Below are 121,896 nucleotides of genomic sequence, written 5' to 3' on the forward strand. Positions count from 1 at the left end.
TGGCTGGGGTAGGTCCAGGATGACCTGGGCTCAGGGGAAGTGGGTTGAATGATGCTGAGGACATCTAGAGGCAGAAAAAAAGTACTGTGTAAGAAATCTCTGGATTGAAGCTGAATATTACAGTCACAGGCTGAGGCAGGTGCAGGATAGCTTGGGCTCAGAGGAAGTAACGTTAATGATGCTGGCATTCAGACTGAGGACATCTATTGGTATAAAAAAGCACTGCAAGGGACATCTCTGGATTGGGGGTAACTATTTCATTAAAAGCTGGTTCTTTTATCTTTTTGGGCAATTTATTTTTAGCTTGTTATTTTTGGTAGATGTTCTGCTAAACACCTACGATTTGTTCCTAAATGTAGGTTAAAAACAGAGGTTTGTGTTTCGTACATTTGAAAACACAATTAAAAAACACAGTCCTAATCATAGCCTGCTCTCAAGGAATACATTGCTTTACACTGATCAGCCATCACTTTATGACTACCCACCTGGATTGGACTCGTTTTTCCGGCACATCCCACAGATGCCCAATTGGACTGAAACCTAGAGAATTAGGAAGCCAAGTCAACACCTCAACCCACTGTTGTGTTCCTCCAACTATTCTTGAAACATTTTGCAGTGTGGCAGGGCGCATTATCCTGCCGAAAGTGGCCACTGCCATTAGGGAATACTGTTTCCATTACGGGGCGTACTTGGTCAGCAACAATGTTTAGGTAGGTGGTACAGGTCAAATAACATTCACATGAATAGCAGGATCCAAGGTTTCCCAGCAGAACATTGCCCAAAAGCATCACACTGCCTCGGCCGGCTTGCCTTCTTCTAATACTGCATCCTAGAGCTGCACGATTAATCGTATGAAAATCGCGATCTCGATTCACCCCCCCTGACGATCTAAACCTGACATATGCTCGATTCTTTGCATAGCTGAGGAAGCAGAGAGAACAGCTGTGGAAAAAAAAAAAAAAAGCCTCCCGGCAAACGCCTATCAGCATTAAGGCCCCTTTCACACAGGCGGACAGTTCAGATCCGCCTGTCCATTTTTTTGGCGGATCTGAACGGTCCCCCCATGCATTCCTATGGGGCATCTGATGTCAGCGGAGACATGTCCGCTGACATCCGACCCGATCCGATCCGTCAAATCTGGACGGATGGAAACCCTATTTTCCGTCCGTCCAGCGGATCGGATGGGATCGGGGGAGAACGGACTGACGGTCCGTTGACATCCGATTTCCCCCATAGAGATGCATGGGGAACTGTCAGCTGTGTTTCTGCACACAGCGCGGAGACACAGCTGTCCTCCTGCTGCTCAGTGGGGGATCAGCGGCTCGATCCCCCGCTGAGAAAAACGGACTCCGTCCGACGGACGGAGTGTGTGAAAGAGCCCTAAGGCCCCGTTCACATAGGGGCGACGCTACTTCGCACCGCGACCTCCGATGTCGCGGTGCGAGCAGCGCGCCGCGACCTCGGAGCGGCCGCCACGGACTTCATAATATTGAAGTCTATGGCGGTCGCCTCCTGGTCGCCCCAAAGAAGCTCCGGACCCTTTTTCTAAGTCGGAGCGACTTGTGTCGCTCCTATTAGAACGGGTCCGCAGCTTCCCTATGGGAGGCGACCTACGGAGACCTGTGAGGCGACCAGGTCGCCTTAGTGTGAACCGGGACTGAGTCTCCCAGTAACTATAAACAAAATGATTACATTGTATCTTTTCCTTCCCTCTGCCAGGGAGAAAGGAAGTTTAACCTCTTAAAGAATAGACGTTTTTCTGACACTTGTTGCTTGCAAGTTAAAATCATTGTTTTTGCTAGAAAAGTACTTAGAACCCCCAAACATTTTATATATTTTTTTAGCAGAGACCCTACAGAATAAAATGGCGATTGTTGTAATATTTTATGTCACACTGTATTTGCGCAGCAGTCTTTCAAACGCAATTAATAGACTTTAATGAATAAAAAAAAAAAAAAACTAACAGTAAAGTTATCCTAATTTTTTTTGTTACACAGAGAATCGTGAGAGAATCGTGATCTTTATTCCAAGCTAAAAAATCGTGATTCTCATTTTGGCCAGAATCGTGCAGCTCTACTGCATCCTAGTGCCATCTCTTCCCCAGGTAAGTGACACACACACCAGACCATCCACTTGATATAAAAGAAGCTGGATTCCTCAGACCAGGCCACCTTCTGCCATTGCTCTGTGGTCCAGTTCTGATGCCCATGTGCCCATTGTAGGCACTTTTGGCTGTAGACACCGATCAGCATAGACACCCTGACTGGTCTGTGTTTATGCAGCCCAATACACAAACAGATGTCCATTTATTCCGCTTTCAACACATCAACCTCAGGGACAACATGCCCAATATTTCCAACCCAATTTCAGATGGCATTGTAATGAGACAATCAAGGTTATTCAACCTGTCAGCAGTCAAAGTTATGGCTGATCGGTGTATACTGTATATGCCCCAAGTTGGGAGCTCAGATTGTTTAGAGTTAAAGGTCGAGACCACACCTTGCAGAAGTGCCTTGACACTGTCAGGGTGAGTAAATCACAAGACTGACTGAACAGGATTACAATTCCTTTGGCAGCGTAGTACATTTCGCTGCCCGAAGTTCATCTTAAAATTACTTTGAACAGGCATACCTTAAAGTAAGTGAAGTAATTGAAGTTGAGTACCAAAACATCAATGTGACTTTCAGTAATGGCAGAAGCCAATGTACTGTATAAATAAGATGTTAGGATAGAGAAGTAAACAATTTACAAAGAAAAAATGCTGACGCAAATGCTATAAAATGTCACATAAACTGGAAAAGCATTTGAACCTTCTGCGTATACACGAACAAGGCCAAGTTTTAAGATAATAAATTTGGTTAGGTTGTCTCCTCAACATTCACCTTGATTAAAATGCAAATGAAGGAAAAATAGAATAATACAAAAAAAGCAAATAAAAGAAAAATGGAATACAAAAAGGCAGTTACATGAAGTAGGAAATAGATCGTTTAATGCCACAGATTTAAACATTTGCTCATCCACTCCTTCACTTGTCTAGGTAGTCATCTTGCTAGTTATTTTTACGGCATGGCAGATAAAAATTGAACTTTTTGCCAATGATATTAATAGGAAAAAGATTGTATTTTATCCAGGAAAATGAAAAGGAGTTGTAAAAGGCAGAATGGTTTTTTTTTTATGTTAATACATTCTATGCATTAGGATAAAAAACCTGTGTACAGCAGCCCCCCCCCCCCCCGCCACCCCCTAATACTAACCTGAAGTCCCTCTCTGTCCACAAGTGTCTCCGCTGTCCGGGATTCTCCCTCCTGATTGTCTGAGACCATTGGCTGCCGCTGCTGTCAATCAAAATCAGCTAGCCGATCAGGAGAGAGAGGGGGTGGAACCGAGGCCGGGTTCGGTGTCTGAATGGACACAGGGAGCTGTGACTCGGCTCGGGTGCCCCCATAGTAAGCTGCTTGCTGTGGGGGCACTCAACAGGTGGGAGGAGCCAGGATCACATAAGAGGGACCAGAGAAGAGGAGGATCGGGGCTGCTCTGTGCAAATCCACTGCAACAGAGCAAGTATAACATGTTTGTTTTTTTTAATAGGAAAAAAAATGTGGCTACAATCACTTTAACATGTTAGTTTTTGAGCACTAAAAAAAAAAAAAAAGCTAAAAATTTGCTGAAGTCCCATATCAGCAGAATAAATACACAATGTTTCAGGGGCGGGGCAGCCCTCTCTTATCAAGCTGAATGAGGGCTGCTGTGCCCCTGAAATGTCAGTGCAAGTGCAGTTTGTTTTGCTGATATGGGACTTGCGTACATTTTACCATTTAGATCTGTCATTGGCATGCTTGTTGTTTTCTCTTAATAACATGAAAGCAGACCTAAAGTAAAATAACAGACTCCATCCCTTTTACAGCCCACTGCCCTAAAGAATGCCTTGCAGTTTACCTTATATATCATCTCATCCATACCAGCAAAGCAGCTTTAGAGCTTTTACATGGGCAGATTCCGCCAGCGGATACGCCTGCCCAGCGGGGGGATCTGTCCTCTGATGCCTGCTGAGCAGGAGGATGACAGGTCCGTGTCAAATCCGCAGAGTGGATATAGACAACGCCCGCTTTCCTTTATAGCCACTCAGATGATACAGACCACCTATCTGTTTACATCCGATCCAATCCGCCAGACGGATGGGGAACAGATCCAGTCTGCTGATATGCACTGGTAGGTGGCACTGGTGGGCACCACTTTGCAGCAGTGGGTCTGGAGTGTGCAGGACATTGGCTGACAGCTGATCACGTGGTAAGGGGTCAGGCTCAGACTCATGGACTCGCTGATCACAGAGCGAGCCTTGCGCACCCCTCAGGGGGCGCGCAGGCATCACATGCATCTGAGGACGCACATGGATGCCCTCCTGCCAGGGCCTGCGCTGTAGCCATCTTTGGCTACAGCAAGGCAAGAGGTTAAAAGATGCTGGGGCACAGGGCAGGATCGCTAGATTTGGGATACTTAGCATTCCCCAAGATATCAGAAGGTGAATCCAATTACCCTTGCCTAGGAGTCCCAGATAGAAGCCAGGGGAAAGGCAAGTATATTTAATAATCTAACTATTTATTTATTTTTTTTACTGTAAATCTGCCTATTGTAACTGGGAGGGGGCCCTAATGTATTAAGCAGACCTTGCCTTCACACTTTAGGCTGCACTTTAAACTCAGAGATACCAATTTTAAATGCCTACCTATCTTTGATAAAATGCTGACCTGGGAGCCTAAAACGGCTGGTCATATGACTTATGGGGAGATCAACTAAAACTGTGCATAGTGACCAATCTTTTGCCCCGGTTCACACTTATGCGATGCGGGAAGGCTGCGAATTCGCAGCCTGTTCCCGCATCGCAAACGCACCCCGGCAGTTCACACTGCCATATGCGATACGCTGGGGGTATCAATGTAATCTTAACCACACCCCCAGTTTGATCGCATATCGCAGTGCGATCTTGCAGTTCGCACAGGATCGGATCGCACAAGTGTGAACCGCTGTGCGATCCGATCCTGATGCGGCTGCAAAAAAGGGTCCTGTGCGTCTTTGCTGCGGGTGCGGTGCGAATTTAGCCATACAAAGTGTATGGCTGAACTCGCACCGCACAGCCGATCGCATGTAATGAAGGAGCAGTGCGCTCCGACATTACATGCGATCGCCGCAGCCGCATCAGTGTGAACCGGCACTTTATTGCCAAAGCTTAATTGAACAACCTGAGGTTAGGAGCCGATTGGTTACTATGCACAGCTGTTTGTAAAGTTTATTTTTTTTTTTTTTTAAAAAACAAAACATGTTATACCTTCCTCTGTGCAGTTGGTTTTGAACAGAGCAGCCCGGATCCTACTCTTCTCTGATCTCTCTTCTGTGCTCCTGGCCTCTCCTTCCTGTTGAGTGCCCCCACAGCAAGCAGCTTACTATGGGGGTACCTGAGCCAAGTCACAGCTCTCAGTGTCCATTCAGACACAAAGCCGTGACCCAGCCCCACCACTCGCTCTCCTGATTGGCTGACTGACTTTGATTGACCGCAGCGGGAGCCCATCGCACCTCGCTGCTGTCTCAGCCAATGAGGGAGGAAGGAGGGGGGGGGGGGGGGGGGAGTTCCAGGTAGCTTGCAACATCGCTGGATTAGGAGGGATAAGGGGACTGCTGCACACAATAGTTTTTTTTTTTTATCCTAATGCATAGCAAAAAAACTTCTGCCTTTACAATCTCTTTAAGGTGTAGTTTACACAACTGCGATGTGATTTTTACACAAGACTTGCAGTGCAATTAAGTAATGCATTTTAGATGTGGTTTGCATATTCTATGAGGCCAAATCGCACCAAAGTAGCACAGCACCCTTTTCCAAAATCGCATTGCAACTGTGCTGAATTAAAGCGGAGTTCCGGCCTCAAATACCTTTTTTAACTAAAATACCCCTGTAATACTAATCAATCGCCCTTTAAGAACCGCTATTCTCATACTTACAAGGTGTACTGTATTGGATTTATGTCAAAATCGTACTTTTAAAAATGCTCTCTGGGCGCGGCCATCTTGGATGTGGGCATCTGAAGTCGCAGTGTAATCTGCTGTGTCCTTCTTCCTGATTCCAGGGAGTGTTCTGGGAGTTCTTCCTGATTCCAGCCTCCTGGGAGTGATGACAAACAGCTCCCAGGATGCAATGCAAAGGCGGAAGTGATGTCGGTGGCCGCGGCCACAGAGGGGGGAGAAGGAGGAAGTACAATCAAAAATGCCCTGAAAATAAGGTAAGGGACCCCAGGAAAAAAGGGAAAAATGCCCAATTGTTGATCAACATAGCGAGCACTCCAGGAATCACTAAAGTTGCAAAATAGCCCGGAACTCTGCTTTAATGTGAACAGGCACCATTAGAAGCAATATTATTATTTCCATTGTCAAACTATTCAGGTTGCATCTGAAATCGCATCAGAGTGAAGCAGGCCTAAGGGAGGAAAAGGTTATTTATAAAATATGAAGAAATATAAAGAAAGTGTTAGTCTTGTATCAGGCAACCAGATCAGGGTGCAGGTATAAAATGAAAGCCGAGATCTGGCTCCTAAAAGCCACAACATCTATTTCATTCTTCTAGAACTGACCTGTACTAATTACTTTATAAACCCCTGGTATTTCATTTTTTTTAACCGAATTAATGATCTTGTGAATACCGTTGTCATAGTAACGCAAACTTGTTTATTCCAATTGGCTTAAAGTGTAAATTATCACAGGACTAGACTTTTGGCAGAGAGTGTTGAATATATTCCTTCTGCCAGCTAAGCGATAATTCCCCAACGGATGGTGTTACTCTCACCGCTAACATCATCCCTCACAAGTCAAGCTTATCGAATGATCAACGTTTTATCTATTGCTGGAAATACAAATGTCAGAAATTAAATTTACGTAAACTACACAAGGTTGTGTGTGGTGCTTAAACTAATGGGGCACTTGGCATTCATAATATATTAATAATGCTGTCTCACAACCAATGCTGTAGGTAATTAGAACTTGTACAATGTTGGGATTATTAGACAAAATGTCACGGCAGACATTAAACATGCATTTTGTGTGTGTAGACGACTCCCGTACATCTCTATAGCCCAGAGCATCACAGCAGAGGCACCCAGCTACACGTCCGGTTCCAATACTAAGGGGTACAATGGAGACAGAGGCAGCGGGAAATAGGTCTGTGATGAATCTGGGAAAATTCATAGGAAAAAAAAAAACCCCTATAAGGACCCTTTCACACTTGTGCGACTTGTCATGCAACTTGGGACTGCAAAGTCACATGACAAGTCGTACACCATGATTTCCATTGAGTACCATTCATATCTGTGCAACTTCAAGTTGCAATGACTTCAAGGTAATCCCTGCACTACTCTGGTCCCACTTTGATGCGTTTTGAGGTCTCTAGACCTTAAGATTACACAGGCATAGCTTCAAGTCCAGTCAAAATCAAGCGACTTTTAGGTGTGAAAGGGGCATTAAGGGGGGACAAAATCCACCACATGAGATGGTAAATTGGGAAAGCTTTCTGAAGCAGCTCTAAATGTATGAATGCACAGAAAGAGGGAAAATCCAAACTACTAAAAGGAATTGAACAGAGGTGCCTATGAGTACTACTCAAATCAAAATAAGGCTAAGAAAATACTGAAAGCTCACCTCCTGGAATGACCGGGATTACACAATATGTGCTCAATAGAAAACAAACACTTGTATCAAGATGATACTCCATGCCCAGAAGCTGTTTAGCAAGGTATGACGGCGCCTGCACCAGAACCGACGTCGGGGCCGGTGCATTGATTCCTGGGAGCAATGACGTTCAGCTCCCAGGAATCATTGTAAGCCAGGAAGTGAGGAATCGCCGTGGCCGCCGAGGGGAGGAAGAGGAAGTAAGGTAAGTATATTTTCTTCTAAACCAGGTAAGTAAAAAAAAAAAAAATTGCGATTATCCATTTGTTTTTCAGGTGACCCCGGGCATGAAGTTGGAGGTAAGTTTAATTTTAGGGTGGAACTCCGCTTTAAGTTTGTGAGGGGGGGGGAAATCAAGATCACGATTTTTTAACGATGAGTCGTGTGGCTCTACTGCATGTATGTTGTGCACTAATTGCCGAGGAGTTCAACGCCAAACAATACTATAAGGTGAGCCTTTGTGTTTTGTCTCACCTATGGAAGTAGACATTCTTAAACTGGCCAAGGACAGAGCAATTTACTTTTCTGCAACCACATTGTGTTCCCCCAGCAGGGGGGGGGGGGGGGGGGGGCGACGAGCCATCTGTGCCAGGAGAACACACAGGGATTGATAGCTAGAGATGGGCTCAGGCGTCTTCGGCATCCTAATCCCAACCCACCTGCCCACTCCCGCCAAGAAGCCGACACTGCACAGCTGCCCAGAGAGGGAAAGGTCTCACTGCCTGTGATTAGCGGTGTGCAGTGTTGGCTTCCTGGTTGGAACAGGCAGGTGGGTTTGGACTAGGATCCCGAATGAGCCCATTTCTAGTGCTAGCATCTATAACAGCCACTGGCAATAATCACATGTAAAAACTGACAGGCTGGTTGTACCCAAGTTCATCAATGGAACAACTCGGGTACATTCAGCCTGCCCATACATGGTTCAAATCTCAGCCAGTCCTTGCTGAACTGGACAAGATTCAAACCATCCATGGCTGGCTTTAGAGAAGATCTTTCCATCCTCTCTCCCAGCAATAAAAACCCTGTCCTGATGCAAGCACATTTGTCATAGTACATATATATTCCAAAAAAGTTGGGACAGGGCCATGTTATGTCATAGCAACCCCTTTTTTTTTTTTTTTATCCTGGGCGCTGCAGGAGGCTTACTGATACTATTCGAGGCACCTCTGTCCATTTTTTTTTAGACAACCTTAATTCCAAAAAAGTTGGGACCTTCTGGCTCGCAATTCCGTTCAAAAGCTTGCATCTCTGATGGTATCGGGGGTACATTAGTGTGTATGGAGAGGGGCATCTTGCACATCGGGAAAGGCACCATCAATGCTAAAAAACTTTTAGATCTTTTTAGAATGGCATTTGCTCAGGCAAGAATGGGAAAACCATCCTCTTCCAAAACTCCAGCAACTGGTCTCCTCAGTTTCCAGAAGTTGCTGTTAACCTCTTTGTGCCAACACCTCCCGGCCATTTAAGAGGTTTATGACGACAGGAGGCGGGGTGGGGCTTAAGATCACATGACCGATCCAAAAGCTTTCGGTTAGGATCCAGTAACTGTCTGGAACTAGCAGCGCGTGTGTTCTCAGAACAGCTCTAGTGACAGCAATTCACACAAATATGCAGCATCAGAGCGCCGCCAAGGACCAGGCACCAAGAGGTCACATATTTATGTGCGGCCAGCGCCAAGGGGTTAAAGTGGTAGTAAAGTATTTTTTTGGACTACTTGTAGGTACATTGAATATCTCCTAAACTTGCGGTATTTAGGAGATATTCCCAATGCATACAGCTGATGATGTCAATGTCACCGGCGCATTGCACTCTGAAGGTCCGGCATACCAGACCCCCAGAGCTCTGTACCGCAGTCGATGGCTCAGCAGTACAATGGTTAACTGCTTGTTTTGTCTAGGGGAACAAAGAAGCACTTTTACTTACCTGATCCTCAGCTCCCCTGCACACTGGCAATGGACTATCTCTTGGCATCATCCCATCCAATGCAGGGCTATGGAGCCTGCATTACTCTTGATGATGTCAGGACCTTAAACCAGTGGAGCAGAAGGAAGAAGATGCAGCAGGGACTGGTCTAGCAGCATGGAGGAGTAGAGGATCAGGTAAGTAAATCTATTCTATGCCCCTAGACTTAAATTAGCTCTTGCAGTGAAGGCTAAGGGTGGGTTTTAATACAAGTTCATTCTAACACACTACATAGTCAGTAGTATAGTGCCTGTGATGTGTTCTTTTTCCGATTCGGACATCCCAAATCACATTAAAAGTTCCAGGCATTTTAAGTCCGATTAGTGCCTATGAGAAACATCTTAGTTGCTTCGGACATCTTTACAGGAGACATTCTGTAAATGAGACAGCAATCAATCTGTATTATGAACAGCTCTCCTACATCACCAGCAGGGGTTCTTAGATCACTGGTTTACCAATAAAAGGGACTGAGAAAGACTGGTGCACGAATGCAAAGCCTGTGCGAAAACCTAACTACTAAGTAGGTAGGCTGTTCCCGTTTTGTGCTTTTCATGGTCAAGTCTTGACTGGACTATACTTTAAAGGACAGCTTCCACTTGTCAAAGTTTCTCTCTTCCCCCTCAATGTAATCCCTATAGTACAATACTTACCTTTAGCCCACCCTTTGGAGGAGATTTTTACTGTCCAGCCCTGCATAGCCCTATCCTAGCTACATTGTTTATGTTCCTCTTGGGTAATTCATTCCTATGGCTTAGTTTGTACTCCTCTTAATGGCTGGGGCCGCCAAGAGTACAGGGCAGCCATAGTGATAAATGCAGTAAGCAGTGTGCATGCAAGGTAGATGCAGGGTTGAGCTGGGACGTTTATTGAGCAAAGGTTGTATGGAGCTATGCAGGACTGGAGTGTAAATTTGTAGAGCTGGGCTTTTTATTGCAATGCGGTTAACCATGAGCAGTGAACTTTGACTGAAAGTGAAGCTGCCTTTTAAAGAATGCAGAATGTAATAAAATCCATAGCTTTGAAAAAAAATAGATCATATAGTAGCTCAAAATAGCAAGAACAAGTCAAATCAAGAGCATTCATCCTTGTACCCAACTAAGCATTTTCCTCCATACTGCAATGGCTAGGACTTTGATATGGAAGATTCTATTTAGGAACATAAGCCATCTGCCATCTGCACAGATTTTAATGCCATTGCCAATTAGCAGCAGATGAGCAAAAGTAGACCATTTGGCCAAGATAAACCCTAAGAGACACCAGGGTTAAGTCTATTGATTTGGGAGATGAAGAGGGCCAAAGCAAAGCTTTTCTCTTTTTGTATTGAGCCAAACAGGAATTTAAAGTGGACCTCCAGGAAAACCGCTTTTACATTGTTCAAATGCAAATAGGTTTACAATTTTACCTGCCCGAGCATTTGTTATGGCACTTTTCCACTGCAAGTACCGGCTAGTACCGGCTCGGCTCTACTCGGCCCTGCTTGGCCCGGTTTGCTTTTCCACTGCTGGTACCGCATGGTATAGTGTCGGAACGGTTCGGTACGGTACGGTATAGGTTTGCTTTTCCACTAAAGTAGTACTAAAGTTAAGTGGGTGGGATAACAACGGGGTGGGTGTGATTCTCTGACCAATCAGTGGCTAGTAGTGACTGCATGCAAAGGATTGTGGGATATGGTACCAGTTTGGTACCTGTTGGAACCACAATCGAGTAGGTACTGTTTTTTCAGAGCCGTACCGTACCGTTCGGTTCCATGCAGTGGAAATGCAAACCTATACCGTACCGTACCGAACCGTTCCGACCCTATACCATGCAGTACCGCAGTGGAAAAGCACAAAAGCGTGCCGAGCCGGTACGGTTCTATGCAGTGGAAAAGCGCCATTAATGTGACCAGCCATTCTAAAGGATGCACATATCTGCTAGCCAGGATGATGCTAAATCGTGGTTTATACCATTACACTTTCTCACGTCAGATTTACTGCTTCTTGGGTCAGCTCCTGACTCTCTAGACCAGCCTGTATCAAATTTGAGTTCCTACAAAAAGGTTACTAGGAGTTCCTTAGTCCTTGAGCAGTCTGATCTCTCACCTGCACTTTTAGGAACAGAATTTCAGCATACATCCAATATAACTTCTACACTTTTCCACCGAGTAGCAATATGAGAGAGCACTACAATGACTACCAATGCGTGGGTGAACTTTGCCACCGATTCCCCAATTTGAGGAGGCATTTCTCCACTATGCACTAATGAAAGAATTTATTTTCTGGCCACCAATGTAGGAGAGCATTTCTCCACTGACCACCTCTCTAACAAGGTATTTCTCCACCGACAAATGTAAAATGGCAATTCTCCACTGAGGCCATTTCTCCACTGACCACCAATACAAGAGGACATTTCTCCACTGGCCACCAATACAAGAGGGCATTTCTCCACTGGCCACCAATACAAGAGGACATTTCTCCACTGGCCACCAATACAAGAGGACATTTCTCCACTGGCCACAATACAAGGAGGACATTTCTCCACTGGCCACCAATACAAGAGGGCATTTCTCCACTGACCACCAATACAAGAGGACATTTCTCCACTGGCCACCAATACAAGGAGGACATTTCTCCACTGGCCACCAATACAAGAGGGCATTTCTCCACTGGCCACCAATACAAGAGGGCATTTCTCCACTGACCACCAATACAAGAGGACATTTCTCCGCTGACCACCAATACAAGAGGACATTTCTCCACTGACCACCAATACAAGAGGACATTTCTCCACTGACCACCAATACAAGAGGGCATTTCTCCACTGACCACCAATACAAGAGGACATTTCTCCACTGACCACCAATACAAGAGGACATTTCTCCACTGACCACCAATACAAGAGGACATTTCTCCACTGACCACCAATACAAGAGGGCATTTCTCCACTGACCACCAATACAAGAGGACATTTCTCCACTGACCACCAATACAAGCAGACATTTTGCTACTGGTCACCAATGCAGGAACATTCAACAATTTTCACTGTCTGGGTTTACTTTCTTTCCATTATTACTAGTCATTTAATTTTTGATTATTGCTGAAAATATTTTTTGTGTACAGTAGGAGGGGTGTTAAAAAGGAGTCAAATACTCCTTTCGTTAATGTCTACTTTAAAAAAACTTTCTGCAATTTAATGATCACATGAACATAACCTTAGCTTCAGATAGAATTTTTAGCAGGGGTTTCCTGAGATTTAAAAAAAAGTATTTCAAGGGTTCCTCCAGAGTAGAAGGATTGAGAAAGACAGCTATGGTACAATCTTAAGACATATGTACAAAACCTTAGTGATATCAGTCACTGTAGCCAGGCTTTGAAAAGAAAGCTGGAGTGGGCGGTGTACAGATACAGCCAAGACATGTAGTATTAAAGTGGAACTCCATCTGTTCATTTAAGCCACTGCAGCTCGTGTCGATCCATGGAGCAGGGGGAGGTAGTCCTTGCTTCTGGACTGAGCAGTGCTTACGTAATGACGCACACTATATTACCAAAAGTATTGGGGCACCTGCCTTTACAGGCACATGAACTTATACGGCATCCCAGTCTTAGTCCATAGGGTTTAATATGGAGTTGGCCCACCCTTTGCAGCTATAACAGCTTCAACTCGTCTGGGAAGGCTGTCCACATGGTTTAGGAGTGTGTCTATGGGAATGTTTGACTATTCTTCCAGAAACGCAATTGTGAGGTCAGCCACTGATGTGGACGAGAAGGCCTGGCTCATAGTCTGTGCTCTAATTAATTCCAAAGATGTTCTATCGGTTGAGGTTAGGACTCTGTGCAGGCCAGTCAGATTTCTCCACCCCAAACTCGCTCATTCATGGACCTTGTTTGTGCACTGGTGCGCAGTCATGTTGGAACAGGAAGGGGCCATCCCCAAAAATGTCCTGGTATGCCGACGCCTTAACAGTTCCTTTCACTGGAACTATGGGGCCAAGCCCAACCCCTGAAAAAGAACCCCACACCATGGTCTGGAGGAGCTTGACTGGCCTGCAGAGTCCTGATCTCAACCCCAATGGAAAACCTTTGGGATGAATTAGAGTTGAGACTGCGAGCCAGGCCTTCTTGTCCAATATCAGTGCCTGACATCACAAATGCGCTTCTCGAAGACCGCTCAAACACTCCCATAGACACTCCTAAACCTTGTGGGCAGCCTTCCCAGACGAGTTGAAACTGTTATAGCTGCAAAGAGTGGGACAACTCAATATTGAACCCTACAGACAAGGCTTTTGTCTTAGTATGTAGAACACAATACTTTTGGTAATATAGTGTATGTGCATTTCAGTCCAGGAGTACAGAAAGTGCAGCCTGCATGATGACGCAGCCAATGAGTCAATGACAGGCTGGGCTTTCAAGAAATGGCCAGAATGGAGCTGACTGTGGTTCTGCCTAAAGAGTACCAGCAGCATTGGACTGAGGAGAAAGGTGGGGACAGAGCTGGAGTATGGAGAGTGTAAGTACAGCCATGGGCAAAAGTTTAACGAATGACACAAATAATAATTTTCACAAAGACTCCCGCATCAGTTTTTATTATGGCAATTTGCATATATTCCATAATGTTATAAAGAGTGATCAGATGAATTGCAATTAATTGCAAAGTCCCTCTTTGGCATGAAAATGAACTTAATCCCATAAAAAAACAACAACATTGCCACTGCATTTGTGAAGAAGGCTTCGGCGCGCCCCAGAAAGTCCAGCAAGCGCCGGGACTGTTTCCTACAGTTGATTCAGCTGTGGGATTGGGGCACCACCAGTGCAGAACTTGCTCAGGAATGGCAGCAGGCCGGTGTGGGTGCATCTGCACGCACAGTGAGAAGACTTTTGAAGGATGGTGTCAAGAAGGGCAGCAAATAAGCCATTTCTCTCCAGGAAAAACATCAGGGACAGACTGAAATTGTGCAAAAGGTACAGGGTTTGGACTGCTAAGGACTGGGGTAAAGTCATTTTCTCTGATGAATGCCCTTTCCAATTTCTTGGGGCATTAGGGAAAAATCTTGTCTGGAGAAGAAAAGGTGAGCGCTACCATCAGTCCTGTGTCATGCCAACAGTAAAGCATCCTGGGACCATTCATGGGTGGGGTTGCTTCTCAGCCAAGGGAGTGGGCTCACTCACAATTTTCACTCACTCACAAAGAACACATCCATGAGCAAAGAATGGTACGAAAACATCCTCTTTGACCAACTTCTCCCAACCATCAAAGAACAGTTTGGTGGCAAACAATGCATTTTCCAGCACGATGGAGCACCTAGCCATAAGGCAGAAGTGATAACCAAGTGGGGCTTTGGGAACAAAACATCAACATTTTAGGTCCATGGCCGGGAAACTCCCCAGACCTTAATCCCATTATAATCTTTTAGTCAATCTTTAGGAGGCGGGTGGATAAAAAACCCCACAAATTCTGACAAACTCCAAGCATTGATTATGCAAGAATGGGCTGCCATCAGTCAGGATGTGGCCCAGAAGTTGACTGACATCATGCCAGGGCGAATTACAGAGGTCTTGAAAAAGAAGGGTCGCTGCTGCAAATATTCATTCTTTGCATAAAAGTAATGCAATGGTCGATAAAAGCCTTTGACACTTATGAAATGCTTGTAATTATACTTCAGTATACCATAGTAACATCTGACACAAAGATCTAAAAACACTGAATCAGCAGACTTTGTGAAAATTAATAATTTGTGTCATTCTCAAAACTTCTGTCCACGGCTGTAGAACTTTTTTTAATAGAAAAGGATGGGTTGGACAAATATTGGAGTTCCACTTTAAACTTCTAAAAACTAGATGAGAAGCTCCAGAAAATCATTAGGAATCACAACATCAAAGTTCAGTCTCCCAACACAGAAGATTATGATGGAAATGAAAACCAGTTATAACATAACAGGAAATATTACAAGTGAGAACTATATTGATTCCGGCCTTCTGCCTGGGCCTGGGAAAAAATAAAAAAAAAATAAAAAAAGAGGATGCCACGTACTGTAACAAATGGGGGAGTTTACAAAGGAAGTGAAAGGATTCTCCATTGTGGCCACAGGAATCTGAATATACAGCATGCACAACACAAACATTTGGTTCCTCTTAACAATAACACATCTGAATTTCATGTGGACGGTTTCTGAGTAGGGAGAAGGGTCTTATGCAAGCATTTCTTTGCGCAATTAAATTCTTTGATTATTTACATAAGAGCAATACGCTTTTTCATCATTTGTGCAAAATCAGTGTTACTAAATAATACAGTATCTCACAAAAGTGAGTACACCCCTCACATTTTTGTAAATATTTTATTATACTTTTTCATGTGACAACACTGAAGAAATGACACTTTGCTACAATGTAGTGAGTGTACAGCTTGTATAACAGTGTAAATTTGCTGTCCCCTCAAAACAACATACACAGCCATTAACCACTTAAGCCCCGGAGGATTTGGCTGCTAAAAGACCAGGGGGTTTTTTGCGATTTTTTTTACTGCGTGACTTTAACGGACAATTGCGCGGTCGTGCGATGCTGTACCTAAACGAATTTAACGTCCTTTTTTTTCCCACAAACAGAGCTTTCTTTTGGTGGCATTTGATCACCTGTGCGATTTTTTGATCATACGCTATAAACAAAAAAAAGAGCGTAAATTTTGCAAAAATAACAATATTTTTCACATTTTTTTTATATGAAATTCCCCCAAAAAAAAAAAAATGTAAAAATCAAAATTTTTTAACATTTTCGGCCAATTTGTTTTATGCTACATATGTTTGGTAAAAAAAAAAAAAAAAAAAAAAAAAATCGCAAAAAGCGTATTTTGATTGGTTTGCGCAAAAGTTATCGCGTTTACTAACAAAGGGAAAGATTTCTGTCATTTTTGGTGTTCTGTCATTTTTGGTGTTTTTTTTTTTTAACGCGTAATGGCGTCGATCTGCGATTTTTTTTCGGTACTGCGACATTGCGGCGGACAGATCGGACCCTTGACTGACATTTTTGACACTTTTGGGGTTACCAGTGACATTACTGCAGTAATCAGTGCTATATATATGCACCGTTACTGCAAAAATGACACTGGCAGGGAAGGGGTTAACTGTATTGGAGAGGGAGGGGTTAAGTGTGTCCTAGGGGCATGTTTCTAACTGTAAAGGGACATGGCTATTGGTGTAAAAACAAAGATCAACGGTCCTACATAGTAGAACCGTCTGATCTTCATTTTTACACCAGGGAGAATGACGGGCGGCTTGTTTACATAAGTTTTGACAGGTACCCGCTCCCACTTCATCTCGGAGCGTCGCGGCGCCCTGAGCGGAAGTTCTCCTCTCCCCCTCCCTCCCTGCAATCTTCTGGGACATGTCAGAGGTCCCAGAAGATTTCCGGCCAATGAAGACGCGCAACGCAACTCGCGCATGCGTAGTGTGTACCCGGCTGTAAAGCCGCAAGCTGTCACAGCCGGGTGCCCACACCAGTGATGCCGGCGCCGCCGAGACCAGAGGGAGAGGATTGAGGCTTCAGGCAGCCGCTTCGCTGGACCATGGGACAGGTGAGTGTGTGTTTATTAAAAGTCAGCAGCTACACTTTTTGTAGCTGCTGACTTTTAATAAACACAGAAAAGGCTTGAACTCCGCTTTAAGGTCTAATTCGCTGGCAACAAAAGTGAGTACACCCCTAAGTGAAAATGTCCATATTGGGCCTAAAGTGTCAATATTTTGTGATGCCACCATTATTTTCCAGCACTGACTTAACCCTCTTGGGCATGGAGTTCACCAGAGCTTCACAGGTTGCCACTGGAGTCCTCTTCCATTCCTCCATGATGACATCACAGAGCTGGTGGATGTTAGAGACCTTGCGCTCCTCCACCTTCTGTTTGAGGATGCCCCACAGATGCTCAATAAGGTTTAGGTCTGGAGACATGCTTGGCCAGTCCATCACCTTTACCCTCAGCTTCTTTAGCAAGGCAGTGGTCGTCTTGGAGGTGTATTTGGGAATACTGCCCTGCAGCCCAGTCTCTGAAGGGAGGGGATAATGCTCTGCTTCAGTATGTCACAGTACATGTTGTCATTCATGGTTCCCTCAATTAACTGTAGCTCCCCAGTGCCGGTAGCACTCATGCAGCCCCAGGCCATGACACTCCCACCACCATGCTTGACTGTAGGCAAGACACACTTGTCTTTGTACTCCTCACCACGCTTGACACCATCTAAACCAAATAGGTTTATCTTGGTATCATCAGACCACAGGACATGGTTCCAGTAATCCATGTCCTTAGTCTGCTGGTCTTCAGCAAACTGTTTGTGGGTTTTGTATCATCTTTAGAAGAGGCTTCATTCTGGGAAGACAGCCATGCAAACAAATTCGGTGCGGCGTATGGTTTGAGCACTGACAGGCTGACCCCCCCCCCCAACCCTTCAACCTCTGCAGCAATGCTGGCAGCACTCATACCTCATATGTCTATTTCCCAAAGACAACCTCTGGATATGACGCGGAGCACGTGCACTCAACTTCTTTGGTCGACCATGGCGAGGCCTGTTCTGAGTGGAACCTGTCCTGTTAAACTGCTATATGGTCTTGGCCACTGTGCTGCAGCTCAGTTTCAAGGTCTTTTGAAAATCTAGGACATCTTTATGTAGAGCAATAATCCTTTTATTTAAGATCCTCAGAGAGTTCTTTGCCATGAGGTGCCATGTTGAACTTACAGTCACTAGCATGAGAGCGATAGCACCGAATTTAACACACCTGCTCCCCATTGACACCTTGTAACACTAACGAGTCACATGACACTGGGGAGTAAAAATGTCTAATTGGGCCCAAATCGGACATTTTCACTTAGGGGTGTACTCACTTTTTTTGCCATTGGTTTAGACATTAATGGCTGTGTGTTGATTTATTTTGAGGGGACAGAAAATTTACACTGTTCTACAAGCTGTACTCGCACTACTTTACATTGTAGCAAAGTGTAATTTCTTCAAAGTCGTCAAATGAAAAGATAATAAAAAATTTACAAAAATGTGAGGGGTGTACTCACTTTTGAGAGATACTGTATACATACGGTGAGAACAGCACGCAGGAAGCCGATACGAGTTGTGTGCTATTTAAAGCTACAAATTTTTCGATAATACAATTAACTTTTGACCATAGCGTTAGTATCATCTCTTATGGAAAAATCATTAGTCAACTGATGTGATTAAAACCAAACATGAATTATTGACTCAGAAATAATGGCTTTAAAGTTCTTTTAAAAAAATAAATAAAAAAACAAGAAGAAATCTCTACCGAGACACAAAGGGCAATAAAAGCATTTTTTTTAAATCATGTCCTCAATTGAAAGATTAAGGCTTCATTCACATGGCCGATTAGGGTCATACACCGCCAATAATCAGCGTATTTTGGGGCAGGGATCAAAGGTTTTTGTGATCAGCCACAGATCAATGACAGACTGACAAGTGTTGCGACTGTCCGCATATTGGGTGGTTACATGTGGTTATGGACAGATGAACAGCCCTGAATGCAGACAGCTTGCAACCCGGGCTGCCCGTCTCTAACCTCATTTAATCACTCGATGTGCGGGTACATGCAAACAGAGGCAACGCTGGTCAGCCTGTCTTTGATTTGTAGAGGCCTCCTGGCCGCGGCTGATCTAAAATAACCACGTTACCCGCCACAGAAATACTCTGATTATTGCAGTGTACGGCCCTAACCGGCTAGGTCAATGAGGCCTAAGATTTATTTCCTAGTCAGGTGATACCCTAGGTGTTTTTGATGTGTAACTACATCAATAAGATAGAAAGTGAGGGTAAGGCCCCATTTACACGACAAGTCGCACCCCATGTTTCCCAATGAGTCCTGTTAATATCTGAGCGACCTAAAGTCGCGGTGACTTTAAAGTAGTTCCATCACTACTTTGGTTTGACCTTCATATGACTTAAGAGCCAGAGACTTCAATGTATACCCTCAAAAGTCACATGAAAGTCATACCTGCATGATATACAAGCGACTTGTGTGCTTCTTTGTAGAGCAAAAGCAATCACATTGGTCAAACGCAGAGATGCAACAAACTCATCCAAAGTCGCATCAAGTAAACCTGTAAAGTCGCAATGGAGATCGCACGATTTTTAAGTTGCACAAGTGTGAATGTACTCTAAATGTTCCCAAGAGGTACACAACAATAAAAACCCTAACTGAGGTTTTAACTTTTCCCCTCGCTATTCAAAAAAAAAAAAAAAACGTTTAGCTGGGGGTCAACTTTAATTTACAAGATCTATTTTTTTTTTTTTGGTGGATACATGGCTGTTCTTTTAATATTTGATATTATGTGGGGATGTTTAGGCATAGTATGGGAACAGGTTAAAAAAAAAAAAAAAAAAGTATACACAGTCAAAAGACTTATGTTTTTTTTTTAGTTCTGTTGTTTTGCTGACTGTGTACCATTAGGCTGCATTCACATGTCAGCGTTTGGATCGCGGGCAGAACCGCCGCGGTTCCGCCCGCGATCCGGAGATTATTGCAAATCGCGGGACGCCTAGCGTTGCCCGTTGATTTGCAATAGCCCCCCAAACGCCGAGCGATGTTGCCGCGATTTCCGCCTGCCGAATCGCGGCAACATCGCGCAAACAAAATCGCGGGGCGCAATACGCTCCAAAGAAGTACAGGAGCTTCTTTGGAGTGTATTGCATCCCGCGATTTTGTTTGCGCGATGTTGCCGCGATTCGGCAGGTGGAAATCGCGGCAAAATCGCTCGGCGTTTGGGGGGCTATTGCAAATCAACGGGCAACGCTAGGCGTCCCGCGATTTGCAATAACTCTCTGGATCGCGGACGGAACCGCGGCGGTTCTGCCCGCGATCCAAACGCTGACATGTGAAAGGAGCCTTAGGGAGATTTTTTCTTTACTTCCTGTCCCATAGATGCAACAAGACATTCAGGAACTCTTCAAAACTTCAATCTTAGACAGTTGTCACTGGAACAGGTGTCTTCATTGGAAGAATACCCTTCACCTCTTGTTCTGGGGACATTTGGAAAACTTTGGCTTTTCCTTCACCTTCTAGGTAACAATGACCACCAGGACAAAGTGGGATAAATCTGCACAAAATGAGACACAGAGAGCACAAATATTTTTCCCAAAAGCTAAAAAATGATTTGGGTTGTGTAGTTCCGCAACAGCTAGAGGGTCGTAGTTTGAAGATCCCAGATCTAAACCATTCCATTCTAGCTCTGGCTGTATGTTTAGGGAACTCCGCCACAGTCTCAAGTCTTTTGCAGACTCTAACAGCTTTTCTTCTAAGATTTCCCTGTATTTGGCTCCATCCATCTTCCCATCAACTCTAGCCAGCTTCCCTGTCCCTGCTGAAAAAAAGCATCCTCACAACATGATGCTGACTTCACCATGCTTCACAGTGGGGATGGTGATGTGCAGGGTTAGTTTTCCACCACACATAGCATTTTTCTTTTAGGCAAAAAAAAGTTCAATTTTGTTCTCATCTGACCAAAGCACCTTCTTCCACGTTTGATGTATGCCCCACATGGCTTCTTGCAAACCGGACTTCTTAGGGCTTTACTTTAACAATGGCTTTCTTCTTGCCACTCTTCCATGAGCCAGATGTGTGGAGTGCACAACTAATAGTTGTCCTGTGGACAGATTCTCCCACCTGAGCTGTGGATCTCTGCAGCTCCTCCAGAGTTACCATGGGCCTCTTGGCTGCTTCTCTGATTAATGCTCTCCTTGCCTGGCCTGTCAGTTTAGGTGGACGGCCATGTCTTGGTAGTTCTGCCATACTCCTATTTTCTGATGATGGACTGAACAGTGCTCCGTGAGATGTTCAAAGCTTAGGACTTTTTCTTTACATTTTATTAAGCGTATTAAGCGGAAGATAAACAGAATGGCTGTAATGAAACATTTAGCTGGTAGGCTGTGTCCCCTGAGCAATTTTGAAGGAACCTGTCAGGATAGATATATGGAGCTGCCATTGTTCACACATTCTTTTAAAGGTGTGCTTCAGGACCATCAGCTTAGCAACACCTCTCTTGCAACACAAACACATGCATCATAGCTGTTCTAAGTCGCTAAGTAGCTGCTACAAAGGACAAGGGTGACAGTCCTGTATAAAAGACCTTTAAGACAAGCCTTCAACAGAGGATCCCACAGATCTATCCTGATTTCTGTTGTCTGAAATGTTACTATATACAAATATTTTTAACTCCAAAGCTTATTTAAAGTTCCTCCTTATAATCTGACATTATATTTTACATTCATAAAGCTTAGCTATGCCTAGGCACAAGGAAGGGGATCAATATTGCTCACCGTGTGGTGCTGCTGTTACAAACAATAATTCCCATAATGCAATGAGAACTGTAGTTCTCAATGGGTGGGATTGTGGGTGACTATGAGAAGGTGCACTTAGATTAGGCCTGAGTGGTCATTTCCATTGCCGGTCAATCACTTCCTGGTCATTAGACTGGCTTCTGTCGAACGATTCTGCTGGAAAGTATTTGATCAGCGCATGCTGCCAATGGCTGCAGTGCTGATCTGTATATTCCGACCAGGGGAGCAGGGAGTCCCTGATGTCAGAATACGAGATTCCTGCATCCACATTGTTGTATTGATTTTTTTTTTCATACTTCTATTATATACCCAGCTTTGCTGCCCGTGTGGATGGGCGCTGACAGACCAGAAGTCACATGGCCTCTCATTCAAAGTACAACAGCAAATCTAAAAAGATGTAAAATCAACATAAAAACGAAAGCAATGTTTTGCATATTTCATAAACCCAAATTCTATTTACAATAGAAAATATATCAATGTTTAAACTGAGAAAATGTACAATTTTGAGGGAAAAAAAAAAAATTAAATAATTTTAAAATTGATAGCAGCAACACAAAAAAAAAAAAAAACAGGACAGGGCAACAAAAAGCTGGCAATGGTATACCAACAAGGAAGGAACATTTTACAACTAATTAGGTAAAATGGCAACAGGTCAGTAACACAATTGGGTATAAAAAGAGCATCTTAGAGAGTCAGAGTGTCTCAGAAGTAAAAGTGGGCAGAGGTTCACCAATCTATGAAAAGCGGTGTCTAAAACCTATTGAACAATTTCAGAATAACGTTCCTCAATGTAAACTTTCAAAGACTTTAAATGTACTAAGTATAAGGTAATGGTGGGCAGGACAGAGCAGGAATCCCAAGGTCTGTAAACCAAATGATGAAGCAGGCAGGTTGGACCTGGAGCACAAGATTCTTGGGTCATTCCACTACAGTAAAATGAACAAAGGGATGTTACAAGAACAGTGGAACCCCCAGGGTCTTACTAAATGGAAACTACGGAAACCGAGGCCATCTTCTGACTGATTCCAGAGGGGATTTCTTAGTGAGGGGGAACTCCTGTATTGAAGAACATGGAGAAACTGCTGAAAGGTAAGAAATGTCCTTTGGAAAAATGCCAAAATATTTTGGCTAGGAGTTCAGCTTTAAGGACTCCTTTACACAAGATCCGACTTGTCAGGCGACTCTTGTCAGCCTGACAAGTCGCGGTCCGTCACGCTCCCATTGTGTAGTACAGGAGCCGTTCTAATAGGAGCGACACAAGTCGCGCCGACTTGGAAAAAGGGTCCTGTACTACTTCGGGGCGACCTGGAGGGACTTGCATAGACATTCATTTTATGAAGTCCGTGCAAGTCGCGCCGAAGTCGCGCTGCAGGCGACTTCACAGGTCGCCCCCTAAGTCGGAATGATCTAGTGTGAACCGGTACTTATGGTGTATCGCTCTTCAGGAATGTTTTGACATTAGCTCAGGTATACAGGCAGGAGAGTGTGCTTCGCTCAGCAAAACTCTCCTTCCCTCCTGAAGATTCCTAGGATGTAAAACCTCATTTTCCTACGCCTGGAAACCAGGAAGCAACTGAAGAAATAGAAACTTTTTTTCTATTTTTTTACAAGTAAATACGATATATTTTCCTATTTATTTACTAATGCTAGCAGCAGAAACATTACAAATAATCAATGTTGATTGAGAGTGAAATTCCACTTTAAAACCCTCAGAACATTATAGGTTTCTGAAGGCAGAGGCCCTGTAGAATAAAAAGATAGTGGTTTCAACTGTTTAATAAAATAAATAATGTGGGGGAAAAAAAAATTTAATAATCTGAACTTTAGTGCAAACACACAATATAACATCCATTATATATATATATATATATATATATATATATATATATATATATATATATATATATATATATATATATATATATATATATATATGAATATATATATATATATAAAAAAAAGATTAGGTTGTGTTGAGAGAAAAAGATACCAAACATGTCAAGTCTTAATGAGGTTGTAAACCTCAGGAAAAAAAAAAAACACCTGAAAGACAATAGCATAATGAGCTAGTATGTATGGCATACTAGCTCATTATTAAATACTTACCTTAGAATGAAGCCCCCGCAGTGCCGCCTGCTCACCAGTAACATGGCCGACATATTAATCCATCTTACTTCCGGGTTCGCGTCATCTGGACATTCGAATGGCCAGAGCCGTGATGACGCACTCCCGCGCATGCGCACGGGAGCTGCCATTCATGTGCATGCATCGATGACGTCATCGGCTGCATGTAATGTAATGTCTCCTAAACGGTGCAAGTTGAGGAGATATTTACAGTACCTATAGGTAAGCCTTATCATAGGCTTACCTAAAAAGGTACAAACACTACCTGGGGGTTTACAACCACTTTAAAATTGCATGCACCCGTGATATCGCAAGGGAAAAAAAAACTATGGTACAGCACATCAGTTTAGAGTTATCTATGAGCTCCGATGCTAGAATTATTGCTCTCACTCTGACATTTGTGGTGACTCCTCACAAGTGGGGTGCGTTCGTGGTTTACATACACATGAGCATGTTTGCATTTGCAGGTGTACGCAGGGGTTACGGCTACATATTAAAAACATTTTTTTTAAATAATTAAATTTTTTTATTTATATAACTTTCTTGCCATCACATGAGGCTTACAAATCCCCCTGTTATAGCATGGAGCAGATGACAGGTACTCTATATGAAGACATCGGGGGCCTAATAGACCCAAATGTCCCCCCCTGCCCTCCAAAGCATGTAACCGGACAGAGATCTGCTCAGTTGTATGCTTCTCTGGCTGTAAATGATTGTTACTTCTGCTTTCACCCTGGGCAGAGGAGATCGATGAACAGATGTTCTTCAATCTCCTCCTGCCCACCACTTTGAAGCCCTCTGATGTGGTCCTAGGCTCCCAGTAAGAGTTGGAGAAGCCTGGGAACCTCACGGGGGGGGGGGGGGGGGGGATTGCGCTACCCGCACCGTGAACGTGATTGGGGGGTATACAGCCACTGGATCACTTTACAGCTGGAAGCCAACTGAGCGAAAACTAGCAAATGGTAATGCCGGCTATCACAGGCATCAGCTTGTGCTTAACCCTTCACTCGTTTACCCGAACATCTAGATCCAAAAAATAAAAAACAAAAACAAAATAAATTGCATAATTTTCTGTTTCTTCAGACCTAAACGTGACGGATCAGAAGGGAAAAGGTCAATGGGTCACGTCTGTTTACAGCCACCGGCCCAAAGGTCTAAGATGGGTCCAGTAGGCTCTGTACTTTTCCTCCATCGCAAGATAAAGCAGCAGTACTTTAATGGTTGACCTTTAACCAGTATACAGATCTGGAGTTTATCTTCACTCTGACTTCCGGGTCTACATTCCTCATCTAGAGCTCTGAGCTCAGAGTCAACTGGCATTTCTAGGGCAGCAATGGCACCCCCCCCCACCCCCCCATTTCTGTCTGTACATCTTCACACCACAGAGCAGAGTTCTAAAAAGCAGAACACTTGTATAGGTAATAGATGACAGCACCCCACATTACCATTCCTGTACAGATGACAGCACCCCATATTACCATTCCTGTACAGATGACAGCACTCCACATTACCATTCCTGTACAGATGACAGCACTCCACATTACCATTCCTGTACAGATGACAGCACCCCACATTACCATTCCTGTACAGATGACAGCACCCCACATTACCATTCCTGTACAGATGACAGCACTCCACATTACCATTCCTGTACAGATGACAGCACTCCACATTACCATTCCTGTACAGATGACAGCACTCCACATCACCATTCCTGTACAGATGACAGCACCCCACATTACCATTCCTGTACAGATGACAGCACCCCACATTACCATTCCTGTACAGATGACAGCACCCCACATTACCATTCCTGTACAGATGACAGCACTCCACATCACCATTCCTGTACAGATGACAGCCCCCATATTACCATTCCTGTACAGAGGACAGCACCCCATATTACCATTCCTGTACAGATGACAGCACCCCATATTACCATTCCTGTACAGATGACAGCACCCCATATTACCATTCCTGTACAGATGACAGCACTCCACATTACCATTCCTGTACAGATGACAGCACTCCACATTACCATTCCTGTACAGATGACAGCACTCCATATTACCATTCCTGTACAGATGACAGCACCCCATATTACCATTCCTGTACAGATGACAGCACCCCATATTACCATTCCTGTACAGATGACAGCACCCCATATTACCATTCCTGTACAGATGACAGCACTCCATATGACAGCACCCAGACGAGCCCCCTGTGCACACACTGAGTATGACTCTCTCACTAGCACTGTAGAGAACTTCCATGCTGCCCTTCCCCTGATCACATATAAAATGTGTATCGCACATGATGCTGGGAGTTGTAGTCCCGGGGGAGGCACTGACCTGTATATGACGTCAGTATCTCTGTGATGGGCTCCGTAGTCCCGATGATCGCAGTCACAACACAGGTCCTGGCGGCAGCCACAGATCAGCTGCTGCTATAGGGAAGTGAAGGGCGGAGCCACTGTCGTATATTGACATCCAGCAGCCAATCTTTCCGCACCACGCCCAGATTGGGCGCAGCTGCCAATCAGAGAGTAGCTTTTCTTTTCCGCTGCGTGTCTAATTGCACATCGGTTTTCTCATTGATAGCACACATAGGCGACCAGTAGAGGGCGCTGTAAAGCGGCTCTTTCAGCTGTGAAGACACTTTGATTACAGTGGGAGTGTCCTGGTTGTGGTGACCCATAGGATAGAATAGATGGAATATAAAGAGTATACAGATATAATCCATTGCATAAATATCAATGCAGGACTACTGGAAACGGCTGCATGTTGTGGAAAAAAACTAGTTTAAATGCTAATATAAAAATAAATAAATTAGAAAAAGAAATGTATGTTTTAATTGAAATGACTTTTATTATCAGATTTCTACCTGGGATCTTACCCTGGTAGTCATCTGAGAAGCAGAGAGAGGCAACAATAATAATGATGGCCTGCACTCACATATACTGATGTGGAAAAGAGGAGGAGCTCATCAGAGATCTGCTGTCCAATCAGAGGCTGGGGACTGGAAGGTGACCCTGATGTGTAGAATAAATGCAGCCAGGCTCCCACAGTGGCTATTTATCAAATCTCATACATGTTTGAACAGCAATGAAAGCCCAACTCTAGGAAACTTAAAAATTCTATCTTGTAGTTGGGCTGCACCTGCACTGCGAGGGTTCCCTGTTCATTTGGGTCTAAGAGGGCATGAAAAAATGATTTACATTCCCTATGGGACAGCAAACAGGATCGCTCTCACCCTAATAACTTAAAGAAATAAGCTAATAAAATAAATAGACACCACACACTATCAGTTTGTTTGGATAAAATATTAGGCCGCGGCTGTTTATTATTTGTATTAAATAACAACCAATAATTTATTTTAAAAACAACCATAAGATGTAATAACACTGAAAACAACCCGATCACCACGATCCAGGTTGTAAAGTAAATAAATACACTGAAATGTATCCAACACTTAAAACACATGAACGTCCCCCCTCGCATAAAACAAAGGTGACCCACAAATAATAAACGTTGGCCGCGACAGCCAAGGGAGGGGGGGAGGGGAAACGAGATACGGCTTCTTCTTTTCTTCTGAGGTGGTCTGACAAACCTGTGGAGGGAAGCCCCTTAAATAGCCCTACCTGGGGACCGGAATTAACTGGCTGGCAGCTTTTGGGCAGCAATTTTGAGCGGGAAGCGGGGTATAGGCTCAAATCTCCCCAGATACAGGGGGGATTTGAGCGGGAAGAGGGAAAGGATAAACCAATCCCCCCAGAGTACCTGAAAATGAGCGGGAAAAGACACATACCAGCTGATGCAGGGGTCAAAAGTTCATTGACGGATGCCACAGGGACCCTAAACTGCTCTAATATTCCTTTACCTATCAAAAGTTTGTCCTGCCCTGTCGCTCTCCCATGAGGAAAATTGGGGGCATAAATTATGCCCCTTTTTCTTTCATCCTCCAATCTACTAGACTCGTGGGCTCCAAAATGCGGCCGGGGGCCAGATGCTTTGCTTGCTTTTATCTGGCCTTTTTATTTACTAAAACCAACAATTGGGATATAATTCCCCCCACACTGACCCCAATCAATGGGTATAATGCATCCAGTGATACAACAGAGCACAGTTCCTCCCAATGGGACCAACAATAGGGTACAGTTCCTCCCAATGACACCAACAATTGGGCCCAATGACACCAATGGTGGGTCACATTTCCTCCCAATGACACCAACAATTGGGCCCAATGACACCAATATTGGGTTACATTTCCTCCCAATGACACCAACAATTGGGCCCAATGACACCAATATTGGGTCACAATTCCTCCCAAAGACACCAAAGAGATAGCGGAATTCCTCCCAATAACACCAATGGTGGGTCACAATTCCTCCCAATGACACAAACGATGGGACACAATGCCTCCCAATGATGGGGCACAATGCCTCCCAATGATGGGGCATTGTTTTTTCCCACTGGCGTCAGGACCTTTTCTACTCCTACTGGCCTCAGCCCGGCCCACCTAAAGTCTGAAGGACAGTAAACTTGTCCCTTGTTTAGAAAGTTTGGAGACTCCTGTACTAGACGGATCCTCACAGTATATTCTCCCCCATGTTCCAGCGGTTTATGATCCTAACATCATTAAGACCAATATGCTGGGTCCATATTCTTGTATTGAACAGGAGGATGCCAAGGAGCAGTCCACCGCCAGAGCATGATGAGCGCTATCTGCCGGGTGAGTGGAGGATCAGATAAGTAAAAGTGCTCCAACTCTCTGCCAAACCTAAACCCTTTGCAGTGCAGGTACAGACTCATCACAAGGGAGTATTTTTTTCAGGATTTATTTTGGCAAGAAAAACTTTGCCTGTATTTTATCTGGGTATTGAGCTTCTTGCCTAGAATCCATCTTTGAAGGAGAAGTATGCCTAAGCACTTTTGGGCAAACCTCTCCCATGGAGAACCACACTCATCAGCCACTTGCTAGTACCAGGTTGGACCCCCTTTTGCCTTCATTCTTTGTGGCATAGATTCAACAAAGTGTTGGAAACATTCCTGAGAGATTTTGGTCCATACTGACATGATGGCATCACGCAGATGCTTCAGATTTGTTGGCTGCACATCCATGTTGCAAATCTTCCATTCCACCTTATCCCAAAGGTGCTCTATTGGATTGAGATCTGGTGACTGTGGACGCCATTGGAGTACAGTGACTTCATTGTCATGTTCAAGAAACCAGTGGTGAGATAATTTGAGCTTTGTGACATGGTGCATTATCCTGCTGGAAGGAGCCATCAGAAGATGGGTACACTGTAGTCATAAAGGGATGGATATGGTCAGCAACAATACTCAGGTAGGCTGTAGCATTCAGACTGGGTTCACACTGTGTGCGGAGCTCGCAGAGGGGGGTCTGGTGCATTCCTGTTCACCGCTTCAGGGCTAAATGCTGACCTGAAACAGCCCAGAAGACGCACAGGACCCTTCAGCAAACCGCTTTGCAGCAGTCCCATGGCTGTGTGAACCGGCTCTATTAAAAGCCGGTCACAGTCTCCTGACATGGGAATTGGATGAGGGAAAATTTGCATCCGATTCACTCAAGTGTGGACCCAGCCTTAAACAATGCTCAGTTGGTACTAAGGGGCCCAAATTGTGCCAAGAAAATATCCCCACACCATTACACCACCAGCCTGAACCATTGATAGAAGGAAGGATGGATTCATGTTTTCATTCTTTTTTGTTGTTTATGCCAAATTCTGACCCTACCATCTGCGCAGTCTCAGCTTAAACCGAGACTCATCAGACCAGGCAACATTTTTCCAATCTTCTATTATCCAATTTTGGCACCTGCTGTGGTCTTCTGCTACTGTAGCCCATCTGCTTCAAGGTTAGATGTGTTGTGAATTCAGAGATTTTATTCTGCATACCTTGGTTGTAACGAGTGGCTAGTTGAGTTACTGTTGCCTTTCTATTATTTAAAACCAGTCTGCCCATTCTCCTCTGACCTCTGACATCAACAAGACATTTTCCTTCACACAGCTGCTGGTCACTGGATATTTTCTCTGTAGCACTACTCCCTTGGGAGCTGCTAGTTACAGGTTCCCCTGGGTTACCCATAGCAACAACACAACAGTTTAGCATCTGTAAAGTGCTTGGCTCAGTCAAGAAACAGTCTAGGGGTTTTGTTTTTTTGTAGTTTTATTTGAGAACTTGGATAGGAGAAGGGATGAGTGGGATACTCCAACTTGAATGAACTATGCACAAATTGCTGGGACGTCTAGATATAGCTGAGTGCGGCAAGGCCACTGCTTCACCTTATCACTCACAGTGAAGAAGAATTTAATGGACTTGTATTGCTTTGTGAATCACTCTTCAGGGCCCAACTAGGCTCTCCCTTTATCCCTATTCTTCAGGGTTCTACACGGCACCCCCTTTACTGTAACTCTCTCTGTGTGAACTAGCTCCTTGATCCATTGACTTCATTGGAGTGGTCCCCCTTCCTGGGCCGACCCTTTGGCAAGTCCCTTAGTACTCACGTTTTTTCCCCAGAGACTCTGCCAGCAGCTCCACCGTTAGCTACACTAGATCCTCTGCAGCTCAGCTCCACACCTGGTTCACTAGACCGAATGCCTAAGACCACCTTCCTCACACACAGCAGCAGGAGAGATAGCCGTCTGCCTCCTCCTGGGACTCTGCTTCCTGCCAAAGACACCCTGTCACATGTCCCCCCAGCTTTTATGAGCAATTACAAGATGCATTGCATGAATGCCCTACCACTGGGACTCCCATAAAAGATAATGTGTCACTGGCTGGGTTTCCTCCACTGTCCAACAAGCTCCCTAATTGGATGCAGTGGGGATACTCCCTCAGACCCTGTGAATCACACCTGGAAATATGTAACAAGAAACCTAATAGATCGGGCTCCCCTGATAAGCAGAAGGAGCAATCAATGCTTTTACCTAGCACCGACCTACCTAGGAGGTGCTACATCTCTTTTGCAGACCATTTTCGGTAAACCCTAGAGATGGTTGTGCGTGAAAATCTCATTACATCAGCAGTCGTGGTTCAGCCATGTTTTCCACCCTTTACCTGCTCACACTTAAGCTGCAAAGGCACCTCAGTCAGAGGTATACAGATGTCGTGGCTGCAATGCTTTGCATTGTGGTGCGGCAAACATTATCTTCCCTGTAGAGTTTGGCAGACACTACCACACAATGAATTCAACTCATTCATTTGAATGCACATGGCTGCAGCACAGTGGTGTGGGTTTTTAGGGGGTAGAACAGGTGGTGACAAGACAACAGAACACTTCTTCACCACCTGTCAAACAACTCTAAAAAGCAATCCTCCATGGATTACTCTTCAGAGGGCAACACAAGTGTAAAAAGGAGCCCTGTTTACACTTGTGATTGCGGGGCAGTAGAAATGCAAGGTGGAGCCACATTTTTACCACCACACCACCATTCCCCTTCAGCTACAAAAGCAGCAGAAGAGGTTGTACACATGCCACAGCTGAAATGCTTTGCATCACAGCGTAGCAAAATTGTCTTTGCTGTTGGGTTCGGCAGGCAGTAATGCCTACCAAACATGGCGCATTCAATTGCATGGGGGGCTTCCTGCAACTGTGTGCAATGCACATAGTTGTGGGGTGCTGGTGTGGAGTTTAAGAGCTTTAAATAAGTGGTAAGGAGGCAATATAACACCTCCTCACTGTCTGTCAAATGCCCTATGAAGAGTGATGAGAATGTGGATTGCTCTTCAGAAGGCACGGCATGTGTAAATGAGTCCTAGACCTGTTCAGTCAATCTGGTATTTTCTGTCAATTCAGCAGAGGCCTGGGGACAGGAATGGGACTATTTAATATTTACTTCGGGGCACCAGAGAAATCTCATGGTCTGCAGCAATTACAAAAAAACTCTCCTAGGACCCATTTGTTACGCTGGGGGCCCGGGGGAAAGAATGGGACTATTTAATAATTTTCAGGCACAGGTGGAGTAATCCTTGTTGCTCGGTACACACCATAGGCAGGAAACTGAGAAAACGCCATATAGTGTAGTAATTATTTTAATGAGGAACAGTAGCAAGAGTATAACATCTAAAAACCAGACACTTCCAGACACATAAAAGCATAGAAAACTGACCCGCTAACACTTACTGTACATCAATCACTACCACTCGGTGCTCCGATGTGGCGGCGTGACGTCCCTACGCAAGCTCCACCAGACGTGTTTCGCATGATAGTGCGTCCTCAGGGGCCTATGGTGTATACCAAGCAACAAGCGCAGTACTCAGGGGCCCATGGTGTATACCAAGCAACAAGCGCAGTACTTAGGGGCCTATGGTGTATACCAAGCAACAAGCGCAGTACTCAGGGGCCTATGGTGTATACCAAGCAACAAGCACAGTACTCAGGGGCCCATGGTGTATACCAAGCAACAAGCGCAGTACTTAGGGGCCTATGGTGTATACCAAGCAACAAGCGCAGTACTCAGGGGCCTATGGTTTATACCAAGCAACAAGCGCAGTACTCAGGGGCCTTTGGTTTATACCAAGCAACAAGCGCAGTACTCAGGGGCCTATGGTGTATACCAAGCAACAAGCGCAGTACTCAGGGGCCTATGGTTTATACCAAGCAACAAGAGCAGTACTCAGGGACCTATGGTGTATACCAAGCAACAAGCGCAGTACTCAGGGGCCTATGGTTTATACCAAGCAACAAGCGCAGTACTCAGGGGCCTATGGTGTATACCAAGCAACAAGCGCAGTACTCAGGGGCCTATGGTTTATACCAAGCAACAAGCGTAGTACTCAGGGGCCTATGGTGTATACCAATCAATAAGCGCAGTACTCAGGGGCCTATGGTGTATACCAAGCAACAAGCGCAGTACTCAGGGGCCTATGGTGTATACCAAGCAACAAGCGCAGTACTCAGGGGCCTATGGTTTATACCAAGCAACAAGAGCAGTACTCAGGGACCTATGGTGTATACCAAGCAACAAGCGCAGTACTCAGGGGCCTATGGTTTATACCAAGCAACAAGCGCAGTACTCAGGGGCCTATGGTGTATACCAAGCAACAAGCTCAGTACTCAGGGGCCTATGGTTTATACCAAGCAACAAGCGTAGTACTCAGGGGCCTATGGTGTATACCAATCAATAAGCGCAGTACTCAGGGGCCTATGGTGTATACCAAGCAACAAGCGCAGTACTCAGGGGCCTATGGTGTATACCAAGCAACAAGCGCAGTACTCAGGGGCCTATGGTGTATACCAAGCAACAAGCGTAAGTACTGCCCCCTGGAAGATGTAGATAAGACATTGGAAATGTCCTCAGATTGATGCCTGCATTTACTACAACTATTTAATCTATTTTTGCTGCACATCGATTTGGCAGCAAACAGTGGTGAGCGTGCATTGCGTGCGGGTAGAGGCTGGTTTTTGGAGCACTTTATCGCACACAGTGGTACTCAATTCACATGGCTATTTTTTAAAGTTGAAATAATTTAGCAGTATTACACTATATGTTGTTTCCCTGCGTGCCAGCTCCTAAGAAAACGTTTGGATCATGTGACTGGTTTGAATCAGCAGTTATCTCCAGTGCTAATATCCTATATGTGTTTATGCTGCACATACGTGAGCAATTCAGCTACACTGGAACACAGAAGAGTTTATATTTAGACATTCCCTTTATGAACTTTTTTTGTATTGTTTATTCATTCATCGCATTTCGCTGGTCTCATGAGTTTGAAATCCAGTTGATGCATACACAATACGAACATTGTTTTGATTACTCATCTCACTGAACTTTATAATATAAATTATATTTTATTCACATAATTTATCACAGATATTTATAGTATTTAGAGCGCTGCAATTTATATAAATAATCCAAGATTGAGGGAAAGTATATTGTCTATATTTGTTAGCGGCTCTTTTAAGCGTTTAGCGTCAACTTTTTTTTTATTTTTGGAGTAATCCTTGTGCTGCGATTCCGACAAAGAAATTAAAAGTCCTAGCATCTTCTACTATATCTATCTGCCTGGGCAGGCCGGGACTTTAATGTAATTGCCAGCAACTTCAGCACAAGGATTACTGCGCCTGTACCCAAAAACCATCAAACAGATCCGGCAGATCAATCCTTGTGCTCCCTCCCACCAAATTACATTTCTCTGAGTCCCCTACACTAAAGTATACAAAGGGTCAGGAACACCCAGGTGACATCATTGGACAAAGATGGACATGCCATATTTGATTAACTACTTCATGTCCATGCTATAGCCAGACAGCTACAGCACAGGCTTACTTTGCCAGGAGGGCGTCCTACCCACACCCCTCCTGCGGCAAGCTCTGTGATCGCTGAATCCTTTGGATGTGGGGTAAAGGGCCAATTACAGTGGCCCTTTACCACTTGATCAGCTGTGTCCAATGACAGCTGATCATGTAAGTAAACACAAGCAAGCTATCAGCTTTTCTTTCCTCATGCTGACAGCATGAGGAGAGAAGAAGAGAGCTGATTACCGGCTTGTGTTAAAGGGACATCGGCACTGATTATCAGTGTCCTGATTATCAGTGCAGTGCCCACAGTGCCCACCAGTGCTGCCAATCAGTGCCCACCAGTACTGCCAATCAGTGCCTCATCAGTGTCACCTATCAGTGCTGCCTATCTGTGCCCATTACTGCCACTTACCAGTGCCTTTCAGTGCCACCCAGTGCTTTAAGTGGGCCAGTATGCACTGGTACTCAGTCCCGCCACTTCCAAATATGGCTCTTGAGCATAACGCCACCTCTCCGTGCGCCTTAGCGTACCAGTACGCTCATTTTGGACATCTGCGCCCTCAATTGCCCCCCCCCCCCAAGAATATTCCCCACTCCAGAGCCAGATTAGTCACCACCAGTGAGTCCCCCTGCTCCGGAGTCCCAGCCCAGGCCAGGGGGGGTGCTCTGTGGGGACCCTGATGTGGGGTGGGGGGGGTGACAAAATTTATAGGATATAATAGAGTACCGGCACCTCTTTTGGGCCACTTAAAGCACTGGTGTCACCTATAAGTGTGGCATATCAGTGCCACCTATTAGTGCCAATCAGTGCTGCCTTATCAGTGCCATCTATCAGTGCCCATCAGTGCAGCCTCATCAGTGCATATCAGTGAAGGAGAAAAATTACCTGTTTGCAAAACTTTATAACAAACTTAAATTGTTGGCCTTTTCGTTTGTTTAGCAAAAAATAAAAAAAACCCAGTGGTGATTAAATACCACCAAAAGAAAGTTCTATTTATGGGGAAAAAATTATAACAATGTCATATGGGTACAGTGTTGTATGATTGCGTCATTCAAACCGTGAGAGCGCCAAAAGCTGAAAATTGGCCTTAGTAGGAAGGGGGTAAAAGTGCCCAGTAGGCAAATGGCTAATGACGTCATTGATTAGCACACCTACTGCAATTTGGGCCCCTTAAATATGGGGCCATTCAGCTGCAGTGCATCCCTCCTGGCATTTTAGCGTGCCCTAGAGGGACAGGTGTGACATCTCGTACTGCTGCAGGCAGCCTGTCATAGTCTATCGTAGGTTGGGGCTGGACATATAGGGGCCCTGTCCATTCAGGGATGAAGGTCCAGAACATGGAAGACCAGCATACAACTTGGTACATGCTGGTGTTCCATATCAATTAACTAAACACACAGTCATTAAAATGGAATTTATAGGACAGAAACTAGTTTTGAATGGTGTTCTCCTTTAAACCTCACTGAACCCTGGGTCCCCCACATTGATGATCTTTGCTCTGGTATTAAAGTGGCCCTGAGCAGGGTTGCTGATAGAAATCACAGGGCCCAGTACAGGCTACCTGGCAGGGCCCCCCTCGTATATATATTAAAACAAAATTTTCACTAAAAATATACTAAAATCTTTCTTAGAGGACACAAAGATAATAATAAAGCTGTGTGAATTAGCCCCTTTTTTTAAATAGTTTTTTACATTTTTGAAAAAACAGTTTCTAATTTAAAAAAAAGTTTAAATGTTTTTAAATGATTTTATTTTACATTTATTTTTAATTATTTTTTTTGCAATTTGTTATTTTTTTATATTAGGACAGGGAAGCTAGCAGCTTCCGCGTGGGGCCCTGTGTCTGCGTCTCTTCCTGCAGCAGCTGAAAGCCGGTGGGAGAGAAGTCAGTTTTCAGCTGCTGCAGAGAGCCGCATAGGGCATTCTGTAATTGCCCCTCTCTTGGACTGCACCGATTCCCTCTACTGTTCGGGCCCCCCTGTGTGCCCGGGCCCCATACAGGAGGACTGGTGATTCCCCCCCCCCCAATCAGCGGCCCTGGCCCTGAGATACCAGCGGTGTCATCTACTGAATGATGAGGACCAAGGCTGACTAATACCTCACATGCCTTTGAGTGTATTGTTACATTATGTATTTACCCCGCTCCTGGCCAGGGAGAATTTTAGTGTGTAAGCAGCAATTCTGCAATTAAGATTTAAGCACTGAACTTTGCATTTTCTATTTTAAAGCCTGGCTCAGACTGTGATTCATAGTGCAGAAAGTTCATGGCCCCTGCTTTAGTATGCAAGCATGGTTTTATTATGTAAAACAGCTTCAACACGTTATTGTAATTTACTGGTCTGAATTTAAAGGAATTGCTTCCTTAGTGTATTTTATGCCTCTCCGTATGTTAATATTCATGCAGCCCCTACATCTCATTCCCCAGCTTTCAACATGTTCAAAGGAAGACAATATCAAAGGACCAGTGATCTCCAAAACTTCAGGCAAGCCATGATGGTACAATATATTATGTGATACTAACTCGGGGAAGTTGAAAGATTTTGTGGATAGCTCAGGATTGATTAAACCATTTGGGATAATGTGTCTACAACATCATTTATCTGAAAGGCACTTTTTTTTTTATAACTCTGAGATTCAGGATTATATCCAAAAAGTGACAGATCTATTTTATTAGAAGAAACAACAGTCTCAGATATTATCTGATGTTTTCTGAGGAAGGAAAATAAGTTTAGGCTACTATAATAAATGTTTTTTATTTTATTTTATTTTATATTATTTTATAAGAAATTCATATGATGTTACTAGGGTTTCATTTTTCTACAATGTTTAGAGCTGCCATTAGGACACACTAGCCTCAATCCTTTCTCAAATCAGGCTTTCCATGGTATTTCATCCTGAATGTATTACAAATCATTGTTCAAGCCCTGAAGAAGGGAGTCCCTTCTCCAGAAACGCAGTGGCTATAACTGATAATATTACCAAAAAAAAATATAAAAAAATATTTAATTAATTATCATATTCAGCACTTCTAACCACACACCCAGAAATCTGCCTACAATGCAATTACAAAATATAAATCGGATATTTTAAACGTGTGACTCATTTTGTGATATCTGCTCCCAGTCTTTAATTCCTGCTTTTTCGCTGTATCTTCTGTATAAAGAGGTTTCGGGATGCAGCCATATTAGGATAACTCCCTCTTTATATCTGTTACATGTTCCTATTCAGATAGCATAACTTTTAAAAAATATTTTAAAAAAGCTGCTTTTATTTGCTCTTTTTCTGAAAACTTCAATACTGAAAAATCTTATTTAGCTACCCTTTCTCTGTAATATTGAAGGGACTGGGGAGTTAATGTTTACCATGATTAAAGAGGTTGTAAACCTCCGTTTTTTTTTTTTAAAACGAACACCTGAAAGAAAAACACATAATGAGCTAGTATGCATCGCATACTAACTCATTATGAAATACTTACCTAAGAACTAAGCCCCCGCAGTGCCGACCGCTTACCTGTCCATGGGCGACATGTTCTGTCGCCCTTCTTCCGGGTTTGCGGCATCCGGCCATCTGATTGGCTGGAGCCGCGATGACATCACTCCCGCGCATGCGCGCCGGAGCCGACGGTAAGGGCATGGGGCTCTGAAGGAACGAGTGGCCGTTCCTTCAGAGCGCATGTGCCAGTGATGTCACTGGCTGCATGCAAAGTAAATATCTCCTAAACCGTACATGTTTAGGAGATATTTACAGTATCTATAGGTAAGCCTTAATATAGGCTTACCTATAGGTACAAGTTGTAGAGGAGGGTTTACTTCCTCTTTAAACTTGTCTTTACTGTGTTAGCAGATTCCATTATCAGTTGTAAACTAGATGTGAGCGCTGTCTGTCCTAATGCCTGGTACACATGACGAGATTATCGAAAAAATAATCGTCCGTTTTTTTTTCTTTTTGCATGCTAGTCTCATTTTGAAAATGAGTTTACTGAAGTTAGGAACATTCTTGTACGACAGAATAAAAATTAGGAAGTGATGTAATGTGTTGTAGTGTATTTGTATTGTATTTTTAAATGACAACTTTACTGATTAAATGAAAATCGTACGATCTGGTATCGTACGCAATTTCACATGAATAGTCGTGATCGACTCTCAAAAGCTGTGTACTAACTTCCAGATTATCGTACAATCGCTTTGAAAGTGGTATTTTTCGTGCAATTTTCTGATCGTGTGTACGGGTCATAACAGAGGATTAAATATCTAGAAGCTTAATTTCTTAATTGTTTGTTAACCACTTTCCGACCGCCCGCCGCAGATTTACTGTGGCAGGCTGGATCGGCTGCGCAAAAACGACGTAGCCCTACGTCGGTCGCACGTGGTGCTGGGGGGGCCCCCACTAGGCAGCGGAGATGGCGATTCATGGGGCCGGCGGCCGGGATTTCTGCCGGGCACCTGCGATCGCTCCCCGCTGAGAGGGAAGGAAGTGTTTACAACAGCTGACCCTTCTTCTCTCTGAAATGATCACAGAGCGTCTGTGATCCTTCTATATAGGATCACAGGTCTCTATGGTCATTTCACAAGACCCCCCCCCTCACAGTTAGGAAACACTCCCTTAGGCTCAAACTTAACCCTTTGATTATCCCTAGGTTAACCCCTTCCCTGCCAGTGTCATTATTACAGTAACAGTGCATATTTTTAGCACTTTACTGTACTAATGTCACTGGTCCCCCCAAAAGTGTCAAAAACGTCTGTTAGGGGTCCGATCTGTCCGCCGCAATGTCACAGTCACGCTAAAAAACGCTGATTGCCGCCATTGCTAGTAAAAAAAAAAAAATGACATAAATCTTTTCCCTAGTATGTAGACATGATTACTTTTGCGCAAAGCAATCGAAATACGCTTATTGTGATTTTTCTTATTTTTACCAAAAATATGTAGCAGAATACAAATTGGCCTAAAAAGGATGAAAAATTTAGATTTTTTTTTTTTTGGGAATGTTATATAGAGCAGAATGTGAAAAATATATTTTTTTTCCAGAATTGTTGCTCTTTTTTTGTTTATAGAGCAAAAAATAAAAATCACAGAGGTGATCAAATACCACCAAAAGAAAGCGCTATTTGTGGGAAAAAAAGGACATCAATTTTATTTCAGTACAGTGTCGCACGATAGCACAATTGTCAGTTAAAGTAACGCAGTGCCGAATTGCAAAAAATGGCCTGGTCATTAAGGGGGCAAATCCTTCCGGTCCAGAACTGGTTAATATGAGGAAACCTGGTGTGTCCCTTCTTATTAAGAGTAGCTTACAATCTGCCCAGAGGCTTGCTTCAAACGAATACCCGAAAGGTAGAATGATGATTTCCAGAAAGCACAACTATCTAATATATTGCTATGGACTGTTTTGATGGCAGTAGGGAATCTCAAGGAGATGTATTACCTTCAGGACTCCCTGGGGGTCATATATTAAAGCAGCTGTATAACATTCATAAATGTTAGCATTCATCAAGCCAAAAGTGACAGCTTAATTTTGCATGATCATGCAGCCAAAGTATGACTGTACACCGCTTTTCAAAAGTATGTACACAAGTAGATTCATTTTTATAACAGCTCGGGAACACCCAACCTCAGGGCCTCCGTCCGAATCTACACCCGGAACACCCCACCTCAGGGCCTCCGTCCGAATCTACACCCAGAACACCCCACCTCAGGGCCTCTGCCCGAATCTACACCCGGAACACCCCACCTCAGGGCCTCTGTCCAAATCTACACCCGGAACACCGACCTCAGGGCCTCCGCCCGAATCTACACCCAAAACACCCCACCTCAGGGCCTCCGCCCGAATCTACACCTGAAACACCCAACCTCAGGACCTCTGCCCGACACTATGCCCAGGAACACCCGACCTCAGGGCCTCTGCCGAATCTACACCCGGAACACCCCACCTCAGGGCCTCTGCCCGAATCTACACCCAAAACACCCCACCTCAGGGCCTCCGCCGAAATCTACACCCGGAACACCCAACCTCAGTGCCTCCGCCCGAATACTAAACCCGAAACACCCAACCTCAGGGCCTCCGCCCGACATTACGCCCGGAACACCCAACCTCAGGGCCTCCGCCCGAATCTACACCCGAAACACCCAACCTCAGGGCCTCCGCCCGACACTACACCCAGAACACCCGACCTCAGGGCCTCCGCCTGAATCTACACCCGAATCACCCAGCCTCAGGGCCTCTGCCCGACACCACGCCCGGAACACCCGACCTGCTGCTTTCATTGACCTTTGTAATGAGGGTATGTGCTAATTAGTAAGAGGCTGTTTGATGGGGTGTCGGTGGTGGTCTCCAAAGAACTAATAGAAAATTGTACCATTAGAAGACTGTTCTTATGCTCTCTCCTTGGATGTGGACACTTTCTTTTGAAACTGAATAGTGCTGCACTTACTTCCACTTTTTAAGATTTGCCTGGAGTTCCACTTGAACTTGCATCAGGTTTACTAGGTAGCAGTTCATTGAAACAGGTGGTCCTGACAATTTTGGGGTGCTGGATTTGTGAAAATGTTGGTTCTTGATATGCTTCACTGATGCTAAAATACATATGCGCACATATGAGCATAGCAAGGCTGTGCGCTCATAGGAACCTCCTGCTATGAGGACACTGAGCTGTATACATGTTGTTCTGGACTGTAATCACTGCCAAGCACATTGCAGGAATGGATCCATCAAAATGCTGGTCAGACTGTATTCAGTTCTACTTTCTTCGCTAGCAAACAGATAAGCCTGCTCATAATGTACGGTAAGCGTGACAATCTCAGCTGTCATTATGCATCTCAGAATGTTGCTGTGACTTGAAGCTCTTCCACAACTGAGGGCTCATTCACACTAACCGTTATAGGCCTTTATAGTGTATAAAAAGAAAAAAACTGCGTTTAACCACTTGCCTACAGTGCACTTTCGCCCCCTTCCTGCCCAGGCCAATTTTCAGCTTTCAGCGCTCTCACACTTTGAATGACAATTGCGCGGTCATGCTACACTGTACCCATGCGCCTGGTAACTCCTGTTCTCCTATTACAACACAAGGCACGAGTAAGGTTTTTATTTCCTTTTTTTTTGTTTTTAAATCAATTGAAATATCACAAATAAAATTTAATTCAGTTCCATTCACCACAGAGGAGCGAGATGCGCTGATATGAGATGAGTTGCAGTTCCGGAAAAAATGTAGCATGTGTATATTTTTTCTTTCAAATATTTTAATGAGTTTAAACAAATAATAGTACAATCTTCAAATGAATACAGTCTTATATTGTCAGATAACGTACAGTATTTTTAGTTAAAACGCCATAGTTGTAGGACAAGTGAAAAATCAATCTAATATAGCAATTGTGATATGTGAACCCCGTTAGGTATTTACAGGTGTGGTCTTCCTGAGACCCCAATGGGAGCACAAACTGTCTCCCGAGAAGCGAGGAGGACCCCTTATCCTAAGTTACTCATATAGTAAGTGGGGTTGTGGGTATCCGTGTGTGTATAGCAATAGTCTAAAGCAGGGATATGCAAACTGTGGCCCTCCAGATGTTGCAGAACTACAAGTCCCATGAGGCATAGCAAGACTCTGACTGCCACAAGTATGACACTCAGAGGCAGAAGCATGATGGGACTTGTAGTTTCACAACAGCTGGAGGGCCACAGTTTGAATATCCCTGGTCTAAAGTGTCTGTAGGTAACTATAACAATACAACTGAGCGTTATGAAAAAAGGGATAAACTGTGAGCCACCTGGCAAGAAACTTGAGTTGATTGGGTAGACGCGCCCTCTATAGCGTTTGTATTAGATCCTTAGCATCTCTGACCCTTCTATGAGAGTGGCTCAACTGCAACTTAGTGCTAACCAAAAGAGGAAAAGGAAGTGAAGAAAAAGAAAGATAAGAGGAAAAAGATAGCTTAGAAAGATTAGGGGATATAGAATAGGTCATAAGTGGGGAAAGATAAGGATGTGACCCGGCAGGTCCAAACACGTTTCGCCGCATGTGTGCATTTTTTACGAACTGTACGGTCATCCAACTCAGCTCAGCATTTATGCAAACAGTGAACATGGAAAACAAGTGTGCTGTGCCTGTGTTCATTCTTAAATCTGGTGGTTAAGCTAAGCATTTTTTTTCCATTTGCAGTGCATATTTTTCTGTGAGTTTTCATTTTGTTTCACGCATCCACCAAGATAAGTGAAAATTTACTTTAAAAAGTTTTCTCTGAAACCCAACTTAACTTTCAGGTTACATTAACTATAAAAAAATCAGGTGTTGAACTCCAGTGGGCACAAACGTTTTGATAGCAGAGTTGTAGGTCTGACTCAGCAGGGGGCATGTCAGACCTGTGCAGAGAGACCACTGCTTCCACACAGAGAGCAAGGGATCTTCTCTACAGCATGCTGGCATTGGATGGACGTATTTTACTCAGACTGCAGCTGTAACTGAAAAACTGTGAAACTTTGCACCTGGAATGTACTCAACCTATGTAAAATGAAAGTTAATTTGGGCTGTGATTGCCTCTTGTAGGATCCGCAGTTTGTTGGGGACATGTTATGAAATGCGCTCCAGCCCACTGCCACTCAATAGAAGAGAAATTGTCTTGAACCAGCAGTACCTGTGTTAGCTGAACAGCAGCAACATAAAAAAAAAATTCTGTAAAATTACTGTATGTCTCTGACACATTATTTCTAATGCTATTGAAATATATAATTAGACCACAGGCTGTTAACTGTCATGCTTTGGTAGGAACGTTAATTCTAATGTCTATGAAATGTATAGATCAGAGGCTGTTAGCTGTCATGGCTTTGGTACATAGCTTTCTAGTCCAAAACCAACATTCTGTAGTCACAGTACATAAGAGTCTCCAGCGTGTTGAAATTGGTACCTGCCAAAGTAATGATCTGTATCTCACGGCAATGTAAGCAGTATGCTTTTGAAGCATAGCAATTTTTAACAAGAGCAGTGTGTCATGAAGCAGACACTTGGGTACATCAAGCTGAAAATTATAGTATTTACAGACAAATAAGTGCTGTGCTCCTGTTGTTACAGAGTGGTTTATGTTGCGGTTTAAAATGAAATGCAACATAATAGCTATCTATGATATGCTACTAATTCTTCCACAATGGTTTGTGCACCCTTACATACTGACATACTAGCTTTGCTATAAGTTAAATGTTTATTTTATTACATAAGGCATATTCATTTAAAATAAAATACTTATCTATGACATCCTTGTGGTAAAGCTGAATTAAAGCATTTGTTACTCCAACACTTCATATGGTACCACACGCAGCATTCATAATCAAACAACCTCCAAACATGCACAATAAATAACACAACTTCTTATTGGCAAAACTTATGGCCGCGGCCTTTATTAATTGGTTTCAAAGTATACTTATTTAAACTTCAACTTCATATGAACAACGATACCACTTATAACTTTACTTTCCATACCATTTTCAACTCAGCTATTACAGCTCGAGTTGAATTACCACATTTCAATATTAAATAAACTGTCCCCCAACCAGACAGGGGTTGTGCCCTTTGCACAACACCTGTCTACCCCCACCCGCAGCCTTCTCAATGCATGTCTGAATATGTCTAACCCGATGTCAGATAAATGTACTCCATCACCTCTATATATCCCTACCACATTACCTTCCAATTCTAAATGCCGAAAGGAAAAGCCGAAACCCAAACTTAAGAATTTTTCCATAACTCTGTTAATTATTTTCCTGATTTTCTCATATGTCCGGAATGCGGCTGGACCTGCCCATCTCAACCTAGGTATGATTTCGGAGAAAACCACCACTGAGTTGGGATATATTGCCTTAATCGTCCTAAAATAATTTTTTAATTGAAACATCAGGTCTAAAGTTTTCCGCTTCCCTATGTCATTCCCACCGGCGTGTACAATAATTACATCCGGCTGGGGATGAATAGATGCCATAATACCCAACTCAGCTAGTAGATCTCCTAGAACCATACCCATCTTACCATGCCAGCACACTGTAAAAAGTTTATTATTCAAACCAAGGGTTTCTGTATAACTTCTGGCTTTAGCTCTTCTTTGCGCCCAAAATATATATGAATGGCCGATTATCCATATTATCAGATGGACACCTAAATGGGTTAGAAGACAGAATTAGGTCTCACATATATTTTAAATGAATCTGATTTTCATCTACCTATTTTACCATTGAGCCCTAATCTTGCCGCTTCGCTATCCTAAATGAGTGTGATGATATACCCACCTCCAATAGCCTATTATGTTTTAAAACTCTCTTCAGAACCGCCTGAAATTGAAAAATTGTCATGGGTAGCCCATTCTGGTGGATGAAAAGAAACATCCTCTGTGGCGGCCTGAGAGCCAGATATGAATTCAATAAATTTACTGGGCACACTAAATTATTGGAGCACGCAGATAGCATGATCCAAGAGCCTTTTCCCAATTGGTCTGTCTTTGACTAAGAAAATTTTTTACATTCTTTTTAGAGGCCCAGATATCCTCAAACATCAACCCCGTCTTGCTGTCTACTCTTTTTGGGGCCATTTCGGAGACTCTTAGGCTCGGTTCACACTTATGCGATGCGGGAAGGCTGCGAATTCGCAGCCTGTTCCCGCATCGCAAATGCACCCCCGGCAGTTCACACTGCCATATGCGATACGCTGAGGGTGTCAATGTAATCTTAACGACACCCCCAGTTTGAACGCATATCGCAGTGCGATCTTGCAGTTCGCACAGGATCGGATCGCACAAGTGTGAACCGCTGTGCGATCCGATCCTGATGCGGCTGCAAAAAAGGGTCCTGTGAGTCTTTGCTGCGGGTGCGGTGCGAATTTAGCCATACAAAGTGTATGGCTAAACTCGCACCGCACAGCCGATCGCATGTAATGAAGGAGCAGTGCGCTTCGACATTACATGCGATCGCCGCAGCCGCATCAGTGTGAACCGGCACTTAATGCAGCAAAAAAACAAACAGAAAATGCTGCTTTAAACAATAATGTTTTGTAAACAGAGTAACAAACATCTTTTAGGCTATTACATAGCTCTCCCAACATTCGCATAGTTATAGGACGTCTCTTATCCGGGGCGAAGTTAACCTTTTTATACCCTTTTAGCGCTTGCTTAATTGAGAAAAAAAACTTAACAAAGGTGGAAATGAGTGCAATTTCAAGAAAAAGGAAACCCCTGATAACACCTTATTAACGTGTGACCAGGAGTAACCCTTCTCCATTAGAGAGTTCAGGAATAGCAACCCTAGATTCTCCGAACACTCAAAAATACCAAGATTATGCACGTTCAAGAATGTCAACCATAACAACCATGCTGCCCTGTATCCTGACCATGTCGCCGGTGCCAACGATTTTATAATATTGTCTGCGATCATACTATTTCCCATAGTTGCAGGGGGCATGAAGATCCTCTCATGTCTGCTTCTGGAAACAACTGGAAAAAATGATCCATTTGAAATCTGGATAAAGAATCTGCTATCACATTACTCTTACCTTTTATGTATTCAGCTTTAATCCTCCTCCTCCTCGGTGAAAACCTAAGTGAATTTTTACCCCTTGTGAACCAGTTGGGAGAATTAACTTTTTTTTTTTTTTTTTTACAACTGAGGGATAAGAGGAAGGGTGTAAACTGATAGTGTTTCCTGTAGGGAGGAGACTTGCATTACAGGTGGTGCCATTCTGGAAGGTTCATAGAAACACTGTTACTTGGTAAGTCTAATGCCTCGTACACACGTGCAGATTGTCGGCCGAAAAGATTCGGCCGACGACCGATTTTCGGCTTGTTAGTATGATGCTTCCGACAGCGCACTTTCGGCCGAACAGAATCTGTCGTGCAAGCATTAAAATTTTTGTATGCCGACACCAGAACGGCCGATTGTTCGCCAGTCAGTACAGAATTCGGCCGACAGACAGCAGATTTGCAAGACTGGGCATGCTCAGAAAAGAAAAAAAGACAAGGAAAGTTAACCATCACATGACATCACTTCTGCAGTCGGCTGTTGTTGGCCGACAATATTCGTGTGCAGTCTTTTGCAGTTTTCAACAGACACGACAGACCTTGGACAAAAGACGGCCGACTGTTTGGCCGACAATCTGCACGTGTGTACGAGGCATAACTGTTGGTTTTCAAAAGGTTTCGTAGGCTTGGATGGATTCTTCTTCCACCATGGGATGACCTTCCAGTAGAGCTCACACTTTACTCAACATAGATTGGGCACTTGGAAGGGAGTGGCATGTTGGATAGAGATTTGTCATTTGAATCCTTTACTTCTCTTGTTCTAGAGCTGTTTTATAGGGTTGGCATTCACTAGCTATGGTACTGGGGGTCCATTCAGCTATTAACACTGGCGCTGGAATGTGGTTGTATTACTTCATTATGTCAGCTCTGTGTTTTTTCCTAGGATTTTAACCACATAACGACCGCCTGCCAATTTTACTGCGGCAGGCAGCCACTCCTGGGCAAAGCGACGTAGTACTACGTCGCTCGCTTAGGAGGCGAGCGTACGTGGCCGGCGGCATGCTCCCGCTCGTTCCCTGGGGAGCCAGCGCGTGTGACTGGCGGCTCCGAATGCCGCCGGCCACTCACGATTTCCCGCAGCAGAGGGAGAAAGACCAACAGCTGATGTAAACACAGCCGTCTGTCATTCTTACTGAAGTATTTACAGAGGCTATGTGATCCTGCTGTATAGGATCGCATGTCTCTGACTACTTCACAACCCACGCCCCCTGACAGATAGAATCCCAACCCTAGGGACACACTTAACCCCTTGATCACCAGTAATGTTAACCCCTTCACTGCCAGTGTCATTTTTACAATAACAGTGCATATTGTTAGCACTGATTACTGTAGTAATGTCACTGGTCCCCCCAAAAGTGTCAAAAATGTCAGTTAGGGGTCCGATCTGTCCCCCGCAATGTCGCAGTCCCGCAAAACAAATCGCAGATCGCCGCCATTACTAGTTAAAAAAAATAAATAAATAAAAATGACAAATCTTTCCGTAGTTCGTAAAACGCAATAACTTTTGCGCAAAGCAATCAAAATACGCTTATTGCGATTTTTTTTTTACTGAAAATATGTAACAGAAAACAAATTGGCCTAAGATGTTAAAAAATCTAGATTTTTACATTTTTATTTTGAGAATTTCATATAAAAAAAATTGAAAAATAGTGTTATTTTTTCAAAATTGTCGCTCTTTTTTTGTTTATAGCGCAAAAAATAAAAATCGCACAGGTGATCAAATACCACCAAAAGAAAGCTCTATTTGTGGGGGGGGGGGGGGGGGGGAGACGTCAATTTCGTTTGGGTACAGCATTGCAGGGCCGCAAAATTGTCAGTTAAAATCACACAGTGCCGAATCGCAAAATAGGGCCTGGTCATTAAGCAGCCAAATTCTCCGGGGCTAAAGTGGTTAATGGCATTTTTCACATGGGTATGTCCCCACTTTATTTATGTCTAATATAAACTCAATAAACATAAATTAAAAAAAACAAAAAAAAAACAAAAAAAACAAAAGCTCATCCCTATTCTCTTTAGACTAAGAAAACCATGACCTGAGGCTGCACCGTTCAAGGTACTTACAACAGAATTACGGAAAACAGAGATTGAATAGATACTGCAAATGAATACAAGCTTCACAGTAAAGGCATAAATGAGTGTTTAAGTGATATACTGTATAGTGTGCAAGGTGTACACCTTCAGACCAGATACATAGGAGTAGGTGGAAAAGGAAATTGTGGCAGCAAACACAAAAAACTGAATTTTTGTAAAATCTTACCTGTAAAATTCCTTTCTCTGAGTCCTCCGACAGTCGCCGCCTCTTCATATTCGTCACATATGGGGTATTAGACTTTGCTCCGAAGGAGTAGCTAGGCAACAGAATATGTTAACATTAAAGCTTTTAACAAATCCCTCAAGGGGTGGTCCCCTCAGTCAATACCCTCCTACTTCCTGCAACCATATCTCAGTTTTAGTGGAATAGCAGTAGAGTATACAACCAAACCCCAAAAGAGGGGCGGGGGCGGCGACTGTCGGAGGACTCAGAGAAAGGAATTTTACAGGTAAGATTTTACAAAAATTCAGTTTTCTCTTACGTCCTCCGACAGTCGCCGCCTCTTCATATTCGTCACATATGGGGACGTCCCAAAGCAGTGCAAACATGAGGGGTGGGAAACGCATCCGCGCCCAAAAGGCAACGCAGTCTCCGCATCAAAGAAAGGAACCTTACCAAAGGAAGGAAACCAGCTGGGCAACAGGAAAAAACAAGTGCTCAACAGGAGCAACAACCCAGGAAAAGACAAATAACCATGGGATAAAAAAACTTATCCCAACAGCCAGAGGTCCCCAACAAGGGACCCTAGGGAATTGCCGCACTAAGAACCTTGCGGCCAAAGTAAGCATCCGCCGATGCCTGAACATCTACTTTGTAGAATTTTGTGAAAGTGTGTACGGTCGACCAAGTCGCCGCCTTACACACCTGGGCTACAGAAGCCCCATGACGACAGGCCCAAGACGTACTCAGAGATCTAGTAGAGTGCGCCTTCACAGGCACAGGGGGAACCTTCCCCTGCAAGGCATAGGCCTGTTCAATGGTCTGCCTGATCCATTTGGCGATGGTAGAGGCCGACGCCGCCATGCCCTTCCGAGGACCCTCTGGAAGAACAAACAAGGAATCCGTCTTTCGAAAAGACTCAGTCGATTTAAGGTAAACCCTTATCGCCCGAACAACATCCAGAGAGTGTAATCTCACCTCCTTTGGATGTTTAGGCTTCGCGCACAGCGAAGGCAAGACAATATCCTCATTAAGATGGAAGTCCGAAACTCTTTTCGGAAGAAAAGAAGAAGGATTAGGTCGCAAGACCACCTTATCCAAATGAACAACCAGATACGGAGACTTGCACGACACTCTGCGAGCCGAAGTGATCGCCACCAAAAAGGCGACCTTTTTGGACAACATAGACAACGAGATCTCCCTGATCTGTTCAAAAGGAGCACGTTGCAACACAGACAGAACGAGATTCAAGTCCCAAGGGGGCAAAGGATCCCCCCTAGGAGGAATCAGATGCCGCACACCCTGAACAAAAGTGCCAACCAAGGAGTTGGAAGCCACGGGACGTTGAAACAGAACGGCCAGCGCAGACACCTGACCCTTAATCGTAGCCAGCGCCAAACGCTGATCGACACCCGTTTGAAGGAAGGACAGCACTCGGGAAACCGAGTACGTGCGGGGTGAAAACCCCCTGGACTCACACCAGGCAAAATAGGCCTTCCAAGTACGGTAATAAACCTTCCCCGAGGAAGACTTCCTCGCGTTGATCAAAGTATGAACGACCTCTGGGGGGAGACCCTTCTCCTTCAGGACCTCGGTCTCAACAGCCAGGCCGTCAAAGCCAGAGACTGTAAAGCAGGATGGTATATCGGTCCTTGAGACAGGAGATCGTCTCGAAGAGGCAGACGTCGACCGCCAGATTCACGAGGTCTGCGTACCAGGACCGGCGAGGCCAGTCCGGTGCCACAAGAATCACCGTGCTGCGTTCCGAGTGTAACCTGCGAAGGAACCTGGACAGCAACTGAATCGGTGGAAACGCGTACATCAGCCTGTACTGATGCCACGGGGCCACTAACGCGTCCGACGCGTCTGCCCGAGGGTCGCGCGTCCTTGCCACGAACCTTCTCACCTTGTAGTTGAGACGCGAACAGATCCACATCTGGAAGACCCCACTTCGCGCACAACATCTGGAAGACAGTCGGGTGGAGAGACCATTCCCCCTGATCCAGGGTCTGGCGACTCAGATAGTCCGCCTGCCAGTTCTCCACCCCCGGAATGTGAACCGCCGTTATCGCCGGGACATGAGTCTCGGCCCAAGACAGAATGCCGGCCACTTCTCGAGCCGCTCGGGCACTCCTGGTGCCCCCTTGGTGGTTGATGTAGGCCACCGCCGTGGCATTGTCCGTCTGCACCCGAACCGGGCAGCCCTGCAGCCGGTCCGTCCAGCGATGAAGACAGAGATTTATCGCACGCAATTCCAGAATGTTGATCGGAAGGGAAGACTCCCTCTCAGACCAAGTTCCCTGGGCGGACAGAACGCCCAGAACACCACCCCAGCCCGACAGGCTGGGCTAGATCCAGGGAGGAGCGGGACCCCGATAAGGAGGCCCCCGCCATAACAACCCCATCACCTTCACCCTCAGAATCAGAGGAAAGAGCAACTCTGGGTCTTTTAGTAGATTGAGCAGCCACCAGCATCTGCACCTGAGCAGCAAGGCCAGCCACAATAGTGGCTAAATCCCCCCCTGGGGGGGAAACAGCAGTCCCCTGGCTTTCCACCAAGGCGGTAGGAAATTTGCCCTCCTGAGAATCCATTGCCCCTACAACAAATGCCGGATAAGAAAGGGTTAACTGCCCCTTTAACACGCGCGGCGAGCGCAGCCCACCGCACCACAACACAAGCACAATGAGACCCCCACAGGGACAATAAAACTGACACAGGCAATGGATAGGAAGGATAAAACCTGAGGAGACCCTCGCCGCTGCTGCTGCCTCGATCGGTGTTCCTGGAGAAGAGGAAGTGATGCTGCCAGGGCGCTCCATGAAAGCCTATGGGAGGCTACAAGAAAATGGCCGCCATGCATGTAGAACATGCGGCCGGAGCGAATGTAGGCAAAATGGCGCTCTCCACAGTACAGTAATGCACACATGTCTCCATATAATAAAACATGTCAGATCGCCGCAGCGATCGCTGTATAATGCCCAAACATGCCACAAAACATGCCCCACAGCACACAGCTTCTCACACTGACAAGGCTGACACACACAGTGTCACACAGCTCCCCCCCCCCCCTTGCAGCCCACAGCATGCAGCCGAGAGATAGGGAGACAAACAGTGTGAATAGAGGCAGGTTACACAGTCCCAGACTGACACCCCCCCAGACAGACAGGTCCCCACATAAATACACTTACCTCACAGTGGCGTGGGGGACCCGCACAGGGGAACAAGCCGCTGCACATGAGGCAGGGAGAGTCGCATACAAGACGCACAGAATGGGGGTTAAGAAACCGCACAGCGTCCAGTGAGGTAGCCACCTCACCAATCATCCCTGCACCGAACAGGGATGGGTCGTTCACTGTGCCAGGAGCGTTACCTGGCTGAACGCTCGACGGCAGGCTGGGAAGCCACTGACCCACGACCTGCGACCAGGGGGATCAGCCCGAGACCCAGCCCGCATGATCCTCTTCATCCGAAGAACTAACTAATGCTGACAAAAAGAACAGCTAAGTAAAGGTAGAGAGAAAACGCAAACAAAAAATCAAAAAAGAAGAGTCTGGGGCACAAAGCCCCAGCACAGAGAGAGCCAGCCACTCCTGACAAGCTAGACATTAATACTGAGATATGGTTGCAGGAAGTAGGAGGGTATTGACTGAGGGGACCACCCCTTGAGGGTGGGATATGTTAAAAGCTTTAATGTTAACATATTCTGTTGCCTAGCTACTCCTTCGGAGCAAAGTCTAATACCCCATATGTGACGAATATGAAGAGGCGGCGACTGTCTGAGGACGTAAGAGAAAGAGAGTCTTTTCAGCTGTGCAAACTGCAGTGGATACTTGGTTACCAAAATGCCCCAGCCCAGCCACTGGCTACTGCAAGGGATAAAAACTCGGGAAGAGTTTAGCTCTTCACTCTGAAACTGAAAATGGTCAGTAGTTGAAACAAAGCTGAATTCACATGGTTGTGTACATTGCAGTACATGTGGCAATGTTTTCCTTTACTTTTCATAGTAAACTGCTGTGCACAGATGTGAACCAGCCACATAGGAAAGAATGACATTTCTACGCTCAATGCATTTTCAAGGCAATAAGCCCCTAATGAATTATTATTGCACTATGGTGTTTTGTATAACTGTTCTGTTTTCACAGTATCTGGAGTAATCCTGCTCTTACAGCAATAATCTGGCTAGAGCATCTACCCTTAGATAACTATTGACAATGTAAAGTGCGGTGCAGTAATGTGTGCATTGTCACAACATGCACTAAATGCATTAGTGCATTGTGATGCCATTCTTGCCAGTCTTGTGATGTAATGCTTTGCCAAAAGTCGGGCATGTCTATTTTTGGACATATTGATGTGTTGCCGTCCTTTCATTTGAATAGGCTGCTTTAGTGCAATGCATGCTAACACATGTGTGTTAATACAATACACAAGAATGCCAAGGCCTGACGGGTCTAATTATCAGTGTTTTCACTCAAGATTTAGACATTTTTCTAATTAAATCTTAAGTGAAAATTTGTGAATCTTGGGTGAAAAAATATTAGCAAACGGTTCCCAAAGGTCTTTGAGCACTTCTTCTACCCCAAGTGCCTATCAGTGTTGAATATATTTTATAGTCATTTTGTATTTTAGTTCCACTTCATATGATAGCCCATTCAGACTGGCGCGACACGACTTTGTCGGCGTGACTTGCACGGACTTCATATAATTGAAGTCAATGCAAGTCGCCTCCAGGTCGCCCCAAAGTAGTACAGGACCCTTTTTCTAAGTCGGAGCGACTTGTGTCGCTCCTATTAGAACGGGTCCTGTACTACTCAATGGCGAGCGACTGACCGCGACTTGTCAGGCGACCAAGTCGCCTGACAAGTCGCGCTAGTCTGAATAAACTATTACTGACACAATTAATGGTCTTTCCGCTCAACCAGATGAGACCAGCTACAAAGTCAAAAAAGGTGGAAAACTCATTCATACTTTCTATGTATAGATAACCCAATGTTTGGCAAAGTGTAGCATAGGCAACTAATGTAATGTGGATTGATAATAATTATATAACCAGTAACCAAAACCAATAAAAATTTATTGAAAGAAAAATATTATTGTGTGACTAGCAGACAGAGGGAGAAGTGGCTTATGCAGCGTGCACAGTTAAATTTTGGGGAGTTTTGGTGCCGTCACAACAGGGTTTGCTTCCTGCAGATGTCTTCTTCCTGCAGTCTTGTAATCATATGTACAGTTGTGAGTTTCTGCGTATCGATGAGTGGCACAAAAGTTATTTCCACATCTAAAAAATAAAAAAAAAGTATTTATTTATTGAGTAAAAATAGCTAATATTTTAAAGTGAAGCAACCATCATTTATTAAGAGAGGATAACAAAGCAGTCATTTTGCCCAGGATTGTGCACATTTAGAGAAACTCTCTCCCCCCCCCCCCCCAAAATAAATAAATAAATGCAGGCAATGTTACACCACAAAGCAGGCAGATGCTTATGTCTTGTACAGGTTTTAGCCAAATCGCTGTTTTTGATTGGCTGGGGCTTCTATTTTATGTCTAAAGGGAGACCCATATTTCCAGCTGCTTTCCAGCTAGAAAGAACTATCCATTGCACAGGTAAAAAAAGAAATCTTTGTCACTTTGGTTCCCCTTCAAAAATGCAGTACCATGTATGGAGTCCCACTACTTTGTTTACTTGCAAGGCAAAAGGGAATAACGGACAAGGCAAAATGCACAAACTACTAGTCAGGAGATCTCACTCCAGAGTCCCATAAAGGTATATATGGTCAGCACAAAACACCAACATACCAGTCTCAGTAAAAACTGAATTCAAATATTGAGCTGTATGCCACCAAAAATGTCAGCAAGAGATGAAAACTGTGTGTGTGTACTGTATCTCACGAAAGTGAGTACACCCCTCATATTTTTGTAAATATTTTATTATATCTTTTCATGTGACAACACTGAAGAAATGACACTTTGCTACAATGTAAAGTAGTGAGTGTACAGCTTATATACCAGTGTACATTTGCTGTCCCCTCAAAATAACTCAACACACAGCCATTAATGTCTACACCGCTGGCAACAAAAGTGAGTACACCCCTAAGTGAAAATTGGGCACAAAGTGTCACTATTTTGTGTGGACACTATTATTTTCCAGCACTGCCTTAGCCCTCTTGGGCATGGAGTTCACCAGAGCTTCACAGGTTGCCACTGGAGTCCTCTTCCAATCCTCCATGAAGACATCACAGAGCTGGAGGATGTGCGAGACCTTGCGCTCCCCCACCTTCCGTTTGAGGATGCCCCACAGATGCTCAATAGGGTTTAGGTCTGTAGACATGCTTGGCCAGTCCATCACATTTACCCATAGCTTCTTTGGCAAGGCAGTGGTCATCTTGGAGGTGTGTTTGGGGTCGTTATGTTATAATACTGCCATGTGGCCCAGTCTCTGAAGGGAGGGGATCATGCTCTGCTTCAGTATGTCACAGTACATGTTGGCATTCATGGTTCTCTCAATAAACTGTAGCTCCCCAGTGCCGGCAGCAACTCATGCAGCCCCCAGACCATGACACTCCCACCACCATGCTTGACTGTAGGCAAGACACACTTGTCTTTGTACTCCTCACCTGGCTGCCGCCACACACGCTGGACACCATCTGAACCAAATAAGTTTATCTTGGTCTCATCAGGCCACAGGAAATGGTTCCAGTAATCCATGTCCTTAAGTCTGCTTGTCTTCAGCAAACTGTTTGCGGGCTTTCTTGTACATCATCTTTAGAAGAGGCTTCCTTCTGGAATGACAGCCATGTAGACCAATTTGGTGCAGTGTGCGGCGTATGGTCTGAGCACTGACAGGCTGACCCCCACCCCTTCAACCTCTGCAGCAATGCTGGCACCACTCATACATCTATTTCCCAAAGACAACCTCTTGATAGGACGCTGAGCACATGCACTCAACTTCTTTGGTCGACCATGGGGAGGCCTGTACTGAGTGGAACCTGTCCTGTTAAACCGCTGTATGAACTTGGCCGCCATAATACAGCAGCTCAATTTCAGGGCAATCTTCTTATAGCCTAGGCCATCTTCATGCAGAGCAACAATTCTTTTTTTCAGATCCTCAGAGAGTTCTTTGCCATGAGGTGCCATGTTGAACTTCCAGTGACCAGTATGAAAGCGCGTGAGCGATAAAACCAAATTTAACACACCTGCTCCCCATTCACACCTGAGACCTTGTAACACTAACGAGTCACATGACACCGAGGAGGAAAAATGGCTAATTGGGCCCAATTTGGACATTTTTACTTAGGGGTGTACTCCCTTTTGTTGCCAGCGGTTTAGACATGAATGGCTGTGTGTTGAGTTATTTTGAGGGAACAGAAAATGTACACTGTTATGCAAGCTGTACACTCACTACTTTACATTGTAGCAAAGTGTAATTTCTTCAGTGTTGTCACAAGAAAAGATATAATAAAATATTTACAAAACCGTGAGGGGTGTACTAACTTTTGTGAGATATTGTGTGTATGTATACACACACACACACACACACACACACACACACACACACACACACATATACATACATATATATATATATATATATACACACACACACACACACACACACACACACACACACACACACACACACACACACACACACCCCATCCATCCACACTGTATATGCAAAATGGGGAAATTGCTCCTCTTTTCATCTAGTGTAATTTATTATGGTGCTTGTGCTTCAAGAATCTGGTCAAGTGCCAACCACTCATAGCACTCTGATGGTGGTTATCATTGGTGAAAGTGACAAAGATTTACCAATCCAATGGTATTCATTCTATATATTTTTTTACATTTTCAAGGGACGGCCGGAATGTAAATGATCACCTGCACTCGAAGCTTGTTGCCAAATTGGTTCTCTTACGACACAGGAAACAGTGCTTAGTCATTTTCTTCTTATTGCGAAAGGCAGGCTTTACAGGAGGGAAAAGATGTGTTGCTTCAACTGTGAATAAGACAGGAGAATACATCTTTATAGGTCACTTACAGCACTGCGGTAGCCATGAAAAAAAGAAATTCCCTCCCAGAACACACACTAAGGAGCAGTTCTTTGGATAAAAAGCACTTCATGCCCTTATCAAGATATTTGCTCTGGTATTGTGCTATGTGCTACAATAGAGAACTGGAATTTCTGTGCCAGGAATACCAGTGAGTTTAAAAACAAACTCCAATTTGAGGGGATGAGCAAAGTTGTGTCTTTGTGATTACCACATCAGGGTAGATACAAAAGGGGTTCTGGGTTGGATTCCATTGCTTGATATTGAGATATATATATATATATTTATATATACACACACAGTGTATATATTTTTTCACTCCAAGTAATAATAAGTATAATAAGTAAATGGTGTAAACCAATTAAAAAAAAAAAGCAAATGTGCAATAAAAAAAATTAGTCAATTCATACAAAAAGGATACAAGTGTATAAAACTGTAAACACAGTTCAGGAAGGGACAACCCCAAGTGAGAGAAAAATACACCCATTGTTAAAGCAGTGGTTTCGGCTAAAACAAAACACACACACACCAGTCCCCTGAAAGTTTTTGGCATAATGTGCTAGCATGCATTGCATACTAGCACATATTGAAAGACTTGCCTTAAAATCAAGCCCTCCAGCCACACACGGTTACTGCTAACAGGGCTTCCATCTTCTGTCTTTCTTGGGGGGCCCTGGCCATTTGAATGGCCAAGCCATTGTAGATTCAGGGGCTATGAACTCTACTTTTCACTAATCACTAACAGCCATGATGACAGTCACATTCGTAACACAGCACTCTCAATGGACGGCACACTTGAGTATGCCATTCATTCAGAGCGCACTGCACCGGTGACGTCACCAGCTGTAAAACATGTGAATATCTCCTAAACCTTGCACATTTAGGAGATATATCCATTTTACCTACAGTTAAGCTTTATATAACCTGTAGGTAAAAGTGACAAAGCGGAGTTCACTACAGCTTTAAAACAAATACTGAGGCGAACGGTCTCCCTTTTGGAAAATGATATGGAAAGCACCAATACAAATGCTTGTGGGGTTCCAGAAGGGTGAATGGGGATGTCTGTGGGAAGGGAATTGCTTGGAGGTTGCATGTACTGCACAGTTACTCAGTCCATTATAGCAGGAGAAGAAAGATGATAAAAAATATGGAACATGGAAATGCTGCAGCATGAATACGGTGTAACATTAGCTGCGCATATGGCAATTGAGCTCTACAGCTCAAACATTTTTTTTGCAGTGTATGTTATCAGAAAGTCCCTGGAATACATCCAGCAGTTGCTCAGCACAGTGTTTTCTAGACTTGCAGACCCATCCTGATACCCAAGGTTGCTAGAATCATCCATTGAGAAGTCTATGAATTGGATGACACATAGCCCTTACCCATTTTCTTTCCAAAATCTGAACTGGTCTCACTCTCTCCAAGTCCATGAGAAGTCTAGGGAAAGATTAAAGAAAAATAGTATTTATGTTAGATGAGGATGAAAACAAAAAATTGGATTTTTGTTGTACCGTAAAATCCATTTCGCTCATGTTCATTGACGGACACCGCTCCTGATCTTCTTAACCATTGGTTAGGCAAAAAAAACAAAACAAAAGCTTGACTATGCCTACGGGCAGTCCCAGGGGGTATACACCCACTCTCCGCTATAGGCACTCAGTTCTGTTACAAGCAGTGTCAGAAGAAATCCAACTCCACAGAGGGGTGGGTGCTGTGTCAGTCAGTCAATGAACATCAGAGAAATGGATTTTACGGTAAGACAAAATACCAATTTCTCTATTGTTCATTGATGGAAACAGCTCCTGATCTTCTTAACCATTGGGACGTCCCAAAGTAGTGTTAAAACATGAGGGGTGGGAACAGCAGGAAACCCCCCCCCAAGGCTAAACTATAGCCAGCCAGGTAACATGGAGCTCATCTGAAAAAAAAAAAAAAAAAAAAAAAAAAAACAATACACCCTCAAAGAGGAACAGGTCCTCTCAACAGCAGCCTGCAAAACCTTGCGGCCGCAGATGCCAACATATCCACTTTATAAAATTTTGTAAAGGTGTGCACAGACGACCAGGAAGCCGCCTTGCAAACCTGCATCACTGACGCCTGATGACGGAAGGCCCAGGTGGCACTGAGCGCCCGAGTGGAGTGTGCCTTGACAGGGAAAGGAGGACCCTGACCCTTGATGAAATAGGCCTGAATCACGGTCTGATCCATCTGGGAATGGTCGCAGCAGAAGCAGACAACCCCTTCCAAGGTCCGTCCGTGAGCACAAATAGTGAGTCTGACTTCCTAAAAGACTCCACAGCTGCCAGGTACACCCTAATTGCCCAAACCATATCCAAAGAATGCAAGACAATTTCCTTTGGATGTTTTGGCCTGGACACAGGGAAGGCAACACATTGGGGTTTATTTACAAAAGGCAAATCCACTGTGCACTAAAAGTGTAGTCGCTGTAGATCTGAAATGAGGGGAAGCTCTGCTGATTTCCATCATCCAATCATGTGCAAGCAAAAATGCTGTTTTTTTTTTTTCCTTGCAGGTTCACCTCAGATCTACAGCAACTACACTTCTAAGTGCACATGTAGTGCAAAGTGGATTTGCCTTTAGCGAATAAACCTCAATGTCTTCATTCAAATGAAAATCAGAGAAAACCTTTGAAAAGAAATGAAGGACAGGGGCGAAGGAACCACCAAGTAAGGTGAACGACAAGACAACACCGCCAGCTCTGACACCCTGTGCGCAGAAGTGATTGCCACCAAAAATGCCACCTTCTGGGATAACGTAACCAGTGGAAAGGCCCTAAGATTTTCAAAAGGAGGTTTCTGGAGGACTGAAAGCACCAAATTAGGTTCCCAAGGCGGCAATGGAGACCGCACCGGAGGAGCCAAGTGTCGAACTCCCTGGATAAAAGTACGAACCAAGGAAAGTGTGGCCAATGGTCGTTGAGAGAAAACCGCCAAGGCTGAGACCTGGCCCTTGATAGTACTCAAGGCCAAGCGCTGCTCAACCCCCCATTGGAGGAAGGTCAAGATCCGAGACTCAGAAAAGGAGCGAGGATGAACCCCAAGAGACTGCAATGTACGACTTCCATGTACAATGGTAGATCTTTCTAGAAGTAGATTTTCTAGTATTTAACAGCGTAGGAATCATTGAATCGGACAAACCTCTATCTTTCAGCACCTAGCTTTCAACAGCCAAGCCTTTAAAGCCAGCAACTGTAAAGCAGGATGGAAGATTGGTCCTTGTAACAGCAGATCTTTCCTGAGAGGAAGTCTCCAAGGAACATCGGCGACCAGCCATACCAGATCGGCGTACCAAGACCAGCGAGGCCAGTCTGGAGCCACTAACATGACCAGAATTCCCTTCTGCCTCAATCCTGCGCAGAAGTCTTGGCAGAAGCTTGAGAGGGGGAAAGGCATAAAAATAAATACTAACCCCATGGGGCCACCAGTGCATCTGTGGCGTCGGCCAGAGGGTCCCGAGACAGTGTCAAGAAGCTCTGCACCTTCCTGTTGAGACAAGAGGCCGACAGGTAAACCTCTGGAGTACCCCACCGGAGGCACAAATGATGAAACACGTCCGGATGAAGTGACCATTCCCCCTGGTCCAACGCCTGTCGACAGAGGTAATCCGCCTGCCAATTTTCCACGCCCGGGATGTGTACAGCAGAGATGGCTGGAACAAAACGTTCTGCCCACCTTAGAATGCCGGCTACTTCACGAGCCGCCTGGACACTTCTCGTGCCCCCTTGGTGATTGACATAGGCCACAGCCATGGCATTGTCTGATTGAATTTCAACCGGACACTCCTGAAGATGATCCGTCCAATGATCCAGACAGTCTGATCGCTCGGAGCTCCAGTACATTGATTGGCAGTCTGGACTCTTCCAGTGTCCAGACTCCCTGAGCAGTATCTTTTCCGAGGTCGCCTCCCCACCCGGACAGGCTGGCATTCGTATCGACCACTGTCCAGTACAGGAGGAGAACGCCTCTTCGACAGGGCAAATCCTGAGAACAAAGCCACCAGATCAGGGACCCTCGCGTACCCTGGCCCAGCTGGATCAGATTGTCTATAGACTGTGGATTCTTGTCCCATTTGACCAGAATCTCTTTGCAGAGATCTCATGTGGAACTGTGCAAATGGAACCATCAGGCACCCGCATGCAAGTCTTAAGGGATGACCATCTGCGCAGCTAGACAACAGAAGTTTAATTGCTTCCTGCAGTTTCTGGAGTTTTTTTTCCAGAAGAAGGAACACTCTGGCTAAGGCAGAGTGTTCCAGAGTCAGACCCAGATAGTCCATATTTGTGGACGGAACCAGAGCAGACTTCTGAAGGTTCAGGATCCAACCAAACTCCCTCAGAATTTGCAGAGTAATCTCCAAGTTGTCCACCAGAGCAGTCGGAGACTCCGTTCACTGCAAAAGATCGTACAGGTACCCCTGTACTGCGATCCCCTACTGACGCAACAATGTCAGCACCAGGGCCAACATTTTTTGAAGACACGAGGAGCAGAGGCGAGACCAAAGGGTAACGCCACAAACTGATAATGCTCCTCTCCTACAACAAAGGAGGAGGAAGTGCTGGTGACCAACACATATTGGAATGTGAAGGTAAGCGTCCTCGATGTCGATAAAAGCAAGAAGATACTCCTGATACAGGGATGCCACTACCGTGCGAATGGACTCCATTCGGAAATTCTGCACCCGCACAAAGCAGCTTAGCCCCTTGATTGATTCTTAGAATTGGACGCACCTTGCCCTCCTTCCTGGGGACTGTAAACAGGTTTGAATAAAACCCCTGAAAACGTTCCGAAGTCGGAACTGGGACAATCACCCCTTGGCATAGCAAGTCTTGCACTGTCCCAAAGAGACCCCGTAAGCAGTTTGGGGGACAGGCGCAAGTTGGAGGGAAAAAACCTTTCCAGAGGGTAAAAACAAAACTGTATCTTGTAGCCGGATCACATGACTTTGTGGACCTACTTGTCCTGTACCAGGGAGGTCCACGGGTTCGTTTGGATCCTTCGGAGGAGGCCCTGAGGCTCCGTTCACATGTAGGCGTTTTTGGGGAGTTTTTCTGCTTTAGGATCAGCTCTCAAAACGCCCAACAAGACAAATCCTATTCATTTCACTGGCCCCTGTTCACATCTGAGCGTTTTGACGCTGTAAGCAAAACGCCCAACGCTCAAAAAAGTACATGAGCTTCTTTTTGGGCAGATTACAGGCGTTTTCCATTGGTTTCTATTCAATCTAAAAACGCCTGCACAAAAAAACGCCTGTAAAAACGCCCGTAAATCGCGGTAAAAATCGTGCGAAAACGCTACGCTCAGGTGTTAATGTAGCCTGAAGGGTTTTAATCCCTTGTCTTGAGACCCTGAGGGACAAAGAAACTTCTTAGGAGTCAAGAAGGATGGACCGCGTCCACGACGTGGCTCCTTGCCCTTACTAGTCTGCGGAAGAAAGGTACTCCCCCCCCCCCCCCCCCCCCCTGTGAGACCCTTAATGTTGTCATCAAGGGAATCTCCAAACAGACGGCCCCCTAGGAAGGGGAGATCAGATAAGGCCTTCTTAGAAGTCTGGTTCGCAGACCAGCATTTAAGCCAAATAACATGCCAAAAGGACCACTGTTGAGACAGACAGCCTCGCGATCTGAGGAGCCGCAACGAAAGAGGCATCACAGGCAAACTGCAGCCCCTGGACCAACTGGTCCGCCAGCTCAGCAAAGGCAGGGGGAAGTTGCTCCCCCTCCAGGTCCTGGCGAAAAGCTTGGCCCACTCGGTCAGAGTTTGCAACACCAGGGCAATACTGAAAACCGGCCTATGTGCCAAACCGGCCTATGTGCCAAACCAACCACGGTGTACATATAGTGGGCCACAGCCTCTGCTTTTCTGTCAGCTGGGTCCTTAAAGGCTGGGGACTCCTCAACCAGAATCATGGATGCTTTGTTTACCCTAGAAAACAGACAGTCCACTTTTTAAGCAAGTGTCCTCATAAGGGTACCGCATAGCAAAAAGGCATAGGGACCACAAGGGGGCGTTTTGGACAACCCCACTGTTTAGCAACAATTTTGTCAAAGTAAGCAGGAAAGGGGAACACCCCTGCTGCTCTGGAGGGCTTGTGGGTGCCAAAAGGAACTGATGCCTCCAATGCGGCATCAGCTGCATCCTCCATTTTTAAAGTATCGCGCACAGATACAATCAGTGCATCCACCAGCGCCTTTTCATGCGCGGCTACAGGAGCAGAGGAATCATCCTCGCTATCAGAGAAATCAGGGTGTGTGGACACAAACCCAGCAGGGTGACTCGCATCTCGGATCTGATGAGACATGTGGCAGGTGAAAGTGGGGGGGGGGGGGGGACGCATTTGTTAGCCCGTTTCCCCATGACCAAATCCACCATAAACACCAAAGACCCCAGGACTGCCGTCAGTGCAATAAGGAATTGTTGGGACCCGACAGCCTCAGAGGGGATCAGGTGAGAAAATGTGCTCCAGGGACTCCATGAGTAAAAAAAAAAAAAAAAAAAAAAAAAAGAAGAAGGGGGACCCAAAAACAAAAAGGTGTTAAAACACTGCTAGGGATGCCCTCGCCGTGTCTGGCAGCACCACAGGTCACCAGGCACAGACCATCAACTGATTCTATAGCAGAGAGGGAGAGGACACCACCAGACTCACCACCCACCAATCAGGCACCGCAGCACCAGGCTATCTGCACACACGTGGGGATCAGGAAGAGAGAGATCAGCACCAGGGGATAAGGAAGGGCTCCCACTGCTGAAAGCATCGCCCATATACGCTTCACAGTCATGGCCACTGCTATTGCAAAGAGAAATTACTAGAAAAAGGCTGCAAATCTACAGCACACAGGCTACAAGAAAATGGCAGCCACGCGCGGCTCCCAGGAGGGAGCCCAAGAGCCCCGAAATAGACACTAGCAGGAAGAGGGGGCCCTGGCAGAAGCCCCCTCCCAAAAGCCGATCATCTGTCACCTGCGGCGCACCCCCCCCCCCCAACGCCAGCACCCCAGGCCGACCTGAAAAGGTGGTAAGGCCACCCCATGGGGAAGGGAGGAGGGGCTGGGGGGGGGGGGGGGGAGTTAGGCAGATGAGGGGCGAAGTGTCCGCAGGGACCATCGAGAGGGGGGAATGATGCATGGGAAGGAGGAGAACCCGGGAGTTCGACCACCTTAGGGAGGGGCCCACGTCCACCCCAAAACCTTCTAGGGGAGAGGGGGGACAGCTACTTACAATACCAGGAACAGGGTGGGCACCGCTCCAGACAGAACCTCCTCTCCATCGAAATGCGGGGGGCTGTTGGCCAGGAGGAATGCTTTGACTCAGACCGAGGCCATGTTGTATGCAAGCTCGCGAGAGGTTTAACTCGCAGGCTAGCCCCATTCAGTGGGGCTACGTCGCGGGCTGACCTAGCATGGAGCTTAGGCCTGTGCGGGCCAGACTGGGGTGACCACTGGATTTTGAAAAAATATCCAGCCCATTGCCCATTCCAGCAGTTGATTGTAGACTCTCACAGGAAAAATTTAAAAATCCAATAAAAAGGGAAAAAAAATTTGCAGGACCGAAGATCCCAACAAGGAACTAGGTCCTTACTCCAAACTAGGCAGAAAAAAACTGAGTGCCTATAGCTAAGAGTGGGAGCATACCCCCTGGGACTGCCCAAAGGCATAGTCAAGCTTTTTTTCTGCCTAGTGTCCTACTCCTGTAGGGGGCAGTATAACCCAATGGTTAAGAAGGTCAGGAGCTGTGTCCGTCAATGAATGATAGAGAAACTCACATTGATGGCAAAAAGATAATTAAGCTACGGCAATAAAAGAAATTGGCAGAAGCGTAATTAACTATGCAACTAACAGATTCATATTACTTTAAGTGGACTTAAAGCTTTATTTTTTTTTTGTGACAACCCATTTTACAGCACCGTTTAACCATTTTGCTACCAGGTCCTGCTCTGCATTTTTCGTCTCAGGTGGCAAGGCCATTTTTGCAATTTTTTCACTTACAGCTTCCAGGGTTTATAAAATAACCATACATTTTCTGAAAGCACAGAACACACAGAAAGAATAGATGGTACTACTAATTTTGCAAACCCTGTTACAGTTAATAATAAAAAAACCCATAAAGAATTAATAATGCACACAAACACAACTAAAATCATTCCTACTAAATCTAAAAGATAAAACTGTACTGAGTTAATAACAAAATATTTGCCATTTTTAAATTGTGCCTTTTAGCAAAACCAGGAAAATCAAAAGGTACTCAGACCTGTAAAATAAGGGCCTATGCTAAAAGTCTGGAGGTTGGCTTCACACGTATATGTTGTAAAAAAGCCCAACCTGCAGTGCCTTGTGCGTTCTGCATTGCGATAAAACCATGCAGGCATTATTTACAATGCAGCTTGACATTGCATGGCAATTCACTTCCATGCATAGAATATGCCATGCATTTTATTGTAAATTGTTATTTTACATTTTAATACAACTTTCCTAATTGCGCCCATTGGTGCACATGATAAATTGGGTTGGAGTTCTAGGATCGAAAATGCCCCAGTAATAGCGGTCAGAAAATGCCCCAGTAATAGCGGTCAGAAAATGCCCCAGTAATAGCGGTCAAAGGCAAACAATAAAAATGTCCCCACTTTCGTTCGATTCAAGAATTCTGCATCATTGGTGTCACTGGGAGAGTAATTTGTGACTGTGCTGCAGGACAACAGAACTGGAACTGTGATCCAGTGGACAGGCACTGTTGGACAGGAAAACATTCCACCTGGGAAAGCCAGCAAACAAATTGTGCAAGGTTCTTCAAAGCAGAGCCCCAAATGCTGCTCCGTACATGGAGGCTATTGCTGCACACTCTGGCCGAATATAACAAATGGAAAGCCCTCCTTTGGAAGTGTGTGCCACTTGGATTGCCCATAATAAAACCACTTCGGGGCTGCACAGGCTTCATCCTCATCTGCACATTTGTTCCAGATAAGTGACTCAAAGTGCTGAAGATGGTCAGAACAGAGGTGCATCTATCATTTCCAGAAGGAGAGGTCAGCAATAACCGCATACATGTATCCCTTATGACAAGTTTCCTATAACTATATTTAAGAGATATCGGCCCACAGGTAGGAGTGCTTTTTTTAAGATGGTGGACTCATAGAACTACATTGTGAGTAGGAGCAGTAAAGCACAGCCCTTGTGTAGCACTGCAAAGCAAAAAGCAGAGCCTGTGTATGTAATGAACAAATAAGTCTGCCCCCATGCACAAATCTAATTACCAATCATACACAGAAACAAGGCTTTTAAAACAAAAACATTAAAATAGAATTGCAGCTTAACTCTAACTTAAAACTAAACTGAATACATATATACACGGTGTGCACAATTATTAGTCAAGTGAGTATTTTGACCAAATCATTTTTATGCATATTGTCCATCTTTGAGCTGTATAAAGGCGACTGCTTATTGGATTGAAGCATATCAGGTGATGTGTATTTGTGTGTGGCCCAAGGAGATCAACACCCTATATCAAGGTGTGCATAATTATTAGGCAGCTTCTTTTCCTCAGGCAAAATGGCCCAAAAAAGTCTGCATCTTTCAGGATGACCATGAGATTTAAGCAGGACAATGTGCCATTGTATGCATCGATGTACTCCACTGCGTGGCTAGCCAGTAAAGGCCTTAAAAATGAAAGAATAATGACATGGCCCCCTTCCTCACCTGACCTAAACCCTATTGAGAACTTGTGGACCCCTCTTAAATGGGAGATTTACCGTGAATTAAACAGTACACCTCTCTGAACAGTGTCTGGAAGGCTGTGGTTGCTGCTGCACAAAAAGTTGATTGTCAACAGATCAAGAAACTGACAGACTCCATAAATGGAAGGCTTATGACTTATTGAAAAGAAGGGTGGCTATATTGGTCACTGATATTTTTTTCCTAAATGTCAGAAATGTTGATTTGTAAATTTTGAGTTGTTTGTGTATTATTCTCACTTTAACAGATGAAAATAAGAGAGATGGGGAAATTTCTTTCAGTTGCATAATAATACTGCACATTAATAGTTACCCAATAATTGTGCACACACAGATATTCTAAGAAAGCCAAACCCTCACTTTTACTTTCTAAAAAATATTAAGGTTTGAGGTTTAGCCCACGTTCACATGATGGTTCGTGCACAGATGTCTTGAAATCACCCCAGAAGTCACCAAAAGTAGTGCAGGATGGTGCCATTGCCGGTAATAGGCTCAGATTTGGCAACGACAAATCGGCCCAATGTGAACGGGGGCTTATTAACATTTTGGATTGACGGAGAGCACTGCATTTGTTCAATAATTAAATGAATCTTCAAAAATGCAACTTGCCTAATAATTGTGCACACAGTGTGTGTATATTTATTACACCCGTGCTCAAACCAAAAAATTTGTGCCAAAATAAAATAAAACAAGAAAAAAAAATAAAAAAAGGACAAAAAAGGAAGCGGCTGTCAATTCGGCAGGTACTGTCAAGCAATATTAATAAATCCCCCGAAAAAGGAATGTATTATTCTTTTTAGATATAATATGTAATATAATTTGAGAAATACACGTTATTCATGGCAGTAATTAATTACCACTTGGAGACAGACCACAAAGCAAACAAATTTAATACTTACAATGAAGATGCTCCCTTTGTCATTAAGAGTTGCAACTTTCTCATTCTGAAGATAGGCAGAAGGAGCAACAACAGTCCGGAGTCTAGAGTTTTCCCTACTTCCACTTCGAGCCAGCGAAGCAAAAAATCTCAGGTTGTTAAGTGAGCCCACAGGTTCCTGTGATGATTTGCTGGCTACCTCAGTCACATCACTAGCTTCAACTTTTGCAACCGCACTGGATCTCTTTCTTGGAGATTCCACTCTAACCCCTCTAAATCTAGAAGTCCTAGAAAAAGTGGGATCAGCCATGCTTCGGAGCTGCAGAGAATGAAAAAGATTGTGTGACGCAGGTGGCCTCAAGCCCCCTAAATCAAAGCATTTAGGCTGTCTCTGTGTTTTTGGGAAGACATTATCATTGATTGGGCTATAAAAGTGAATGGGTGACAGAAATTTGTTCCTTGGAGGACTCACTTCTGCATTAAAAATCCCAGTCTCCATCAAATCTGAGTTTAGAGCATTTGGGACTGAGGCTTGGTGGGCCTCAATGGTGGGAGCCTCTTTTTCTGCTTCAGCCAGTTCAAATTCAGATTTTACCTTCCCCAAACTGCAAAGTTCCTCATACTGCTCTGAAGGTCTTACGTCTGTTAACAGTGCAAAGCACTCTGCGCCTGATCTAGAAGTTTCTTCAGAAGAATCTAGGTTTAGATTTGAATGCAAGATTGAATCATTATTTTTTTTCAATATATCTATTTTAGGTAAGGAATGAATATGGGGGGTGACTGTGTTTGTTGAAAGTCGGGCATTTTCAAGTTCTACTGGGGAAACTTTGGGAGGGAAGGTAATACTCGCAAGGGACGACATCACTGCTGAACTTTCCGAGGACTCCTCTTCCTTAAGATCATCACCAGCAGTCTCAGTTAGAATTTTAGCAGCAGTAGTTAAAGTAGAAAGTGCATTGAGGGAGGACTCAGAAGTGAGTAGGTTCCCAGGAGGTAGGCACGTCTGTCCAATGTGCGGAAGGACTTTTAACAGCCTTTGACGACCAGATACAATGGAACCACTTGAGGGACGTGGAGCCATAGGGGGACGTGGTCTTAAGATTGAAGATCTTCTCAGCTGAAAAAAAAAAAAAAAACATAAAAAGACCAACAGAGACAGTCAACATTTCCTGAACGTAATGACAGTTTTCTACACATCTAAAAGCTACCCATTGATAAGACAAACTCTCATACAAAACAAGATGACCAAAGATCTTCCCATCGTTGGATACTGTACACTATGCCCACTTAGACCTTTCTACCTGCCGTGGGGGAGAAACTTGTGCACATGTGCTGTAAAAAGGATACTTTTGCTATTAGCAAAAGAGACTGATTTTGAGGTGGCTTCAGAGATTTTTCAACGTGTGAAAAATATTTCTAACCAATAATGAAGATTCTAACTCCATAGCGCTCATGTTGGAAAAATCCTGAGATGGAGCACTAAAATTCAGCATATACTCTTTCTGTTTGTTAGCCAAGATGGGGAGAGGTGCATAGCAGACCAACAATTTAGACCCTTCATGCCTACAGTACACATATATGTGGCCCCACTGGAATTTGCTTTTTTTTTTTCATAGGGCCGCATTCATGCATATCTGTCTTTGTGCTGGGAGCGCACAGCGTCTCACCGGGAGCCCCATGTTCCAAACCAACAATCGGGACCAAGAACTGATCGCTGCGATAGCCTCTGATTGGCTATTACAGTGGTCAACGTGAAGCCGGCCCCTGTGTTTCTCTCTCTGCGAATACAGAGGAGAGATACATTGTATCTCTCTCTCTGCGAATACAGAGGAGAGATACATTGTATCTCTCTCTCTGCGAATAAAGAGGAGAGATACATTGTATCTCTCTCTCTGCGAATAAAGAGGAGAGATACATTGTATCTCTCTCTCTGCGAATAAAGAGGAGAGATACATTGTATCTCTCTCTCTCTGCGAATAAAGGAGAGATACATTGTAGCTCTCTCTCTGCGAATAAAGGGGAGAGAGAGATACATTGTATCGAGACCTAGATAGAGATTGAGAGAAACAAACAACTGTGTATGCAAAAAAAAAATGAAAGCGGGGTTAGTGTTTGGGTCAAGTAAAGGTCATGGTCAGTATCTTTTGGGCAGGATTTTGGTTTTAAAAAAGCATTTTTTCAACTGATATCAGTGTTTTAGCTAGGATAAAAAAAAAAATAAAATAAAACAAAAATGCGCACTAATGTTTCTGGGGGTACAAACTAAATTATATTATAAATTTTTCTTGTACAATTTACCAAAACCATATAATAATAGGAGGTCAAATCTAAATATTTAATTTGTTGTAAGCAATCAGGTAGGCCCTTGCACTACATAAATAAGAAAATTGCAAAACATACAGCCAGCTTAACATACACATGAGGTATCGCTGCGATTGTCACAAGCAGGAGAATTTATTTTGGGTTGTTCTTTGATGGTAGGTTATGGAAGTAACACGAAATATACAGAAAAAAAAACTATATATATATTTTTTTTTTTATTTCTTTATTTTTTATTATGTGGCGAGTTTTGCTTTCATATGAAAAAAAAACAAAAAAAAAAAAAAAAAAAAACAGGGTATAATCTACCCGGATACCCAAAAGTAGTTGTGACGATATGTACAGTTTTACTAACACATGTCAAAATTGTGCTTAGACATTAGCTAAGGTTTTACCATTGGGCACGAAGGGGTTAATAAGCAGGCTTTTTAAATTAGAGTAGAACTAAAAGGCAACATTTTTTCTTTCCCATTTTGGATAGAGCAAGGGAGTTTTCTCCCTTAACCATAACAGCTGTCAGTTTTTTTTTGCCATCTGTGTCCCATTGTGGAGATTTCACTTCCTGTCCCATACCAACAGGAAGGGAGAGGAAATCCCTGCAACTTAACTTCTTTGGGGACCCCCAGGTCACCAGAACTAGTGTCCCAATTGGAAGATTTCCCTCCTACTTTTCTAGGGACAACCCAAAGGTTGGGATTTTCTTTAAGGCTGCATTCACACTTGAGCGTAGCGTTTTCACACGTTTTTTACCGCGATTTTCAGGCGTTTTTGGAGGCAGGCATTGACATCTATCAAAAACGCTGGTAAACAGCCCAAAAAGAAGCTCATGTACTTTTTTCAGCTACAGGCGTTAAAGCGCTCAGATGTGAACAGGGGCCATTTAAATGAATGGGGTCTTACTTGTTGGGCGTTCTAGAACGTTTTTTTTTAGCGTTTTTGGAGCTGAAAACCAATTAACATATTGCGATTTTTTTTACCAAACATATGTAGCAGAAAACAAATTGGCCAAAAAGGTTAAAAAAAATTTGATTTTTACATTTTTTGGGGGGAAATTTCATATAAAAAAAATTTGAAAAATATTATTTTTTCAAAATTTACGCTCTTTTTTTGTTTATAGTGCAAAAAGTAAAAATCGCACAGGTGTTCAAATACCACCAAAAGAAAGCTCGGTTTGTGGGAAAAAAAGGACGTCAATTTCATTTGGGTACAGTGTCGCACAACCGCGCAATTGTCCGTTAATATCACGCAGTGCCGAATCGCAAAATAGGGCCTGGTCAGGAAGGGGGTAAAATCTTCCGGGGCTTAAGTGGGTAAGATCACAAGTAAAACTAAATATGAGTGGACAAGGGTGACCTTGTAGGGATCATTATCGCCGTGTATAAATGAAACAGGATACACCATCACAAATATGGTTTTGAAAGGGACAGTTGAAATGCACAAATACATACAATAAAAACTTGTGTGCATGTAATAGAGTGTAATGTAGAAAGAAAGGAATTATTTTATTTATGCTGTCACATTTAAAGACCTTTTTATTGAGGTCCATGCTCTCCATCTTTGATTTCAACAACTTCATTTTGATCCTAGTGATTGAATTATCTATTATTTGATCGGCAGATGGAGAAGCCTCAATTTCATCCTCATCTTCGGCGTACAAGTTATTGGCCGAACCTCCACTACAGAGAAGACAAAAATAGATCACTTTACATAAGAAACACATGCTGAACACATACACAAGTACAGCCTCTCAGATAGGATTATACATCCACCTCCAACTTTATTTCACGCAATTCAAAAACGCATTACAGAACCACGAAAAACAACCATGAAGAATTATCATTTTTATAAAGAATATTATAGTCTGTAGTTGTATTTAATTTGTATATGGCTTTGGTGGGAGATATAAAGGGGAGTATTTATTTTCAATGTATAAAATGTAATCAGATTGAGAATGTCCCTGCTCTAATCTGTGGATCTGAATGTTACCATTGTAAGAAGTCAACTCTCGATAAATTTTCAATATGTGGAAAGTTTTTAAAAAACCTTGTATGTTTAGTTTGAAACTATGTACAGAGAGGCAGCCTAACGTGCTCATTGCATATACAGATTCAACTTCCTCCTCAAAACGCAAGTATATCGCATGTGTCAACTGACCCCTTAAAAACGCAAATCACTTCCTGTGGGGCAAATTTTTTTATTCAAAAAGGAAAAGAGGTTGGGCTTTCCCTCCCCCCCCCCTCCCAAGAAAAAAATTATACTTTTACCTAGGTGGATGTTGCATCTGTCCCCCACCCCCGGCTCTAAGGATGAGAACCAAGCGATCTAACACCGCTGATCACTCAGTTCTATGAGCAGAGCTGGTGACTGAGTCACCGCTCTCTGCTCTGCCCACCCCTTCCCTCCTGCGCTCACTGGAGCACTTGGGTGTGGAGAGGGCAGGAGCGTCCAGCTCAGGCTCTTAGTGGCTCGCTGGGAGGCTGAGCGGGTTGCTGGTCCAGGCATATGGGCAGATCCCGACTTTATTGTCACGATCCTGGACTGGCTCTGTGACATCAGCCGACAGCGGGCTTTAGTTCACTGTCTGCTGAAAATGGGTCACAGGAGTGTAAAATTAACTGCTCTCCTGTGATCCACAAGAAAAGTACAGCCAAACAAGCTTTTAAAGAAATTACGCATAGTGATTGCAGATAGAATAAATGTGCCCTCTATTATTTCGAAACATTTTTATTTTTTAGTCCTGCCCATATTAAATGAAGTATATAAAACACATAATCACCATACATTCCCTTTCAGAAAGTGGAAGATTTCTGTAATTGTTAGAACCATGCTTATTTTGTGATCCTGCCAGAATCCTGTCCTAGGGTGACAACGCCTACTCACATAGCACCCAACTGTCCTTGATTTTGAGGGACTGCCCTTGATTTGAAACAACGTCCCTCTGTCCTCCCCATTTGTCCCATATTTTGGTCTGATCAACTTAGTTGTATAAAAAAAAAAAAAAATCACTTTTTAGATTTCAAAAAGTGTTTCCCAGTGCTAAACATTTCATCAAAATTTTTAATTGCTGCATTTGTCAATTTCAAAAAGCCAGTATAAAGGAATAGTAGTGGTAAAAAAAAAAAGCACTTATGGTTTGGGTAGAATTCTCCTTTAAAGGGCTGGTGTGGCAGGGGGTGTGGCCTATGCCTACATACCTTTGCTAATACGTGTCCCTTGTTCCCATCTCAAAAAGTTGGGAGGTATTCACTCATTGTACTGTAAGTATTCAAGTGCAGTGTCATCATCCTAGGCTGCTCTCCTTATTTGGACTACAAGCACTGTCCTCCCCCCTTCCCTACCCATTTACATAGGTAGGGGTTGTATGGTAGTTCACAGAAATTAGCTGACAAGGTTAATAACATTATTTGAGCTTTTAGTTCAATGCCCAGAAGTTACAAGGACACTGGATTTCTGTCAAGATCTACAAGAATTTTTCTGTACGTGCAGAAAATGTACACGTCCTGAAGAAAAGGAAAACAAATGCAGCCAGCACATCTAAGGACTGGTAAGCTACAATGTGTATTACATTTATGTTCTTGGGTTTTGATAAATGTTAAGGAAGACACAGATGGGGGGATATCTATAAAACTCCCAATGATACTTTTTTGGTAATATGGCCTTTAAAAAAGGTTGTGCACCAGATTTAAAAATCCCTGCAACTCGTTTCAGTAGCTTTACAGACACGCGTGCCAAATTCAGGTAGTTCTTAATAGCGCCATTTTAGCAGTGGCACTAATACTGAACCAGATTAAAAAATAATTACCTCCAGTTCATGGATAAAACTGGAGGTAATTCGTACCAAATTTACCTTGCCGTACAAAGACAGGCAGAGTGCCTGTCTCCGTACACTGTATAGCAGGTGGCATGTTTGCCACTGCTACCTCCTCCCTTCCCCACCTGTCACTAGTTGTTGCTGGCATTACAGACAACAGCCTCCTAGTAACTAGTGATGCTGACAGTGGGGACACTAGTTCCCCATCAGGTCTGCTCTTCCTTGTGATTAACAGAAAGCAGTTGGAGGATTCTATAGTCAACGGCAAGCTATCTATTCACTATGGATCCAACCACTGCCAGCTGTCAATCACAAGGGAAGCAGACCTGATAGGCCACCAGTGTCTTAGTTTCCTGATCAGGCGCCACCCACCTATGAAACCTAATTTGCACCATGCTGTCTGGGTGAAGCAGCAGGAGTGCTCAGCTGCATTGAGGATGAAGGGTCCATACTGATACTCCAGTCTCCGTGCACCTTCCACAAGCAGTGCATGCACCTTAAATTTAGCAGGTACATGAATCTGTCATGCACACCGACATTTATCGTGCAGAAGAATTACAGGACCCTAAAGAGTGCCATGGACGTCTTTATGAATCCCCCTGAGACACTTTATTACATAAGTCTACCCTGCTTACCAAAGCTTAGGAGTCCTTGTAGGTCACACACAGCTGGCTGGTTGGTCAGCAGTGCTGAATGCTGTAGTCTGTACAACTGTTCTTTGTATTGCTTAGTGCATAAAAGTGTAATATTTGTGCGGAGGGTTGTATGGCCATGTGCAAATCGATATAAAAATGCCAAACCTCCACAGGGGTCCCAGGCCCTAATAATATTGACTAAATTAAAGAAAATTGACTTTCAATGGCAACCAATCTCATTTTAATCACTGATCTCCCATTTTACCAGTGCACATAGGAATATGTTGGCTGATCAGGAACTGATGTCCACCGGGAATACTACTATTATTTTTGAAAGTCAAATTTTCATACCGTGATCCTTTTAATGAGAACCTGACCAAACGACTCTACATATAAACCCATGATTTACCTTAGAGATTCTGATAACGGAGTTAAAGCGCCATTCCTTTTGTCCACCACACGAAAGAAATTCATCTGATCGCCATCACGGTATACCAAAAATGTAACTTGCTTATTAGAGGAGAGCTTTTCCTGCATTTCATCTTGTACAGGATCCACAAATTCAGTCAGCTCTCTGATCGGGTCCTCCAGAGGGACTGGATACAGCAAACAAAGCAACAAAGACAAAAAGGAACAAAAATGAACCCTAAAGTATTGGTAAAGTTTAGGTAACTAAGAACACACTCAGTCATTACCACACCAATAGATACACCAATAAATACGGAGGTCTTTAAGTCCCAACACAGAACTGTTAGCTTTTAGCACTGATGTTTTAGGTAACCAAACAAGTAAAGAATCTGATGGTGGTTAGTGTTAGAGATTTGATTAGGAATCATGTTAGTTTTAGAGTCCATTCACATGTCTTTACTTTTTAGGTGAATGACTGAGGGTACCCAATACTTATCCACATGGGGGCTCCAGATTCCTATAAGCCCCCCTGCCCGCAGACCCCCACAACCACTGGCCAGGGTTGTGGGGAGGAGGTCCATGTCCCCATCAACATGGGAACAAGGTGCTTTGGGGGGGGCGACCAAATAACTATCCAATTTTTATCCATTTTATTTGCTCAAATACATTTTTTACCGTAATGCACTAGGTGCTTGCGCCTTCCTGTCTCCTTGTTTTTGTAGTTACTTCTTTTCAACACCAAAAGTCCCAGTGCAGATACAGTAACTGACAGACAACAATCAAGCACCACAAACCAAAAGTGCCATTTAACCACTTGAAGACCAGGCCTATTCTGACACTTTTTGATTACAAGTAAGAATTTTGTATTTTTTTTTTTTTTGGCTAGAAAACCCCCAAGCATTATATATTTTTTTTAGCAGAGGCCCTAGAGAATAAACAGCGATTTTTTTCGTTACACCGTATATGCGCAGCGGTTTTTCTAAACGCAATTTTTGGGGAAAAAATACCCTTTAATTTTAAATGATAAAAACCAATATATCACCCAAAATTTTTAAATATAAAACATGGTGTTATACCGAATAAATATATACCCAACATGACACACTTTAAAACTGTGCATGCTTGTGGAATAGCGACAAACTACAGTCCTTAAAAATCCTCAAAGGAGACGCTATAAAAAAAAAACTCTTACAGATTACCAGCTTAGAGTTACAGAGAAGGTCTAGTGCTAGAATTATTGCTCTTGCTATAACGTTCATGGCGATACCTCACATATGTGGTGCGAACACCATTTACATATGTGTGACCGACCTATGTATGGGTTCGCTCCTGCACGCGAGCGCAGGAAGGAAGGATTGGGGCACTTTAAAAATGTATTTATTTTTAAAGGAAAAAAATCAGCGATTGCAGCCCCTGTGTTTTCCTTCTTAAAGATGGAAGTTTGGAAAAAATTGTCCAAAAAGAGTTCTAGAAGGGAGAGGCCAGTTTCTTAGATATACAGGTATAGTAATAGTTCACGCTGCTAGACACCATTTGTTCATAGTTCTATGTATTTAAATCTGAACACCGGGCAAACAGCTAAATACACATAAAACACATATACAGGAACTGTCAAAGCATTTGCATTACTGGCCATCTAGTCTTGAGAATTACAATGCTCTGCCACACAGCACAGCTGGGCAGACCGGATATTTCATTGTTGCAGTTAAGCAGCACTTACAGGTCTTCTACCTCCCCCAGCCTGTGATTAGTCAATAAAAGAAGATGCAGCAAACTGATTAGCTCATCTCTCTGCCACTCTGTTCTCTCCTCCTATCAGAATGACCTGCAGCAGAGCTGATTGGCCCCGTGTGCTAGTTTGCATTTAAAGAAATAACATATAATGGTGTATTCTCAAAAACAAAGCCACTAATGAATGTGGCTTTGTTTTTGAGAATACACCATTATATGTTATTTAGATCTGCCTGGAGTTCAGATTTGATGATATACACTGAACAAAATTATAAAAACGCAACACACCTGTTTTTGCCCCTATTTTTCTGCTTTGCAAATATAAATTTTTATTTACATGATGGGCACATCATTACAAAAAATCAACAGGTAGAACAACCAACAATGATAAGCTTCTTCGAACTCAAAGATTGATCTGCAACTATATCCCACCTCTAGGTGAAGGAAAAAAAGTGATAACTTCTCAGATATATTCAACCAGGGAAGCCCACTCCAGATCGATTTTTTAGAAAGATGAGATGAAAGGTGAAGGTTGGAATATAGAAAAGGAGAAGAACTGGAGAGAGACCGAGAAAAAAAAAAAAAAAAGGTGGGGAAAGAAGGAAAGGGGATGAATAGCCACCAAGCCGGTGACCCACGTTCACTGTCACCAACAAGCAATATCGCCAGATCCAAAGAACCCCAATCACCAGGGCATAGAGCTATGTACTAAGCAGGGCGATTCCCTCTCTACATGCAATATACAAATCCCAAAGTCTCCATCTCTCTGCATGTTTATCACTTTTATGCTGAGCCGTCGCAATACAATTCTCCATTTTATTAATTTCCTCAATTTTTCGGAGCCAAAGGGCTATTGTCAGGGAAGTTTTCTTCCAATAAAGGGGTATGCATGCCCTAGCAGTGTTCAACATATGGCGAATAATTGACTTTTTGTAAGCACTAACGGGGATATCCAAAACATGTAATAGAAAGAAGGCCGGGTCATCTAGGATCACTCGCTCTGTGAAAATTGAAATAATTTGTTTGACTTTGTTCCAAAAGTGCGTCAGCTTGGGGCATGACCAGAATACATGAAGCATCGTGCCTCTGGCGCCCTGGCACCTCCAGCACCTGTCTGATGTGTAAGGAAAGATGTCGTATAACGCACTGGGTGTGTAATACCACCTCGTAAGAATTTTAAAGTTGTTTTTTGGGGTTTTAGTACAAACCGAAGTTCCCAACTCCAGCCCAATCGTCTTTTGACGTTGTTCTAATGAGTATGTGCGGTTCAGTTCTGTCTCCCCCTTCCCTACCCAGGGCAAATCAGGCATGTCAGGTGGTACAGTCAATAAGCTATAAGTCGTAGAGATGGTCCTAGCTACTACACCCACCCCAGCACAGTATTCCTCAAAGCTTGTCAGGGGACGAGTAAAGCCTGTAGGGTTCGAAATGGAGCTAAGGAATTGATGTACGTGGAGCAGCGGCCAAAAGGGGAGTGCGTAGGTGTATTTCCGCCGCCATCAATGCTGATATAGAGGGCCAACTGCGCCCCATCAAGAAGTGGGAGACCCGCACTGCGATGTTCCAAAAGCACCCGTCCCGTGGTACCCGGTATAAACAACGGGTTTCCCAGGACTGGGTAGAGAGGTGAGGGGGAAGGTGCGAGCGCAAGCTGCTCACAAGCCTGTGCAGCTACATGGAGCGTAGTACCAATTAGGGGGGTGACGTTTCAACGTTCCAGAAAGAGATTTGTAGCACCAAAGTGCTCTGTGCAAAGCAATGTCGGTTTGAGGCAGCTGTGTCCACAACCTATTATCCGAATGTCTACACCAATCTATAACCCTGCCAAGGTGGGTAGCTTGTTGGTATTTATGGATGTCCGGAAGGGCCAGGCCTCCATAACACTTTGGCAGTGTGAGGAGTTGACGCTGCAACCGCGTTTTTTTGTGGGCCCAAACAAATTGTATAAAGAGAGAGTGTACCTGCTTAAAAAAACTTAGGGGGGATACGTACTGTAATATCTGGAGAAGATACAGGAATTTAGGGAGAATACTCATCTTAAGCGGGTTACACATACCAAACCAGGAGTGTGTTCCCTTTTGCCACTTATCTAAGAGCAATCTGGTGTGGGAAAACAGGGGAGGAAAATTGGGGGCATACTCTTGCACTAAGTCAGGGGGTATATTCGTACCCAGGTATTTTAAGTGCCCCCATTTTTCATGAGCTGAAATCAAAGATCGAAGACTTTTTCTATGTACACAAAAGGCCCATTTCTCTCAAATATTCACAAATTTGGCTAAATCTGTGCTCGTGAGCACTTTTCCTTTGCCGAGATAATCCATCCACCTCACAGGTGTGGAATATCAAGATGCTGATTAGACCGCATGATTATTGCACAGGTGTGCTTTAGGCTGGCCACAATAAAAGGCCACTCTAAAATGTGCAGTTTCATCACCCAGCACAATGCCACAGATGTTGTAAGTTTTGAGGGAGCGTGCAATTGGCACCCTGACTGCAGGAATGTCCACCAGGGCTGTTGCCCGTGAAATGAATATTCATTTCTCTACCATAAGCCGTATACAAAAGGCGTTTCAGAGAATTTGGCAGTACATCCAACCGGCCTCACAACCGCAGACCACATGTAACCACACCAGTCCAGGACCTCCACATCCAGCATCTTCACCTCCAAGATCATCTAAGACCAGCCACCGGACAGCTGCTGCAACAATCAGTTTGCATAACCAAAGAATTTCTGCACAAACTGTCAGAACCCCTCTCAGAAAGCTCATCTTCATGCTCGTCGTCCTCATCGGTTATCGACCTGACTGCAGTTCATCGTCGTAACCGACTTGAGTGAACAAATGCGCACATTCGATGGTGTCTGACACTTTGGAGAGGTGTTATCTACCCGGTTGTCACTGTATTGGGCAGTTTGCAGAAAGCATGTATGGCGTCGCGTGGGTGAGCGGTTTGCTGATGTCAACGACGTTGTGGATTGAGGGGCCCATGGTGGCGGTGGGGTTATTGTATGGGCAGGCGTATGTTATGGACAACGAACACAGGTGCATTTTGAATGCACAGAGATACCGTGACAAGATCCTGAGGCCCATTGTTGTGCCATTGACCAGACATGTCACCCATTGAGCATGTTTGGGATGCTCTGGATCGGCGTATACGACAGCGTGTTCCAAGTCCTGCCGATATCCAGCAACTTCCCACAGCCATTGAAGAGGAGTGGACCAACATTCCACAGGCCACAATCAACAACCTAATCAACTTTATGGGAACGAGATGTGTTGCACTGCATGAGCCAAATGGTTTTCACACCAGATACTGACTGGTTTTCGGACCCCCCCCCAATACAGTAAAACTACACATTTTAGAGTGGCCTTTTATTGTGGCCAACCTAAGGCACACCTGTGCAATATTCATGCTGTCTAATCAGTATCTTGATATGCCACACCTGTGAGGTGGATGGATTATCTTGGCAAAGGAGAAGTGCTCACTAACGCAGATTTATGAACAATATTTGAGAGAAATGGGCCTTGTGTATGCATAGAAAAAGTCTTCGATCTTGGAGTTCAGCTCATGAAAAATGGGAGCAAAAACAAGCGTTGTGTTTGTTTATAATTTTGTTCAGTGCATACAAATCTATTTAGATAAGGGAAGTGAAAGTATTCAAAATTTTTTCTTCACAACATTGCAGTAGCATTTAGCAGCACTTTTTCTAAGGCACATTCAACAGTCACGTATGCATTTCAGAGTTCAGTGGTGCTTTAAATTACATTATTTAAATTCAGGTGGTTTCATCTGTGCAGAACCACTGATGTTTTTTTCCGGGAAGCTTCCTTTCTGGAAACGCCTTTTGGCAATAAAACAACAAAATTCAACTTAACTGGCCAAGCAAATGTATAAATATTTATGAAACAATCTTACATTGGAAAGCTGTTTTTTCCTGTGTTCAGGATTTGACAGATCCAATCGTCTGCTTTAGTTCTGTTTAAAGTTGAACTCAGGCCTTACCTTCAGTCTTGTCCACACTTCTCATAGTGTGCATTAGAAGCTACAGCAAGTCAGATAGATGTGTCTACAAGCATTGTGCATTCCTATCTGCACGCCTTTGATCCATAGGAGATGTATAGCCAAACAAGCTTTGGATGTACATTTCCTTTAAACAATAAATTTGAAAACTGTTAATATTGTTTCTAACGCACTAACGCAGAACTTAAAGACTCCTTATCCCCTTGAAGAGCGCTACTTTATGGTAAATCTCAGGATAGTCCTGTCTGTGGTGACAGTGGGCATTACAGACATTAGAAGTCATAATAATGGTTAGGGAAAACTTTTGATATTTTATGATAAAATTATCTAGTGTCAGCGATGGATTTGGGGTAGGAAAGTTAACCGTTTGTTACATAGTAAGTCAGCTGGAGAAAAAGTCCATCTGGCTCAACAAATAAAAAACAAAAAACAGTAAGAGCCGGTTCACACTACCACGACCAGAAAGTCGCCCCGTGACTTGAAGAGACTTGTGAAGAGACTTGGAAGAGACTTGGAAGAGACTTGGAAGAGACTTGGAAGAGACTTGGAAGAGACTTGGAAGAGACAGGCGACTGTCTGTGGGGAATGCCTTGCTAATCTCCTTCTTCCTGGAAAGTCTGATAAGTCGCTTCAATTAAGATAAGGAGGCGACTCCCATTGAAGTATATGGGACAGTCGTATCACAGGTCGCCTCAAAGTAGTACAGGACCCTTTTCTGAAGTCGGAGCGACTTCAGTAGTGCCAATTAAGACGGCACTGATTGATTAACATTGCTTTTGTTATGTCAAGCGACCTGGGGCTACACAAGTCGCCTCACAAGTTGTGCTAGTGTGAATGGGCTCTAAAGAAAACCCAACCATACAATCCCATATACACAATTCTATACCCGAAGTTGATCCAGAGAAAGGCGAAAAACCCCCAGCAAAGCATGATCCAATTTGCTACAGCAGGGGAAAAATTCCTTCCTGATCCCCGAGAGGCAAATCGGATATACCCTGGATCAACTTTCCCTATAAATATTAGTACCCATTTATATTAAGTACACCCAGGAAAGAATCCAGGCATTTTTTTAAAGCAATCTACTGAGCTGTCAAGAACCACCTCTGGAGGGAGTGTATTCCACATTTTCACAGCTCTTACGATGAAGAAACGTTTCCATATTTGGAAATTAAATCGGTTTTCCTCTAGATATAGAGTGCCCCCTTGTCCTCTGTGATGACCTTTAAGTGAATAACTCACCATCAAGTTCACTATATGGACCCCTTATGTATTTATACTAGGGATCGACCGATCATCGGCAAAGCCGATATATCGAAGGCCGATCTGCACGATATATCGGAATCGGCCACCAAGGTGACCAATATTTCGGGGAAAGTGCTTGTACTGGAGTGATGCCTGCAGCTAGAGGCATTACCTCGGTACCAGCGTTCATAGCTGACGGTCGGCTGTCTTGTAGACAACCGATGAGGCAGAAAAGCCGCTTGGCTGTCATTACAAGGAGCGGGAGGGGACGTCCCCCCCCTCCCGCGGCTTGCCCGGATCTCCCGTCCCACCGGGAGACCTGGGCAACCAGCCTGCATGGCCGCCGAAGAGAAGATCCAATCAAAGCCGCATTCGGCTCTGATCGGGTTTCCATGAAGAACCCGGAAGTGATGTCATCACTTCCGGGTACTCGGCGCCAAATTCAAAAAAATTACAGCATTCAAAACAGCCAAACTTGGCGTTTTGAATGCTTTTAAGTGCAGAGGAGGGGTTTTGGGTCTTTTAGACCCCCAGATCCCTCCACAAGAGTACCTGTTAAAAAAAAAAAAAAAATTTAATGTACGAAAATATCGGCCAATACTAATATGCAATGACCAAAATATTGGTATTGGCAATAAAAAAACAATATCGGACGATCACTAATTTATACATGTTGATCATATCCCCCCTTAATCTCCTCTTCTCAAGAGAGAATATATTCAGTTCCACTCTTCCCTCATAGCTGAGCTCCTCCATGCCTCTTATCAGTTTGGTTGCCCTTCTCTGCACTTTCTCCAGTTCCCCAATATCCTTTTTGAGAACTGGTGCCCAAAACTGAACTGCATATTCCAGATGAGGTCTTAGTTAACTGCAAACATCATTCTCAGTCTGCTTGCACTTGTTTTTGGTCTTATGAGCTGGAAAATCTATGTGCAGTATGAGGAGTGCGTTATTGTTGGAGATCAGTGACAGCGTGGTCCAAGTTTGACCAGCCACTTTCACAAGTTGGTGAAAGTGGCCAGGGTCTGATGCCGCATCTATCACACCCACATACTGTATAACTAAAATATAACTCGGTGGGCAGACTGTTTCATAGACATCCTTTTTTTTTTTTTTTTTTTTTTTAAAGGATCACAGTAATTTTATGGGTACTAAAACTATAAAATATGAGAAAAAAGACAAGAGTATAATGTTAATCGCAATCTCAAACATGGCCAATGTACAAAGAACCTGATTAGTAATTTCCAACTGATAAAAAAAGTATGGCTAGAATACACAGAAAACTTGCATCAGTTTAATAAGTTCATAAGAAAGAAGAACAATATAACCACGCCAATGAAAATAGCAAGTCAGGATTGTGCTTTTTTTTTATTTATAGAATTAGTGGTGATATCATAAGTATTTGGTAACAAGCGTGAAGAAGAACAAAAAAAAAAAGCTAGGAACAAAATGAAGGGACTTGTAGCTTTCCCCACGATCTATAAACTGAAAAGTCTATAAATAAAATTTGAGAGTATTCTAAGAGCTCCCTGTTCTGTTTTTCTTACAGATTAGGGATGCACTGATACCAGTTTTTTTTCCAGAGAGAGTACGAGTATCGGTACTTTTTCTCAAGAAATCACAGATACCAATAACCGGTACCTATTTTTTTTTTTGTGCGGTGAAATTTGAGTCTATACAAAATGAATGAGCTAAAATCGAACTGCAAAGAATCGCATGTGATTTGAACTGGAATACAGTGCAATTCCTGTCTGAATCACATGTGGTTTCCCACAGGGCTCCTATGTGAACCCAGGCTGAAGTCACTATGACAAGCCAGGGTTAACAAAGGAGCGGTGGGGGAAAGCACATGTGATTCAGACAGGAATCGCACTGCATTCCGGTTCAAAATCGCATACTGCTCTTTGCAGTTCAATTTGAGCTCATTTCATTTTGTATGGGATCTATTGCACCTCACGAAAAAGTCCATTGGGCATTGGAGCATTTTGCAGAAGTACAATTACGCCTGTAAATGCTTAGTATAGGCCCCGATACCAGTATCGGTGCAATGCTATTACACATTCTAACTGCAAAGGATACTAATAACTGAATAACTGATCTATACGAATAACTGAATCTCTTTTATTCAGTTGTAAAGGTCTAGCTTTGGCAGGGTGTCACCTGCCTCCATTTCAGCACATATTAAGCAGCATTCTTCTGTCTAGATATGGGAAGAGCTTTTGAAGATGTCTAGATACACCATTAAATGGTCGGTCTAAAAAAGAGATCTTCTGTCTTCATTGGGGCAAGGGATACCAGGGACCGAATTCCGGTGAAGAAACAGGCCAGGTGAGGACAGTGCTGGATCCTGGGCCTTGTGAATGGCCTATTAAAAGTTTTTGTAGCTGCTGACTTAATTTTTTAACTTAAGACTGGACCAGCACTTTACCCATCGATTTATACAAAAGGGCCATGTTTACCTGCAAGGGATGCACAGGTTTTCCATGCATCTGTATGCAGTCAGTCCTATTCTGGTCTGTTGGGACGATGTGGCTGCTTCCAATTTGACATCTGTGCGGGTATGTTTTGATGCGTGTCCCTGAACGCACACTGTGCATTTGGGAACGCTCATCCACAGATGTCAGAATCCAAGCAGCAGCCATACCTGGATCCTAGGGGTCCTAGCTAATTCACTTTTGATTGACAGGTTGCCATAACAACGGGGCGGGAACTTCCTCTGCCATTTCTGTGGCAACCTGCGCCGCAGAGTGTCATTACTGCACAGAAGCGAGATTGGGAGGTGTATGCTGGGTAGCCAGCTGCACCTATACCTGGAAATAGACACAAGCGGGCTTCAGATGCCCAGAACTGCGGTGGCCTCTGCCGGCTTGCAACAGTGTGCCAATCATGGGGGTGCTTTTAGAAAAAAAAAACAACAAAAAAAAAACAAACTGATTATGCTGAGTGGAGCTCTGCTTTATGTAGGCCCAAGTGAACGAGGCCTAATAAGGCGTTGCGGTTTTATAAAGCCACGTACTGTATGTTAGCAGATGTTTATATTCCATTTCTGAAAAAGTGAGGGAGCTGAAAAAAAATCCCCTTATCAGTGCCTGTTCACATTTCAGAGATGTCAGACATCACATGTGATTCGCACTGCTCTGCAAATCACATGCGATGCCTGTGCGATGCGAATTCAGCCATACAGATTATGTGGGTGAATTTGCATCGCATTCGGACCAAAGTTGCGCAGGACCCTTTTTTTGGTCTGCACCAGAATCGGATCGCATGGGTGTGCACGCCTATGCAATCCAATTCCTGTCCAAATTGACAGTTCGCACTGCGATATGCAAACTAATCTGGGGGTGTGGTTAACTTTGTATTGACACTGCCAGCAGTTCGCCTATGGCAGTGTGAACTGCCTGCGAGTCTGGAGCCATGTGGGAATCCGCAGTGGATTCACAGGGTTCTCGCATCGCACCAATGCGAACTGGCACTCACTGTTTTTGAGTAATGAATGTGGCAAATATGACAGAATAGCATTTTTATAGCACCTCCCTACAGTACTAAACCTGGTCTCTGGATTCTGGACCCAGAACTTGCACGATTTGTTGGGGACCATTACACCAAATGTAGGCCACATGGTCCCTCTGGGACAGATTTTATTATTTCCAGCAGGATTACAGCAGTAGTAGTCACAGGTGTCGTTTTATGAAAGGTTGTCTGAATTGAAGTTCACTGTTATTTAAATCTCAATAAAAAGATAAAAAAAAAAAAAAAAAAACAAGATGAGCATCCACATGGAGTATGAAAGACTCTAAAGGGGGTACATACTATAAGAAAAGAACGATCGTCCGATTTTCCTCGTGGTGTCACAGCAAATCGGAACTGATGAACGAAAATTTGCACGAAAATTCTTGTATGACAAAGGCTTTTTTTTGTGGTTTATTGTTTCTGATCATGCGCAGTCTCTTTTCTGATTTTTCTTATACAAAAATCGTATGAAAACGGTACACATTAAAACGAAAATCGTTCATTCTTTTCTGTAGGAGAAAAACTTTGGAGTTCGTCCCTTCGAGAATTTTCGTACGAAAATTCTGAATCGGCTGTGGAAAGTTGTGTACACACTATACGAAAATCATACGAAAATTCTTTGGTCGAAAATGTTCGCCCGATTTTCTTATAGTGTGTACTAGCCTTAAAAGGTTATGCATTATCCATGACTGGTACAAATATTATATTTTATATACTTCTATATTGCACATACACGCAACCTGAAGAAACTGATTGTTACGTCTGACACACTAACACAAATAAAAGAAATGTGTGCACACTCGCTAAATGCAGTACTAAATTCATCAAAAATTCAGATAAAAATCAAAAAACTTTTCTACTGCCGGAGTTGCACATATGTAATTCTTCTATATAAATCTGTATTCGGGTTCCTGAATTCTACATCGATTTGTCGGCATCTGCTTTATAGGCATATTGTTAGCTGTGCTCCTTTAGATATAGGTTGGTAAAAAGTCACCGTTGTACAGATCTAGCTCCTCACTTTACACTGCTTATGGAACCGTCTGGATGACTAAACAGCGCTGCACACAAATGGAAAAAGGATTCCCTTACCAAAGGCAAAATGCTGCCAAATACTAATGCTGGGCAAATCCCAGAGATGCAGCGCCAGTGCCAAGCACATTAATAGTCGACCTCATTAATTTCACATTATACTATTAACCCTTGAAATACCTCTAAACTGGAAGCTTTCCTGCACCACAAAATAAACTGGAAGAACTTTAATGAAACAATATCTTGTCTGTACTCAGGCAGAGCCTAAAGCTTTAACAAGACCACCCTTCACCTTCTTTTGACAGCAATATGTAGGACGTTTCATTAGTGACCGTCTTAAAAGTGTAGATTAACCCAGAATTTAATATTTCAATGATGGGACAGTGTGACCATGTTTTTTTAAAACTAGCTTTTTCTCTTTTCAATTATTATTTTCAAGAGAAATACTTGGCAATCTTGCCAGTTGACGTCTTCCAAGGTTTAATCTGACCATGGCAAGCATAGAAGCACATCCATGCTGGCAGGGTCAGCTTGTACCTCTTTGCTTGGAGTTACAGGACGCCATGCCTGTGACTTCTAAGCCAATGTAAGCCACTACCCAGCCCTGTCTTGATTGACAGAAGCTCCAAGCAGGAGAATCACTGTCAAACTGTAAACCACAAGCTTATGTGATGTCATCACACCCGCATACTAAAAGGACATGCATTCCCCTACTATACTGAACAGACACCTATGAGAAGAAGGTTTACCATCACATGACCATACAATAAAAATATATGTATAAAAAAAAAAAAAAAATGTTTTTTTTGTTTTTCCTTTAAATATTGTGCTTTTCCTATAGTAAGTTCACATATTCTTTAAAGTGGTTCTAAAAGCAAAAGGTTTTCTTCCTGAAAGCATTCTATTTACTAAAGTGAAAAAAAACTTGTGTGTGCCCTCCCTCTCCTCATTGGCTCAGACACAGCAGCGGGAGACATTGGGTCCTGCAGCTGTCAATCACAGCTAGCAAGGAGGGAGTGGGGGGAGGGGGGGGTGTCGAGCTGCACTGTGTGTGTCAAAGGACACACAGAGCACAGCTTGGGAGCGAGCCTGCATGAGTGTCCCCATAGCAAGGGGCACTCTAGGGGGGTACTCAATGCAAAGGCGGAAGTGATGTCGGTGGCTGCAGCCACAGAGGGGGGAGAAGGAGGAAGTACAATCAAAAATGCCCTGAAAATAAGGTAAGGGACCCCCGAAAAAAATTGAAAATGCCCAATTGTTGATCAGCATAGCAAGCACTCCAGGAACCACTGAATTTGCAAAATAGGCCGGAACTCCGCTTTAAGACTAAGCCTTTTTCTGACACTTGTTGCTTACAAGGTAAAATCTGTATTTTTTGCTGGAAAATTACTTAGAACCCCCCAAACATTATATATATATGTCGATCGTTGCAATCTTTTATGTCACACTGTATTTGCGCAGAAGTCTTTCAAATGCAGTTTTTTGGGAAAAAAATACAGTTTAATTTATTTAAAAAAAAAATTTAACAGTAAAGTTAGCCCAACTTTTTTGTATAATGTAAAAGATGATGTTAAAAGGAGGAGAATTGTGAGAGACTGGTGATCTTTATTCTAAGCAAAAAAATTGCGATTCTCATTTTATCCAGAATTGTGCAGCTCTAACCACGGATTTGTTATAAAAGATAAGATGCTGTATAGCTCAAGTTAAAAAATACAAAAAAATACCAATATTGCAAAAATGCAATAACAGACTACAGGATTCATTTTTACAATTCACAAAGCTTTTAATAAAAAAAGATAAAGATATTTGTTTTAGCAATGTGAATGTAATGCTCAAATCTCACTGGGCTCAGCTAGAAAGAACTGCCTTTTAAAAAAAAAAAAAAAAAAAAAATGCAGAATCTTATTCTGGTGTATAAGCTTCATGAACTGAGCCTTATATAGGCCCATTCACACCATTGAGGGGAACGTGCAAGACAATAATACACTTTGGTGGGATGCAGTGCTATTCATTTTAAATGCCACTCCACAGTTTGTCAATGGATATGCGTGGCAAGGCACCAATAATGCATGGTAACACACTACTATTCCTTATAGCGTGCTGCATGACAAAAAGTAAGAAATAGTACATGCATCTTTTTTGGTGTGCTAGGCAAATTGCCTAGCTGCTTTCACACAATGCATGTCAAAGTAGAACTTCACTCTTTCAATCAACATGGAATGTTTTTAACCCTTTTGCTGCTAGTATTAGTAAACAGACAAGAAAGGATATCATATTTACTTGTTTTTAACTTTTTTTTTCCCCAAATATAATTTTTATTAAGGTTTCCGGGTGAGGGTTTTTTTTTTTTTTTTTACATTAAGGCTCCTTTCACACGGTCCGCTGTCCGGTGCGGACCGTTCGCTGCTCAATCCGCCGATCCCCCCTGAGCAGGTGGATGACAGCTCCGTATGCGCTCTGTGTGCGAAGAGGGAGGTGTCAGATCTCCGCTGCCCTCTTTGGGGGAATCGGATGAGAGCGGACCGCCTGTCCGCTCTCATCCGATCCCATCTGATCCCCTGGACGGATGGAAAATAGGGTTTCCATCCGTCCGGATTTCACGCACAGGATCAGATGCGGATGGCAGCGGACATGGTCACCGCTGACATCCGCTGCTCCATAGGGATCCATGGAGGATCTGATCAGGTCCACCTAAAAAACTGACAGGCGGATCTGATCGGATCGTTCGTGTGAAAGGACCCTTATTCAGTTGCTTCCCGATTTCCAGGTCTAGGCAAATGTCTTACATCGCAGGAGTCTTCAGGAGGGATTTTCTCAGCAAAGCACACCCTCCTGCCTGCCTGTGCCAGGGGCAGACAGATTCCAGGAAGTAAATGCTACATAAATCTGCCCTTACTCAAGATGGCCATGGCAAGAACTGCTGGGGGGTGTTTTTCAAAGGGATTTCTGAGTAAACATGGATGGATGGTTCAGTTTGCTTTGAATATTAAAAATGAATTAAATAGCATTTTTTGGTTTGTGATGCTCAGAAGAAGCATAGTTCCACTTTAATTACTGTTTGCTAGCATGGTGCAACAGCATAAACAGTCTCTAAAACAATATCCCAAAAGAATAAAGAAACAATAACTTTACCCATTTAGGGTACCACCACTTAAGTAACTTTACTTTGACACCAAAACCTACCCAGGATGCATTGCTGCAGCAGGGAAGCAGGAAGAACCACCATTGGCGAGTATGCATTGGGTAGTGGGTTGTCGGGGGATAAACTTTGCAAAAATTTGCACTTGTAACAGGCAGATTTTCTATTTCTACATTAAAGAGGAAGTAAACCCTCCTCAGGAAGTTGTACCTATAGGTAAGCCTATGATAAGGCTTACCTATAGGTACTGTAAATATCTCCTAAACATGTACCGTTTAGGAGATATTTACCTTTAATGCAGCCAGTGACGTCACTGGCGCATGCGCTCTGAAGGAACGGCTGATCGTGCCGTTCCTTCAGAGCCCCGTGCCGTGACCGTCGGCTCCCGCGCGCGTGCGCGGGAGTGACGTCACCGCAGCTCCGGCCAATCAGATGGCCGGATGCCGCGATCCCGGAAGACAGGCGACTGAACATGTCGCCCATCATACAGGTAAGAGAGCGGCACGGCGGGGGCTCGTTCTAAGGTAAGTATTTCATAATGAGCTAGTATGCGATGCATACTAGCTCATTATGTCTCTCTCTTGCAGGTTGTAAAAAAAAAAAAAATTTTCTGAACGAGTTTACAACCTCTTTAAGTAGTTATTACATAACGGATTATTGATTTATGTAGATTATAGAAGTTTCTGCACATACCTCTACGAGTGTTAATTGGGCCTGCTCTCATCGCCAGCACCAACTTCAATGTACAGCCTTCAGAGATCCTTGGGAGGAAAACAAACACAGTTCCATGTGTGATTTACCAGCGAGTACAGCTTTCACGATTAAAAGCCAGGACACATTATTTTAGTATACTTACATATAATCATTTAGGCAAACCTCATCCTTGAGATCGATATTATTCCATATTAAGTGTTGCTGGATTATTGGAATACCTGAAAATAAAACCGTCAAATTAGTCAAGATTTATTATCTGGAGGGATTCGAATATTGTGAATTACAAACTTTAAAGATAATTGGGACATTTTAACAAAAAAAAGTACAGTGTTCTGTGGTGCGCAGAAACCAGAGCTCTTTGGGTGCCACCCAGTGAGTTGACCAAATGTTACTGAGCAACTTTTTTGCACCAAGATTTTGAAGTGAAGCCTAGATTTAAAGTGAAACTTCACTCTCTCAATCAACACTGACTGTTGTTAAAGTGGAGTTCCACCCTATTTTTATACTTACCTCCATCTTCTCGCTCCGGGTCACCTGAAAAAGAAATGGATAATCGCATATTTTTTTTTTTTTACTTACCTCGTAGCAAAGAAAATATACTTACCTTACTTCCTTCTTCCTCCTTCCTCGGCCGCGGCCCGTCGTCACTTCCTGGCTCTGCAATGATTCCTGGGAGCTGGACGTCATAGCTCCCAGGAATCATTGCGCCTGCACCGGCCCCGACGTCAGTTCCGGGTCGCGCGCGTCATCCCCTTCTAAACAGCTTCTGGGCATGCCCAGAAGCTGTGGAGGGATGATGCGCGCGACCCGGAAGTGACGTCGGGGCCGGCGCTGAGCATCGTGGGACCAAAGAAGGCGGAAGAAGACGCCGAAGAGGACGCGCTGGCTTCAAGCTGCCCACATCTGAGATGGCAGCGCTGGACAAGACGTTTGCAAGGTAAGTATTTGTCCTAACAGGTAAGTGCAACCCGGGACAGATCAGAGGCTAGCCATTGTGGAATGCACTAGCCCTGACTGTCCCGGGGGTATTAAAAAAAAAAAAATCCAGGGTGGAACTCCGCTTTAATCCGTATTAGTAAATAGATAGGAAAGTAAATCATATTTACTTGGTTTAAACTTTTTATTTTTTTTAACATTTCTTTGGTTACTTCCTGCTTTCCAGGCCTAGGCAAATGAGATCATACATCCGAGGAGTCATCAGGAGGGGTTTTCTCAGCACATCCTGCCTGTACGCCCGAGCAGAGAGCAGATGGATTCCTGGAAGTAAATGCTACATAAAATCATATGCCCTTGCTCAAGATGGCCGCTGCCAGAAATGCTAGGCGATTTCTGAGCAAAGTTAAAGCGGAGTTCCGGCCTCAAAAACTACTTTGGGCCATCCGCTTGCTGACATTCACCTGCAAAAGAAATGGATAGTCCTGATTTTTTTTTCTTTACTTACCTTGTTTTTGAAGAAAGTATACTCTTGCCTTCCTTCTACTTCCTCCCTCTGTGGCCACGGCCCACGCTGTCACTTCCTGCTTGCATTGACTCCTGGGAGCTGAACGTCATTGCTCCCAGGAGTCAATGCAGCCCCGCTCGTCAGTTCCGGTGGAGGCGCGTCATTCCCTGCTAAACAGCTTCTGGGCATGCCCAGCTGTGCAGGGGTGACGCGCGTGCACCAGAACTGACAAGCGGGGCTGGTGCAGGCGCATTCTGGGACGAAGAGGACACCAAAGAGGATGCCCTGGCTTCAGCTGCCCACACCTGAGATGGCAGCGCTGGACAAGAAATTTTTAAGGTAAGTATTTCTTCTAAAAAGTGAAGTGCGACCCGGGACAGTTCAGAGGCTATCCATTATAAAATGTACTAGGCCTGACTGTCCCGGGGGTATTTTTATTGAAAAAAAACGATTCCGAGGCCGGAACTCCACTTTAAGCATGGAGTCATGGATGGATGGATGAGTTTGCTTTGAATATTGTACATAAATTAAATCACTTATTTGTTTATGGTGATCAAATGTAGTGTAGTTCCGCATGAAAGTATTCCTCCTTAACATACTAGTTCTTTGGAATTAAAAAAAGATCCAAAAGGCATTAAAACCTTCTAAGGCCTTTTTCATATGACCTGCTGAGGCAGATCAGAGGGGTAAGATGTTACTTGTGACATCCTTATACGTTTCGAACTTCCCTTAAAGTATAACTAAATGCATTTTTTTTTCTTTTTTCGTTTTGGATACAGGCGAGATGGATCAGAACATCTGACAGTTTTTATTGCTCTTTGTATCCCTAATAAAGGAGATCCACTCTCCTGTTTACCATTATGATTGAAATTGTGGGTTTTCCCCAGAAAAGTAAGAGAGGGGAAATCTTCCAATGGGGACACTAGCTCTGGTGGCCTTGAGGCCCCCAAGGAATTCCCTTAATTTACAGGGATTGCCTCTTTCTTCCAGTTTCGCTCTGGAACAGGAAGTGAAGGAAAATCGCCACAATGGGACACAGATGGCTAAGAAAAAAAAAAAAAAAAAAAAAAAATTCTGACAGGGGTTATAACCCTCCCTTACTCTAGCCAAAAATGAAAACATTTTGCCCAAAGTTCTACTGGATTTATGTATTCCTTATGGTGGGTGGATGTAAGCGGAATTGGTTACGCCTATACTTCCCCACATCGAGTCCAATCAGTAGAAGGATTTACTGAGGTCCCATATACCATTACACCAAAGTTTCAAGAGCACAGAGGGCCTCTTTTTCAAGGTGATAAGAGACCACAATGCTCTTTAAACATTGGTTTAACTGTTTTGTCATGCACCTACCCTTCACAAAGCTTACCCAAGGATGGCTGTGCAGTTTGGCTTGATTTTTAACAATAAAATCTCTCTCCACTCTATCCAATATAAGAGATTGCTCTCAAAGGCGACCCTGATGATGGTGCCACATCCCAAAAGGTATACAAATGCAGAAAAAAGGGGTTCCCCTATGGTGGGACTTTTCAGGCACTCTAGTGAAAATACAATAGTATAGTATAATACAAAATTTATTTTATTGAAAAGATAAGTTTATACATATAAAAGCATGGAAAGCAGTTATGAAAATACAAAAGTTGCAGACAACGTGAGTACTGTAGAAGCAGGGACCCAACGCGTTTCGAAGTGTAATACTTCTTCCTCAGGGGTACTCTTTAGCTTACAGTGTCTCTATTAACTGCGTTTGTATGACAAATATCTTGCTTGCACAATAATAAAAGCAACCGAACTGTGGCGGTCCATGTGATAGGTTCAGATGATGATATAAATAGTTGTAATAGCCCAATGATTCAGCCAAAGTGTGGGAAGACTACCAGCAAAGCCCATTAAGTAGCTGAAGTCCAAAGAAGGGAGCCCTTGGACTGAGATAAGCAGCTTCAAAGATTCATGACCACAGCTCACAAAGATCAGAATCCACTCTATCCAAACTTATGAAAAAAAAAAAAGTATAGGCATTAGATATCGTTTAATGCTTTGGTGTAAGGTATGAGGACCTCCTTAGACTTTAATCCAGGTTCTTGTGTTGTTACATCTATACCTCCTACATGTCGTATCACTCTATACACTGAATTATTTTTTTCAGTTTGCTCAAAAACGTAGTTTGAATGAAAGATCTCTACTGCCACAATTCAACGGCAACACAAAAATAAATTTCATTGTGCAAATGAATGACATCGACAATAAAAAACAAAAATGACCTTTAACAAATGTCACAGTTATAGACGGGTTCTATCAATGGCTGCAACTCAGCAGGGGGGAAAGAAAGTGGACTTACTGGAAGAATTGTTTACACCATGTCCCCTAGTGACAATACAATAATTAGCGCTTGTAGAAGGGCACAGTGACAGGAGAGGACATAAACAGATCAGCTGAGCCTACCTGCTAAATGTCAGCTCAGACTAATGTGCTAAACAGGCCTTATTCTGTCCTGCAAACAAGGATGATCCATAGCAAAATGTATTCTACGTATCTTTTAGATTTCCAATAAGTGCGAGTGATGTGGACAGCAGTGGGAAGGTGGACACGTAGGTAGGATCTGACCAATGAAAGAAGTTTCTATAAACAAACATGCACACAACACTAGAGCGTACATTCTTATGGTTCTGTAGGAGGGGGAGAATAGGAAGATGTCCCCCACACCAGGCTTAGAAATGTTTTTTTACAATTTTTGCAAAGTTGAGAAAACCCACACTGTATGTATGGTAGGTGTTCCCATTCAAAACAGCATACCGAAAATAATATAAAGACTAATCCACTTTTTACATCAGGTTACATCCGGATTTAGGGTGCAACATGTAGCATAGTGAAAATGGTACCCCCCCCCGGTCTCTGTTGGAACATCGCCAACAGAGACAACTGCCATTTCCCAAAGATCATGGCAAGCAATCAAAACTCGCCTTAACTGATCTGACTGCAATAAATAGAAATCTATCTTTAAACGCTATGACCTATTGGTACTTAGGACCAGTTCACACCATAGAAACACAGTTCAGGTGCTTTTCTGCATGCGCGTTTTTGAGGCTTTACAGTGCATTTTTAATGTAGTCCAGTGCATTTTTTAGCCCTCTTTTTTCTTAAAGTGGAGTTCCACCCTAAAATGTAACTTTGGTCCATCTTCTTGCTCCGGGTCACCTGAAAAGCAAAATGGATAATCGCAATTTTCTTTTTTTTTTACTTACCTTGTTTTAGAAGAAAATATACTCAACCTTACTTCCTCTTCCTCCCTCTGCGGCCACGGCCCGTCGTCACTTCCACATACTGTTTAGCAAGGTATGACGTGCCTGCACCTGCCCCGACGTCAGTTCCGGCACCGGAAGTGACGAGCGGGGCCGGTGCAGGTGCATTGATTCCTGGGAGCTGAATGTCATCGCTCCAAGGAATCAATGCGCCTGCACCGGTCCCGCTCGTCACTTCCGGAGCCGGAACTGACGTCGGGGCCGGTGCAGGCACGTCATACCTTGCTAAACAGAAGCCCAGAAGCTGTGCAGGGATGACGCTGCAGCCCCGGAAGTGTTGGCGGAGCCGAAGCAGTGCATCGTGGGACCGAAGAGGACGCAGAAGAGGATCGCGCTGGCTTCAGCTGCCTACACCTGAGATGGCAGCGCTGGACAAGACATTTTCAAGGTAAGTATTTCTTCTAAAAGGTAAGTGCAACCTGGGACAGTTCAGAGGCTATCCATTGTGGAATGCACTAGCCCTGACTGTCCTGGGGGTATTTTTATGTATTTTTTTTTGTTTTAGGTGGAACTCTGCTTTAACTTTAAATAAAGACGTGTGGTTTCCATGGCATTTAAGTGCGTTTTGATAGATTTTACAGCGTTCCAGTACAGTCTAGTGCAGGGAAAATGCAGCATGTTCTACTTTTTGTTCTGGAACTGGATTGCACTGGAACTGCAAGCACTGGTGTGAACTATGCTATTGGAAACGATATAGTAGCCTACTGATGCAGAACAAAACCTCACTGGACTGCATGTGGTGTGAACTGGCACTAAAAAAAAAAAAATTATATATACAGTATATATATATATATATATCATAGATCTTACATTGCCTTGCTTAAAGTTATATCAATATCTCAGTTTATAAGCACCTTCAGCAGCTGATTTAATCACTTACTGAGTGTGCTCCTTTTTCTTGCCCCATCCCATAGAGCCTCCCTTGCATGCAGAAGATAAAAGTGCGCCTCCCTACACTTTGTGCATCAAAAAGAATCACACAGCCCTTAAGTCAAGAATGTATAAACAAATAGTGTAGCGCTAAAAAGGAAAAAAAAAAAAAATGATAAATTCTAACACTTGGCACTAGAAATGATTTGAAAATAAATAACATTAAAATACTCTAATGTTACTCTAACACTAATTGTGAAAGTGATATAAAGCAATGATAAAGGGAGGATAACAATCCAACCTGTAAAGTGATATAAGATTAGAAGTAAAAAAGTCCTTCAATGCAAAAAAGACCCCAACTGAATCAACATAAAAGTCTTTTAGTGAAAAAGGAAGAGGAAGTAGTGAATCCCAGATGGAAGGAACCACATGTCCCAGCAATGGTGGAATATCCTACAGAGCTTCCGCTGGATGGCACCCGTGATCAGAGAAGATGTAAGGTAGGCTGCTTACCAGATATCCATGGTCATCTAATATAATAGATAGACCTCATAAACACTTGTCAGTAGGGGCCAATCGCAATGATCCCGCAGGACACTCCTTAAGGCTCGTACACACTTGACGAAAATCGGACGAAATATCCCGATTTTTCTCTCTCATGCTCAGCGGTCATAACCGTTTTTAGTTGACAGTGCATAATGTTTACGAAATTTCTCATCCGATTTTTTTTTTTTTCCTGACATTTTTTCCTAGACTTCGGGGTTGTCAGCAACTTCAGACCATACGTGGTCTTTCGTATCCGATTTTTCGCGGACGTACTGCATACACATTAAACAAACATTGGTCGTCTGGGGACGGACAATAAAAATTTTGGTGTTTCTTCCTCCGTTTTTTTTCGTTGAAAAGGTCGGCATCGGCTGCTGAAAGTTGTGTACACACTAGCCGAAAATCGTACGATTTTACCTCGGACGGGAATTTTCGGCAGATTTTCTACTAGTGTGCACCACACCTTAGGATGGCAAATCGAGCTGGAGCAGATATTAGAGGACCAATCCTCAGATGTAAAAGGGTGAAGCCCATGGGAAGTAATCCAAAAAGGAAAAAATGCACATAGCGTAATACCGTAGCAACAAGCCAATTTATTAAAAAAGATTGCACTTACTAAAAAAATCTCCGATTTTTATCTGTTATATGCCGGATGCCGCAACTTGGATTTTAGTGTACTGGATTATTGCTTCCTGCTTGAGTACTCATATGTTTTTAGTAAGTGCAATCTTTTTTAATTGACTTGTTGCTACGGTATTACGCTATGTGCATTTTTTGCTTTTAGGATTACTTACCATGGGCTTCACCCTTTTGAGATCCTTAGAAATTGAAAGTAAACAGCAGTGGAGAAGTGCAAAGCATGCAGGGAATCCAGGAAGTTGTGAGAAGAGAAGGCCAGCTGGCAGGCAGAACTCACAACATGAAAGGACAATCTTTAGGTAAGCTTCTAATATATTGTCAAAAATAACTACTATTTGTAATGTTATTACAAAGACATTTAATAAAATTACAGTAGGCTGCCATCATAGAACTCCTTTAACCAGAGGCGTAACTAGAACCTTCAGGGCCCTGATGCAAGGAACCATGAAGGGCCCCCCAGACCCCTGGCCGGGGCCCTTACCTTCAAGCCCAGGGCTCTTCCCACTAATCCTGGGGCTCTTTACACTTGTTGCATGGCCTTTTATTATGGTCCCGCAGCAGGATCCTTTCACAAGTTCTGCAGTGGGCCCCCTTCCTGCAATCTTGGGGCCTCCCCACAGTGGTGCAATGCCAGGGCCCGGTTGCAAGTGTGACCTTTGCGATCCTGGAAGTTCACCCACTGGTTTGCTACCGGGCCCCCTGGAGCATGGGGCCCGGTAGCGATTGCAACCCCTGCAACCCCTGTAGTTACGCCCCTGCCTTTAACCTGATTACCGTGTGGAAGGCACCTACTGCCTCTGCCCTACCTTTGTCGCTGGTATCTCAGTGCAATGGTAAAACTTGACAAAATGATTTCCAAAACAAGCCATCTAAACAGGTTCACGTGGCCAATCACACTATTACCCCCCGCTGTGTAAGAACCATTTTGTAAGCTGGAAATGTCAGAGTGTACATCCTACTGAAGATTAGCCGGTATAGATGAAGAATAGTAGTATAAAATGAGGACATTCTCTGTCCTGATGATGCACTCAGTCCTATGCCGAGATATTTCAGCCAAAAAACATATTTACCAGTATGCCTCCTAATTATTAGCTTTCCCAAAATGTAAAGTGGGGTGTCTCACTGAATGCAGCATGTCCCATCCTTATTCTCTGGTCTCCTGACAGAGCAAGTAAACCATGAGATTACCAGGGTATGCATGTCAGCAAGGTGACTCCTAGGTCATTTCTCTGCAGTCACTTCTAACTATGTCAGCCACTCAGTAGGAGGTATGTATTTTGTATTGTGTAATGACCGCACAGGAATCTCCCATTACCTGAAGGGAAACAGCTCAGGTCAGAGAATGAATAATGGAAGCCAGCTATCATACTAAACACTGAGTAGCCTGAGGCCCCTTTCACACGAGTGGACTGACGGGTCCGCCTGTCAGGTTTTCAGGTAGACCGGATCAGACCCTTCATTCGCCTCTATGAAGCGGCGGATGTAAATGGACCCGTGTCCAATTATGCCCGCCAACATCCAATCTGATAAGCTAAAAACAGACGGATGGGGATCCCCTTTAGTCTAGAGCAGTGATGACAAACCTGGGCACCCCAGATGTTTTGGAACTACATTTCCCAGAATGCTCATGCACTCTGCAGTAGAGTTGAGCATCATGGGAAATTAGTTCCAAAACATCTGGGGTGCCAAGGTTCGCCATCACTGGTCTAGTGGATCGGATGGCAGTCCATTTACATGAGACCGCCCAAAGAGAGCGGGCTGTGCCTGTTCTACATACGTGGAGCGGAAACAGACCAGCCATCCGCCTACTCAGCAGGATTAGCGGACAGATCCCCTGCTGAGCAAGCGGACTGCAAGCCGCGCCCACTCCGATGTGGAAGGGGCCTTGGTAAGCTGCTAGGGGGGGTTGAAGGATGCCTTTACCAGTTCATAAGGCAGGGGGAATGATTCCATTTTTTAAACATACATAAAACAAATTGAACACACACACACACATTTATTTTGCCTCCTAGGACAAGGGAAAATGTAGAAATTACAAATCTGACCAATGTGGACACTTAAAAACACCAATCACACACACACACACTTGAAAAAGTATTCCTACCCCTTGAAATTTTCCATTTAGTCATGTTACCACCAAAAAACGTAAATGTGTTTTATTGGGATTTTATGTCATAGACCAACACAAAGTGGCACATAATTGTGATGGGGAAGGAAAATGATAAATGGCTTTCAAAATTTTTAACAAATAAATATATGTGAAAAGTGTGGCGTGCATTTGTATTCAGCCCCCGAGCCAATACTGCGTAGAACCACCTTTTGCTTCAAATCTTTTGGGTTGGTCTCTACCAGCTTTGCATATGTAAAGAGTGAAATTTTTGCCCATTCTTCTTTGCAAAATATCTCAAGCTCTGTCAGATTGGATGGAGAGCGTCTGAACAGCAATTTTCAAGTCTTGCCACAGATTCTCAATTGAATTTAGGTCTGGACTTTAAAGAGGTTGTAAACCCACTTTGTTTACATTTACCTATAGGTAAGCCTACATTAAGGCTTACCTATAGGTGCTATAAATATCTCCTAAACTTGCACCGTTTAGGAGATATTTACATGACAATGACGTCATAGGCGCATGTGCTCTGAAGGAACGATCACTCGTGTCGTTTCTTCAGATCCCAGTGCCGTGAACGGCGGCTCCCGTGCGGGAATGATGTAATCGCGCCCCCGGCCAATCAGATGCTCATTATGCCTTTGTCTTTACAGGTTTTTTTTTTTCTCATATTTTTTTAAGCGGGTTTACTTCCTCTTTAACTGGGCCATTGTATCACATGACTATGCTTTGATCTAAACCATTCCATTACAGCTCTGGCTGTATGTTTAGGGTCGTTGTCCTGCTGGAAGGTGAACCTCTGCCCCAGTCTCAAATCTTTTTAACAGGTTTTCTTCTAAAATTTCCCTGTATTTGCCCTTTTCCCTGCTGAAGAAATGAATCCCCACATGATGCTGCCACCAGATTTCTCGGTGGGGATGGTGTGTTCAGGGTGATGTGCAGGGTTAGTTTTCCACCACACATAATGTTTTGCTTTTAGGCCAAAAATTTCAATCTGAACAGAGCACCTTCTTCCACACTTGCTGTGTACCCCACATGGCTTCTCGCAAACTACAAACAGGACTTCTTTCAACAACAGCTTTCTTCTTGCCACTCTTCCATAAAGGCCAGATTTGTGGAGTGCATGACTAATAGTTGTCCTGTGGACAGATTCTCCCACCTGAGCTGTGGATTTCTGCAGCTCCTCCAGTTACCATGGGCCTATTGGCTGCTTCTCTGCTTAATGCTCTCCATGCCAGGCCTGTCAGTTTAGGTGGATGGCCATGTCTTGGTAGGTTTGCAGTTCTGCCACACGCTTTCCATTTTCAGATAATGGATTGAACAGAGCTCCGTGAGATGTTCAAAGCTTGGATTTTTTTTTTTTTTTATATATATACCCTAACCCGGCTTTAAAGTACTCCACAACTTTATTCCTAACCTGTCTGGTGTGTTCCTTGGCCTTCGTTATGCTGTTTGTTCACTAAGGTTCTCTAGCAAACCTCTGAGGGCTTCACAGAACAGCTGTGTTTATACTGGAGATTAAAATTACACACAGGTGGACTCTATTTACTATTCAGGTGACTTCTGAAGGCAATTGGTTCCACTAGATTTTAGTTAGGGGTATCAGAGTAAAGGGGGCTGAATGCAAATGAATGCCACACATTTTAGTCATTGATTTATAAAAAAATGTTGAACCCCATTTATCTTTTTCCTTCCACTTCACAATTATGTGCCACTTAGTGTTGGTCTATCACAAAAAAACCCCAGTAAAATATAATTACATTTTTGATTGTAACATACCAAAAATGTGAAAAAATTTCAAGGGGTATGAATACATTTTCAATACAATAATATATATATATATATATATATATATATATATATATATATATATATATATATATATATATATATATATATATATATATATATATATATATATATATACACACACATATACACACACTATATAAAAAAAAATAAAAAAAAACACACCCCAAGAAAAGCTAGATGAATTTTATGTGAATGTATGTGTGAATAAGCACATTTTTTTTAATACTGTAAACTCTCTCCTTTTTGCGCAGGAATTATTCACTCATCTCTACTGATAAGCAAAAAAAACATCAACTGGCTTCATCAGCAAATAGGACAAATCTGGAGCACAAAGTACTGGACCAAATAACAGCTAATATTTTTATTTAGAGCAGTGAAATATGTATTCTGATTGTTTTACTGTATAAAACCTATTGCTATGTGTGATAGCCTCCTGTAAATATTTTCTATCCATACACACACGGCAAAACTATCCATACAGTAGGTTTAATGCCCAAACTAAAAGTTGCAGTATTATGCGTTTTGGTGGCTGCAAATGAACCTGCGTTAGCTAGATGAGAGGAGGTGCCATTAAGAATTACTGGTAACCACATGCCTGCAGAAAGCAACACATTTCCGCAACTGATGTGAACCAACCCTTAACCACTTGCCGACTGGTCACGTTGACCGTACTGTGGCAAAGTGGCTCGTTCCCGTCCAGCGACGTAGACCTACGTCACTGGACTCCTCCCCTTTTGGGCGGCGCACGCGCGCCGCCAGAGGCTCGCTCCTGCTGTATTCAGTCACAGCAGAAGTCGGGCCAGGGATCGTCGGGGAATCGAGTGTGGAGATCCGCCCATTTGTGTAAACAAGCGGGCGGATCTCCTAAGTGACAGACAGGGTCAGATTGCAGGGTTCAGCATAGCTGAACCTGCGATCTGTCCCTGTGTCACTCAGTCACCTCCCGCCACACACACGTCAGTAAGCACCAGGCATACATTAACCCCTCCCTCTCCAATAAAATTAACCCCTTCCCTGCCAGTGTCATTTTTACAGTAACAGTGCATATTTATAGCACTGATTACTGCAGTAATGTCACTGGTACCCCCAAAAGTGTCAAAAATGTCAGTCAAGGGTCCGATCTGTCCACCGCAATGTCGCAGTCCCGCAAAAAAAAAAAAAAAAAAAAAAAAAAGATCGCCGCCATTACTCGTTAAAAAAAAAAAACCACACCAAAAATGACAGAAATCTTTCCCTTAGTTAGTAAACGCAATAACTTTTGCGCAAACCAATCAAAATACGCTTATTGTGATTTTTTTTTTTACCAAACATAGGTAGCAGAAAACAAATTGGCCAAAAATTAAAAAAAAATTGATTTTTACATTTTTTTGGAGGGAATTTCATATACAAAAAATTTGAAAAATATTGTTATTTTTTCAAAATTTATGCGGCCCGCAGCCCATCTCTTTATGCAAGCTGTGGGTTGGGGGTGACCTTGCCTTCAGCTGGTTGGGGTAAAAAAACAGAGCGCAAGTTCAGAGATCGGCAGATGTCCAAGCTCCTCTCTACTTAAAGCCAAATGAGAAGTAATAGTGGTGTTCAGTACCAGACTTTCTAGCTTTATTATCAGGTACAACATAAGCTTCACAGGAACTTGTATTCGGAATCTGCGCTAGAAGTTACATCACACACAATCATATCAAGAAAAAGATGAATACCTTCCAGCCTCTGAATTTTTGCTTTAACACAGGCCACGGTTTCAAATGGTGAGACTCTCAGCTCAAAGCAGGTTCCTGTCAAAGTTTCAATGAAGAGTTCCATTGTAAAAGGTCCCTTGCAGAGCAGCGATCCATCTTTATCTTCATTAAAAAAAGGAGGTTCCTTTTTGTGTGTCATTGCATAGTTTATAAAAGGTGGAATGAGCAGACTTAAAATTAGGAAACCTCAGGCCCGAGGAGTAACCGCTTGTTATAGCTGTTCATCTTTAAATATTCAAACCTAAAACATTTAAAAACAAAGTTTTAGACCGAAAGTAGTACATGTGCTTGACATATTATATTCATTAGAGACATCAAACAAGCCACATTTTCTCTACTGACAGGTAGATGAACTGAGGTAATTGCAAGCTCTTGTGTGAAGCAGTTGAGGTCTATGAACAGCGAGGTTCTGTTCTCATAGTGCCACCGTGATGTAATTTCCAAAGCTTTATTTTATGTATTTATTACAGGTACTTCTATAAGGCCGTAAATTTACACAGCGCTTTCCATATATGTTGTACATTTAGGATTAGTCCCTGCCCTCAAGGAGCTTACTGTCTAAGTTCCAAAACTCACATTCATACAGTACACATACTAGAATAAAATTTACCTATCAGCATGTCTTTGGAGAGCGGGAGGAAAATGGAAAACCCGGAGAAAACCCATGTAGGCACAGCGAGATCATGCAGACTCCAGACAGGTAGTGCCGTGGTTGGCATTCAACCCGACGACCCTAGTGCTTCTAGGCGGCAGTGCTAACCACTTAGCCACTGTGCTTTATAATAATGTTTAGGCCATGCATCTTCAGACTGCAATGCAGCTGCCAAATGTAGGGTGTACCAGTCTGCATTTGGCAGTGCCTGTGTAAGCATTAGGCTCACTACCTGGAAAGATCAAACCAAAACGCAATACAAGAACAGCCAGACTGTGAGAAACATTAGGCTCTCTTTTGGATGCCCATTATTGGACCTTGATGGACACTGGCTCTCTTCAGATGTCTATAATGAACCTTGTTGGTGATGGATATTAGGTTCTCTTTGAATGCCCAATAATGGAATTTGAGGATGATCGACATTAGGCTGTTTTTGAATGCCCATTAATAAATCTCGGGGGTGATGGACATTAGGCTGGCTTTTAATGCCCATTAATAGACCTTGATGATGATAGACATTAGGTTCTCTTTGAAAGCCTACTAATGGGCCTTGATAGTGATGGACATACGGCTCTCTTTGGATGTCCATTAATAGACACCGATGGTGATAGAAATTAGTTTATGATTGCAAATTCATGGGTCTTGATGGTAATGGACATACGGCTCTTTTTGGATGTCTATTAATGGACCTTGTTGGTAAAAAGACATTAATATCAGTTTGGATACCCTTTATCAGACGCTGATGGTGATGACAGTTAGATTCTTTCTGGATGCCCATTATTGCACCTTGAGCCCCATCTACTCTTAACCAAACGAGCTTGCACTTATTCTTCTCAATTGTGATTCTAGGAAGAGAGATGGTACCATATGGTTACAGCCAACCAGATAAGTAAACACCAATGCTGGTTTGGAAATCCAGGGCAATAAAAAATAAAAACAAAAAACATACACGAGCCAGTTAAACTTCCTCTTTCATATGAAACAATCTACTTTTGTGAATAAAAGCTTCAGTGTTGATCGATCACACTGGTTATAAAAGTAAACAAAACAGCACTGAGAAAATATAAATGTCCACTCATTGTGCAGTTGGGTTTTATTCTACCCCAGTGGTTATTTACAACATACAGGTATAACGCTATGATTCATCCTATGGATAACAGTAATACTCCGTGTCCATGGCTAGCTGACCCACACATGTCCAATTCTGCAATGTAGGAGAATCTGTTAATTCTATTCATTTGTAAGGGGAACGGAGGTAGTTACACTCATTTTGGCAGGCACAAGGATGCAACTGTGTGCAGTTTCCCCCCTGCCGATGTACATAAGGCAAACACATTCATTCGGAGAGAATGGAGGGTCTCTTACATTTAAGATCACCATCAAAGCAAGGCAAATATTGCTGTTCAAACCTAGATCCAATGCCTTTGTACAAAGACTTAAATGCTCACAAATTAACAGATCTTTAAACCAATAAAACAAACGTTCTATGAGATGGCCAACGTCCAATCACCAGCAGAGACTGAAACAACTTCCACAGAATGAAAACCGTACAGTTTTTCATAATGGTTTCCTGGCAGACTGTTACAAGTCTTATCAGCGCTGCAAGAGCAGGAACATTTTTATGATGTGGCTAAGGCAGGCCAAAGATGATGCAATCTTCTTTCCTGCAACCAACCAACATGGTTCAAATCTCGGCCAGTCCCCACTGAACTGGCCGAGTTTAGAACCATTTATGGCCAGCTTAAAAGTACATTCTTGTACACTCAAAATTGCAGTATGGTGGACATTTTTGAGGCAGATTACAGCTATTTTCTGCCCTAAAATAGCTGGTAGTAATAAGGTAAATTTGTCTGGACTTGTTCTACGATGTTGAAGATGCTACACAGCTTATCCAAGTCACGAAAGCAACTATTACCACCATAACTATACTGGTCAAATGAGAACCATTACCTAAAAAAGTTTCTTTTTATATTGTTTATTTTCTAAACTTCAAATGATGCTCAAACCTTTGACGCAGTAGCAGAAATACTTGCTGCAATTCTTTAACCGCTTACTACGAATATACTTTGTCACGTTTATTGTGGAATATAATGGCTTTAGCAGAAACAAAAGGAAAACAAAAAAGGAATGAATGTGATATTTCCTTAGTAATTAATTGGTAGTTTATGCCTCATTTGCCTAAATGAAAATGTTTAAAAAAAATAAATCAACTGCAAAGCAATGGCAGCTATAAACATACATATAGACCGATCCAAAACACAAAAATAGGCTCAGCATATAAAGAATGGCCACCAGTGTTTATATGTGGCTAAGAACTACCAAGCACAGTGGGGCAGGGAGGATTTTTACACTCTGAACCCATGTAATTTGCACTTACAAATTATACACAGTACAGGGTTAGTGTCCCTGTATTGTATGAGATGGTGGTGAGACTCCGCCAGAGGGCGCCGAGGACACCCCCTAGAGTGGGGTGTAAGGCTGGGTTCACATATGTGCATATTGGATACGGGTTTCCTCGCATACTATTCGCATGACATGTGAGTGTGACCAGCTCAGTAGAAAAGGTTCACACAGCTCCGGGGAGGCCACTGTCCGCATTCGAAAAGGGTCCTGTGCATGTTTGGGTCTGATACAGGTGCGAATTCAGGTGAAAATTCGGGCCCGATTTGCACCGAAACTGGTGAACAGGACCGCACCAGACCCCATGCCTACATTTAGGCCATATGTGAACATGGCCTAAAGGTAAGTTATAAAAGCCTGTATTGTGCATCCCTAAACACAAAGAGCATTTAACACTTGCAGTGTGGGCTGGGCTCGCCTTCATTTTTTAAAAAGTTGTGCAGTAAGGCTTTAAAGTGACACTAAACAACATCCTTATTCTCTAACAATCATCCACACACATCCATTACTTAATGGTCTTGTAAACCTTTTTTTTTTTTACATAAAAATGGTTTCCTAATGCGTTTTTCTACCTCCTTGTAACGTCCTCCGTTGGCTCCTAAACCTCTCCTTTTCTTATGTTTGCAACAAGCAGTAAATGTTAGTTGTGGTCTGTGCACTGCTCCATGCACACTACAACTCCCATACTCCATCTAAGGAACAAGCAAGAGAGGGTGTCTACTTTCCTACATGCAGTGTGGCCATGGAAAATGAACTTAGCCACCCTCTAAGAGGAAGTACAATTACAGCAGAATTTGCTGAAACAAATTTCACCTCACAGAAAAACTAAACTTGAGGAAGCTGAGAGCAAAAGAATGTAATTTTATGAGAATGTACTTTAAACCAGAGTTTAGTGTCACTTTAAGCTGGCTATACAGATTTTCTTTGTATGTGCGGCCTGCAGGCTGAACAAAAAAATCTAACAGATTCCTCCACACTGGACGAATCACCAGTGACTTATTTTTTGACTGCCAAAATCCCCCGAATAACAGCTGCATCAATAACAGCTGCATCTGCTGTTTGGCTGTCTGGTTCCTTTCATTTTTCAATTGAGGGATGTTGGGCTAGAGGTGGCCAACACAGCCATCCAATGAGCTAATTGAACTGATGAAGCAGACGAAACCCGTACAGTGTATGGTATGGCCATCTTTAGTTGGGCACCCATGTCCTCAATCGGCCCTTCTGACAAATCCCTGATTCAGCCTTTCTCAACCTTTTTGGCCCAGAGGAACCCTTAAATGGTGATGGTTAGTGGGAAGAATGCTCCTTACACTTGTGGTCATTGGGAAGAATTATCCCTTACAGATAGCTAAAGAGATCAGTGATGTGAGAGGCAGAAATTGCTCATTGTTCAAGGAACCCCTAACACCTTCTGGAGGAACCCTTGTTGAGAAACCCTGCCCTGATCTGTTAGCTTGCTAGCTGTTTTAATGTTGGTGCCTGTTTCTTGTGCGTTAAAGTGTATTGAGAGCCCATTCAAACAAATGCATTCATATTTGGGGTTTCATTTAATAGTGGAAACAGAAATTGGGTTTCTCGTATGAACAGTGGTCATTGAACAGTTCCTCTAATGGGAGAAATATGGGGCTGCCGTTATAACATGCCCATTGTTTTGCCTATTTGAATGGTGTCAATGGTTTCTTTATCATGACGAATAAGTATGCAGGTCAGAAGTTTGTTCCAATCCAGTGACTAAACTATTGATGCCAGCGGCAGCCAAGTAACTTGCATTTTCAGAAGTTACCCAGCAACAGCTTCTATGTTATATATGACAAGAAACTTTCGGGTTTGGACAATCATGATAATAAAGAGGCAGGGAAGCTGCAGTAATGATATGCCTAGTGTAAGTTATTTATGGTGACCAGATTTCACTTCTTGTTAAGTACACCATACACGCTACAATCAATTTGTTCAGTCACTGTACCCAGAATCTCTGGGTGCTCGGTGCTGGTTAACCATCACTCTCTACTGTTCTTTATGTTCAGTCGCTGCCTGCCATTTACTCTGCCTGCAGTGCCTGTACACTTCCCTGCCAAACTCTGCATGCGATGTTGAGAAGCTCAACGGGACCTTTCATGTGGGATGATATGCCTAGATATAATTTTTATATGCGAGTACATACATGCCAAACCAATGAAACCGCTACACGTAGATGGTGGAGCCCTTTGCTTGCATTTTTACAGTATGCTACAATCAATTGTAAAATCTCATTTCAATCTACCAACAACTATGTAGTACAAAGGCCTGCCTGATTGGATACCAATTGGTTGGAGACATTAGGTAGGTCAGATTGTAATGTGTATGATGACCCTTATGTCCCGTACACACGTGCAGATTATCTGAAGACTTTTGTCTTCAGATTTACCTTTTCTATGTAGTGCAAGGGCCTGCCGGATTGCATACAAATTAAAAGTGTTTAGGTTTGACCTCATATTATATGGTTTTGGTAAGTCTGCAGACAAAAGTCTTCAGATAATCTGCACGTGTGTACGGGGCATTAGTCTGGAGCACAACTTCCCACAGGTCCCTCAAGGCAAGATGTCTGTTAAGCTGGCCATACAATGTGTGAATTTAAGCCTGTACCTAAAGAAGGGAATGAAATTAACTCTGACCTGATCGCCACTATCCTAACGGACGTCATTTGCTAAAAAAACAAAAAAAAAAAAAACAAACACACACATCAATGAGCCAAGCAGAACATTCTCAATATTCTCTCACAATTTCCAAAAAACAATAATTACAGTTTATGCAAAATATACATAACATATTCTTTAACAACCACAAGGGCAACGCGTTTCTCACATATAGCTTCTTCAGGACCATCTTGGGATTCAATGAGAAAAATGAACTTAGCTAAACAAAAAACAGCTCATAACATACCATAATACATACGTTTGATTATTATTCATAACACATTACTAGAGATGCACCAAAATTTCCGTTGTCAAAACTGATTGGCCGAAAATAGTGTTTTTTTGCCGATAAGAGAAAAAGGTGCCGATAATAGCTCCGAAAATGCAGATGATTTTGCGTAGATTTTAAATGTGCTTATGGTTTGTTTTTCCTAGATCATGTGACAAAAAAAAAACAACCCATCAAAAACTTAACGGGTACGTTATTGATGCGTTCTTGCTGTGTTTTAAACGCATTTCAATAGGGAGGTGCGTTTTTTTTTTAACTGACCAAAGATGCAGCAAGCAGGATTTTTAACACCACAATGGAAGCACAACAGACCAGTGTGAAGACCTACATAGAATTTAAAATGAGCTTTTCTTGTGCTAAAAAAGGTGTCGATAATGGCCAACAATAATATCAATTTTAATTCATGATAGTAATTCAAAAGTCGAATGCTATACATACATTTTTTTTTTTTTTTATTAAAAACTGACATTTTTGGTTTTTCGGCCAAATGCATCGTACATTTTCGGTACCAAAATTTCCATTCGGTGCACCTCTACATAATGCTCAAATGTCTCCACCTTCCAATGTGCAGCACTGTTACTGGAGTGAATAGAGGCAAACTAGAGGCGAACACACTCCTGGAGTGGACACAGACAAGGAGGCCAAACCGATGTGGGGATCCATTGTTTTCTATGTATACACATGAAATATGTAGTTGTATCTCTTTTTACATATAAAAGCCATATACATATATATGGCTTGTTGAAATTGGAATAATCAAGGTACTGTATTTATGTTTCTATTTAAAGTGATATTAAATATACACGGTTTCATTTAGATAGTCCCTTCGATTTATGTATGTGAATGATGGCACTGTAAAGTGTAATCATTTGAATAAAAAAACACCACAACGAAGTACCTTTTTCCTAATCAATATAAAAGTTGTCACATGACCCAGATCTTTCCCAGCATGTCTGCAGGGAAAAATAAGCAGGAGGAGCCTCTAGGCCTCTGCTGCTGGTCACATGTTCAATTATATATAAATCAATATAAAATTAAAATTTTATATAATATATATATTTATATATTAGGGATGCACCGAAATTTCGGCCACCGAAATTATCGGCCGAAAATGAGCCTCTCTCATTTCGGCCGATAATGGGTTAACGGTGCCGAAATTAATATGGCCGCCGTGATGAAGGAGGAGGGCGCAGCGCAGGTTTTAAAAGTCCCGCCTCTGGCCGGCCGCCCGCCTCTCAATGACGTCCCTGTTACTATGATCTCTGCATTAGTGAATGGACATACCAGGCAGGAGGGCGGGGCGAGCGGCCGCTAATACATAGTACTATGTGATCCTTCCTGTCAGCTCAGCGGGACTATGACTATGTGTGAATGAGATCTGATCTGACCTGACACCGGGCGGGTTGGAGCGGCCGCTATTAGCTGTAACTATGTGAGCCTTTCACTTCCTTGTCAGCGGAGATACATGCCTGACAAGGAAGTGAAGCGCTTGCATAGTTACAGCTAATAGCGGCCGCTCCAACCCGCCCCCCCCGCCCGGTGTCAGGTCAGATCAGATCTCATTCACACATAGTCATAGTCCCGCTGAGCTGACAGGAAGGATCGCATAGTACTATGTATTAGCGGCCGCCCGGACTGTCAGGGAATTGAAGAGAAGTGAACGGCTCATAGTGACAGCTATTAGCGGCCGCTCGCCCGCCCGGTGTGTCAGTTCATTCATGGACAGATCCTAGTAGTAGTGACATCACCGGGAGGCGGGCGGCCGGCCAGAGGCGGGACTTTTGAATAATGGACACAGTGACTGGAGGAGCGGAGTGAGTTGGAGAGGGACGCTGAGGCTGATAGCTGAGGCAGCTTACCATTGGTATTTGTATTAATTATGCAGCATGAGGGGGTTAATGTATTGTCACTGATGCATTAGTGACCGACCAGTGGCAGTTAATTAACCCCTTTGTGCTGCATTAGTGCAACCAGTATCAGTGCAACCAGTGTTAATTAACACTGATACTGGTTGCACTAATGCAGCACAAAAGGGTTAATTACCTGCCACTGGTCGGTCACTAATGCATCAGTGACAATACATTAACCCCCTCATGCTGCATAATACAAATACCATTGGTAATTAAATTAACCTCTTGCCAACCCGTCACAGTACATATACTGTGACAGGGTGGCAGCGACAGGTGTACGTTGCTGCCTGTTTTTTGGTGTATGCCCTGTTCTATTTTCATTTTTTTTGGGGGAAAGTCATTTTCGGTTTTCGGCCAATGGCATCCTGCATTTTCGGTTTCGGTTTCGGCCCAAAATTTTCATTTCGGTGCATCCCTAATATATATTATATATATATATATATATATATATATATATATATATATATACACATACACATATACATACAGGTCCTTCTCAAAAAATTAGCATATTATGATAAAGTTCATTATTTTCTGTAATGTACTGATAAACATTAGACTTTCATTAATTTTAGATTCATTACACACAACTGAAGTAGTGCAAGCCTTTTATTGTTTTAATATTGATGATTTTGGCATACAGTTCATGAAAACCCAAAATTCCCATCTCAAAAAATTAGCATATCATGAAAAGGTTCTCTAAACGAGCTATTAACCTAATCATCTGAATCAACTAATTAACTCTACACACCTGCAAAAGATTCCTGAGGCTTTTAAAAACTCCCAGCCTGGTTCATTACTCAAAACCGCAATCATGTGTAAGACTGCCGACCTGACTGCTGTCCAGAAGGCCATCATTGACACCCTCAAGCAAGAGGGTAAGACAGAAAAAAATTTCTGAACGAATAGGCTGTTCCCAGAGTGCTGTATCAAGGCACCTCAGTGGGAGGTCTGTGGGAAGGAAAAAGTGTGGCAGAAAACGCTGCACAACGAGAAGAGGTGACCGGACCCTGAGGAAGATTGTGGAGAAGGACCGATTCCAGACCTTGGGGGACCTGCGGAAGCAGTAGACTGAGTCTGGAGTAGAAACATCTAGAGCCACCGTGTACAGGCGTGTGCAGGAAATGGGCTACAGGTGCCGCATTCCCCAGGTCAAGCCACTTTTGAACCAGAAACAGCGGCAGAAGCGCCTGACCTGGGCTACAGAGAAGCAGCACTGGACTGTTGCTCAGTGGTCCAAAGTACTTTTTTCGGATGAAAGCAAATTTTGCATGTCATTCGGAAATCAAGGTGCCAGAGTCTGGAGGAAGACTGGGGAGAGGGAAATGCCAAAATGCCTGAAGTACAGTGTCAAGTACCCACAGTCAGTGATGGTCTGGGGTGCCATGTCAGCTGCTGGTGTTGGTCCACTGTGTTTTATCAAGGGCAGGGTCAATGCAGCTAGCTATCAGGAGATTTTGGAGCACTTCATGCTTCTATCTGCTGAAAAGCTTTATGGAGATGAAGATTTCATTTTTTCAGCACGACCTGGCACCTGCTCACAATGCCAAAACCACTGGTAAATGGTTTACTGACCATGGTATTACTGTGCTCAATTGGCCTGCCAACTCTCCTGACCTGAACCCCATAGAGAATCTGTGGGATGTTTTGAAGAGAAAGTTGAGAGACGCAAGACCCAACACTCTGGATGAGCTCAAGGCCGCTATCGAAGCATCCTGGGCCTCCATAACACCTCAGCAGTGCCACAGGCTGATTGCCTCCATGCCACGCCGCATTGACCAGTCATTTCTGCAAAAGGATTCCCGACCAAGTATTGAGTGCATAACTGAACATAATTTTTTGAAGGTTGACTTTTATTGTTTTAAAAAACACTTTTCTTTTATTGGTCGGATGAAATATGCTAATTTTTTGAGATATGAATTTTGGGTTTTCATGAGCTGTATGCCAAAATCATCAATATTAAAACAATATGTTATAATGAATATAAAATATATGAAAGTCTAATGTTTATCAGTACATTACAGAAAATAATGAACTTTATCACAATATGCTAATTTTTTGAGAAGGACCTGTGTATATATATATATATATATATATATATATATATATATATACATACACACACACACACACACACACATATACATAGATATACACACACATACATACATATTACATATACACACACAATTTTTTTTTATATAAATCTTAAAAATGTTTAATTGGCATACAAATAATATATATTTTTTTATTTTTTATTATGGCACTGTAATAATTTGAATCCAAAAGTGTTTTTTTTTTTTTTTTTTTAAATAATTTTGTGAAAAGAACATGGAGTGATGCAATCTTTCTTCCTGGAGCCCTTTTCGGTTCCAGCAAACGAGGGCATCTACTCGAAGTACACAAGCACTACACTGACACCAGTACACGTAGGCACATCCCTCCCCCCCCTGATCACCCCCAGTTAACCCTTTCACTCCCTGTCACAGTATCACTATATATAGTGTCCAAGTTTTTTTTTTTTTTAACTGATCACTGTATTAGTTAGTGTGAGCAGCAGTTAGTGGTAGCTAGCGTCAGTCCCAGATAGGGAATATATGGGGGGTACCCTAAACCTAATAAAAAGATTTAACCCCCTGATCACCCCTTGACTGCCCTGTCACAGTGTCATTACAGTGTACAGATCTTAGCGCGATATCACTTTATATATTTATTACAGTGCACAGATCTTTTTTCTGACCACTGTATTAGTGTAATTTTAGTTGGCATTAGTTAGCGTCAATCCAGGATAGCGTCAGACTGGGCTTTAACCCTTTGATTGACAATGACACACACACATCCATTACTAGTATAGTGACTGAATGGATTAATAGCTTTGATCAGATCAGAACTATACTAGCGTCCCCAATAGTATAGTATAGTCTTCCCAAAGTGCAGCGTTAGCAGGTGTCGGGGCTGATCCTACTAGCACCTGCAATTAGCCCCCTCCGCCCAGCCCCCAAGAAGTGCAGAATTAGCAGATCACTGTCACTTCCGATACACAGCACACAAAACCGTAGGATTAGCAGAGTCAGGCCTAATCTCTGCTAGCACTAGCACTACATTTTTTGGTAGCGGTTCAAACAGTCCTTGACAACCAGGTGCTTTACCTGCGAGTCACACTAGGTACCTATAAATCTATTGGTCAAAATGTCTGAGGTACACTATTAAAGAGGCCTACAAGATGCTGTGAGAGAGGAGAGCGATGGAGAAGCCTCACTGTCAGAATCAGGCTCAGTATGCGAACATGTAGCGAGCAGCGGCACCCTGACAGATAGCTCTGATGACGGAGTAGTGGTCCCTGCTAAGGTAAGGCGTACCCGACTCCAATTCCAGGTTGCTGAGGTGCAACAATCGCATGGTTCTCTTCGAGTGTCGGTACTAGTGCCGCTCAACCCTCTGGTGAACTGGCAAGCACCAGTGCCCTAGTACATCCTGGTTGTAGACAAACCAGCATTGCAGTAACTCTTGGTGAAGTCGCAAGTCCCATAAGTGCAGTTCAAGCTGGTGTGGTGGCTAGCACAAGTAGTGTCCCGCAGCCACCAAGAACTCAAAGACAGGCCCGTAGAGCCCATAGTGTCCTTCCTGATGCGCTTGCAAATCCTGATTGGGAGCCCACCACTTCTGCAGAACCTACTTGAAGTGTAATAAATTGCTTGCAGTGAAGTGGAAGGACACACAGAATGTTTTTGTTCTGTCTTCCATTCACGCAGATACGACAGTCCAAATTACAATGGCATTTGCAACTGGTGTTGTTGAGAAGCACCTCTGTGTCCATGAATACAACCTTAACATGGGAGGGGTGGATTTCAACGACCAGATGATGGCGCCGTACTTAATTGCCCTTAAGGCCAGATGCTGGCACAAAAAAAAGTGTCTGCATACCTATACCAATGGGCTCTGCTGAACACCAATGTGCTATACAAAGCGTCAGGAAGGTCCCCCCTGGTACCGCTACCCAAAGAGCACCCCAAAGATGTTGTGTCTGTAGAAAACGTGGATAAACGCATGACACCCATCATTTTTGTCCCTCCTGTCCTGGCCAACCTGGTCTCTGCTTCGGGGACTGTCTCCGTCGCTACCACACACAAATAGAGTATTAGTAAAGGGTACACAGTCTAGAGCACACTTTCACACAGGGTCTCAAAAAATGTTAGATTGCTATTGTATTTTGAGAGACCCTAGCCTGGAACGTTTAAAGGTTTTTTACAGTTACCAAAAATAAAAAAGGGTAAAAAAAAAAAAAAGTTAAAAAAATACATTAAAAACAAAAAAGCCCAAAATAGTTGTTTTATGGAGTTAATTTTCTGTTCTTTATAAGATACTGCTATACTGTGATGTTTTATTATTACTATTTTTCATTGTTAACCATAGTTTGCTTTGCAGATACCGCCATTCTACTGTTTTACTGTACTGTATACTATTATATTGTAATGTTTTATTGTTAACCATTGTTTGCTTTGAAGGTACACCCATTCGCTGCGGCACTGATTTGTTTATCCTGACAGCAACAGCGTTTGCTTTCAGCATATACTTAAATCAATGATTGCAGCGCTGAAGGAGGTGATTTCACCACCGCAGTTAAAAAAAAGAAGAAGAAGAAGAGAGGAGCATATATGGAGAAGCACAGGGGATAGGGTGGATACAGAGGGCAGATCTCCCCTATGGTTCGCCATATATTTTTTACACTTTTCTTGGCAGAGATTTCTTCATCCACATCGATTGATGTGAATGGAGGAATAGGTTATGTTCTTTATTTCGTTCAGCTCATGGACTGAACAAAAAAAAAATAAAAAATTAATGGGAAGGTGTAAAAATCAATTAAAAAAGCAAAGTAAATAATAATAAAAAAAAAAATGAATGCACCCCGGTCCCCCCCTGTGTTTGCATGCAAAGGTGAACACAAGCATCAATCTCGTGTCTTATGTAAATAGCAATTGCACCATGCACGCGAGGTATCACCGTAATTGTCAGATCGAGGGCAGTAATTTCTGCAGTGGACCACCTCTGTAAATCTAAAGTAGTAACCTATAAAGGCTTTTAAAAATGTACGTAGTTTGTTGCTGCTGCACAGATGTGCGCAATTTTAAAGCATGTAATGTTTGGTATCTATGTACTCAGCATAAGATCATCTTTTTTATTTTACCAAGCAATTGGGCAATAGATTGTGTATTTGTGCATTAAATTTCAAAAATGTGTTTTTTTGCAGTTTAGCTTGGAGTGTCTACTTTCCGAAAAAGGGTAATTTGGGGGGCTTTGTGCCATCTTGGTATTTCGTGGCTTCCGAAACTGTGATAGGTGAGGAGTGAAATCAACAATTTACGACCTTAGAAAGCCTGAAGGCAGTGATTGGTTTTCGGGGTCCTGTACGTGGCTAGATTGCCAAAAAGTCACACATGGGGTATCCCGTTACTCAGGAGAAGCAGCAGAATGTATTTTGGGGTGTAGTTCCACATATACCCATGGCATGTGTGAGCAATATATCATTTCAATGACAACTTTGTGTAAGTTTTTTTTTTCCTTTCTTTGGCATTTTCCAAACACCCGTGACAAAAAAAAATTAAATATTTAATGGGCTCAACATGCCTCTCAGCAAATTCCTTGGGGTGTCTACATTCCAAAAAGGGGAAATTTGGGGGGGGGGGGGGGGGGGTTGTGATGCCCTGCCATTTTAGCAATTCAAGAAATGAGATAGACAGTTAGAAAGTAAGAGCTGCGTAAATTTCAGTATACACCATAGTTGGTAGACGATATAACTTTTTTTTCGCAAACCCATAAATATACCCCTGAGATTTTTTTTTTTTTTATCAGAGACATGTAGCTAAATACATTTTGAACTAAATTTATGACAAAAATATAGTTTATTTGATATTTTTTTATAAGAAAAAGCAGAAATTTTTTTTTTCCCCTCAAAATTTTCAGTCTTTTTTCATTCGATTGCAAAAATAAAAATTATGCATTTAATTTGGGCACAGCATTGCATGACTGTGCAATTACCAGTTAAAGTCACGCAATGTCAAATTGCAAGAAATGGCCTGGTCATTAAGGGGTGAAACCTACCGTCCTTCAGTGGTTAATCTATATATAATATTCTGTCCTTGTTGTATTTAGCTGGTTAGTAGGCATAGAGGAGGAGGAGGGAGGGAGTGGGCTATCATTTACCATTGTGTATACACCCACATGTGTGACTCCATAGTCACATGGGCTGCTCAGATGTGATAGGGAAGAAATGTTCAGCATAGAAACTCACTGAAAACTGAGCATGTGCAGAGTTTCCACCACAGCTGCAAATCCCCAACTGCATTGGGGACATGAACAGCAGGTGGAGATAGAGAGCAGCAGGATCAGCCAGGTTTTTTTTTTTTTTGTAGAATACAGAAAACAAATCTCATAATGAGTGAGTATGGAACAGCATGTAAAACAGCATCTATCAATAGTTTCAATGACACTTTATAGAATGGCCACTATGCACCTTTGGTAGTCTCCTGAATACTTTTTGCCTAAAAATAATCAAATATATCTTGGATCCGGCCACTTGTTCCCTTTGAGTGACAGATAATTAGAATCGATTATGTTACCGTCAGCATAGGTACAAAAATGTGCCTTCTCTTTTTAATATATATACAAATATATGAGTGGTACATCCCTATAGTATAGAGGGTTGTCAGCTGTATGTGTTTGGGGGGGGTCTGGTTTGGCCTACTTGTCTCAGCGGCTGCCTTTAGTTGCTTCCCCTATTCGCTCCATTAACAGTGTTGCACAAATGTAGGTGGAGACATATGAGTAATATGTGATGAATAATAAACAATTGTATGTATTGTGGTAGATAATGAGCTTTTTTTTTTTTTTTTTGTTTCGCTAGCTTCATTTCTCTCATTGGACCCCAAGATGGTCCTGAAGAAGCTATATGTGAGAAATGCGTTGACGACATACAACAATATGTTATGTAAACTGTGCATAGACTGTAATTGTTTATTGTAAATTGCGTGCTGAACCACACTCAAACAATTTTCATTTAAAATAGGTTTAAAAACAAAAATACATGTAGAATAGGTTTTATGAATTGTAAATGTCACCAGTAAAGTTTGGATTATGATGGTAGGATGCGGTATAGGGGCAGTGGTCCCTTAGTAGGATACTTGCTTTCTAAAGTAAAAACAAACTGTAAGACTTGAAAAACCCTTTTGTTTTAGGGCACTTTGAACATATTTAGCTGGTTTAACCAAAAGTTCATTGGGGGGGGGGGGTTAACCTTTTTTACTGTCAACGATGTACACTATATTGTCAAAAGTATTGGGGCGCCTGTCTTTACATGCAAATTAACTTTAATGGCATCCCAGTCTTAGTCCGTAGGGTTCAATATGGAGTTGGCTCACCCTCTTCAGCTATAATAGCTTCAACTTATCTGGGAAGGCTTTTCACAGGGTTTTAGGAGTGTGTCTATGGGAATGTTTGACCATTCTTCCAGAAGCGCATTTGTGAGGTCAGGCACTGATGGTGAACAAAAGGCCTGGCTCACAGTCTCCGCTCTAATTCATTCCAAAGGTGTTCTATCACGTTGAGGTCAGGACTCTGTGCAGGCCAGTCAAGTTCCTCCACCCCAAATTTGTTCATCCATGTCTTTATGGACCTTGCATTGTACACTGGTGTGCAGTCATTTTGGAACAGGAAGGGGCCATCCCAAACTGTTCCCACAATGTTGGGAGCATGAAATTGTCCAAAATGTCTTGGTGTTCTGATGCCTTAAGAGTTCCCTTCACTGGAACTAAGGGGCCAAGCCCAACCTAAATCTAGTGGACAGCCTTCCCAGAAGAGTTGAAGCTGTTATAAGTGCAAAGGAAGGGCCAACTCAATATTGAACCCTATGGACTAAGACACCATTAAAGTTTATGTGTGTGTAAAGGCAGGTGTCTCAATACTTTTGACAATATAGTGTATGTCATATGTCAGCGGTAGTGGGGGGTCTCACACATACTCCCAATCGCTTCCACAAATTCCCCCCAGTCTGCCAATATCCCCTACCTAGTAAGAACCCAGAAGTAATGATGATTGTTTTTTGCTGTGAAGTGCGATCTGTGCTCTATTAGGTTCAGGGGAGTGCAGGGGAGACATCAGGGGTCTAATAGACCCCTGATGTCTCAATAAAGAGAGCCTGTCAAAGTAAAAATGCTATCACATTTGATGTCTATGCGATAGCAATAAAGTTAAAGTGTTACTAATCCCGCAACAGTAAAATCAGTCTGTATATGCAGTAAAGCATGCTGGTTATACTCACTGTGGCACCTAAGGGGTTAATACGCCGCATTGTTTAAAAAGGCTGTTTGATCATGTCTGCTCTGATCCTCTCCTCCTTCCACTGTCCCCAAACCATCTGCTGATAGAACAGAGGCTTTGGGACAAGCTGCACATGCTCAGTTTGGTGTGTGTTGCTAGAGTTTTTTTTTTGGGAGAGTGCATGTGATCAGCACAGGGCCAATCAGCACTGTCCAGAGGGTCAGGAGTCATGCAGTCTCATAGGACAGCCAGAGTAGAATGAAAACTCCTCCTACAAGCTTTAACCAGGCACAGATAGAATTTACAAGACCGCTGATGAGAAAAGGGATTTAGCAGTCTATAAATTACTAAAATAATTGCATTTCCATGTTCGGTGTACTGTGGGAGACAAGATAATATAGTGAATGCAGGCTCCTGGGTTTAGTAACACTCCAAGATAAAAAAAAAAAGTTCACCCAAGCACTTAAACCCCCGCCCCCCCCCCAAAAAAAATGTTTAACCTGTCCCACCCCACCCCCGTCTACACATGTATGTACATGTAAGCATCAGGTACACCAAAGTTGGAGAACATCACTTGTGCTGGGCACGTTACAGAACGCCACGTATGGCAGAGTGACAGCAATAGTTCTAGGACCATTACTCATGGTTAACTCCAAACTGATGCCCTGTAGGGACCCATTAAAAATGTTGAGTCCTGAAGTTTGTGATCGCTTTACAGACGCACGCAATTTTAAGGCTTGACATGTTGGATATGTAATTTACCAGACAGAACCTCATCTTTTATATATGACCAAAAATTTGGTAATATATTTGTGAGTGTTTGTGTGCCCTAAAATCACCTTTATCCTGGGTGCACACTTGTGCGCTGCGGGACACCCCATGTGATTCCCAGAGGAACTACACTGCATTCCTGTGCAAATCGCATGCCAGGTCTGTGCGGTATGAGGATTTGAGCCCATTCATTGTGTATGGCTCAAATCGCACTGCATTAAAATTATTTTTTGTATTCACACCCATGCAATCTGATTCTGGCAATTGCACTGCGTTTTGCCAGCTGTTTCGTGGGCGTAAAATTAACATTGCAGATCGCATGAATGCTGTGCGATTTCAATGCGGTGCGGGATCCGCTGCGTTTCCTGCATCACATCAGTGTGAATCTAGACAGCATATTTTTACTGAAAATTGACACATGAAAAACTGATGTTCGAATATCATGTGACAAAGAATTGGAACTACCACCAGTATATTCTCTGTATTTTAGAAAGTTTAGAACATTTGGGGGGTTTACCTAATCTTCAAGCCCTAAAATTATTATTATTATTTTATTTTTTTTTTACATGTCCACAAAAATAAAAATAAATGGCAGCAAAAGGGTTAAAGTAGGTACAAACCTTAACTGAATGAGATATAGGCTGGCCATACATTAACATTTTCTTGTTCAATTTCTTTAAGATTTACCTTCAACTATGTAGTGCAAGGGCTTGCTTACAACATTGAATGTGTTTAGGTGTGACCTCATATTATATGGTTTTGGGAAATCTAAAGGAACGTTGTAGAAGAAAATTGTATAATGTATGGCCAGCCTTAGTTGGCTAAAGCACCGAGTATTATAAAAAGCATCTTCGAAAAATAGATTTCCACTTTTTCCCTCTGAGCATTGCAGGCCTTTCACACGTCCCGTCTACATTCGATCGACCAGCATTGGTTGCATGTCACTGGTCTATACGAGCTTGTTGGTGATGACGACATTTGACCAACATAGGTTGAAATGGCAATTTGCTTTCTTCGTTGGATGCCAGTGTGACAACGTAGGAGAGCAGCTGGGACACCGCGTTGTCACCCTACCTTAGCAGGAAAAGCCTGAATATGGACCTTCCTGGCAGGATCACCTAGGGAGGGTCCTGATGCATGCGTGCCACCAGGTTCCATGCGTGTGCAGATTAGCGGCAGCGCTTTCGGGCCATGCAGAGGACCATCTGCACATGCATTCGTGAAGATGCCACGGGATGTCCCAGATCTCAGGTTTGTCTGCGTATGTACAAATATGCCTGAGGTCTCTGCCAGGTGCTGAATTCTGGATAGAGCCCTACGGCACATCTGTGCCTGTGTTGGATTTTCAAAGATGGCGGCATTATGGGGGGGGGTCTGAAATGATTGAGCTTACACAAGCTTTAGAGTCCATTTAGACTATTGTGACCTTTCCTGGATTCTGATTGGCACCATAGCGCACAAGGTAACGTTTCAGATTGTGTCAAATATCCGACGCGTCCCAGTTTTTGTGTGCATCGGCGCCCCTTTATTTTCAATGCAAAAAATGGAAATCAGCCCTAATGTGTGGCAGCCATTGTGGAGACCGGTCTTTCCAGCACTGGGCTATGGACAACTCAAACATCACTCATTCTCAATGGAGATCCCACTGCCAGGGAGAACCATGAGAAGCACTGATGTGCCCCCCCCCCCCCCATGCTGATTCATGCATGTCATTGTGGGGGGTGGGACCGGTATGTGACCCCCCCCCCCCCTTGCTGATTCATGCATGTCATCGTGGGGGGTGGGACAGGTATGTGCCCCCCTTGCTGATCCATGGATGTCATTGTGGGGGGTGAGACAAGTATTTGTGCCCCCCCCATGCTGATCCATGCATGTCATTGTGGGGGTGGGGGGGGGGGTGGGACAGGTATGTATGTGTGTCCCCCCATGCTGATTCATGCATGTCATTGTGGGGGGGGGGGGGGTTGGGACAGGTATGCGTGTCCCCCGTGCTGTTTCATGCATGTCATTGTGGGGGGGGGGGGGGACAGGTATGCGTGTCCCCCGTGCTGTTTCATGCATGTCATTGTGGGGGGTGGGACAGGTATGTCGTCGTCCCCATGCTGATCCATGCATGTCATTGTGGGGGGGTGGGCAGGTATGTGTCCCCCCCCCCCCCTGTGCTGATCCATGCATGTCATTGTGGGGGGGTGGGCAGGTATGTGTCCCCCCCCCCCCCCTGTGCTGATCCATGCATGTCATTGTGGGGGGGTGGGCAGGTATGTGTCCCCCCCCTGTGCTGATCCATGGATGTCATTGTGGGGGGTGGGAGATGTGTGTGTCCCCCCCGTGCTGATCCTTACATGTCATTGTGGGGGCTGGGATAGGCATGTGCCCCCCTTGTGCTGATCCATTGATGTCATTGTGGGGGGTGGGACAGGCATGTCGTCGTCGCCCCCCGTGATCACACCCCAGGACAATGGCAATGATCTCGGACAGGGTACAGGGGTGATAGTGTAGATAGTATGAGATTAGGGGAGGTCATGACCTACCTCTGCATGTCTTTCTGCAGATCACCCAGCGGGGGGCACTCGGACACACACAAGCCTACATTGCTCTCAGTGATCGGCTCATCGCTTTCCTGCCACTGTCGGTTCCAAGCAGCACTCGCTCATCGCCCCCCGATTGTTAGCAGTCACTGCACCCCACTCCGCCTTCCCCCGCCCCGGCGACTAAACCGGAGCTCCGCCTTCTCGCCCCGCCTCTCCTTTGTGACGATCCGGACTGACAGGCAGACCAACCATTCACCACAGACAGCGGGGGCCTTCCTCTTCTCGCCTAAGCGGCGGCCAATAAGAGAGGTGGGTGGAGTCAGGCGGACAGTGCACTGGGCTGTGGCCAGGAAGGAGGCGTGTCAATGGGGGATCTGTTGTTGTTACGGTGGACGCGGTGGCCTTAGTAACTTCTCTCACGTGACTTCTCTTCTCTACGGAGAAGGCGGTGAGCGGGTCACGTGAACGGTGAGGGCAGCACGGAAATCGCACATAAGTCTTATGACGGAGGAGTGCTGCGT

At 43.5% G+C, this 121,896-nt stretch overlaps 2 protein-coding genes across 3 annotated transcripts in view; both read right to left on the reverse strand.

The window, feature by feature from the left end:
- Positions 1 to 26,574, reverse strand: part of MARCHF8 (membrane associated ring-CH-type finger 8) — a 363,845-nt gene extending 337,271 nt beyond the window's left edge. Inside the window, exon 1 of one of the 2 annotated variants that reach the window (XM_082268178.1) lies at positions 26,461 to 26,574. The gene's annotated coding sequence lies outside the window, so the exon portion shown is untranslated. The remainder of the gene's footprint in view (positions 1 to 26,460) is intronic. The other variant, XM_082268181.1, reaches the window with a different exon arrangement.
- A 26,642-nt stretch (positions 26,575 to 53,216) lies between these two features.
- Positions 53,217 to 121,658, reverse strand: ZFAND4 (zinc finger AN1-type containing 4). Its single transcript, XM_082268177.1, has 10 exons — positions 121,376 to 121,658; positions 101,799 to 102,078; positions 89,533 to 89,608; positions 89,370 to 89,437; positions 74,004 to 74,190; positions 70,677 to 70,824; positions 66,852 to 67,946; positions 57,594 to 57,648; positions 56,042 to 56,159; positions 53,217 to 53,441 (listed from the first exon to the last, which is right to left on the reverse strand). The coding sequence occupies exons 2-10, from the start codon at positions 101,974 to 101,976 to the stop codon at positions 53,306 to 53,308; spliced, it is 2,061 nt and encodes a 686-aa protein (XP_082124303.1). The 5' UTR covers positions 101,977 to 102,078; positions 121,376 to 121,658; the 3' UTR covers positions 53,217 to 53,305.
- Between the last annotated feature and the right edge of the window lie 238 nt (positions 121,659 to 121,896).

This window comes from Pelophylax lessonae (assembly GCF_965119305.1).
Source record: "Pelophylax lessonae genome assembly, chromosome: 9".
Classification (NCBI taxonomy): domain Eukaryota; kingdom Metazoa; phylum Chordata; class Amphibia; order Anura; family Ranidae; genus Pelophylax; species Pelophylax lessonae.

Coding starts and splice junctions, on each gene's coding strand:
- ZFAND4 (XM_082268177.1), bottom strand. CDS start 101,976: ATGACACACAAAAAGGAACCTCCTTTTTTTAATGAAGATAAAGATGGA. Junction 70,825..74,003: donor CCGTTATCAGAATCTCTAAG/GTAAATCATGGG, acceptor TCTTCTCTGTAG/TGGAGGTTCGGCCAATAACT. Junction 67,947..70,676: donor GCATGGACCTCAATAAAAAG/GTCTTTAAATGT, acceptor TTTTTTTTTCAG/CTGAGAAGATCTTCAATCTT.